The sequence below is a fragment of the Microtus pennsylvanicus genome, chromosome 9 (genome assembly GCF_037038515.1).
Source record: "Microtus pennsylvanicus isolate mMicPen1 chromosome 9, mMicPen1.hap1, whole genome shotgun sequence".
Taxonomy (NCBI): Eukaryota; Metazoa; Chordata; class Mammalia; order Rodentia; family Cricetidae; genus Microtus; species Microtus pennsylvanicus.
The window spans coordinates 68,534,882-68,678,084 of record NC_134587.1 but is presented as its reverse complement, the minus strand read 5'-3'; the positions used below and the strand labels follow the sequence as shown (position 1 = coordinate 68,678,084).

General features: G+C 46.7%; 1 protein-coding gene across 10 annotated transcripts; it reads left to right on the top strand.

Annotated features, from left to right (window-relative positions):
- Nucleotides 1-39,704: 39,704 nt before the first annotated feature.
- On the top strand, nucleotides 39,705-138,663 carry Tacc1 (transforming acidic coiled-coil containing protein 1). Of its 10 annotated transcripts, XR_012911846.1 has the most exons (15): nucleotides 87,461-87,841; nucleotides 88,770-88,876; nucleotides 109,960-111,031; nucleotides 113,266-113,301; nucleotides 114,524-114,584; nucleotides 116,698-116,818; nucleotides 121,075-121,127; nucleotides 124,572-124,697; nucleotides 125,883-125,959; nucleotides 128,045-128,088; nucleotides 129,985-130,145; nucleotides 130,511-130,617; nucleotides 131,493-131,613; nucleotides 133,627-137,253; nucleotides 137,291-138,663. XR_012911846.1 is itself a non-coding variant. In XM_075986388.1 (14 exons), exons 3-14 carry the CDS (start codon nucleotides 110,052-110,054, stop codon nucleotides 133,693-133,695), a joined length of 1,956 nt encoding a protein of 651 aa, XP_075842503.1. In that variant the 5' UTR covers nucleotides 39,705-39,836; nucleotides 88,770-88,876; nucleotides 109,960-110,051; the 3' UTR covers nucleotides 133,696-138,663. The 10 variants fall into 10 exon arrangements, 9 of the variants coding, with proteins under 9 accessions (XP_075842503.1, XP_075842502.1, XP_075842505.1 ...); XM_075986388.1 differs by lacking the exon at nucleotides 87,461-87,841 and adding an exon at nucleotides 39,705-39,836 and having other exon boundaries at nucleotides 133,627-138,663; XM_075986383.1 differs by lacking the exon at nucleotides 87,461-87,841 and adding an exon at nucleotides 48,245-48,346 and having other exon boundaries at nucleotides 133,627-138,663.
- The last annotated feature ends 4,540 nt before the right edge of the window (nucleotides 138,664-143,203 follow it).

Below are 143,203 nucleotides of genomic sequence, written 5' to 3'. Positions count from 1 at the left end.
GAACCCTGGGGCTCAGTCCTTTCTCCAAAGGGGGAAGGAAATGCTAGGGGATCCAACTCCTTCCCGGGAGCCAGAACGGGTCCCCAAAGCTATTTCTCCCCAAAGCTACTGGAGAGCCAGCCATCTTTAGATTCCCTCTTATGGCCACTGTAATTAAGCAGATAACTCAAAAGCTTTATAAAAAAGGCCAACATGACAAGTTAAAGACCTCAGCCATCTAAGGGTTCACGATTCTGTTCGTGTGTTCTGAAAAAGGGGTCCTTTCAGATAAAGCAACAGGAGAGACACGGCTTGCCAAAGGAAGAAGAGGGAGTAATGAGCCTGGATTCAGCGGTGGCTGACAGCCAGCCGGGTCCCAGCAGGACCGTCACTCGGTGTTCCAATCCTTGTCCTCCGAGTATTCCAGCAAATAGCACAGCAGCTCCCTTTCACATTAGCTCAGAAATATTGACTCCCTCTCTATCCTTCTGGGAGCGCTCAGTGTCTGGGGGGCGTCTTCTGGGTCACAGGCCGTCTCTGCCTTTTCTCTGGCAGGTGAAAGGGCTTAGCTCCCCTTTTATTACTAGAATGTGAATCCTATAATCATTTCACTCCCACTGTTTGAGTTAGCTGACCTCATGAAGCAATGGTTTTCATCAGAGAAATACCGTGAGCTACAATGGTATTCAGAATGACGCAAGGCCAAACTGAGAGAAAAGATTGTTCACCAACAGTTACTGATAGAAAGTCTCCTGGGCCTTTGGGGAATAGCAGATGAGTTCATAGGCTCCCCCATCCACGGACCTCCCCACTAGCATAGACTACAAGCTCAGCCCCGTGTAATTGTAGCGGCCTTGCCTGCCCCCTCCTGCCTATAGCTTCAACCGATTCCAGTTCTCGGCCTTGGCTTACGCTTCAGTTGGTTGGCACACATGCCCATGCAAAAATACACACCCAGATACTCATCCACACCCACTCGTGAACAGCAATTAAAGACTGCACCCAGTGTGATTAATGTGACCACATGGATTTTACAAAGATTAACCTCAAATTGACAGTTCGATTCCTGGGATCCTGACCTACTATGTGATCTTGACCTACTGTGTGTTCGTGCAAACCCTCAGTTCCCTTTGCTCTGCTAATGGCAGATGAATGGGCCCAAACAGTTCTGTTTCTTGCCCAGTCCAGTGATCCGGTTTGAGTTTTAAAGTCGCTGTGACAGATAGCACAGATGCCAAAGTGCCCAGTTTCCCGCTCCTCACCCACTGTTAGCTGCCTGAAAAACACGTCTAAAAGTATCCTGAGGTCTAAGTTCTCTCTATACAATCAACCTCTCCAATACAATAATTTTAAAACCTTTTCTTGATTTCTGCTTTTAATAAAGTACATTTAGAGAGGATATGAATTCCAGATTTGATTTCAGACTCTGGGGATGTATATTCCTCTTCTGGAACGTGTATATCCGGTCCTGGAGTGAAGGGGGGGGGGGGGAGAGAGAGAGAGAGAGAGAGAGAGAGAGAGAGAGAGAACGCATGTCCACAGCATAGCAAACATTCCTTGTGTTGCTTGTGCCGTTTACACACTCAGTATGTAGAGAGAGGCTAAGAAGCCTAGGATATTGTTAAAGACAGGTAAGAAACACACTGGAGTGAGGGATGCCTGAAGTTGGTTGTCAACTTCTTTTTCTTGCTAGTGTGGCTTTTTTTTTTTTATGGATGACAGCTATGGCCAATAAAAGTTTCAGTTTTAGGTGAATCTTGGAAGGAAAGAGGAAAAGGAAGGAAGGAGGAGAGAGAGAGAGAGAGAGAGAGAGAGAGAGAGAGAGAGAGAGAGAGAGAGACTTTGCTGAACTATCAACTCCTGCTCCTGAGCACACTTGGCCACCAACAGGACCGTGGAGTCTCCCACAGGTATGACCTTGCCAGAGGCACAGCTCCGGCCCTGGGATTCTCCTGCACAGGGGCTGGAAGAAATGATCTCAGTGGTTGAATGCAGGAAACAGAAGGTGTGCTTCTGAGTCATAACACCCTCTCTGTGTGTCCTGGGGCATCTCCCATGGAGTTGGAGAGATGCAGCCAGCAGGAGTGTGAAGCTGGGACGGGAAGCTTCGTCCCGTGTCGTGGGCTTGCTATCCTGGTGCCTTTGAGTCATCTCATTGCTCAGTGTTGGCTTCTGCTTGTGAAAAACAGGGCTAGGAGCCTAAATCTGCCGCATTCGTCTGCTCTGCTGCCTCCTGGTTCAAATGAGCCCATTCTTGTGCTTGAAAAGGAGGTTCGGTGATGGCACAGAGACACCTCATTATAGGAGGACCTTTGGAGACATTCTAATTTATCTTGAGACCCCATGTTCTGTGACATGGAAGATAAACTTAGTCTTCTAGTCTCAATCCCTTCCCATGTTTTAGAACAGATTTCTTTGGATAATTTTATCTTTTTTGGAAAAATGCTGGAATTTCCAATGTCTTTGTTTCCCTTCTCTTACCATGGTGGCCCCTGGGCATAAAACAGAGAGAGGGGCAGGCTTAACGCCATACAGTATTTTCTGAATACCCGCTATGTCTGATGGGATGTGGCTGGTCGGGGCTCCCTGGACCAGCCACTCCGGATGTACAGTCCCATCCCTTGGCATCCCACCAGTGTTTGTACTGAAGACTAGTTGTTGGATAACTTGTGGTTCTGAGTCAGAGCCCAGGCTCCTCTTTTCCCCCTCCTTCTCCAAGTTCCAGCCTTGGAAGCTGCAGCCTGCTGGGTTTGCTGTGACTCTAGAGAGGTCAGGACCGTAGCAGTTGGTCTTGTAGCTCTTGGCCCCAGTGCCATCTTGCTGCCACCACAGACATCCTCTCTGGTAAGCTCTGCAGTCAAACTCCACCAGAATCTGCACCCCACCCCTCCGGGAGCACAGAGGAGACCTGAGTTCTTTCCACACCGCACAGGAACTGGGGGTAGCCTGGGAAAGCTGAACCGCAGCCCTCCCATTGCCTAACCACAGTGTGCTGCTGAGTTTATTCTGATGTGGCCACTCTGAGATGGATGTGGGAACCCTGTTTCTATGCTGAACCCCAACTATGAAAGGAGGAGAAAGGACAGCAGGCATCGTGGCTAATTTATCTAATATACTGTCCCCACCAGGGACATCCAGGGTAGAAAATCAAGATCCATGTGTCTCTTCAGTTGTCATGGCCCTTCCCTACCAAAAGGGGCCAGCATCCTGCCTCTACAATGCACGCTTCTTCACTTCTCCTGGAGCACCCAGCCTTGTTGCCTAGTTGCACAGACAGAAACAGGACTTGTGGGCATGGACATAACTCTGTGGCCGGAGTTATGCCTACAGGCTTGTTTCTGGTTATACAACAGAGGAGCTAAAGAAAATTTGAAAACCCTGTTTGTCCCTCAACAAAGCCTAGTTGTTACAACTGTTATGTCTATAAACCCGTTTGTAGTTGGGAGTCTCAATATTAATGTTTCGACACTCAACGCTGAAGAAATCTAAAGGTTAGCCCACGGTTCTGGCAAAATTCGGAAGGTGAGGACGAAGGTCAGTTAGAAAAACACAATAGAGTGTATTAACGCTCAGAAAATATTATCCCCATCAGCCAGATAGTCTGCAGACAGTCTTCCGTCTGAAAGAACCGGATTCCTGAAACGGCACTGGATAATGCACTTTGGGAAATCTGGCGCACTCTCTAGCACGTAAGTAGACGCTCACCTTATTATTATCATTAGAATGTTTCCAAGGTACTCATCTCTCAGGAACGGGCCTAGGGCAACTTTTGATGAGTGGTTAGTTAGCATACCAACTCAGAAGGACACTTTGAAGCTCCCAGCAGCCCCTCTTCCATGAGTATCTGTTGTGGATCACGTTCCAACTCCAGTGGGTGGCTTCAGCAATTATTACCAGATTCTATGTGGTCCTTTTTATGGATGGTTCCCTTTCTCCCCACCTCTACCTCCTTTGCCATCATGCCTCCCAAGAAAACCAGCTGCCATTACTTGGGAAAGGAATCAGAGAAATGGGCTCCTGGACTGCTCAAGAAAAATGGGCTGATGAACATCCCACCTCTACTACAGAAAGTTGAATTAACCTTTTTAGTGGATATGGTAGGAATAATATTGAGACTATTAGAAAATAAAAATTAAACCAAGCTCTTGGCACCTACTATAGGAACAATAAGAATTCAAGAAGGGACTGGAGCTGAGTGGTAATGGCACACACCTTTAATCCTAGCACTCAGGCAAAGAGGCACGTGGATCGCTGTGAGTTCGAGGCCAACCTGGCCTACAGAGCAAGTTCCAGGACAGCTAGGGCTACCCAGAGAAACCTATCTCAGAAAGAGAGATCAAGGGGTTAGAGAGATGGCTCAGTGCACATTCTGCTCTTCCTGAGGACTGGATTGCTAGCACCTGCTTCAGGAGGTCCACAGTATCCTGTAAGTCCAGCTCCAGGAAGATCTGATATCCCTGGCCTCTGTGAGAGTCTGCACTCATGTGCATATACTCCAGCACAGATACACACATACTTTGAAATGATACAAAAACAAAAACAAACAAACAAAAAACCTTAAACAAAAAGAAAAAAGAATCCACAAAGGAAGAAGATGCTGTTTGGATCCAAAATGGCCCCTTGAGGCCCACGTTCCAGACCAGCCTTCCACATTGCTGCCTGTCTGTAGGGAGGAAGTGCAGGGACGGTCAGAATTCAGCCCAGCTGCCAGGAGGTGGGAAGAGCCCCCATGTCACGTGTTTCTGCCAAGATGTGCTGGGTTGCCACACACCAAAAAGGCCAACTGTCTGTGGATCCAAACCTCTGAAACCCTACCCAAAATAAAGCTTTGCTTGTTCAAGTTGTTTGTCTTAGGTGCTCTGTCACGGCGACACAGCAAGGACCAGCATGGGGGAGTCGCTGAGATGAAATTTCATAGGAGGCAGGAGGATATCTAGATCGGAATAAGCCGAGGAGAATCAGCACAATGGGCTGGAGCAAAGTGTGTGAAAATGGGAGGGATGAGTTGAGATGCGAGGAAGAGGAGAGCACTAGGTACAGGAGACGCATGGCGTGTGTGCAGTCTGGGGGGGACCTCAGGGCTTTAGGAGGACATAGGCTCATGGCGTGTGTGCAGTCTGGGGGGGACCTCAGAGCTTTAGGAGGACATAGGCTCATGGCGTGTGTGCAGTCTGTGGAGGACTTCCCTGCTAAAAGAAAAGTGATTCATTTCCTTTGGTTATTTGGAACTTAGTGGCACAACCAACATGGACCCCAAAATGCTACCCCCTCCACATGACATATAGTCACACGAGCATAGCAAATTTTTTAAATCTTAAGACAAAAATAGTCATGCAGTTGTCTACTCCATTGGATAGCGGTAAGAAGGGGAGGCTAAATATGGATTTAATTAATAAAATAAAAACTAAAAAAAATGGGAGATTGCACAACTCTGGAGTCAAGCTGATTGATTTCAAATCTCTACCTTCTAGCTGTGTGTTTAAGGGAAGTTATGAAACCTCTTTGTGCCCGGTTTTTTTTTTTTTCATCCCTATAAATGGCAATGGTGTACCTACCTCATAAACAAAAAAAAAAAATTATATGGATTGGTTTGTAGTCAACATAGTGATCCAGCTCAGGAACAAGTCAGCCAATGTCAGTGGCTCACTGCTTTCATCAAATAACGTACCAAACACTGAACCCATTTACAGATTTTCCACAATAGGAACTTAAAGAGACAGAGTGGTCGTGTTGGGGAAGCGCTGGCTGTGGAGTCTGGTCTTGGGATACGCTTCCTACTTAACGTCAATCATTATATGGTTATATGTGTTTGTGTGTGCCACTGCGCACTCATGCTGGAGATCATATGACGGGGGGGGAGGGGCACCCTGCTCGTGGAAAGTGACTCTCAGAGCCAGGTCTCCCTCTCTGTCCTCCTTTTTGTGCATTCTTGGCCTTGAACTCAGGACTTGCGTGACAAGCACCTTTACCCAGTAAACTTTCCTGCTGGACTTAGAACAAGTTCCTTTCTGTTTAAATGTATATATACACATTTTAGATTCATTTATTGTATGTGTGTGAGTGTTTTGCCTGCCTATCTGTTTGCACAGCTGGTATGTACACCTGGTGCCCACAGAGGTCAAAAGAAGGCATCAGATCCTGGAGCTAGAGTACTAGATGGCTGTGAACCTCTATGGGGGTGTTATGGACTGCATCCAGGTCCTGCAAGAGCAAGTGACCACTGAGCCGTCTTTACTACTGGACATCTCTCCAGTCCCTAGGCCATCTTTCTTTATTTCCTCTTCTTCCTTCTCCTCCTCTTCTTTGTTCTTCTTCTTCTCTTTCTCTCCCTCCCTCCCTCCCTCCTTTCTTCCTTCCTTCCTTTATTGATTCTTTTGGGAAATTCACATCACACACCCCAATTCCAACTCACTTCCCAGTTCCTCCATATCCACCCCTCAACCCTGCAACTTTCCACCAAGAGAGAATTTTTAAAAATTAGATTAACTAATTAAAAAAATTCAAACCAAACCAAATCCAGCAAGCAAGCAAGCAAACCTCTTCACACCCCTGTCTTTCCCACCTCTCCAACACCTCTTCATTCATCCTGGTGGCATTGGGAGTCTCAGTGTAGAGCACATTTCTTAACCTATAATAAGTCTCACCGTCCCTCATGCGAAAAATATACATACACATGCACATACATGCACATGTACATACATGCTCACACTTCCCACCCAGTGCAGAACCACTGAGATCCAAAAGTTAAAGGAGACTCATCTGAGTCTATTTTGTAAACTAATAATTTCAAAGTTAAGGTATTAGCTGTTACCATTGTTTTTCTAAAGATCTATCTATCTCTATCTATTTATTTATTAACATTTTTTTAAGACAGGGTTTCCCTGTTTCACAGTCCTCTGCTGTCCTGGTACTTGCTTTGTAGACTAGGCTGGCCTCGAACTCACAGAGATCCACCTGCCTCTGCCTTCTGAGTGCTGGGATTAAGGGCATACACCACCACCACCTGGCTGAGAAGTACATATGCTTAGCCACTGAGCCACCATCGTTCCATTCATTATTATTATTATTATTATTATCATCATCATCATCATCATCACTATCATATTTTAAAAACAAACTTTAATTGATGTGCCAGCATGAATATACAATTCATTGGAAATGCTTTCAATACATCTCAAATTATTCCATGTTAATCTTTTTTGCACAGGGTTGTACCGGGATGATAAGTGTCCTCTGGAGGCCTATGTCTTAATGTCATGGTCCCCAGGATGCCTGGAGAGGTGATGGAACCTTAGGCAGTAGGGTGTCAGAGATCCTGATGGCAGTTGGGATATGTTCTAGGGGGACCAAGGAATTCCAGCTCCTTCCTCTGACTTTTGCTTCTTGGCCACGGCAGGGAGAAATCTTATTCCCATACACTCCCTCCCACTGCCATCTGGAACAACCACCAAAGATCCAAAATTAATGCAGCCACCTGATCATGAACTGGGACCTCCGAGCCAAAGTAAACCTTCCCCCTTATAAGATAATTATTTCGGGTATTTTGCCGCAGTGACAGAAACCGGCTCGCGCACACAGGTTCCGTGGTTTAATCGCCAAAGGGAAACTCGGTCCCCTGGAGAGAAGTAAAATCTTGAGTTACTTTACATTGGCCTGGGCTTTGGAAATGGGCGGCGGTGACTTGAATAGACTCTCTGTGGAGCTTTGCACTTTTTGGTGTTTATTTGGGTTGGGTCAGCCAATACAGGGGGAGTAGGATTTGGTGAGGGTGGAGGTAAGGAACCTACTCATCTGTAAAATCATGCATTTCCAGCTCTAATTAGTCCCTTTCGGAAAAGGCCCAGCTTTCCTCATTTCTAAGGAATGCCCATCCCAGCCAAGGCGAGCACCCTCCCCACCCCTACCCCCACTCTCTCCCCACCCCGGTTCTCCCTCCCCCACTTAGCAACGCTTAGTTATTAGTATGGACGGTTCCCGAGAAAACAGAGCTTTGAAAAGCAGGACAGAAACAAATTCTAAGGTGACCTGAGATTGCTCCTGAAGTCCTGGGTTCGCTTTCCCACCCACGTCAATCTCAGCCCCCCAGAGCGGGATAGTTGGGTGAGAGCAGAGTTTACAGAGTCTGTCAATCAGGTGTGATGCTTCAGGCAGCAGGGACGAGCGTCTGTGGCGCAGAGGGCTGGTGCAGAGGGCGTTTAGTTAGCCCCGTTTCTCTACAGGTCTCTAGGAGGCTTTAGCTTAGACTGGAACAAAGATTTAACCAGGCAGAGGACCATGGCCCCTGAGCCGCAAATCGGTATGTGTGTGTGTGTGTGTATATGTGTGTGTATGTGTGTGTGTATGTGTATGTGTGTGTATGTGTGTGTATGTGTGTGTATATGTGTGTGTGTATGTGTGTGTATGTGTGTGTGTATGTGTGTGTATATGTGTGTATGTGTATGTATGTGTGTGTATGTGTGTGTGTGTATGTGTGTGTGTGTGCATGCAGTGTCACTCTTTGTTGTTTGTTTTGGAACATTATATTCATTTCCTGATAAACGCAGTTTAGGAATTAAATGCTACCGCTGTTGCAGAAAGTAGACCGAGCTCATTGCTTCTGCTTCGTCTGTTTGGGGGCACTGTGCTATCTCTCAGTGTGCGACCAATCTTGAGTCAGAAGTATGTTATCTAGCTACTGGACACAACTTTACTCTACAAACCAAGACCCATTCTTGGTCACATAACTCCTGGCCTGTGGCAAGACTAGCAGAGGGAATGGGTGCTGACTCTGGCTCAACCTTGCAGCTAACTACTAGCCACACTTGGTCTGACCCTTAGGTTTTAGTAACACTTGTTGGAGCAGCCTTTGGGGATAAGGTATGTTAAAAAAAAAAAAAAGTACAGTACTCTCATGGATGAGTGAGTGATTAGAGTAGTATTTGGAAATTATAATTAAAATATACTTTTAGTGCAATAAATGTGGATTTATGAGATGTGGAGCCTATAGTTCTTTCTTGTCGTAAAGTTTCAACTGGCTACAATACTTGCCTACACAAAATTTTTCGTTTAATGAGAGTGGACAGAGATGGGTTGGAAACCAGTCTTCTGCTCTAAAAATGGAAAAAGACAGGGTTTTCTTTTTTAAAGCATGTTACAATTAAATATGGACGTTTATAGATATTCATTTATATATTTACATATATGTGTGTGTATTTATAGATATATTCTTTATATGTAAATATATAAAAGTTAATCCCCTTGCCTCTTGGTTTAATTATTTTTATCTCTGTACCTAGGAATAGAACTATGGCTGTCAATCACCCAGCTTGCCCCTGGCTTGGCATCAGTTTGGGTAGAGAAAGAAGGACAACTTAAGTGATTTGTGACAGGATTCCACTTCTGGGTTTTCCTTGGGGAAAGGGCACATTTTTTACATTGAAAAGTAATTTATAAAAAAGGAAGAAAAGAAAAAGAAAGAAAGGAAGAGAGAAAGAAAGAAAAGAAGTAATTTACCTTGTAAATATTGAACATCCTGCCAGACTTAAGCCTAGACATTCATAAAATAATAAAGTTAATTTGGTCCCAGTGATCCTGTGTATGAACATTGCCTCATCCTGGGCTCTGTATTCCCAACGAGTTTAGAGAAGCAGGTGTCTGTTTATGACCGTAGCTCCCAGAACACACTCCATCTCATTCTCAGAAGCTGAGCAGTGTCGGGCCTGGTTAGTACTTCCGCGAGAGAATAGATTTCTGTGAAAGGTTTAATAGATATTCAAATCCTTCAGCAAGTCAGCCCAGGAGCCACTTCTCATGGTTTATTTTTATTTACATATTATTTATTTATTTATTTTGGTTTTTTTGAGACAGGGTCATAGCATGTAGCTTTGGCAGTCCTGGAACCCTCTCTGTAGACCAGGTTGTCCTCGAACTCACAAAGGTCATGGTGCCTCTGCCTCCTGAGTGCTGGAATTAAAAACATGCATCTCTATGGACCAGTCAAGCACTGTAGTCCGAAATCCTGAAGTTGTTGGTTTGGGCTTTTCCTCCTTCCAAAAATGAGTGCCCCTTGCATTTCCTCTCCTTTACCAGACAACTGGTCTATTTCCAGCGACCATTCTACAGGTGACGAGTATCAATATCGCCAATGTTCGTAAGAAACTTGTGTTAGGAAAGTCAAGGCTGTCCTGTGAGATCAAATTAACCCCAGGTCCCAAAGCTGAACACAAAAAGACTTCATAATCATACTTTGTGCCTGTTGTAAATCCAGGGTGACCATGTGTGTTAAGGGAATTCTGCTCCATCCTTCGCGTAGGGATGCAGGTTGATGGAGGCTCTTCCATCTAGACCAGGGTCATCTAGAACACGTGGATCCTCAGTCTCCTCTGCCGAGAAGAGAGAGCCCAGACCTCATATCTCTCCTGAGTGTTTTAAGGCTTCAGTCTAAAAGTGAGAAGCAACATCTGTGCCCATGTCCCATTGACTCAGAGCCGCAGGGTCCCACCTAACTGTAAGAGGACTGGGGTAGGCTAGATCCTCAGTCCTGTTTTGCTTGTGTTGCCATGTCTGTCAGAGACTGGTATTATTGTTATTTTTTTAAACAGCAACAAAGTTCATTTGGTTCATGATTATAGTGGCTTGTAAATCCAAACGGCATGGGCGTGTTCCAACATGGGAGAAAAGCAGAGGAGAGACGAAATTATGTGGGGTAGCCTCGCTTTCTAACAGCCTGTTCTGGAGATGGCTCTGGTCCCGTGAGACAGTGCGGTTCCACAAGATGGGTTGTACCCACTTCTGAGAACAGTGTCCCCATAACCTAGTTACTTTCACTGGGCCCCATCCCTTAAAGGGTCCATGCCTTCAGCTCACGAACCTTTTGGAAATAAACCATATATAAAGCATAGGAGCAGTTGTTCATTTTGCCTGAAAGGGGAGGAAAACAAGATTTTGGTGAGCACCGGCAATACCCGCTGCGATGCCTGCTCTTGTGTTTCAGTCATGACTTATTAATAGAATCAACAGCAGGGCCCAGCCTACTCAAGAGCAGTGGAGAAGTTCGTGGCCCCTCCCAAGCTTGCCTCTCTTGTCCACAGCAGGACCATGCTCAGAGACCTTCTCCTTTCCTTTTCTACTTTTCTTTTTCTCCTTTGAAAAAGTCCAAGATGAGAAATGTTAGAAGGCACCGTTTTAGAGAACAGAGCCGCATGGCGGCAGCTAGCAAATCTCGAACAGTGGGATCAGGCCACAGTTAACCCTGTGGCAGTTTGCGGTCCCATCTGCCCGCAGGCACGCAGACTCAGCCTTCATCTGCTCTCAGAATTCATCTTCAGCCTGGCGGCCTGGGCCTGTTCTGAGATGCCAGAGTTTAACTTACTGGAACAGAAAACCACATCAGAGACTCCGTCACATGACTGTGTCAAGGAACCCAAACCCCACATCAGAACGCTCTGCCTGGTGTGGAAGTCCCGAAATGTAATGCGTGTTCTTCACTGGGAATTAAGAACATATGAGCCCACTTCTAATTATAGCCCACCCTCAAGACACGTTTTTAATTAGGAATTGAGAGACTTGGGCTTCAGGGGTCAGAACTGACCTGGCTGTGGCATTCACCTTCCAGAGAACTTAAATGACCCCCACGCCCTAGGTATTCGGTAGGGTTTTCCTTGGGATGGTGGTGTGGGGTGTGATTTGTGGTGATGAAGGTATAACTTGGCTGAATTTAGGTATTGGTTCCTTGGAAGGTGCCCTCTGCACCTCTTGGAAGTGATGGTCACTCGCTTTAGTTCTTGATAATAACAACAACCTTTATTATTGATTCCATGCCTGGTCCACTTTTCTCCTCTCCACCGTGTCATGGGATGAAACCCAGGGCCTCACACACGCTAAACAAAGGACCTGTAACTAAATTACATGCCTGCCTGTGTCTACTCAGTTTTAAGGCACTGGTCAAAGAATCCTGTATAGTGGTGTATTATTTGTGTTTTAATAAATAAAGTTTGCCTGTAGATCAGAGGGCAAAGCATCAGCCTCGTCATCCATACAGGCCAGGGAGTGGTGGCACACACCTTCAATCCCAGGACTCTAGAGACAGAGGCGGTTGGATCTTTGCAAATTCAAGGCTACCCTAGAAACAGATCCAGGTGGTGATGGCTCACACCTTTAATCCCAGCACTAGTGAGGTGGAGACAGGAGTGGGCAGAGAGAGGAATATAAAGGGGAAGAGACAGGAACTCAGTGGAGTGTGGAGTCTGAGAATTCATGGAGATAGGAGATCACCCATTCAGTCTGAAATTTTGGTAGAGGTAAAAGGTCTCCTTAATGGTTGCCTTCTTTGCTTTTCTGATCTTCAATTTGAACCCCAATATCTGTCTTTGGGTTTTTATTATTTGTGCAATAATCCTGCACATGTTATTTCATTTAATCTCTGCAAACACCTATAAATTAGGCTATTATCCCTTTATCCCTTACATATACAGACATCAAAAGTTCTATGGTATCCCATTAATCTGTACAATGTTTATGTTTATGCTTTATCTATAAGTTGAAAACATAATTTTTGTTATTTATTTGTTTATATTTTTGAGGCAAGGTTTCTCTATGTAGTCCTGGCTGTCCTGGAACTCACACTGTAGACCAGACTGGCCTCGAACTCATAGAGATCCATCTGTCTCTGCCTCTGCCTCTGCCTCCTGAGTGTTGGAATGAATGTATGTGCCACCACATTAGGCTGATATATACATTTTTAGAAAAGATTTTATTGATTGGCTGGAAAGCTGGCTCAGTGGTTAGGAATACTTATTGCTCTTGCAGAGGACCAGGACTCAGTTCTCAGCACCCACATGGTAGCTCACAACCATCTGTGACTCCAGTTCCAGGAGATCTGACACTCTCTTCTTACTTTTGAGGGTGCTGGACATGCATGTGGCGCATGGACATACATGCAGATAAATCACTTATACACATAAAATAAAATAAACAAATATAAAAAAACTAACTTCTCGTTTTATGTATTTGTTTGTCTGCTTGTGTGTATGTACACCACATGCATCAAATGCCCTCAGAGGCCAGAGGAGGGCGCCAGATGCCTTGGAACTGGAGATACAGACTGTTGTGAGCTGCCATGTGACTGCTGGGAATTGAACTCAGAGCCTCTGCAGTAGCAGCAAGAGCTCTTAACCACTTAGCCATCTCTCCAGTCCTGAAAAACAAGCATTAAAACATATTTCAGGAAACTTGTCCCAAGTTAGATACACTTAATAGTAGAGAGAGTTCTAACCTCAGCCTAATCCAATCACAAAAATGATAATATGCTTCAAATCATTTCCTTTCAACAACAACAACTAGAAGGGGAACAAAAGGAAGTGCAAAAACAGCCAGGCCTGGCAGTTCACAGCGGGAGGATGATAGGTCCCAGGTCAGTTGAGACTACAGAGTAAGACCCTGTCTCAAAAAAATAAAAACAAGTTTTTCATCATGAACAAAACGAAGAAGGAATAAAATAAGACCCATTTGTCAGCCGCTCTCCAGAGCTCTTGGCTCTCACAGCTGGGCATTTTCCATTCAGGTGTTAGCCCCCTGTGACTGGACTTGCCTCCTCATAGCCTCTTCTCTCCCCTCAGCACACATCAGCACTCCTCAGAATCGTCCTTGAAAGAACACAGTCCACCAGAAAAGAACCGCCAAAGGATGCGGTTTACTGACAGGTTTGTGGCCAATCAGAGGAATCACCTGTAGCCTCCAAGCGGCATGGCTCCTACCCCCACACCCCTTAAAACATGCATCTTCTGTCCCTTGTCTCCTTCAGCCATCCCCTTTTCTGGTAAAAGGCTATTTTCTACCCTTACACTTTCTCGAATTAGCCTCTTTCCCGTCTCTCCGCTCTGGGAAACGACAGGTTTCCAACATCTTCTTCTCTACTGTTGCAGCAGCCAGGATCATGAATAATGAATAAATCCACCTGCCATGCTCCTGCACACACATCCTTACAAAAACAAGTTCATTCTGTGTGGTAGGCACCTGTGAGAGATGGCTCAGCAGTTAAGAGCACTGCCTGCTCTTCCAAAGGTCCTGAGTCAGTTCCCAGCAACCACATGGTGGCTCACAGCCATCTGTCGTGAGATCTGGTGCCCTCTTTAGGAAGAGACCTGGTCAGTCGTCCTTACCAACTTAGACCATGAAACCCAATATGGACAATAAGTTCAACAGAATCATGGCATACAAACTGCCCATGCATGCTTCAGCATTGCCAGGGCATAGAAAGAAGAATGGAGATAGATTCTACGACTGCGGGGACACATCTTAAAGTTCTATCTGTGGTTATTTTATTTTATTGGTGAGAAGAGCAGGTGTCCCTCTGCGGTGGAAGACGGAAGGTGGGACACTGCTCCTGAGTCACAGAAGTCACTGTGACTGTATTTAGTTAGGTTAGTATGCACTCTGTTTTCATTTAAAGTACACTGTGTAAAAGAGAAAACTTCAAACAGGTCATCAAGACCTGACTGGTTCCATGTTTTATTACTATTAGCCAAACTCAATTTTATTAAGTGAGATACAGCCAATTCTAGTCAGACCACGTCACACCTTCGTGTGTTCTTCTGACAATATAGTCAGCAAGCCGTTTCTGATGAAACATCTTTGGGAACCTTATCACTCTTGAGCTGAATCCCAGTCCCAGGAGCTGGTTCTGCTATCCTAATGGCCACATTTGCTTTGTCTAAATTGGCGACTGTTTTGACTTCTTTGGTCACATGTTATATAGTAGATTAAAGACGGCACAGATTCTTTGACAGACTGCTAACTGAGATAAAGGGGCATGCTCCTCTGTTCCTGGAATCCATTAGAGATGAGCTCTTGGAATGCTTTGACTGTCAACTATGATGGTCTTGGTGGTGGCGTTTTCCTGTTCTGGCTCAAAGATTCTGCTACTGTCTTACTTCCTGTCTTTCGGAATGGCCCCTCCTGCAGCAAACCTCTGTTCTGTGAGGGAGTCCAAGAGAACTAAAGGACAGACCATAGAACAGTGGTTTACAACCCGTGGGTCCCGACCCCTTCGGAGTTTGAACCATCCTTTCATGGGGGTCACCTATCAGATGTCCTGCATATTGGATATTTATATTACGATTCATAACAGTAGCAGAATTGCAGTTATTATGAAGCAATGAAAGCAACTGTAGGGTTGGGGGGATCACCACCCATGAGGAACTGTAGTAAAGGGTCACAGCATTAGGAAGGTCAGGAACCACTGCTACAGAAGAGGCACACCCTCGCTTTGGTCCTTTACAAATGGGATGATCTACATGACTGTGGACAGAATAAAATGGAATTCTGAGTCACTAAGTTTTCAGTTTGCTTGGTGCATAGCTACAGAAAATCAGAATGCACATCCATCACCAGAAACACTGGGCAGTCACTGCAAGGATGTGAGCTGGTGCGTATCACCCCCTTATGTACATTATACAACACAGGAAAGTGGAGACGGGCTGCCTATAAACAGAAACCAGAAGATGGTTATTTGAGTGAATTTTCTATGGCTGTGAAGAGACACCATGACTAAAACAACTTATAAAAGAAAGCATTTGGAGACTAGAGAGATGCTCAACAATTAAAAACATGGGTTGCTCTTCCAGAGGACCTGGGTTCAATTCCCAATACCCACATGGCAGCTCACAAGCGTCTGTAACTCCAGTTTCAGGGAATCCAATATGGAACATGTGGTGTACAGACATACACACACAGAGGCAAAGTACCCATAAAATAAAAATAAACACACATAAAATAAAAATAATTTTTGAAAAAAAGAAAGTCTTTAATTGAGGAAGAGCTTACATCTGATTCATAATCAGGAGGCAGAGAGAGCAAGACAGGGCCTGGCCTGGGCTTTTGAAATCTCAAAGCCCACCCCCAGTGAGCACCACTTCCAACAAGGCCACACCTATAACCCTTTCTAAATAGTTCCACCAACTGGGCAGCAAACTCTCAAATCTAAGAGTCTTTGGGGGAGGGGCGCTCTCATTCAAATCACCACATTCCACTCCCTGCCCCCCCACAGACGTGTGACCATATCGTCATGCAAAATGCATTCAGTTCAAGTTCAAACTTCTCCATAGTCCTTTTCAGTCTCAAGACTTTTAAAAGTCAAAAGCTCTTCTGCAACTCAAGGCGATCTCTTACTTGTGATTCACTGTAAAATCAAAAAGCAAATTACACACTTTCTACATACAGCGGCACGGAATATACATTGCCATTCCCAAGGGTAGGAAGGGGAGCATAGCGAGAAAATGCTGAGGCAAAGCAGGACAAACTCCAAATCCTGCAGCTCCCTGTCTGATGTCAAAGGGCTTTTCAGATCTCCCACTCCTTCCAGCTCTGCTGATTGCAGCTCCCTTCCCTCTCTTGGTCTCGTTCCACTCCCTCCATGAAGCTCTGCTCCACAGACATCCCATGGCTTTGGCATCTCCAATATCTTGGAGTCTCCAACAAAATCCAGGCTCCCCTTTCTCAGCGTCATGAAATGGCCTCTTCAGGCCTCCATACAGGGACTCCTCTGCCCCATGCCTGACATCATTGGCTTTCCTTAACCTTGGAGAGAGATTCCTCAACTCCTTTACTCCTGTATCCTTGACTATAAAGCCAGAACCACGTGATGGATGTAGCTAAGTCCTTCTTCCTGCTTCTGCTGAAACATGGTCCCCTCCTTGAATCACATTTGCATAAGCTTTGATTTATGGACATTTTCCTTTGTTGCAAAAGGTTATGCAACAAGTTGCAGGATTAGGGGGTGAGGGTTGCCCTGGGGGGCGGAGGGGGAGAGTGTGTTGCCCTAAGGGATTTCTTTAAACTCCTGGAGCTGAGGACTTGGCTCCAACATTAAATTCCCTGGTGCTCTTTTTCTCCTCGAACTGTTCATTGTGTGTTTCTTTTTGCCCTCCTTGCTCCTTTACATTGTAGATTTGCATAAGACTGATCACTAATAATCACACGATGCCGTCCATACCTGCTCGCCGTGTAATCTCCTCTGCCAGGACATCCAAGCTTGACTCCTAAAAGTAGAGAGGTGATTTTTTTTTTGCCACTTCTACATCTTCTCTTTTTAAATTATATCCAGGAAATTATGTTTTCATTGCTGTTGTTTGTTTTTTTTTTAAGAGCATGGGCTTAAGAGTAATTAATTTATTTGTATATCACTGAAGCATAGGAAGAATTTAAACATACTAGCCCCAGCCCATTCTACAATACAGGAGAATGTGAGTAAAGTGGTCCTACACTAGCTCAGAATTGAGAGTAAAAAGCATTCTTTATTTAGGGGGACTCACAGATCACAGTGACTGTCGAGGTTTCAGATCAGGAGGTTCTAGCGGGGAATAACATTAGCAGTTGGACTGGAGACCATTCTTGTGATATCTTGGCAAAGAATGTAGCTGCTTTCTGCCTTTGCCCTAAGAATTTGCCTGCGACTGAGTTTAAAGTAAGGGACGGTTTCTTTGGCAGAGAAGACTTCAAGACAGCCCAATATTGACCCTGGAGAGTGGTGATCGGTGATCCCTCTTAGGCAGGTCTATAATGAAAAACAGCAAATGGGGCAAAAAGTAATACAAAATGTTCAGTGTATAGGGGGAAGACACCAGCAAGGCCAACTCTTCCAACGATTATGCTAGAAAGGAGGCTGTAATGGGTATGGAGAAAGTGCCATTAAGGAGGAGTCAAATCTGCATTGGAACAAAGGGAGGGAAGCATTCGCATATGGGAGGATTTGGGGGCAGGAAAGGGAAGGGAGAAACATAATGAATCATAGACTCAAAATAAACAAATAAGCAAGCAACAGTGAAAGAAAGCTGCTGTAAGTGATTCAAGAGGGGAGTAGGTCTTGACAGTGTCACCTACATGGCTTTCAAGTGTCTTAGTCAATGTTCTAGGGTGGCTGTAAGCAGACACCATGACCAAGGCAATTTTTACAAAATGAAGCAATTGACTGGGAGCTGGCTTACAGCTTCCAAAGTTTAGTCCATGATGATCATGGTGGGAAGCACGGAGCAGGCATGGCAGGTGTGGTGCTGAAGAAACAGGCAAGAACTACATTCTGATCCACGGGCAGAGAGGGAGACACTGGGCTTTTGAAACCTCAAAGCCCACCCTCAGTGACACACCTCCTAATCATTCCAAGTAGTGCCGCTCCTGGTGGCTCAGCATTGGAATCTTTGAGCCTGTGGGGGCCACTCTTCCACTCTTCCTCAAACCACCACATGAAGGACAGGTGAGCAAGGGGGTTGTGGATCTTCCTCTACAGTTAAGGAGAGCTGCCAAGGCCAGGGGATGTGGGACAGGACAGTCTCTGCATGAAGGTCCTCAGAGGGCAAGGGGCCCTCAAAGGAGCTATAAAAGTAAGGCCTGAATTGTGTTGGAGACCCCAAGATGATGGACATGCTTTGGGATGTCTCCTAAGGGGAACTGTAGACAAGGAGAGGAACCAAGAGACTTCAGGAATATGTCACAGGCAGTAAAGCTGGAAGGGTAGAGACATATAAGCCCTTTGACATCAGATGCATAGCCACAAGATTTGGAGTTTGCACTGCCCAGTTTTGGCTTTACTTTGGTCTAGTATTTCTTCACTATGCCTGATTCTTCCCCTTTGGGAATGTTAATGCGTAGTCTGTGTCTTGTATGTTAGAAGTATGTAATTTGCCTTTTGATTTGACAACAGGTTACAGTTAAAAGATTACCTTGAGAAGAGACTTTGAACTTTGGTCTGTAACACAGTGTTGAGATGGAAAGACGGGGTGTGGGGGGACTTTTGAAGTTGGACTAAATGCATTTTGCATGATGATGTATGATCGGTCACAAGCCTGTGAGGGTCAGGGAATGGAGTGCAGTGGTTTGAATGAGAATGGCCCACACTGGTTTATGTTTGAATACTTGGCTTCTGGTTGGTGGAACTGTTTGGGAAGGATTAGAAGGTGTGGCCTTATTAAAGGATGTGTCCCATGGGGGTGGGCTTTGAGATTTCCAACATGCTCTCCACTTCTTGTGTGTGGTTTGAGATGTGAGCTCTCAGTTGTTGCTGCCACCGTGCCTACCTCTGCCATCATGAACTCTAACCTTCTAGAATTGTAAGCCCAATTAAAGGCTTTCTTTTATAATTTGTCTTGGTCATGGTTTTTTATTATAGCAATAGAAGACTAACTAATACAATAGCCATATTATTTCAGGCAAATAAATAAAACTTTATATTATATTATCTTTTTTTATTTTTGCTATTTATTTATTTATTGTGTATTTTGAGACAGGGTTTCTCTGTGTAGCCCTGGCTGTCCTGAACTCACTTTTTAGACTAGGCTGGCCTCAAACTCAAAGAGATCCACCTGCCTCTGCCTCTCGAGTGCTGGAATTAAAGGCATGTGTACTACCGCCTCCCAGCTCATATTATCATTTTAACAAATTACGTTTTTGTTATAATGGGAAGGCATCATATTTTACTCCTCTAACTTATCTTTCACTGTTCAGGCTGTATTCCAGCCTGGGGTTATACAAATCATTCTTATTACATGTAATTATTTCCTTCAGATGCATTCCTTAGAGTAGCATGGTTGGTTACAGCCGCAGAATATGAATCAGCACTGTCACGCTTCTCCCCAGAAGAGCACACAATTCGTAATTTCTCTAACCATCTATTTCCCAGCACCCTCAGCAATGCTGCTTTTGCCAGTTCTATAAAAAGCTTTGCTGCACATGTACATCTGATATGCATTTCGTGTGTGAAAACTTACCCTTTGATTTTTGGCCTTTTGCTTTGTCTTATTTATTTTTGTAAGCGACCCCTTTCATGTGGGAAGGAATAAAGCATTCTGCAAATGAGCAGTTTTAGGAGGTATTTCCTAATTCTGGGAGAGAGAGAAATGGCAGTTTTATTAGCCATTAACTTCTTTCATTTTCAAGTATAAACACAACTGCAATAGTTTTGACAGAGAGAGAGAAAGAGAGGGAGAGAGAGAGAGAGAGAGAGCTTCTATTGGTTCACTTAAGAGCTTTAGGCATAGACTCCGTGAGTGAAATCACAACTTCAGAGTTCTCCCCATCTCTTGGCACTGGTTTCCTCTATTCACCTTCATTCCGAGGAAGAGTTCTGCAAGAACTATTGGAAAGAGAGTACATCTTTGCAAGGCCTGTATCAAAAAGCCTGAAAAAGACAATGATTGGTATCTTAAGTCATGTGCCCATGTGTGAACCGATCACTATGACCAAGATAATGGAATGTTCCGATTGGCTAGGCCTGGGTTCCTTGCCTTCAGTTAGGAACACAGTGGGTTTTTACCACAGCCAATCTGAATAAGCCCTATATTACTGAAAATTGTACAATTACAGGATCAGGGCTGGATGGTTCTCAAGGAAAGGTTGCTGGGTAGACTACATGGATAGTCTAAAGCAGATCTGATAGGTTTTGACCAACACTCTGGGTTTTTTGTTTGATTGTTTGGTTTGGTTTTTCTGAGACAGGATTTCTCTGTATAGCCCTGACTATCTTGGAACTCGCTCTGTAGACTAGGCTGGCCTCAAACTCTGAGGTCCTCCTGCCTCTGTCTCCCAAGTGCTGGAACTAAAGGTGTGCACCACCACCACCACCACCACCCGGCAACCCTCTGGGTTTTTTTTTTTTTTTTTTTTTTTTTTTTTTTGGTTTTTCGAGACAGGGTTTCTCTGTGGCTTTGGAGCCTGTCCTGGAACTAGCTCTGTAGACCAGGCTGGTCTCGAACTCACAGAGATCCACCTGCCTCTGCCTCCCGAGTGCTGGGATTAAAGGCGTGCGCCACCATCGCCCGGCCCCTCTGGGTTTTTAACGGAAGGTATTTGATGCAATGGAAACAGAACCGAGACCTCTGTTACTCTAGTGACTTTATACTTGCACTAACTCATCAAAAAGTCTACTTCAAATGGTCCTGGTAAGCCATCAACAAAATTATGCATAGGTTAAAAAAAATGACAAAGTACTTGCTAAATTAAAGTATCACAAAAAATGTTCACTGCGTACATATTAAAAACAAAACTAGAAGCAGGCAAGAATAGCGCCTGTAATCACTACTAAAAGTGAAAAGCTCATATACCATGCTAGCTTCTTTCTAGGGAGTTGTAGCCTTTCTGCCTTAGCTTTCTGGATAATTAACAAGCTTATGATCTCCCTTAACTAAATAGTGGCCCACCATCCATTTGCACCAACACACTACGGGCAGCCACAGAATTGCAATCCTGCCGATCCCAGTTCAGGGATGGGCAAAGGGAAGAAGACAGGCAGTGGGGACTGTCTGAGCTCTTCTGGTTGGGAAGTTTATTTGGAAATAGCCCCATGTAGCCAGGCACCAAGCACGGTGTCTGCTTTTCATCCAGTTACCCAAAGAAAGCATGAATTAATTGTTCTTAGGCAATAATACAGAAGATGACCGGCTCTGTACTGAATGGGAAAGCAAGGCCCTTGCCCAGGTGCCTGCTCACACCTGCTGGGATATGGCAGCAGATGAGAGGCCTGGAAGGCAGGTCCCAGCAGCTAGCCTCAAAGCCGGAGCTGCTTCTGTGTCTGAAGAATGGGGATTTGGGAGGTGCCAGCTCCCCAAATGCTCCACCTCCCCAACTTGTTTGGCAGGCTGCTGCCTCCGCCGACTCTCACTTTCTGTGCGTTATTGTCGGGAAGCTCTGCTGGCCTGCAAAGGGAGACGGGGCCAGTCATGGGAGAAGGCTAGCAGGACCATTAAATCATTATCTCCTGCTGGATTGTTACCCCCATTTGTTGGAAGTGTGTATGGGGATGGAGAATCTTAGACGATAAATTCCGCCTGTCGGGGTCCCCGAGAGTGGCCTTCCCGCGTGAAAACTTATTTAAGATGCATCGCCACAGCCTTCCACGCACTTGGTTGCAACTGACCTCCGCCTCTTGATTTAAATGAGGAGGACAACATGCTTCTCCTGTCACTCGGCGGCAGATTTGTCAGATTGTTTTTTTTTTATCAGTGCCCTATTGGCGACTTCTGACATTCAAGGCTGCCTGTCTGGAACTTGTTTTCCTTGCCGATTTGTTAAAAACAAAATCTTGAGTTTTCTTGACATCCAGATGGTGTTTGTTAATGATAATAGTGTTGCTTCGGGACCACATGCAAACTCATTTTCCCTCTGAAACAAAGCAGTTCCCAACGGGAGGAGGGCGGCTTCCTCTGGTTTAGGCTGCCCCGACTCTTAGCTGTCCCGTCTTTTTGTTCTTTCCTAGAAATCTTTTGCCTGGAATTGGTGACTGGGATGGTGTTTGCTACAGAGCCGTTGCTTCCGTTAGCCGTGGCACCTCCATACAGAGACAGTATTGCCTCACGACATAAGGCACCGTGCATGGTTTTGAAAGCAAGGAACTGGAAAGTTTCTCTTCTGGCACTGTCCCGCTGCCCCCCCACTCAGTCCGCCAGTTTCCATACGCCACAGTTTCCATGCTGTTTGAGCTTGCTTTGGAGAGTCTCAAACATTAGCCCTTTTCAAACAGCCCTCTCCATCAGATGCCAAACCAACAGGTCGCTTCTAACCGTCTCGGCTGGCACTTCAGAAAGCCGAGGAGCCCTGGGGCATTGTGTCTTATTTCGTGGGCAGCCTCTATGCTAGACTTTTTTTTTTTTTCTTGGAGCGTTGCTTTGCTCAGTCAGACGATGGAGTGATGGGATGGCCGGCTTTGTCAAGGCCCGGTAGGGCTTCTGCCGCTGGAGTGAAGCCAGCCAGTTCCGTAGGAGGATGAGGGTTATGCAGATAAAAAGCTGAGCTGTGGAGTGGAGTCTGCCCTAGGACCTCACCTCAGGCAGGCAGTCTTCGATGACAGAGGAGCCACTGCAATGACAAGTCAGCTTATTTGGGAGTGAGCTGAGGTCTGGTCAAGCAAAGAGAGTTTGGGTCAGATATAGAACAGCATCTACCTCTTCTAAGAACGCCTTTAGGTAAGTAGTCACCTACAGACACGGGAAAGTGCGTGTGAGGCCCACTCACTTCTCCTAGGCTCTCTTTTCTTCCTCAGTCTCTGGCAGAGATGAAATGGGACTTTTAGGGTGAGAACCAGGAGGAAGACAGCCAGGAGGTGGGCGCCATTACCCACCAGAGACTGAATTCTACCAAAGCTGTTGAACTATGGAAGCTTCCATAGTTCATAATCCTAGCATTCAGGAAGCTTAGTAAGTCAGGAGGGTCACCTTGAGTTTGAGGCTATCCTGGCTCCATAAGTGAAATCCTATTCCTAAAATAAATCGAGGGCTAGAAAGATGTTCAGGGCTTAAGATCACTGTCCTCCTTTGACCAGAGTTTGGTTGCCAGCACCTATGTCAAATAGCTCACTACCATCTGTAACTCCAGTTCTAGGAGATCACACACGCTGCTCCAGCCTCCGTGGGTACCCACGCACACATGGCAGACATGTGCATGGGTATATGCCCATAAATAAAAATTTAAAACAAATCTTTAGAAATAAAGGCCTTTAAGCTAGTTAGACAGTTGGTCATTTTCCCCTTCTGACCCGTGAGTGAATCAACAATGCACGAGCTAAGCAAACTGCCTCTTCTACATCCCACTGGTAGCTGGGGATAAAGGGGCCATTTTGGCCCCTTTGCTAGAGATATCGCAGAACCTACGCCTGCTTCTTGGCTCACATTCTTCTAACAAGAACTGGGAAGTAGCTGGAACTCTCTAGGGCTAGGCTTTTGTTCCTGCCCAGACCCTCCGCTGATGGAGTCTACTCCTGCACGCTCAGGCTGCTTGGCTCCTCTGCCACGCTCGCCTCTGCCGCCTCTGACTTCCGCATTTGGTATTTTCTTCTGTCTCTTTCGTTCTTTCCCAATCTTGAACCCCTGGGAATTCTCCTGTGTTTTTTCCTGTGGCGGGGCTGGGGGATGGACCTAAAACGCAGGCTGACTCAAAGCCATGAGTGAGAACGCACAGCAAAACCCGTGAGAAGAGGAGCAGAGGAACGGCAGGCCCTGGTGGTACATCTCCTGCAAGAGCGGAATGCCCGGACCTAGAATTCAGTCCAGGAAAGATGAAATGGCCTATTGTGCTTCTAGGTCCCTGCTGACCACAGACCCCTGGCTTCTTTCTTCCCGCTCTCACCGTATCCAGTCATGTTTGTGTGTTTTGTATGTATCCTCTTGTTTGTACGTTTTGCCCCTAAGAACTATCCATTCATCAAATAACCGTACAGACACTAGCCAGTACTTAACTGAGAACTTACTATGTGCCAGGCTGTGTGATCAGTTCATGGTCTGTGAAGTTACATAATAGCCTCCGAAGCGTACAAAAAAATTATTTGGGATTAAAAAAATAAACTGAGGAACTGTGGTCAGGGTTGTGGGGAGGCAGATGGGAGCTGCTGGGTGGACAATGGACAATGTCCTGCTCGTCTCCTAGGTAGCGTCTCTTCCTTTGTTGCCAAAACTCCTCGGTGTTGTGGTGGGCACTCTTGATGCCTTCTGTCCCGGATTCCTAAACCACTGACTTCCACCCCACAATTCTGTCAAAAGGTTCTCCACCGGGTCACCACGGCTTTCCTGTGGTCAAAGACAAGGTTTTGAGTTTTTTTCTTTCCATTCTTACCTCCTCTGACCTCACGGCAGTATTGGACCTTGTTAAATGCACAGCCTTCTGGACTCACTCCCCCAGTCTTACCTCTCCAGGTTACCCTTTGCCAAGCTCTCCAGGGTGCATTCGGAATGCAAGAGCCCCGCAGGGTGGTGAAAGCCATAGTTCCCCTCTGCAGGAGGACGTCCCTGTGCCCCAAATCTACCTGTACTGCCTGCCTCTGCCTCTTCAGTCCTGGGCTTTAGAGGCTTCTCATGGACTGAGGCCTCAAACAAAGGCGTCTTCTTTCTCCGACGAGTTTATTCTTCAAAGCCGTCTTCTTTCAAGTGTCTCCAAGGGGAATGGAAACCCAAGAGACAGCCCATTTGGGTTTTGGACTTGCCTTGCGTGCCTGAGGGTCAGTCTTCTACCTAGTACCTACAATAAAAAGGCCTCCTCTGACATCTGTATGAGAATCAGGAGTTACTTTCTTAAAAAATATCCTGCAGCTAAGGGTATGTCCCAGGGACAGAGTTAGCATCAGTGAGGAGCTAGATTCAGCCCCTAACACTGAGACAGACAGGCAGGCAGACAGACAGACCAACTGACGGCTCCTTTAACACATACCTATATATAGTGTTCTTTCTCTTCACCCATCTAGCCCTGTTCATTCTTTAGGTCTCAGCGCTGACATCACTCTCTTAGAGAGGCCATCTCAGATCCCCAAGTCCTCCACGATTCCTCTCTGACAGAACTATGCCCCCACAGTATATAGTATATGGATTATAATGTCTGTTCTGTGTGCTTCTGGGAGTCAAACTGCCTGCTATTGAAGGTTTCTTCTTTGTATTTTTCTTCCTTCCTAGATTTTTAAAAATAATTTATTTTTATTTTATGTGCATTGGTGTATATGTCTGTGTGAGGGTGTCAGGCCCCCTGAAACTGCAATTACAGACAGTTGTGAGCTGCCGTGTGGGCACTGGGAATTGAACCAGGATCCTTCAGAAGAGCAGTCGGTACTCTTAACTGCTGAGTCATGTAGTAGGAGGAAGCAGCGGCTCGCCGTCTGGCTAGCTTAGCCCCGAAATAATTACACAGAAACTGTATTCATTTAAACACTGCCTGGCCCATTAGCTCTAGCCTCTTATTGGCTAACTCTCACATCTTGATTAACCCATTTCTAGTAATCTGTGTTCACCACGAAGTCGTGGCTTACCGGCATGAGTCTAAACAACATCTGTCTTGGGCAGGAGAAGCATGGCGTCTGCCTCATTGCCTTCTTCCTCCCAGCATTCTGTTCTGTCTACTCCACCCACCTAAGGGCTACCCTATCAGAAGGCCAAGGCAACTTCTTTATTCAACCAATGAAAGCAACACATAGAAAGAAGAACCTCCTATACCAGAGTCATCTCTCCAGCCCCCTTTACTAGATGTTTTAAAGCAGGGTCTTGTTGTATAGCCCAAGCTGGCTTCAGGTTCAGGCTACTTCCGTCTCTCTTACAAGCGGTGGCATTACAGGCCCTCGCCACCATACTCTGCTTATGATATTCTTTATTATGTACGTTTTCCATAAGGAATGAGTATACTCATAATGCTGAAGATGGTATCTTTAATCATTGCTGTCAAAAAGAATAGAGGAAGAAAGAATCGCAGTATTCTCATTGTGAATTTCCTCTTGCATCTCCATGCAAGCCTCCCTCCCCCAAGACTCTGACCCACGCAGAGTGCTCCCAACACAAACTATTGCGAATGGCAGTTATACTCACTTCAATACAATCATCCTGACTGCAGCATTCGGTAACAGGGTAACGAGTGTGTGTGTGAGTGTGTGTGTGTGTGTGTGTGTGTGTGTGTGTGTGTGTTACAGTGCGCACTCAAAAGGAGTTTATGGTCTAGTGTATAACAGATGACTAAAAGGCAGAAGCAGGGTGTGTGACTCAGATAGAAACTGGTAATAACATATAAGGTGATGGGTTCAATCCTCAGCAACAAACAAACAAACAGGAGTCACGTAACAACAATATGAGATGCTATCAGACCAAGTGCCGGAACTTTATACAGACACTCGGGCTTGAGCTCCCCGGGTCCGGGATGGCTTTGTACCCTCTATTGTGATATGAGGCTCTCCTGTTTCTACATTTTGTGAGTTAGGCTACAACAGTGTAGCTACACAGAAGGGACCATCCTGCCTTGGCTGCCTTAATGTGGCGCGTGTCAGTCGGCAGCCTAGACAGATGGCAAAAGTTCCCCGTGATGGGGTCACTTACCATCCAAATCAATGGGCTGGGTCCACTGGGAAGCACTCAGTTTATCCGGGATCGGGAGTTTGCCTGGGACGCTCTCCCACCTTAGCAGGATGTGTCTGTTCCTGGTATGTAAGATTTGCCAGACTTCTGGGAGATGAAGCAGCTACTCAGAGGCCGAATAAAGGATGCCTGTGTCAATTCGAGGGCTCTTTGGCAACTGGAAAAGAGCAATGGCTCCTTCCTGCAAGGCGTGTTGTTATGGGAACCCAGAGCATAGCCAGCCAGAGTGCTTTTAGAAGGTGGGTCTTGGCTTAAATAGCAGCCTCAAGCCAGTTGCCTAGTCAACACCTCTGACTCTGCTCAGGTCACAGCAGTGCCCCCTGCTGGGAACCTTGGCTTCTGCAGCGGCTTTCTGTAGCGTCTATAGCTACACTCCTCTGTTGCTTTATGCCCCTGGGCACGGGTGCCCTCTCCCACACCGTCCTGAGAAGGCTGCCATTGTGCACGGCTGAGAACGGCTGCCCAGGAGACATTACTCAGCCATTTCTAAGTATAGGTTGGCGTGGCAGGTGAACCTGTCCCCAAATCAAGTGGCCCAGAGGAATCCGGCTGGGAGAGGGAGCCGTGACAAATCACAGTACTCTGTGTGTTGCATCTGCAGGTGACCCCAGAAACTGTTCGGAACACATCTTTCTGTTCTTCATATTGAAACTGTTTCCGCGATTACCCTGCATCCTTTTGTTGTTTTGCTTTTGGAAAACTCCTGGCCAATCTGAGTTTCCTTGGGAAATGAGACTCCAATAGACCTCTTTCTTGGGCACATGCCCTATCTCTACCCTCTCCCTACGATGCCAAAGAACCATCCTGACGATGAGCTGCACCCCCAAGCCCCTGCCCCCTTAGTTTTCTGTAAATGCTAACTCCAGAAAGATTCCTGGGCAGGATGGACCAGAGTCTAAACCTGTGTGCCTCCTTTTCCGGGGGACCCAACCCCTGGCTGGCGACTGAGGATGTAAAAGTTTCTCAGACACTGGTATGGAGACCTAGTGGGAGTCTCGGTGCCACACTGTGACGGTGACAGCCCCGAATACAACAGGAGCAGCCAAGTGTAGGGCTGGAATGCCAGGCAACTGAGCTCTCGGCTCCCAGAGAGGCCTCTCAGCCCACTCTAGGACAATGTAAGAGATTGTCATGTGTTCTTTGCAACTTGGCTGTGATGGTTTTCACGAAGGCCTGGGGGCCATATTGTTCTTCCCCTCTTGGCAGATCTTTGGCACCCTCTCTCCTCTCCGGCTGCCCACAGGCATCCCTGCAGTTCCACCTTGGCCTGATTCATGCAGTCTAGCTTTCCCCAAGGGTCCCGGGGAGTGGGGGTTAAGTCATGCTAGAAGCCTAATTTGACTGATCACTTTTTTGGAGGGAGGGGAATAGACTTCCTGTTTACTGTTCCTTCCTATACAAAGCCAAGCAGACACACGATGTTTTAAGATTTTCTTCATTCAAGGATAGCCAAGAAACAAAATCAGAGTCTGCTAAGAAAACAAAAGAAGCCGTGGCTCCGGAGCATTTGGGCTCTGGGAAACGGCTGGGTCCCCGTTGCGGGGGCGGCTGCCACCACTAGGCTCTCTACGTGATGGCTGCCAGTTTTTAAGCCTGTCTGGCTGAGGGGGGAAGCCAACGAAGAACACAACAAGAAAAGGGAGACAAATGGTTCCTGAGGAATAACAACTGCGCAGACCAGGAAAAATAAAAAAACAAAAACCTGCGCTTGATTAGAGTTCATAGCCAGGAGGATAAACACCACTTCATTCACAAACGATTACCATTTGGAGATGATAAGTAAATAAATAAATAAATAAACAAACAAACAAACAAATAAATGTCCTTGGAAGAAAAGTTTGCAGGACAGAAATCGCGAGATTCTCTGCAGAACATTTATGAATTCTGTTTGGGGTCTGGAGCGCGCTCAGAAATGGCCTCCTGGCTTGGCTTCCGAGGTGCTGCAAGGGTCTCATCGTTACAGCCCTGGGGCGCCGAGTCCCCACACACCCCAGTACTAAAGAGGAGGGGTTGTCCTGGCACAACCTTGTAAGTGTCAAGGGCGAGGCTGTAGTGAGCTGGACAGCCTGCCCTCTTCATCTTACTGGTCCAAAACGCCCACCATGCCGAAGCTGAAAAGGTCTCAGTCTTCTCGGCGCTACAACTTCCTGAAAGAAGTCAAGCAAAAGGTTCCCGATTTTACCAGAAACATGGGGCTCATGGGATCTATGGAACTGGTATTCTGATCTTGATGTGGCTGGAACGTCCCCAGTGCTTCTGAAACCTGGACTTAGGCACGGGGTCACTCGCTTCCCCTGGATCCAATTGCCAAACGCTCAGACGCAGGCAGCCGGCGCCCTCTAGAGGAAGAAATGCGTGCCTGCTGGTCCAGGCGGTCCCTAGGTCCTCTGGGCCTGCCTCTTCCGCACCCTAGTGTGGCTAGGGAAAAACCCAGGCTTTACTTTATTAAGAGTCTGGTTTCGGTTCCAGCTGGTCCACTGGCTCCCAGTGACTCATGAGCTACCTCTCATATCCGTGCTCCGCAGAAGTTCTCAGGGGAGTAGGCAGTGAACAAGCACAAAGGCATGGTTCAGTTGTAGCCCTGAAATTTTACCGTCACAAGTGTCTGATCATGGCCAAAATGGTTAGGCAAATACGGCAGAACGCGTGGTGAGTAAAGGGGCGGGGGGTGGAAACAGAACAGAACATATGATGTCATTTCTACAGTAGCTCCAGCCTGTGGTCCCAGCACTCTAGAGGCTGAGCCAGGAGGATCCCTGGTTTGAGACCCTGTTTCTGAACAAACACCAAATGAGATCTAATGTAATTTCAGGTAGGGTTCACAGCTTTTAACAATGATAACTGAGGGACGGGAGGTGGATATCACTTTCTGGTGTTTAGAGTAGACAAGGAAGGTCTTTCTGTGAAGAAGTCCTAAGAGAGGGCATGAAGGCGCACACTTGGGAGGGAGGCAGAGGCAGGGTTTCTGTGAGTTCAAGGCCAGCCTGGTCTACAGAGTGAGTTCTAGGACAGCCAAGGTTACACAAAGAAACCCGTCTTGAAGGGAAAAAAGAAGACAGGTGTGACCTTACGAACTGAGTTACCTTTGACCAAGGCAGTAGAGACTGCACCCTGGGCCCTGGGATTTAGAGGTTCCCAGGCATCCGTGTTGAGACGCTTCTCCACTATAGCCTCATCCACATGCGTCATTGTTGTGGGCTGCGGTCTGCCAGGGTTGAGACAAACACAGGCCACGTGGCTGAAGAGCTTAGATAGAGGGGGAACGAACCACCGGGGCTCCTTCTCAGATAACATCTGTGGAGTGGGCCGGACAGAGGATCATGTCCTGGAGTTCTGCACATTCTCCCCTCGTCTTCCTGCTCTGCAGATGTTCGCGGATTGCAGCAATATCTGCAGCTCGTGCACATAGAATGGGGAACGTTTTGTAGTGTTCACGTGAAACAATTAGTAAGATATGCCAATTCTTAACCCTTACAGCCAGATGGGGACTGAACGCTGAGGCAGAGACTGCTGGAGGGGCTGAGGATGTAGCTTATTGTGGAACGAGGCTCAGGTTCAATTCCTAGAAAAAAATCCAAACCAAACCAAAACAAATGTAAGGACTATTTTACATAATTTAGTTGAATTCCAAATAGGTGTTTTTCAACAACTACTTAAATAATTATTGTAAAATTTCAAACAACGCATTTGAATATGCATTGATGTCATTATAAATAATTTTGAATACTTGAATACGTTTCAAAAAAGTAACTTTTTTGAAAGCACACGTAAAAAATCATTTTAACTTCGAACTTGCGTTCATCATGTTTTCAGTGACAGTGTAGAGACAAGAACATTTTAAAAACTTCTTTAATAACCCACCTTAGGAGACCATGAATGATTTGATGGTGCCCGTATTCGGGATTTCCCTTAAATAAAAGTCCCTCTGCACAATGAACTTATGCTATGGTATAAATAATGCATGCCCCCATTTTATTATTCATTCGGGTTTCACTGACAAAAACCCAGAGCGCCCAGACATACGCAGTAATAATTGGATTCAGTTGTTCTATTTTACCAACATACGTTTAGCACAGACTTTTCCACTTTGTCATTAGGAAGGATTTGCCATGGTAGGAACAAAGAGCATATTTTATGTAACAGCTCTCAGTGGGGGTTTTTTGCTTGTTTTTGTTTGTGTAAGTTCTTGGAGACAAGGTATACACGACCGGTTTGCGCGATCGGTCAAGGTCCCTGTTAGGTGGAGATCTGTGAGAAGAAGCAATAACATATTTGAACACACAGAAGTAGGAAGGTGCTGGGTGCGTTTGAGGGTCAGAAAGGGACCTGACTGGTGACGCTGAAGGAGGCCAAGCCATCACGGGGAGTTTGAGCGATCCCACGCTAACACTGGGGAGCCACTGGGGTTTAAAGTAAAAGAGGGTGGTTCTGGCTACTGCGTGGAGGACAAGAGCAGAGGCGAGCCCATTGGGAGCCTCTTTTGGCCCTGACGAAAGACAGGCACAGTGAGTTCCCTTTGAGTTTCGTCAGCCGAGGTGATGAGGAATGCGCGGATTGGGACTACATCTGAAGAAAGAGTGGACAGGACTTCCGGATGGATTGGGTGTTCGTGACGGGGAAAGGAGAAACTGGTGTCTATGTTGTTGGTTTGTGTGGCCGGGTTTACAGCCATCCCCAGCATCTGTGCTATTGTCTCCAGGACTGCCCCCCTCTCCGGCAGATGTTCCAGCTGCAGATGTGCGGACTGGGTTTACATTTAGCCTCCGCTTCTCCTCCCGTGTGCTTCTTAACGTCTCCACTTAAGACTCCTAATACGGTGCAAATGCTGTGTCTGATTGTTCGGCTGCATGGGTCAGGAAACTATGACACACGGGGACCGCATGCGATCCGCAGACTGCGTGGTCTCTTCTGTTAGCGTTTGTCTGGACCCGTATACATGGAACCCATAGACGTGAGGGCCAGCTAGATAGGGAAAGAAAAAGTCTGCTTTGAGGAAGTGCGTGAGCTTCTGATAATGGTCAGGGAAGAATCTAACAAGGCGGGAGACATTTTCCTATGGTGCCTGCTCCTAGCCTTATCAAGTTTGTGGGTCTCGCTGGGGCTTGATACCCGTGTTCCATCACGCAGTCTGTCCGCTGCTGCTACAGGGTTCTCACAAAATAGTTTCATGAACCTCCTATTTGATTTTGAAATCCCAGTCATAAGGTAACATAGTGGGGTAATGAGGATCTGAATTTTCTAAATGAATCCTCCCCCCTCCTTCTCTCCTCCCTTCTTTCCCTCCTTCTCTCCCTCCCTCTCTCCCTTCCACACGATCAACGCTGGCAATCAAACTCAGGGTCTCTTTATCCACTGAGCTACATGCCTAGTGTTTCCAGAAGGACTTGCTGAAGGCTGAAAAGGTATTGGTCAGTAGAAATGGTCTCTCTGACCATCCTCCAGCTGCCAAATCGCACTGCTGTGTCCTTATGTCATCCCATGGTCCCTGTCTCTCTGTAGGTCTTGTTTCAGAAATGAGCAAGGTTGTGGAGATGTCACTGTGTGTTCCATGGACTCGGCTCCGAGTACTCAAATCCATAGGATATCAGAACAGTGAGTTTCAGGGCTGGGGCTATGGCTCAGTGGTAGAGCACTAACCCAACACACACAAGGTCATAAGTTCCATCCCCAGCACTGGGAAAAGAAAAAAAGAAGAGAAAGAAAGAAAAAAGGAACTCAAGAATCCAGCTGCTTGGCTTCTTAGCTGCCCTAATGAAGTAGGGATTTAGACTTCATTGTGACATTGGATGGCCACACAGCTGGCTGTTGACAGACATGAGCTGGCCTCTAGGCTGAGACTTCAAGTGTGCTTCCCAGAAGTACAGCCTCTGGCCCCAGGGTAAAGAAACGGGTCAGCCGGGCGAGCACATGACAGTGGGGAGGTTTAAATGTCTTCAGAGGCAGGGGTAGACTTAGGTCATTTCCTAATGGGCAGAGCCTTCTCCAGCCTCCCAGAGGTCAGAGTTCTTCCTCAGTGTAGTCATATTGATCTGCCCTCTACCAATCATCCAGCCCACCAGATTTGATGAGAACCTCGTAGTGGCCTGGGTAGCTAAGGCTGTGCCAGTGAAAGCTGCGGTGTGGATGCGGTGGGAGTGGGATGAAAAAAACTGACGTGACAGTTCCCACCCCGAGCTTGTTGCTGTGACAGACATGTTCACAGGGTCACCTGGGATGACTCAACAGAGACAGAAATGTCTGGGGAGGGCAGACGTCAAGCGCCAATCAGCCCTGGGCTGTGCAGAGGGACTGATGGGAACTAACCAGGCCAGAAGGAAGCCAGAGGCAATGGCGGCCCCAGGAACCGCATGTGCAAAGACAAAGAAGCAAGCAGTAGAATCTGGGGCTTTTGAAATGTCACAAGACCTTGGTTCTGACGCTGGCAAGGATTGGGAGGGAGCCAGGAGGCTGAGGTGGGTGGGGCCAAGGACCGTCTCCTGTCCTCTACTGAAGCAGACACCAGATGGGTCTCAGAGCCCCAGGGCCTCCTGTTATTTATTCCAGAGGGTCAAGCCCGAATGAGGGCTGCATCCGAATCATAACTATTCCCTGCCTCCCAGAGAGCCATCCTGAACAAAAGTTTCAAATAAGGGATCCATCCGGAGTGAGAATCAAAGATCATATTAGAACTTTAGGAACGAGTGGGGAAGCCACGGCTTGGGCTGTGTGGGAGCCAGGCCTTCCTATTTCCTTTCTGCAAGGCCTTCTACAGCTGCTTCTGGAGCTTTCTTTTGCTTCACCTGGTACATCGCCGGCCCCCTACCAGCCTGAGCAATAAAACCCCCCTAGTTTCTCCTATAAGTGTGCAATCGGCTCTGCAGAAGGTTCTAAAGTCATTAGCCTCGATGTACCTGGGACATACGAGGTGATTTCTATAATTGGAGACTTGAGTGTCTTGTGAATGTGTCCACAGGGACTCTGCTTTGTGTCCTTTTCTGGGGTTTTCCTCTAACTTTGCAGGTTCCCACTACTGTGGATTGGGGCCAGAAGAGCCATAGAAGGCCAGCATTGTGTTCAGCCCTTCGGGCGAGCACCCTCCTCATCCTTTAAAGCCCCCTTCATGCCATCTCCACCCAGCAGCTCTTACCCAGTGGCAAGATGTGCTCAGATTTTGAAAAGAAGGCACACAATACATATACTTTTTGAGAGGCTGAACTTCTGCTGGAATAGGAAAGCCCCTGTGGTCAAATGGACAGAGCCTTTTTGCTGTGCCATGTAGGGAAATTAGCACTCAGTAGCCCCTTGTAGAACTTAGGTAGGGCAAGGCCTATCCAACTGACCGTGTGTCTATGCATGTGTGCATGCATGTGTGTGTCTGCGTGTGTGTGCACATGTGGTGTTACAGGTCTCATGCACTAGCTCAAGCGGGTGTTAAATGGAATGTCTCCAAGGCTGGCCTTAAATCCTGGATCCTCTTGCCTTTGTCTCACAAATGCTGGGATTACAGGTCTGCTCCACTTAGCAGAATCAACGTGTTCAGAACTCATAGAGTCCTCAGATTTTGGACCCTGTCGATGAGGGGTCTAGTGAGATGAAGTTAGGAGCCTAAGGTTATTTTTCTCAGGGGAGATGCCTGGCTAAGTCAGAGGCCCGTGTTTCGACAGCATTATTCTGGCCGACATGTCTGGCGCCTGAAGTCGAAGACATGGCCGGTGGCTGTGGTCCTCAGTGGCAAAGGAAAGTAAGAAAGCTGGAAGTTTCTTCTGAAATGACAATGCCGCCATCTACTGGACAACTTGAGAATTACATCTGTCCATCCGGGAATGCACTGTCCTACGGAAGGGCTCAAAAAGAAGGACAGCTGAATTATTTATTGTTCCTTTCTGTACAACTGATATTTCAAGGCCAGGATGGATCTGTGCCGTGAGATGTTAATAATCGAATCAACTATAACATCAACACTAGTAACGAAACCCCCTGGCCATATACTCTATAAAGTGCCAGTTTCACCATTTCCCAGTTAGCCGAGCAGGCACAAGAGAGGGATTGAGAGAAGGGGAGGGGGGGACACAAATAGCAAACTTAGAGGCCAAAGGGTATCATTACAACGGACTCCGATGAAATACAGAACATAGGAGAATTTCTAAATGTGTATTGTTCACCAAAATGAAACCCAGACTCATTACGATGCAATGAATCTTTTTACAAGGACTTATTTACAATGCATGATGACTCTATCTATGTACATACTCTTATGCCAGAAGAGGGCATCAGATGGTTGTGAGCCACCATGTGGCTGCTGGGAATTGAACTTAGGACCTCTGGAAGACCAGCCAGTGCTCTTAACCACTGAGCCATCTCTCCCGCCCATGATACACTGAAATAAGCAGATTCATGATGCATAAAGAGTTGGGCTCTGCAGCCAAAGCCTCCTTCAAAGAAAAGCCCAGACCCATCAGATTCATGGCTCAATCCTGTCGCACCTCCACAGAAAACCTGAGACCAGTTCTTCATAACCTGTTCCACAGACTAGAAAGTGAAGGAACCCTGTCAAAATCACTCTGCGAAGTCAGAATTTTTATGCTACCCAAACTGTGTAAAGACAGAAAAAAAAAGAAAAACAGAAAAGATAACAGAAAACTATAGAGCGATTTGTTAGATGAACACAGTTGCAAAAATTCTCAACAAATTGCTTGTAAACTGAGCTCAGGAACACATTAAGGCCACACAGTATGATCAAGTGGGCTTCATCACAGAAAAGCAAGTTTGGTTCAACATATGTAAATCAACAAGTTCACCATATAATTAAACTGAAAGACAGAAACTACACAGTCGTTTCAATTGATGCTGTAAAAGGCATTTGACAAAGTTCAACATGCCCTCAGGATAAACATTCTAGAGAGTTTAGGAAGAGATGTAACACGCCTCAAAATCATAAAGGAGATATATAACAAATCTATAGCCAACACTGAATTAAATGGAGGCAGACAGCATTTTCTATACACATCAAGAATGAGGCATGGGGGCTGGAGAAATGGCTAAGAGGTTAAGAGCACTGGCTGCTCTTCTGGAGGTCCTGAGTTCAATTCCCAGGAACTACATGGTGACTCACAGCCATCTATAATGAGATCTGATGCCCTCTTCTGGCCTTCAGGCATACATGCAAATAGAATACTATATACATAAATGAATGATTGTAAAAAAAAAAAAAAAGAATGAGGGATGAATGCCCACTGCCACCTCTCTACTTTACATAGTGCCTGAAGTCTTAGCAAGTGTCGATTAGGCGAGAGAAAGGCAGACTCATAACAATAAGAAGGGATGAAAACGATCTCGAGTGCTGGGGTGACAATGCGCACCACCACACCTGGTTGTGTGTTTTCTTAGGGAGCAGAATGAAGTGAGCTTGGGAATCTCATTTCCTCGGACAGGAAAGCCCTTCCAGGAATGAGAACACAGCCCACAGAGGAGCTCTTCTACGAGCAGCTTCTTCCCATGAATCTCCCGTGAATCTTCTGTTTTCTCAGACAACATCTTGAATGTCTCAAAATGCACCTCAGGATGAATCAGCTAAGAAAATAAGAAAGTACACATGAAAACAGCACCTTGGGAGTCGGGGTGAGTCACGGGATGGGTAGGTACTGTTCTTTTTTCAGGTGTGGAGGGTGTTGGTCCGTTCGTTTCTTTGTTTAAGACAGGATCTTGCTATTCTCTATCTCCATCTTTCTGCCTCACCTCCAAGTCCTGGGTTGCAGGTGTAAACCACCAGGCCTGCTCAAATTTTGTTTCTGCAATGGCTTTTCTTTCATGTAGCTCACAGAACATAAATTCACCCTTTGTGATTATATAGTTGAATGGTTATTAGTATATTCAGGAAGTTATGCCATAAAAAGAAAGGAAGTAGCCATGAATGGTAGCGTGCGCCTCTGATCACAGCACTCTGGAGGTAGAGGCAGGCTGAATCATTGAGTTCGAGGCCAGCCTGCCTACAGAGCGAACTCCAGGACGACCAGGGCTACAAAAGAAATGAAGTATTGGGCTGGAGAGATGGCTCAGTGGTTAAGAGCATTGCTTGCTCTTCCAAAGGTCATGAGTTCAATTCCCGGCAACCACATGGTGGCTCACAACCATCTGTAATGAGGTCTGCTGCCCTCTTCTGGTCTGCAAACACAGACAGAATATTGAATACATAATAAATAAATATTTAAAAGAAAAGAAATGAAGTATTGTTATATGTTTAATCGTAGATGACCTCTGAGCTTGCAATGAATTCTTGCAAAATGAAGAAAGTCAGTCACAAAAGAACACTTGATATTGTTAATATGAACTGTCCACAATAGGCAAAACTGTAGAGACAGGAAGTACCTTGGTGGTTGCTGGATCTCTCTCTCTCTTTCTCTGTGTGTGTGTGTCTTGAAGTTGGGGCTTTGGGAATTGATAAAAGATTTCTTTCAGAGAGATAAAAATGTTTCAGAATTGCTTGTGATAATGATGGCTGACAATTGTTCTCTCTCAGCTCTGTATACCTAGGGGTGTAGCAGTTGGTTGAACGATACAAGTGTGTTTATTTCTCTGCCGACTAGATTACAGACATCCCTTGGGCATTCCTTCATCTTCTGGCCCAGTGGGAGGCACGCTGACACTCATGAATATTTATTAGCTGGAATGAATGGATGGATGATATTTGTAATCCTCACACAGAACAACAGAGCAAGTTGCTGGACTAAACAGGTATCATGAATAACATGAATTTTAAAAAAGAAATGCCTCAGCCGGACCCAATGGGACAGATGCTCATATGAACTCACGGAGACTGTGGCAGCAGGCACAGGGCCTGCACAGACTCAAGCCAGATGGGGTCCTGGGGCTGAGAAGGAGAAGTGGGCACATGTCCTCATCCCTAAGCAGGAAGCTATCTGCCACTGAAACCTATTGACACAGGGAAAATGAGTCTTCTTCAATAGAGTCCCTCACTGGGTATATTAGCCATTCTCCAAGGTAAGCCGCATGCCCGGGAGTAGTTGGCTAACACAAAACGATCTCGCTGATATTTCTGCAGATTTTTGTCTCTTTTTGCTTTGCCTGGGTGTCTTAGTTAAGGTTTTTATTGCTGTGAAGAGACACCAAGACCATGGCAACTCTTACAAAAGAAAACATTTAATTGGGGGCTGGAGAGATGGCTCAGTGGTTAAGAGCACTGACTGCTCCTCCAGAGGACCCAGGTTCAATTCCCAGCACCCACATGGCAGCTCGCAGCTGTCTGTAGCTCCAGTTCAAGAGAATCTGACATTGTTATACCAAAGTGCATGAAATAAAGTTAAATAAAGTTTTAAAAAAAAAACATTTGATTGAGGTGGCAGCTCACAGTTTCAGAGGTTCGAGCCATTATCATCAGGGCGGGGAGCATGGCAGCGTGCAGGCAGATGTGGTGCTGGAGGAACAGATGAGAGTCCTACATCTTGCAGGCAACAGGAAGTCAACTGAGATACTGTATTAGACACAGTATCCTGAGCATAGCAAACCTCAAAGTCTACCGGGTATTTTTGTCTTATTGGTCTTTTGCTTGTATATTTTAGTTTTGTTTTTGTGCTTTTTGGGGAGGAACTTTGTATGTGTTTCTTGTGTTTTGTTTGTTTATTTTTGTGTTTATTTTTTTATTTTTTAAATTTTTATTATTTATTTATTTATTTGGTTTTTCGAGACAGGGTTTCTCTGTAGCTTTGGAGCCTGTCCTGGAACTAGCTCTTGTAGACCAGGCTGACCTCGAACTCACAGAGATCCTCCTGTCTCTGCCTTCTGAGTGCTGGGATTAAAGGCGTGCGTCACCACCATCCAACCTTATTTTTGTTTGTTTTTTTAAAGAGACAAAAATGAATATAGAGCTGGGTGGGGGGCATTTGGAGAAACTGGGGGAAAGGAAAGATATGATCAGAATACATCGGTTGAAAAAAAATTTTTTTTCACAGGCTCTGATTCCCAATAGTCTTAACACCAACAAGTATCATTGCAAGATATTCAGCCACAGCTCATCTTCTGTAGACGGAGAGCATTCTGCTTGGGGTTGGAGAGATGGCTCAGGGAATTGGGAGTGTGTCCTGCTCAAGATATTCCGTTTCCTGACTGCATGTGCACCCCTAGTCAACACTGTGGGAGTCGTAGGGTTTCCTTGTAGGGTCAAGTGTTCTAACGGTTCCCAGTTTGTGGTTGAGTGTGACCATTCACAGAAAGGCTAAATAAGGTTACCAACACCCAAATCTTCTGACGGACACCTCATCCCAGGGCACTGCTGGTCCCATCCCTGGGGACCAGCGGAGACTGTAAGTTGGGAAGGGTAACAGGTTCTGCCCCTGAAGACCCTCCTTAGGTACCCCATCTTTTATTGCTCTCCACACAGGCACCAATAGGAGCCGGCTCAGCTGGAGGCTCAGAGTTAAAGGGCTGTCCCCTGCCAACTGTTGTTTTTCCACCGGAAAGAAATAAGGGGACTGGGACCAGTAAGAGGGATGTGGGCGTGCATTTTCTTGGAATCCAATGGGTCAGGGAAGAAATATATATATATATATATATATATATATATATATATATATAAATGTTCCCAGTACAAAGTTCAGAAGGGGAAAAAAAAAAACCTCTGGGTGTTTTCTTTTGTTTAACTAAATTTTGTAACATGAGAGAGTGTTCTGGAGCCAAGTGTACCCAGAGGAAAAAGTTTTCAGAACATAACGGAGTAGAGAGGGCCAAGGAGAAGGCGGGCGGGGTGGAGGGAGGAGGGGAGTTAGCAGGGAGGGAAAGAGTAGAGAGGTTGACGGGGAGGGGAGGGGAGGGGAGGGAAGTAGCGAATTTGCGATAGTTTCCAGGAAGACCTACTTGATTACTCCTTGAGCTCCGTGTCCCTGAGGACGTCTTCTGTTCAGCCCCTGGAAGTTCCAGCCAAGAGTTACAAAACATCCTCTTCCCTGTGCCCGAGGGCTGGTGGAGGAGGGAGGCGCTGGCAGCTGCCAGTCCTCGCAGCAGGTGGGATGAGGCGGGCGCCACGGACAGGTAGGATGGCTGCTTTTCAATCCTCCTTTGCCAAACCAGGGGTGGGTCCTCCAGCTTTGCTCGGGGATGTTTCCGTGAAGAGGGTGGCTAGAAGGCCACCTGGGGGAGATGGCGACGTTTCAAAATGCTTGAATGGATAGTATGAATGGCCGAATTCTAGGAAGAAAGTTCTGTAAACTGAAGTTTTCTCTTCTGACTCCCTGCCCCCTACCCCAACTTGGCAAAGAACGTCGGTAAATAGGGTCAGCTGGGAGTAGATTCAGAGAAGTGATTGGTTAGAAAGGGCCCTAATGAACCAGGGCCTGGACCTTGTGTGTTTCTGGCTCATTTTCCTCCCTCGCATGGTCCTGGCTCAGCGCGCCCTGATGGAATGGTCCCTCCAGGTACCGGGGTGTAGCGCCAGGGCTGTGTCTGTGGACAGGTGCGATGTGAAGGGTCTGTGGTCCAATCAGATGCCTGCGTGTAGCCTTGGCCCTTGGTGGTGACATTCAGCAGACCGTGGCTCTATAGTCTTGGCCATTGCTACTGACGCTGAACTGGCCTAGCGTACTCAGTGTGCCCCCCCACCCCGAAGCTGAGGAAGATAGAGAGTTGATGGAGAAGTCGTTGTGATGGAGCCCTTCTCTGGAGTCCTACGGCTTTCTGCTCTTAATGACACATTTTGCCCCTTAGCCGCACATTGCCTTGCCTTATTCTCTGACAGGCTCACTACATGAGGAATGGAACGGGACTAAATTGTCAGAACTTACCAGTTGGCTATGAAGAAGTACCAGCTGACTCTTGTTGGGCATCTGCCATATGCCGGGAGACAGGCAAAAGGTGGCAGACCCTGTCACCATCCTTTCTGTTCTACAGATGACAATCAGGCTCGTGGCTCAGTAAATGACAGAGGAGGGATGCGAGCCACCTAGGCCTCACGGCTGTGCTGCTGAGTTCAGAAGGCAGGGGCTTCAAATCCGGGTTCCAGCCAGGTTTTACTATAAAGGAGGTGAACAATGCAGATGTGTTCTTCCTGGGTGCTGCAGTATGCGGGGTTCCTGTGCATGGGTTCCTGTGCAGGGTTCCTGTGCAACCACACACACACACTCCACCCCTGCAGAGGCCTGAGCTCTGTAGGGAGTGTCCCGAGTGCCCTGACCCTAGTTCACTAGCCTGCAGAGTGTGACTAGAGCTAGCCATTTACCCCAGCTTCCCACCTCATACGCAATTGCATCTCCTGGATGATGCAGGGACATTGTTCTTTGTAATGTTGGGGTCCCCTTTGGGGAGGAGGAGATCAACATGGAGGCCGAGGCGTCTGGGATTGCGATGACCTCATCTTCTAAGTCCCAGCCCAGAAGCTGCGTCTTTATCTGGCTGGAAGGTAAGGGTCTAGTTTGAAAGGACGTTTTAACGGTTTGCAGAACCGCTGACCGGGGGCGCATGGTACTCTGCCTGGACTGCAATTGTTTGCTCTGGAAACCCCGGTTCACAGAGTTTAGTCCCGCAGTTCATGTGGTCCTCACTGAAGCCCTGAGAGGCATCTACAGGGAAGGACAGATCTCATATATCTGGTCCAAGCACACTCAGCCTGTGTGTAGAACTGGAGCCCCATCCTGCTGAGTCTGGGTGTCCAGGCACTGAATGCTTTTGAAGGTTCCTTTGACAGCGGTAAGAGACTGAAGTACCAGAGGCTCTTTGTGTTTTTGTAATTGGTGATTCTGATAGGAGTCTGAGCTGAGCAGGTCACAGGGCCAAGACAGAATGTTCTATGGAAGGAAGCATGCTCTGTGCATGCATGGAGTTGGGGGTCTTTGTTTTGTTTTGTTTGTTTGTTTTTTCATTACAGTCCTGTATGGTAGTCTTTGGAGTGCTAGGATTGCAGGGGCCAGCAATGCTGCATCCTGGTAAATATGTATCACAAAATGGTACAGAGGGTCCCCCGTCCGTCTGTCCATCTGTCCGTGTGTGTGTGTGTGTGTGTGTGTGAGCACACGCTGAGGATGGAACACAGGGCCCCATCCATGCAATAACTTAACCTCTGAGCTCCATGCCCAGCCCTAGACACAACTGTTTGATGATAGAGAGCTGAGCCTTGCAGTTGGCCTGCTGGTCCACGTCTCTTCTCTGCTACACAGTACACCACAGTGTGCCATCCAAATGTGTGGGGTTTGGTTGTTGTTTGTTTTGTGTGCTTGGTTTGTTTTCTTTCCGTGTTTGTTCCCCACTGAGGAAATGCCATTAGCAAACCCATTAGTATTCTAGGAGAATGACTTTAGGATTTCGAGTTGAGATAGCAAATATCAAGTGCTGTATGTAACTTATTTTAAAGAAGTAAGGCAGCTCATAATTTACAGAAGGGCTTTTGTTGCTGTTGCTGTTTTCCAAAACCCAAGTTGATCAGCATCTCCTAGTTCTGGATTAAGTTTAGAATGTTCTTGAAACTAGTATGCCTCGACTTACCAACTTCCTGGGAAATAGAAGTCAGTGAAGAAGAAATTGACAGCCAGTGTTTGCCGGGTACTTTGTGTGAGCCCGGCCTGTGTGAGGCACCTCTGTGCACTCTCCCAGGGGATGGGTGGATGGGCGTGTGTTTCCTCAGTTTGCAAAGTTCTGAGAAAGAAATGAGGTGCACAGTGACACATAGCATGTAGGTGCTGGAGCTGGGGTTCGAACTCCGTCCTAACACACGGATGCTTCTGTTAGACATCAGAGCTCTGCTAAATTCCACTTGATAACCTGCTTGAATCCATTTTCATCCATCTGAGGCACAGTGAACACGAAAGCTGAGGGCACACTACTTCCAAAGTGCCAGGGGCTAAAGGGCGCCAAGGGGGACCTCACAGGAGACTCATAGAGTCATGGCATCTGAACAAGAAAACTACCCAGAGCAGCTGGTCTGGGCATAACTGTGAGACCCATGGCCTCCTTCTCCTTCCTTCTCTTCCTCCTTTCTCCTTTCTTCTTCTTCTTCTTCTTCTTCTTCTTCTTCTTCTTCTTCTTCTTCTTCTTCTTCTTCTTCTTCTTCTTCTTCTTCTTCTTCTTCTCCCTCCTCCTCCTCCTCCTCCTCCTCCTCCTCCTCCTCCTCCTCCTCCTCCTCCTCCTCCTCCTCCTCCTCCTCCTCCTCCTCCTCCTCCTCCTCCTCCTCCTCCTCCTCCTCCTCCTCCTCCTTCTTCTTCTAAGACAGGGCTTCTCTGAGTAGCCTCGGCTGTCCTGGAAATAATTCTGAAGGCCAAGCTGGCCTTGAACTCATAGAGAGCCGACCTGCCTCTGCCTCCTGAGTTCTGGGATTAAAGGTGTGTGCCACCGCCACATGTGGCCTTCTTAATTGTACCTGTGAACCCCCCAAGGGTTCTGTACGTCCATGGTCTCCCTGCCACACACACACACCAGGATCCTGGTTAACATAATGCTGTGATTTGAATATCTCCCATAGGCTCAGGCGTTTGAATGGGTGATCTCCAGTTGGTGGCGCTGTTTGGAGCAGTGATGGGAGGAAGTTTGTTGCTAAGGGTGGACTTTCAGGGTTTAAAGCCTTGCCCCGCCCACTTTTGGTTTGCTCTCTGCCTCCCTTATGGTTGAAGATGTTAGCTCCCAGCTTCCTACTCCTGTCACTCCTGCTGCCATGCCTCCCACCATGATGGGCTTTTGTCCTTGTGGAGACATGACCCAAAACAAACTCTTTCTTCTAGGAGCTGCCCTGGTGGGGCTGTTTTATCCTAGCAGCAGAACAGTCACTAATACACCATGCCACAAAATACAGACGGTTCCACTGAGCCCTGCCCTATGTCTTACACCTTCAGAACCCCCAATCCCAAGCTAGTCCTCTTTCAGAACCCCCCCTTCTCTTTCGTTCCCTCCCTCCCAACCTCCCTTCCTCCTAAGCCAGGGTGTGTTTATACCAATAATCAATTTTTTTTTTTTGCTGGAAACATGATGACAATAGACTTGAGAAATCAGCAATATGGAAAGAGCTGTCTTTCTTTCTTTAAAAAATCATTTTATTTTGTTTCTGTTGTCATCATTTTAATTTTGTTTGTTTGTTTTTATGTGTACTGGTGATTTGCCTGCACGTAATTCTGTGTACCACAGTCAAGCGTGCCAGATCCCCTGACCTGCAGTCACAGATGGCTGTGAGCCACCATTGTGGGTACCCAGAACAGGCGGTGCTCTTAACCACCGAGCCACCTCTCCAGGCTGGAAAGAGTTCTTAAGGACCTGGGAATACACGTCTCCTTGGCTTCCCTCCCTCCTCTCATCACACGCGACAGTAGTGCACATTTGGGACTCATCAGTAACTGGGGGAGGTCCTGGTTTCATGACCGAGAGTGGGTGGATGAAAGAGAGGAACGCTATTTAGTCTGCTCCAGTCTACCCGAAACACATGAGATGGGCACTGGGGGGGGGGGGGGGGAGGCACCACCTTTATGTTTCTTTACCCTCAGTCCTGGAAATACCAAAGAAGAGACTTTCTCCCTTAGCCTGGTCCTCCAGTCTTGGAGGCCCCCAGGGAAACCAAAGCAGACAGAAGCAGCTGAAAACCAGTGCAGAAGAGAGTGTCGCAAGGCAGGAAGGGAAGACTCGGTGTGTTTGTTGGTCAGCTTAGGGCCCTCGGAACTTTCCATAGTTTGTCTTTCTGGCTAATCATTACCATCTCCATAATTGCTGGCAACTGACCCTTTGCTGCTGGGCTTGCCAGCCACCTGCCCATCAGCCTGAGGGTTCCACCAGCTGCTGCCAGCTGCTGCCAGCTGCTGAGGTTCTTCTCAGGCTTCTTCAGGAACAAGGGAGTGTGCTGGTTGCCTGCCCACCCAGATGCCGGATGGATGATTGTCTCATTCTGTTTCCTGGGCTCTTAGAAATGAGCTCTCCAGAGTCTATAACACACATGAGCACAGCCTGCTCATCCCTGGAAAGGCTCAGGAGCCAGCCACCACTGCCCATGCAAGCGCAGATGCTAGTCATGTAAGGGAGAAAGGCCTGGATATATTTAGCAAGCGAGCAGCTGTCAGCTCTCAAGGCTCACACCAGCCTAGTCTGCAAAGGCCTTTAGTCACTTCTGGAATCCCATGGACCAGAGCTGGACTCTGCATGGCCGTCTTAAATTCTCAACTTCTGATGAGAGCTGGGAACTGAGCGGGATGGCTGGAGGGGAAATTGACTGTTTAAGACCACAGAGCAGGGTCCAGAGCCCCTCTGTGTCAACAAGCCAAGGGGATACACGTGGACTATCCTGGGAAGGACTTGACGCTCCAGCCTTCCTTGTGTCTTCATCTTCCGTGCTCCCCCACTGTTCAGCCTCCCCCATGGTGCCCTGGACCCATGCTGGCCTCCATGGCTGCCTTGGAGCCATGCGTTCACCTCACTGATGAAAGCAGCTGTAGGAAGTCAGAGAGAGGGAAGGGTGGAGAAGGGACATAGTCCCCTGGCTCTTCTCCTGCTGAGATGTCCCGGGATGGTCATGTTACCTGACTGACAGCTGAGTAAGGCTGGGCCTCTGTCTTTGTTAGGGTTCCTATTGCTGTGAAGAGACACCCTGACCATGGAAGCGTTTAACCAGGGCATGTTACAATTTCAGAAGTTTGTTCCATTGTCATTCTGGCAGATGCATGGCAGCCCTCAGGCAGACACGGCGCTGGAGAAGGAGATAAGCTTTCTACATCCAGGGGACCAGAGTGTGGCTTCCAGCACCCATGTCAGATGGCTCACAACCACCGATAACTCCGGTTCCAGGAGACCCAGAACCCTCTTTTTCTCGTCCATGGGTTCTCACATGCACGTTTGTATACATACACACAGTGACACACACATAAGTAAATAAAATATGAAATAAAATGAAAAACCCCATAGGCTGGGAGTTTTAAAGCATGACAGCTTGACAGGGCATTAAAGAAGGCAGATGAAGTCGGTAGTCGTATACGATGGTCCTGCCTTGGGAGCCTCGGTGTTTGCCACCGTCAGTTCTTGGAATAATCAGCTTTAATACAGCTGACAATCTTATTTTAAATCTCACATGGAAAGACCAAGTGATTTAAATAGACAAATTGTTTTTGAAGAGGATGGTGATATTGGAGCCCTTACCACACACTGCTTGATCTCAAGGATAGTCTGTGAATCTAAAAATATGAAGCAATTTGATCCTTCATAAATTAACATACGAAGGACTGGAGACACAGCTCAGCAGTTCAGAGCACTAGCTGCCCTTCCACAGGGTGTGGCCTTGATTCCCAGCACCTACACGGCAGCTCATAGCCAACTGTGACTTCAGTTCCAGGGATCTGATGCCCTTTTCTGGCCTCCTCTGGCACCAGGCATGCATATGAAAAGGTCCACACACAGGCAAAATACTCACACACATAAAATAAAATAATAAAATTTTAAATATTTTTTTTAAAAAATCTACATAGAAATGATATCCAAACCAGGTGAAATGGTGCCTCTCTGAGATCACCACATACTTCTCAAGGGGACTTCCTCTGCTACTGGATACTCATGTGATGTCCGGAGGGGGGGGGTGTCATGTTGAAGGTAAGCTTTGTTAGAGAGACAGAGTTGGGCTTGCACACTGTGTCTAAGTGGGGGCTGCTGCTGTTTCTTAGGTTTGTCTTTAACGGGAGCATCAGAAGGAGAGGACTCTCAACAAAGGCGCATGAGTAGAGACATTGCAGATAATTCCACAGTGTGCTTCTGATCTGGCAATCCACAATGATGTCTGGAGTAGAAAAACAGGCTTTGTTTCTGCATCGTGAGAACACAGATTGTACCTTGAGGGCTGAGGGGCATCGGGGATCTTAATCTGTCTTGGGCCTGCTTTCTGAAGAGCTCTCGGATAAGTTTCTTTCCCAAGGACGAGGTGAGGACAAGATGTCCCCTTCACTGTAGTCATTCCCATGACCCTGAAGATCCAACTCCCTATAAGCCCTTCCTATAGCTGCCAGGGCAGCCAAAGAAACAAAGCAACATTATAGCCACCGAGCACCACGAGAGAGGCTGGGTAAGCCTCAGACTTTCCTTTGTTTTTTAGAACCTGTGTCTCAATGTCTCTGCAACACAGCAGGGTCCCTCTTGCTATTTATTGTTCATCGTTATCGTCATCCTCCCCTTCAGTGCTGGGAACCAGGGATAGCTTCACACCGACTAGTCAAGTCTTCTAATACTGAGCTCCGCCTTTAGCCCCATCTTTTCCTTTCAAACCATTTTAGTGACACTGCCCCGCTGTCTTTCGGCACTAAACAAGAACGAAATGTCCCACAGCCCACAGTCCCACAGTCTTATCTACCCAGAGAAGGAAACTTTCTGGTTCCTGACCTCTGCGGTCCTACCCCTCCCATTTCCTTAGGACCTTCCCAGGAGGAGGGGCCAAGCACTCCTCCGGAAGAACTGGTAGCTGGGCCAGCAGGCGTTATCAGTGTTGCTCCGGGGTCACCCCACTGCTCCAGACAACCTGTGAAGAATCTGAACTTTTTATAAGATAGGTCTCTGGCTGCATTCTGCTTCTCTAGATACTTGAAGTCTTTCCTGCAAAAAATCCCAGTTCCAGCTCCGCTATGCTTTCCTTACTTAATCCTTATTTTCCCAATCTTCATACTCAGGGCGTCAGTGTGTCAGCACTGTGGACCTTAGGGACACTGCCCAAACAGTGTAGCGAACCAACAGATAGGCAAGATGTTGACACACAACAGAACACAAGCCCTAGGCTAGGAGACAGGGGTCCGAGAATCTTCTAGCCATTACAAAAGTTACATTCTAACAGGGGCAGGGGCTGCTGAAAATCTGAAGCCACAGTTCTACATTTCAAGGCTAGCCTTTGTAACCTTTGCGAGAGTTTTTCCTTAAAAAAAGAAAAAAACGTGTGTGTGTGTGTGTGTGTGTGTGTGTGTGTAGCAAATAGCTGGACTTGCTGGCACATACCCATAAAATACCTGTACTTGGGATGTGGAGTAAAAAGATTAGGAATTCAAGATCATTCTGGGCCAGCAGGCCTTACAAGAAACAAACAGAGTCTCAGTGTGTAACTCTGGCTGTCCTGGAACTCACTGTGTAGACCAAGCTGGCCTCCAACTCACAGAGATGCACCTGCTTCTGTCTCCTGAGCGCTGGGATTTAAAGGGGTGTGCCACTATGCCTGTCTGTTTTCTTTTCTTTCTTTTTTTATTCTTATGAATTTGGAAAAGACTTCATTCTTTGGTTGTCAAAGGCAACGTGCACATTTCGCAGTGAACACGTTCCCTTATTCTACAGATGAAGAAAGCAGGACTCGGAAAGGGTGCAGTAACTTGTCCCAAGTCACCCAGCTAGTTGGGGAGTTCTGAAAGCGGATGGCAGGAGTGGGATTCGCCCGCCCGGCTTCACTAGCAGCCAGGGAGGGCGGGAGGTGACTACGGCCCCGCCCCTCCCCGCGTCAGGCCCTCCCTCCCGCCGCCTCCCGCCGAGGTCACCCGTGGGCTGGCAGTGATGGGCGGCTCGCACTCCCAGGATCGCGGCCCGGGGCCCGAGTGGGAGACGCCCCCGACAGTCGTGGACGCCGCCGCGTGAGTCAGCGCAGGGCGTGGGACGGGGGACCCGGGGCAGGGACGGACACCGGGCAGGGTGGGGGTGCTCGACGAGACCCGCGCGGGCCTGCGGGGTCCAGGGGTTGGGGATGTGGCGCTTGTGGCTCCCAAGAATTCCCTCTTGTTTCTGGCGAGTTTCACGATGACCTCAGAGAAGGGCAGCATTGTAGCTGCAGTAAGCGAGCTTTGTTCCGGGACAGCAACAGCTGGGGACACCAAGTACCGTAAGGGGCGGCGAAGGGAACTCAATGCTGGGAAAGTTGGGGAGAAGGCGAGCGCTGATGAAGGCTTGAGAGATGGTCAGAACCGTACAAACTGTGTTATAGAGTTGTGTGTGCTGGAGGCGACTCTTCAGGGAGATAGACGGTGTGGCATGGCATGCCGTTTTCCTTCTTTCCTTCTTTCCTTCCTTTCTTTTTTAAAATAATCTTTTCAAGGCAGAACAGCCTCTTTGTATCCAAATACTAAATATGCTATTTTACCTCCTATTATTTAAAACATTATTGTTGTTATTATTATTATTAGTGGTGGTGGTGGTGTCAGGGCACATGTGGAGGGCAGCTCTCTTTACTATTACGTGGGTCCCAGGAATTGATCTCAGGTTGTCAGGCTTGGTAACAAATACCATTCTGGACCTGTTGAATCACGTGTCACGAGCTCTGTGCCTCCTGATATTTACAATATGATTACAAATCTAAACGAAGTCTGAACAACTTGTTAATAAAAGGGTAGCTGAGATTCACTGAGCCTGTGAGAATTATTTTTTTTAAAAAAAAGAAACCTTAATAATCGCTTTGTCCAATTTAATCTCCAAGAACACTGAATTAGTTTCTTGAATTATCATCCTATGGGTAAATAAACTCAAGCATAGAGAAATCAAGGAAGTTGTCCAAGGTCCCCCAGCTAAAAAGTAGTGGGCTCCAGGGTGTCTGACGTCAGAGCTCAGGTTGCAGCTGCCTCCCACTCAGACAAGTGGGAAGAAACTGTCAGATTTTTAGTTCACGTAACAGAACACATACCCCCCTTCTTTCATTTCCCTGCATAAGGAAATCTGAATTGGCACTGCTTAATACAAGAATATAAAATGCTAGAGCTAAGCCGGGCGGTGGTGGCGCACGCCTTTAATCCCAGCACTCGGGAGGCAGAGGCAGGCGGATCTCTGTGAGTTCGAGACCAGCCTGGTCTACAGAGCTAGTTCCAGGACAGGCTCCAAAACCACAGAGAAACCCTGTCTCGAAAAAAACAAAACAAAACAAAAAAAAAAAAACAAAAAAAATGCTAGAGCTGACTTAACTTTTATTAAACACACAGAAGGGACTGCGCGGTGGCTCAGCGGCTAAGCGCACTTGCTCTTACTGAGGACCTGGGTTCAGTTCCCAGCACCCACATGGTAGCTCAGAACCATCCATAACTCCAGTTCCAGGGGATCTGACCTCCTCTTCCTTGGGCGCCAGGCACAAATGTGGTGCGCACACACACATGCATGCTGGCAAAAAACTCGTACACAGAGAATAAAAATAATTAGCCAGATGGTGGCAGCAGCACACACCTTTAATCCCAGCACTCCCAAGGCAGAGACAGGTGGATCTCTGAGTTGGGGCCAGCCTGGTCTACAGAGCAAGTTTTAAGATAGCCAGAGCTACACAGAGAAACTCTGTCTTGAAGAAACAAAAAATAAAATAAAATGAAAAAGTTCGGGTAGCCTGGAGGTCTTTTATTTATTTCTTAACTTCTCTATTTCTCTGCCTCATCATTCGGTAACTGAATGGCAGAAACGGTTTCACGGGCTGTTCTGAGGTTGATAGAAGGTTGGGTGTACGTGAATCACAACCATTTTATCTGTGGACCATTTTATCTGTGAACTCACACCGTCTATTCTGTCAGCCAAGGATGAAAACTGAGTGATCTTTGTGGATTGTGACTGTAAAGGTTTACTGTGTAGATCTTGAGATTATTTGCTGGCAGCTTTTGGAAAAAAACGAAGGTGCGTGTGATGTCAGCGGCTGGATATTAAGTCGTCAGTTGTTTGGTGTCTAGTGTCTTGGTGTTCTCTCTCTCTCTCTCCCCAAGATCCCCTCCCCTGGAGGTTCTTCTGTGTTTGGCAAAGTTTGCCTAAAAATCAACCAATACACATGGCCATCCTTGGTCTTCGCTTAGGGTAAGCACACGGTAGTTATTCAGTGGTGGAGTGCCTGCCTAGGCTCTGGGCTTCGTTCTCAGGACTGCGATTTTTGGTCTCCCCAGAGTACACAGTCCCTCTGCTCAGTGGTCAGGCTCCGCTCAGTGACACATGGGACACCAGTTAAAGACCCTTCAGAAGCTGGGTGTGGTGGTCCATGCTCTCAGTATCAGCATTCAGAGGCAGGCAGATCTCTGAGCTGGAGGCTAGCCTGGTCTACAGAGCAAGTTCCAGGGTAACACAGAAACCCTATCTCCGGGGATGGGGGGAGGAAAAAAGAAAAAAGATCCCTTTAGAAAGATGAAATTCCATTCCTGTCAAAGCTGTTCCCCAAGTGCTGCTAATCGGAGGCACATGCCACAAGTCTCTCCAGGGCTCAAGAGAGCAAGGACGCATTGTCCACGCGGTACCCGCAGACTTCCTGTCGGACGTGTGACTGCTCAGGATAACGTTGACCTCGAGGAAGCCCCCCCCACCCCCGGACAGTGGCGCTTTGGAAGCTTATTGTTCCCTTAAAAAAATTATATGAAAGTCACATGACTAATGCACCCACAGGCATTTTCTTTTGAGGGAGAAATTGTCTTTGAGAGAGGTCCCGGTCTGTGTTTCAGAAGGACTGGATACTAAAAGGCGCCAGATAAGGCCTTTACAAAAACTCCACTGAGAAACACAAAGGCCCGCACAAGCGCACGGAAGCAGTGCCTGAGTCAAGGTCAAATTCATCAGTCTTTGAAAGTTTAACCTTTTCTGAGCTCAAGGAAACAAATGGCTGTCTTGGGCAAAAGGCTGGAGTAGTTTGGTTCATTTGTTCGTTCGTTCATTCATTCATTCATTCATTCCAGGAGGCTTTGAGAATTGAGAGAGCACAGCTGTGGGATCAGGCAGACCTGGATTAGAATTCCTCTTCGGCTGCCCCCTCCCCTGCCCCCGTTTAGTTTAGGGCGAGTGGGAAATGCCCGCCCTACAGACCCACCATATTACAGACGTTCACTGCCCTGCCTGGTTTTACACAGTGCTGGGTATTGAACACAGGGCCTCACATTTGCCGCTCAGGCGCTCTGTCAACTGAACATTCAGCAACCTCTTAACTCTTTCTTCAGCTAATTTCCAGGTTTTTTTAGGAAGGAGCGCTACCAAGAAGATAGGCACATCTTGGGTTTGGTGCACTGTTTGAAACTCGCTTCCCTGGTGGACTGTTTCTGGCAATACAACTGACACCGTGGTAGCTTTTCTAAGAACATTGTGTAATGGGGGGGGTGTTCAAAGAATAACATAAAGCAGAGCCCATGATTTATAAATAATCACCTCATTCTTATTTAGCTTGTCTGAAATGTATGATATACACAGGTTAAATTTATGGACCATTCTGGATTTAGTGAATAATGGACTGGCTGGACCAGTGGTCGTGTGTGTGTGTGTGTGTGTGTGTGTGTGTGTGTGTGTGTGTGCGCGCGCGCGTGTGCGCGTGTATAGGCAGTGCTCTGAGGTCTTCAGTGATTTTGCCTGTGTCTTTCTGATCATGTCAACAAGATGCAGCAGGTTCAATCTTCTCTTGACAGTAAAGCCTCCAACATTTAAGCTGAAGGGAGCATTCCTCTCCTTCTCCCTCCTCTTCTTCCCTCCTCCCTTTCCCCTCCTTCTCCTCCTCTTTTTTTTTTTTGTGTGTGTGTGTTGAGGGGGGGAGGGTGGTTCCAGGATTAAGTTTAGAGCCCCGTGCTTGACAGGCAAGCACTCTGACTGAGCCACATCTCCAGCCCATCCCCCCACTTTTTACCCCCACTTTGGTACAAGGTCTTACACTGCGGACTAGGTTGGCCTTGGATATGCAATCTTTCTGCTCCAGCCTTCCAAGTAACTGGGATTTTAGGAACAGCGTTTAAAGTGTCTCTTGATGGAAAAGCCGTGATGGAGCAGATGGACGTTCCTGACAGGAAGGGGGCTGTCGGCCTTGAACTTTTGAACTCAGAAACTTGGTTCATAATACGCACACTTATTCTGAATCCCACTGGCTTCAAATTCATAGTATTCTTCATCATCTTCTCACTAGATAGTTGTAGTAACAATAAAAACATTCTAGTCCAGCCAGGCGTGGTGGTGCCATCTTTAATCCCAACACTCAGGAGGTAGAGGCAGGAGGATCTCTGTGAGTTCTAGGCCAGTCTGTCTGGCTTACTTATCAACTTCTAGGCCAGCCAGAGCTATGTGATGGGGTCCTGTCTCAAAAACAAACAAACAAACAAAACTGTAATTAAAAACATGTTAATCCCAAGCCTGGCATGGTATGTACACTATAATCCTGACACTGGGGAGGAAAGTTGGGACACATAGTGAGACCTTGCCTCAAAATAAATAAATAAGCAAATAAATGAAAACATGAAAGCCTCATTGGTTTTCATTTACTTCAGGGGTTTTAAAAATGCCTATGTAAAAGGTTTTAGTGTAGAAGAAAAGAAAGATTTCAGAGAAAGTTTTGGAAAAGACACAGAAAAAAAATTAGCTATGTGAAGACAAGTTAAAGGAATTATGGTATCTAACTTGGAGAACTGGCCTGAGAGATGCAGAAATATAAGATGTGAGGAGATGTTGGCTTGTTCTCTCCCTAGCAAAGCTCACCCAAAAGGAAATGACCTGTGTGTGCGTGAATGCGCATGTGTGTGCGCATGCATGTGCTTCTGTAAGTGTGCTTGTGTGCGTGCGTGCATGTGTGAGTGTGCATGCGTGTGTGTGAGTGTGCATGCGTGTGTGTGAGAGTGTGCATGTGTGCGTGTGTGTGCAGTGGGGATATCTCCTCTGTGTGTGAGGGGCTGGAAATAGCCATATCCAGTAAGGAAGAAGGCACTGTCTCTAGTCTTACAAGACACATACTCCGTCAAAATAGCTACCGAGTAGGAATGCAGGAGAAGCTTAGTTCCACTAACTCTTCCCCTTTGGGGCTAGCACACAGCAGCACCCCGTCTTCTTCCCCTCCTCCACAAGCTTTTCTAGCTGGCACATGTTTCAGGATTAAACACCCAGAAACACAAGGAAGAAAAAAAAAGGGCACAGCTGCTGGATTGTGTAGGTCTGAGCTGGTGAGGTGCCAAAGTGCCTGTAGTGTACAGAACGCCATCAGCCTGAGGCTGGGCATGTCCTGGCACCATCCGTGCGGGTCCGATTGTGAGGATGCTTGCTCTGACTGTGGAGGCGAGGCATGCTCTTTTTATTTTTTTACTTTCCCCACTGCGGGACCGATACCAGAATTTACGATTTTAACCACTCGGGTATATGTGTGTGGGTGTGTGGTGGACGTATGTGCTCATGCTGGTTTGTACACATGTCCACTTTTACCATCTTTCAGTATATGATTCAGTAACACTGATAACATGTACAACCATCTCTGCTGCTTAGATGCTTTCACCACTGCGAACTGGACTCATGGAATGATGGGAAGTTCCCCATTGCTGCTCCCCTGGCTCCTGGTATTTTTTGTTTTGGTTTGGTTCTTTTTTTTTTTTTTTTTTGGTTTATAGCTACCTATCCTAGGTCCATCATACAAACAGAATTATGTAATATTATTCTATGTCTGGATATTTCACTTAGCATAATATTTTCAGATCTGTTCATGTTGTAGTATGTATCAGAATTGATGTGGGAGTGTCATATATCAATCTGTTGATTTCATTGTTTAAGCAATAAAGAAACTGCTAGGCCCTTTTGATAGGCCCACCCTTAGGTGGGTGGAGTAAACAGAAGGGAAGGCTGGGAGGAAGAGGAAGTGAGGTCAGACTCCGCAGCTCTCCTCTCCAGAGCAGACGCAGGAGAGACGCCATGCTACCCGCTCCAGGGAAGACGCACGCCATGCCCCAGCTCCGACCCAGGATGGACTTAGGCTAGAATATTCCCGGTAAGCGCACCTAGGGGCGCTACACAGATGATTAGAAATGGGCCAGAGCAGTGTTTAAAAGAATACAGTGTCCGTGTAATTATTTGGGGCATAAGCTAGCCGAGCCGGGCAGGAGCAGGCGGTTGGGGGTTTTGGGGACGCAGCCCTGCCGCCGCTCCCATATTACTACAAATGGCGCCCACGTGATGGACTAAACCCACTTAAAAAACCTGAGAACGCTTAAAAATAAGGGAGAGAGAGTTTAACACAGATTTTTGCTGTTTGTTGGTGGTGTGCTGTAGAGAGATTTCCTGATTCGGCAACAGCAGCAGAAAAAACGCTGTGTCATTTCAAAGCGTGGCTTCCTGGGGCTGTGCTGCCAGTGCAAACTCTTGCTTTATGTTTGTGTTCCCGCTTGGGATCGGAAGGAGAGTGCTCTGAGACCGTGCGATGACTCAGAGCTCCCCGCCTGCTCCTGGGCAGAAGGCAGAATCAGGCTTAGGCAGGCGGAAGAGCATGGCGGATTCCTGCCGCCATACAGAGACGTGTTTTTAGACTGCGCAGTGCTCTGCCTGTCAGATTTGGATGTTACTTGGATGAAAAGAATTTCTGTGCTGCACGCTCAGTCTCAGAATTAAAGTGCTGAGTGCCGCTCCTACCTGGTAGCCCCAAGAGGCTTCCTGACTCAGCTTCAGCTGCAAAGCCTGCAGCTCATTAAGAGGTCCTGCCACGAAACAGTTAAACGGTGTTGACGAAAAGCCGAACGCATGCTTTTCAGTTTTCAGCCGTAGCAGGAAAAAAGCTGCGCTGTTTAAAAATGCCGGCTTTCTGGGCCATCCTGCCAGGGCAAACTCTGACTGTTTGAGGCAGGAGGGCCAGCTACCAAGAGAGGACTGGAGTGTTGTCTGTTGTAGCTCGCTGGCTGGCAGGGACCCTACAGCCAGTACCTCAGCCAAGAGGCTGAAAAGCTAAGGAATGGACTGGATCTAGCTGGCAAAGCCACGCCTTTAGTCCTACTGATATTGCTTGGTAAATTAAAGACTCATGTGGTCAGAAAAAGAGAGATATACAGTAAAGAGAGATTCAAAGACAAAGAAAATTTCTAAATGGTTTACTGTGTGTTGAAAATATATGCAAGCTGAAAGTTAAAGTTCTTAAAGCAAAAAACAAAAAGAGGAAGAGAGTTGTTGTGTGTCTTAGTACACACCTTTAATCCCAACACTTGGGAGGCAGAGGGAGATAGACCTCTGTGACTTCAAGGTGTGGTAGCACACGCCTTTAATCCCAGTGCCTAGAAGGCAGAGACGAACAGATCTCTGTGAGTTCAAGGTGTAGTTGCAAACACCTTTAATCCCAATGCCTGGGAGGCAGAGACGGGCGGATCTCTGAGAGTTCAAAGACAGCCTGGTCAAAGATATACGCTCAAAAAGCAAAAAGTTAACCTAGAAATGTCGCAGCTTAGATTCTTAAGCGCCTAGTGATTTAAAGGCGCAAATCAAAAGTGCTCCTGGATAGTAAAAAATTGCAGATTCACAAATAGGACAGATTCAGACCACTAAATGAGTCACACTGTTGGATGAATGTACGTAGGCTTGGGAGAGAGAAGAAAAGGAATATAGAGAATAAGGTTAATGGTTTAAAAAGAAAAAAGTAAAAGTAAAGTCTTTAAAGAGACAGAGTACAGATAGTTATAGATATAAATAAAAATAAGCCGCGTAAAGATGGAAAATTCACAGAAAGTCTGGATTATGTACATTGTGTTTTCTTTAAAATTTTTGACTGTGAAGGAGCTAAGTACAGAGAGACATTTCATTATATGGGCTGCCAAGTGGAACCAGAACGGATATCATGAGGGTATGATTTCAGAATTTGGATCTAAGGATATGATACTTTGGAAAAGAGATTCTTCTTTTGTTTTCACAGAGGATGAGACTCTATGGATTTCTTCTATTCCGATTTGGTATGATGGACCACGTCCTCCTGAAGGGTTGCTGTGAACATCTTCAGAAAATTGCCTTGCTCAACTGCCAACTGAGATAAACCTGGCACACAGGTTACACCCTAAATAATCTGATTAACGACGCCCCCATTCAGCAGGAAGCAGTTTGGAGAGAAAAAACTGCGCCCATGTTCCCAAATATAGTTTATAAATGTTCTTTTACATTTAAAGGGGGATATGATATAGACATGAATAATTTGCATTAGTATAGATTTTGCTTTATTGATAGAGATTTACGGTCAATTTTGTTATATGTATAAATGTTTCTGATGTAACTTTTACTTGATAACTGTTTTGTTATATGTAATTTTGCTATGTTAAGGTTAAAGCCTTCCTTTTTTTGTTTAAACAGAAAAAGGGGAAGTGATGTGGGAGTGTCATATATCAATCTGTTGATTTCATTGTTTAAGCAATAAAGAAACTGCTAGGCCCATTTGATAGGCCCACCCTTAGGTGGGTGGAGTAAACAGAAGGGAAGGCTGGGAGGAAGAGGAAGTGAGGTCAGACTCCGCAGCTCTCCTCTCCAGAGCAGACGCAGGAGAGACGCCATGCTACCCGCTCCAGGGAAGACGCACGCCATGCCCCAGCTCCGACCCAGGATGGACTTAGGCTAGAATATTCCCGGTAAGCGCACCTAGGGGCGCTACACAGATGATTAGAAATGGGCCAGAGCAGTGTTTAAAAGAATACAGTGTCCGTGTAATTATTTGGGGCATAAGCTAGCCGAGCCGGGCAGGAGCAGGCGGTTGGGGGTTTTGGGGACGCAGCCCTGCCGCCGCTCCCATATTACTACAAGAATGAATAAGATGTGGCTTGAGTGTGTACTCATGTGTGTGTGTGTCTGTGTGACATGTTATTTCTTCATTCATCTCTGGGCAGACATGTGAATTGACTCATTTTAACTACTGCTTTGAACAAGGGAGACCCTGCTTTAGATTGTTTGGGCTATACACATAGGAGTAGCATTATTGAGTGATTTTGCTTAATTTTTTTTGAAGTCTCCCTAAGCGACCCCCTCTTTTTAAAGATTATTTTTATCTCATGTATATGAGTGTTTACCTACATGTCTATAGGTACCCCTTGTGCATGCCTGGTGCCGGAAGAGGCCAGAGGATGGTGTGAGTTCCTCTGGAACTGGAGTTACAGTGGTTGTGAGTTGGGTGGGTGCTAGAAGTTGAGCCTGGGCCCTCTGGAAGGACAGCAAAGGCTCTCAACTACTGAGACGTTTGTAATAGCCCTCCTGAGAGGTGTGAAGTAGTATCGAGTTTGATTTCTGTGGCTATTCATTGTATCAGTTACCATAGTAACCTGACAAAAAGCAACCTAGAGAAGGCAGGTTTATTTTGGCTCACAGGTTGCTGGTACAGTCCATCTCACAGGGAAGGTTGGGTACTAGTGGTGTGAAGCAGCTGGTCCTGCTGCGTCTGCAATTAGGAAGACAGAGGAGCGAGTCCTTCTGTTTAACTTAGTTTCTCCTTTCTCTTCAATCCAGAACCGCACCCATGGGTAGGTCATCCCACTCAACCTAATCCAGATAATGTCTCAGAGACATGCCTAGAGATGTGTTCCCCTGGCGCTTCTAAATGCCACCAAATTAATAATCAAGGTTACCCCTCACAGGGGCTGGAGAGCATGTATTGTTCTTCCAGAGGACCTGGGTTCAGTTCCCAGCCCTCATATGATGGCTCACAGCTGCCTGTAATTCCAGTTCCAGGTAATCTGACAGACTCACACGCTCTCCTACCCCTGTGGGCTCCAGATGTCATACATGCAAACATACGCATACAAAATAATTAAAATAAAAATAGAAAAATATTACCCGCTATAGTATTGGTCCAAAAACTCGTGTACTTAGTTAACGTATCCTGTTAGGGAAGTCTGTAAACTCTTTCTTTAAGTAAACAAATCTTTTCTTTTACATTTTATTTATATTTTATGTATGAATGTTCTGCATTGCCAACCCGTGCCAGAAGAGGGCGCCAGATCCTATTACAGATGGTTGTGAGCCACCATGTGGTTGTTGGGACCTGAACTTGGGTTCTCTGGAAGAGCAGCCAGTGCTCTTAACCATTGAGTCATCTCTCCAGCTCAGCTATGATTATTTTTTTAAATATGAATCAACCCATGATGTTATCTTTTGTAATTCTTTCTTCAGCTTTTATGTTGCATTATAGGATGAGATGGGTTGTTTTTCTTCTTGTTGCCTATGACTTCTTCCTCATAATAACCGTTTATTCTAGTTGAGATTCCGAGGTCACCAATGGGAAATAAGCTTTTAACAGATCCCTTCCCCCACTAAAATAGCTAATCAGGTCCAGTGTGGTGACTGTGATCCCAGCGCCTGAAAAATGGAGTCAGACACTGGGTGTTGTCACACATGCCTTAATATCAGTACTGGGAAGGCAGAGGCAGGCGGATCTCTGTGAGTTCCAGGACAGTTAGAGCTACATAGTGAGACCCTATGCTGGAAAAAAAAAAAAACCCACTTCCTCCCCAAAGAAAAGGGAAAAAAAATGGAGATAAGAGGAGGATGAGGAATTCAAGGTCATCTTCAGGTACACATCAAGTGGCTAGCCTGGGCTTCATGAAATCATTCTATATATACAAAACGGAAAACAAGTCAGTTGCTCTAATATAATACTGAGGTGATCTGAAAGAAACTGGCCCACATAGGCCCAGAGGGAGTGGTACTATTAGGAGGTGTATTCTTGTGGAGTAGGTGTGGCCCCACTAGAGGAAGTGTGTCACTGGGGTGGGCTTTGAGGTTTCAAATGCTCAAGCCAGGCCCAGTGTCTCTCTCTCTCTCTTCCTGCTGCCTGAGGATTTGGATGTAGAACTCTCAGCTAGCCACCTCTCCAGCACCATGTCTGCCACCCTGCCACCATGCTTCCTGCCTTTATAATGAATTAAACCTCTGAACTGTAGGTCAGCCCAATCAATTGAATGTTTTCCTTTATAAGAGTTTCCACGGTCATGGTGTCTCTTCACAGCAACAGAAAAATAGAAACACTAAGACAATAAATTGTCGAATAACCCTTTCTCCTCCCACTTTCCACTCTCCCTCCACACCTTTTTTTTTTTTCTTTTAAGGCGGCATCTTGCTACACAGTCTGGGTTAGTTTTGAACTCCGATCCTCTTGTGTCTGTCTCCCATGTGCTGGTGATCACAGGTGTGTGCCACCATGCCCAGCCTACCGTGCCACTTAAAGTTCATTAACGTAGCCTGTCTTTGCTTTTGTTTTTCCTATCGGTGGCTTTTTCTCCCTTTCTTCTACTGCGGAGGAGAGGACATTCGTTGTTTTGTCTTCGGTCAGCAAATGTTAATTGGCCCCTCTCTTATGGCTGAGCACTGTGAACATTCTGTTTCTCGTGTGGGAATTCCCACACACCTCGGGAGGCCTTTCTAAATATATGCAGTCTGCATATTCCACTACACTACTGAGGTAAGAGTGAGAACGGAGGAGGTGACCTTGAGGATGGGGGAGAACACGGCACCTAAAAGAGATGGACGTTCACAGTCAGACCTTTCTTGTGGTTACTACACCAATCTTACTCATCTTAAGTGATGCAGCTTTCTCTTCGACGCAGCAACGGCATGAAGCCTGCCACTGTCTGCTCCCCCAGGGCTTTATCAACCCGTGGCTTTTCCATAGACAAGACTTGCTTTTTTACATTCAAGGTGCTAGCAGGTTCCTGTGAGGAAAGGCAGGCAATAAATCACCCTGCTCTGTCCCTTCATCTTCTGCTCTTTTGCACATGAAGACTTGGTAACTATGGAGATTTCTGCCAGTGGGAGTCCTGCCCTTTGACATTTACTCAGAAGTCTTGCTGGGGAGGGTACCGTGGATATAACTTTTAAGAGTGTTTTGGTGTATAGATAGTATGCTTTCCCCTTCATCATTCTGATGGGAGATTGGCTGCAAGTGCTGTCGGTAACAACTGTAGACAAAGAGATTAGCTTCCTTAAACTTGGGGATTGTCTTAGTCTCTTTTCTGTTGCCATAACACAGTATTTGAGACTGGCTAATTCCCGGGGGTGGGGCAGGACTTACTCAGCTCACCGTTCTAAAGAGTGGGAAGTTCAAGAGTAAGCTGTGTCCGGTCAGGTCTGTCACAGGCACTCAGCAGAGCCCCCAGTGTGTAAGCTGACATCACGGGGCACAAGAAGTGAGAACTAGAGATTGACCCAAACCAGCTCTAGCACTCAGCTCACTCCCAAGAAGACTCAGTAGCCCAGGGATCCAGGAATGGCTCTGTCCTCACGACCCAGTCACACAGGCCATCACCTGCACCACGTAGGGCTTCACAGTGGAGATGAAATGTCAACAGTGTTCTGCTGGGAACAGTCAAACCACAGTAGGAGTGTTTTGGAGAAACCATAGAATTGTCCTGTTTCTGAGAAGACTCATCCATCCATCTTCTGGGGCACATCCTGGGAAAATTCTGACGGTGCCCAGCACCGGTCAGGGTGAGCGCTCCCAGAACTCTGGCAAAGGTACTGTCATTTACAGCAATAGCTCTTAAAAGATTTATTTGGGTTAAACATTCCTTTCTTTCTTAAAAGATTTATTTATTTATTTACTATGTATACAGTGTTCTGTCTGCGTGTATGCCTGCAGGCCAGAAGAGGGCACCAAATCTCATTATAGATGGCTGTGAGCCACCAGGACCGCTAAAAGAGCAGTATTCCCAACCCCTGAGCCATCTCTCCAGTCCCTAAACATTTCTTGATACTCCAGCAATATCCTTATAGACATTTCTGTGTGAAAATGTATACACACAATATATAAAGGGGGTGTCAGAGACAGAGATATCATCTCATGTAATTCTTTTGCAGTCTTGTGAAGCAAGTACAATTTCCCTTCACACATAAAGAGACTAAGGCTTGAGGCTGGAGAGATGGCTCAGTGGTCAAGAGCCCTGACTGGTCTTCCAGAGGACCTGGGTTCAATTCCCAGCACCCACATGGTGGCTCGCAACTGTCTGTAACTCCAGTTGCAGGGAAGGGAACCCAACACCCTCACACAGACATACATGCAGACAAAACAACAATGCTCATAAAATAAAAATAAATAAATAAAATAAGGCTTGAGAAAAGTTCATGAACTGGGTCACAGAGTCATCAACGGGAACCTGGGCCTCAGGTGTGGAGAGCCTGGCTGAACTAGAGACAAATGACCAGGTGTCTGTAGTGGTGGCTCATTAGCCAGCTGAGGGCCTGTGTATCTGCTCGGAAGATGTGTTCATGGCCTTTCCCCTACTGCTGAGGGAGTATCAGGAAAGGAGATGCTGAGAAAACGTCATCTAGCCTGGTCTATAGATAGGTCCCATACTGCATCACATTCACAGAGCAGAAAGAATGTGTCTTGTGGGCTTCTTGGCCAAAAAAAAATTTTTTTTATTTGTAAGTCTTACTTTTCTAACAAGTGCAAAATGTTATGTTTCTAAGACTACACCAAAACTGCTCTTAAGTAGAAGTTTGAGGAAGCCAAGTGAGAGAGGTTTGGGCAAGATAGGAAGGCGAGAAGACAATTAAAGTTGTCTTTTTAAGTGTAGACACCCTAGCCACTGCAGTTCCTCCCACCGCATTTATTTTGAGACAGAGTCTGACTACATAGCCCTTGCTGTCCTGGAACTCACTCTGTAGACCAGGCTGGCCTCGAACTCACGGAGATCAGCCTACCTGTGCCTCAAGTGCTGGGACTAAAGGCGTGTGCCACCATGACTGATAGTGAGCCCTTCTTTTGATCAAATTCAAGAGTCTTCTAAACTGGTTGTGATGGTACACTCCTTGAATCCCAGCACCTGGGAAATACACACACACACACACACACACACACACACACACACACACACACACACGAGAGAGAGAGAGAGAGAGAGAGAGAGAGAGAGAGAGAGAGAGAGAGAGAGAGAGAGAGAATCTCTGAATAACAGCAATAAAATAGTCTACTTAGCCTGCACAGGCTTCAGAGTAGATCCCCAACAACACACCATCACCCCCCCCTGCCAAAAAAAACATATTTTTCTCAAGTTTTGGTACTTCATGTATGCAAAGCCATGTATGTATGTTAGCCTCTGTTACTATAACAAAAACATTCAAAATAATCAATTTTTATAAAAAAAAGGCTTATTCTCAGAGTTTGGGAGTTTCTAGCCCATGACTTTGGGCAGATAGAGAGGCATTGCATGGTTGTGCCAGTGTGTAGCAGAACAGGAGAGGAACAGGCTGGTATGAACAAATCCCCTCCCTTGAAGGGCATTCCACAACCTCCCACCAAGCCCCACCCAATAAAGATGGCAGAACTTTCCAGGGATGTCTTCTTGTTGGTCAAACCTGTAGCCCACGGACGTTTTAGAACTTAGTACTATAGAACCTAATGAACTTCCAGAGGCCCTGAGCGGACACAGTTCTAATTATCAGGGGCTCACATGAACAAGTTGATACCCAAAATGGAGGCTGATATGTTCTCTTGAGGACAAGATTAGAACTAGAAGATGTGACTAATTTTGGGAACATATAGCTGTAATTGGGAAGGGAGTCAGTGTGAGCATGTCTCAGTGTGGGCTGTAAGACCGTATGCAGTCTGGAGTGGGTCCCTCATCCTGTCTAAGGCTTTCCTTACCTCTTGCTAGAGAAGGCACTGTTCTCCAGTCCTGCCACCAGGGGGCACAAGCCACCAGCCACTTAGTTTCCCCCATGGGTCGACTGTCTCTGCATTACTGGGTGGGATAAAAAGAAAACACCACTCAGACACTGAGATTTAGTACATGTAAGTCAAAAGAAAATAGAACGAGGAACTGAAGGTTTTGACGCTTCGTTCCCTTCTGACCAGGATCCTACATCTTTTTTGTTTAGCCTCCAATCTCCAGGTTCAGAGATATTTTTGTTGTTGTTGCTTTTGGGAGTTAGAAATCTTGGTGTTCCTCGTGATTTGTTCATTGGTACTCGTTCATGAAGTACGACATAAACACCTTCGTTAGAGGCAGAAGGGATTCACGGAGGCTTGCTTGTATTCATAGCAAGGCAAGTTTAAAGGCATTCTCTTGAAAATCGTATTGTTTGCATGACAACAGTTTTGGGTGCCCACTGTTATCAGAGACACTGTTTGGCCTATGAAGATTTTAGTCACAGAAGCGGGGAGAGTGTCACTTCCCTACCCAGGAGGATGCCAATTCTTCACCAAGAATGATGCGTGTGTTCTAAGAATCCCAGGGACCCTGAAGTTGAAAAGGGGGGATTGCTTGAGTCTAGGATTTCAAAATTAGCATGGGCAATATACTAAGACTTCACCTAAAAGAAAGAAATTTTTTCTTTCCTTTGATTGATTTTTTAGGTCTATATCATCCACTTGGTTGGGTCTTCTACCCTTTTTTGTTTGTTTGTTTGTTTGGTTGGTTGGTTGGTTTTTGGTTTTTTGAGTCAGGGTTTCTCTGTTTAGCCCTGGCTGTTCTGGATCTCTCTCTGCAGACAGAGAACTGCCTCCTGAGTGCTAGGATTAAAGGTATTTCACCTCCTCCACCCAGCTCCTTGTGGTTTTCTTTTGGATTAGTTTATAGTTGTTTGTTTTTTCTTTTAAGTAAATGTTATTTTCTTGCCCTTTGAGTCCATACTCCTACCCCAGGTTCAGTGTGCTTGAGGGGTGTGTTTACGGTGTGGATGAGTGGTGCTTGGGGTGTTGGGGAGTGACCTGTGTGTGACTTTGTGTTCATTCATGTGAGAGATTGGAAAATGCATGACTCTATTGTCACAGACCAGCTTCAACAAAACTCGTACGCCGCAGAATAGGAGCGTGAGGATTAGAATTATGAAGTAAAAGGAACAGAGGTATAAGAGAAATAAGAGACAGAAACACAGAACAGCATGGGAGGACATTCAGTGAATACTGAACTCATTTATTCATATATTCCATTCCTAAAGGGGAGGGGGGAACAGGCTTCACTAACAGGATATAAGGGATAGACGTGAATTCTTTGACCTTTGCTCCAAGTGGAGCTCCGGGTGGATCCATCTCTAAACCCAAAATACTAACTAACCACACCCTAGGTCAGGATCTCCTGTTTGTAGCCACACCAGTTGTCAACAACTTTGAGAGAACAAAAGTAAGCTCAAACTCTCTGACCTCCAGTCAAGGTGGGACAGGCTCACGTCTGTGGGAATCTCATATACATATGAGACTGAGTGACAGAGGTGTGTGTGCTGTGACTGCCTGTAACTGTGGTGTGTGTAACTGTTGTGTATGCGTGACTGTGTGTAACTGTGGTGTGTGTCTGTGTGACTGTGTGTAGCTGTGGTGTACGTGTGACTTGTGTAACTGTGGTGTATGTATCTGTGACTGTGTAACTGGTGTATGTGTGATTGTGTGTAACTGTGGTGTGTGTATCTGTGACGGTGTGTAGCTGTGGTGTACGTGTGACTTGTGTAACTGTGGTGTATGTATCTGTGATTGTGTAGCTGTGGTGTATGTGTGACTGTCTGTAGCTGTGGTGTGTGTGTGTGACTGTCTGTAGCTGTGGTGTGTGTGTGACTGTCTGTAGCTGTGGTGTGTGTGTGTGACTGTCTGTAGCTGTGGTGTGTGTGTGTGACTGTGTAACTGTGATGTGTGACTGTGTAACTGTGGTGTATGTGTGACTATCTGTAGTTGTGGTGTGTGTGTGTGACTGTGTATAGTGTGGTGTGTGTGTGACTGTGTAACTGTGATGTGTGTATCTGTGACTGCATAACTGTGGTGTATGTGTGGCTGTAACTGTGGGGTGTGTGTGTGTGACTGTGTGTGACTGTGTGTGACTGTGATGTGTATATCTGTTACTGTGTGTGTACATGAGACTGTTCATGGAATTGTATGTAGTGTGTATAAGGTCTGTTGTGTATGTTGTTGTGTTGTGTTGTGTATCTGTGATTCTATGATACTATGTGAGGAGTGTATGTATATGAGTGTGTGTGTGGTGTATACATGCCCTGTACTGCCTGTTCTGACTTTCTCATAAAGCCTCCAAAAAGCAGTGACAATTTCACACATAGAGATGTCAGAGAACTTTGTACCCCTGTCAAGCCACAGAGCCTGGCTGGCTGGGCTGTCATGTTGCTGTAGGAATACTCTAGGTGACAGTATCCAAGTCCGGTCCATTACTATCCAAGAGGGAGTTTTTAGAAGTTCCTCCCCAAGGGCAATGGCTTCCCTGCTTCTGAACATTTGAAGGATTTCAGCTCCCATTTTCCTTTGCTGGCCACGGTAGGATCATCCCTCCCTCCTTCCTCTCAGCTAGTCCGTTCCCCCTCGAATGTTGCCCCCCCTCCCACCGTGGATGCTGAATCAACGTGCTTCCTTTTTTGGTCATAGTTGAGTTTCTTCCACTTTTGGAGCCTTGAGTTATGTGAAATGAATCAGTCCTTCCCCGACTGAATGCCTGCTTCCCTGTCAGCTTCAGAACAAACAAGCAGCTCCCTGGGGTGCCCTGTTCACAACCGAAAGCCACTTGATGGGAGATTTTGAATGGCTGACTTTTAATTAAAGTGTTAGTATAAATGATAAAAATTATTCTAAATATCTTGCTTGGGGGACAAAAATCAGCGTTTTCTCAAGAGCAGAGAAGAACTCCAGCAAATAAGGAAGGAATAGGAGAATTCTTTACATTTAGTCCCTTGTATTGGTAGGGAGCTAATTCTGGGGAACAGTGAGGCAGCATTTGGTCACACAGATGTACCAGGAGCTGTGGGATGAGGCTGAGGAATGGCTCACACCATCTGCGTATGTATTCCTGGCACCCGCCAACCTGGGAAATGTCTCTACCAGTGGTTATTGTAGAGGTTGAATCAACATCTGAAATAAAGGGATTAAATAAATTCAGAGGCCAGGGGCTGTTGGAAATCCCACTTTGTTGGCTAATTCAGCGCTGAGTCAAGTTTCTCCATATAAGCCCCAGAGACTCAGCCCTTTCTGTGGGATCCCTGCTGGGTAGGTACCTTGCCTCCATCTCAAGGAGGTAATTCCCCCCTCCTCCCCCGGGAGGGTACAGGTAGGCGGCTCTTTAGCGTGTTTCCCACGCTGGGGATGCTGTCTTTGTTCTGGAATCCTGCCGCAGGGCCCTAGATTTAATCTACTAAACATAGTTGAAGTGTGGTAAAGGCTGTTGAGGGACAGTCGTTGGTAAGTTTGGGTCCTGCATCCTTGCTGGGGCAAGTCTTGGGGTCCGGTGCTAGCCCAGACCATTAATTATTCTCTCGACCAGACCCCAATATAAACTATCTCTCTCTGGACTGGCGGGGAGGCATGGAAATAAAGACACAACTCACATGGTTTTATCGGGAGGAGGATTCTCAGTGATCCCTTATGAAGTCCTGAGTTCACATCCTGAAAATTTTCTCCGTTTATTCTCTGAACAGTCTTTATACCAGAACTTGATTTAGGGGAAACCATTAACATTCTGTCTCCTAGGTAACCAGGTGAATGGCTTTTTGTCATGTCCACATCTACCTGTCTGGTGTGTATGCTAGCTGTCCCTTAGGTTTGAATTAGCATCTCTATCAGGCATTCTCCAAATTACAAAGAAAGGAGCAAAACAACATCCTGACCCTTTGTTAGGGCAGTGACAGCCTGCCTGGCAGGACACGTGACCACCTCAGGTGTGGCCTATGGCTTGACAGCTTGGCTGCTATGCCATATAGAAATATGGGCCTCCAGGCAAGGGACTAAAGAAATAGGAGCGGGAAAGAATTGTGAGTCAGGTCTGAATCCCGTCCACACCTTGCAGTTGAGCTGGAACTGCACCCGGGACAGGCAAGCCTTGGAGCTCCGGAGGAAGTGTGGATGGTGGATGTCATGAAATATGGAAAGGTGTCATTAAGACAGAATCAGAGATGCCTGTCATGGCTGTACTCTGTCAGCTGAGCCTTTGGGCTCTGTGAGGCTGTGGGCCTGGGAGTTTCGCTGAGGAGAGAATGCTGAGGGCGAGAGGAAGTCGCCAGTAATGTGCAGTCTGGAAACACCAGGCTGAGCGCGAGGCGTTGAACCTGGAGTGGGAAAAGCTTTTAGGCTCAGTTTAGTGCTGGAGACGAGTGTCCTGGGGAGAGAGCACAGCTTGACGGACGCTGCTGGGCACAGGACAGCCACGTGTAAAAGGGCGAAAGTCTGTCTAGATCTCTCATCCCCAACAAAAATAAACTCCTTCGTGTGTGCAAAAGGCTAAAACTCCTGGGGGAAATTCGAAACTCTTCAGGATAGAGGTCTCAGCAAGGACTTCCTGAAAAGGAGACTCCAGCCCCACGGGAAAAGATCCCAGGAATTAACAAATGGAACCCGTGAGTGCGGAGGCTTCTGCACAGCAAATGGATCATTAAACAGATGACAAAGTGGAAGAGAGATCTTTGCAAATTTAGGTCAGATAGGAGATTAGTATGTAAAATCAATGGAGAGCACCCTCCCCAAATTAAATACAAATCATCTAACCAATAAGTAGCCAGTGAGTTAAAGGCAGTTCTCAAAGGAAGGGAATACGAAAGACCGATAAATATTTGAAAAGCCGTTCAACATCCTTAGCTTGTTGGGGGGCTGCGCATTAGACTACATTGAGATTCTATCCCATTAAAGTCAGAATGGCCGTCACTGAGAAAGCAAGTGTCATCAGTGCTGGTGAGGACGGTGGGGGAGAAAAGATCTCACCCGCTGCTGGAGCTGACTTGGGCAGCCACTGTGGAAATTAGTCGGTCCTCAAGGAAAGGACAACAGAAGGACCATATAATGCTGCTGGGTATGAACCAGAAGGAGTCTGAGTCAGCATTCTACAGAGATGCTTGCACACCAGTGTGTGTTGCTGTGCATCACAACAGCCAAGAGGCGGAGCCAGAGATGAAGCCTATGCATCCACAGACGAATGGGGGGGGGGGGAAGCGCAGAGTGTGCATGTAAAGAGGAATGGAATTATGAAAGGCAGGAAAGGGCTTGTTAGTATGGTAAGTGAACTAAGCCACACTCTGACAAGGATGGCCTTTTCTGATGTGTGGAATCTAAACATTTTATATATGTAATATTTAATATTTTAACTAAATATTAAATATTTAAATCTTTTTATCTATCTATATAGATTAAAAGATTTAAAAGATTAATGGATCTCAGTATTAGCTAAAGTCTGAGGGAAAGACTATCTCATATACTGTCATTTAAAAACGTGGGTTAGTATTGTTACTGGAACCCTTGACCACACAGCACCTCTCTTTAGAGAGTGCCAATAGTTGGATTCAGCCATTTACCCGGAAATGGAAAAAGTAATGCCGAAAGACGGGAGAACAGTTTAATCAGTGTGGCTGTGTCTTAGTTGCTTTCCTATTGCTGTGATAAGACACCATGCCCAAGACAGCTTATAGCAGAGAGTTTATCAGGGCCGTCTTAGTCAATGGTCTATTGCTGTGAAGAGACACTGTGACCACAGCAGTTCTTTTTTTAAAAAAAGCATTTAATTGAGCCTTGCTTACAGTTTCAGAGGTTTAGTTCAGTGATATCATGGTAGGAAGCATGGTGCCGTACAGGTAGACGTGGTGCTGGTGAAGTAGCTTAGAGTTTTATATCTGGGTTGGAGGGAGGGAGGGAGAGAGAGAGGGGGAAAGAGCGAGAGAGAGAGAGAGAGAGAGAGAGAGAGAGAGAGAGAGAGAGACTAGGCTTGGCTCAAAGCCCACCCCCAGTGACACACTTCCTCCAATAAGGCCACATATATTTTCAACAAGGTCACATTGTAACTGAATTTTCTTTGGACCTCCAGCTCCCAAATAATGACACAAAGACTTCTTATTAACTGTGAAGCTTGGCCTTAGTTTAGGCCTGCTCCCAGCTAGCTCTTAAAACTTAATCTAACTGCTTATATTAATCTACATTTTGCTACCGTACATCTGACTTGCTCCAGGTCTTGCTGGTGATTCTTCCCCAGAGTTCCTCTCTCTCCCCAGAAGTCCAACCTAATATTGTTCATTCAGCTCTCCATTAAACCAATCAGCAGAAGGTGCCTTAGGCAGGTGAGGTAAAACAGACATCTTCACACAGTGTGGTCAAATAACCTGTCACACACACACACACACACACATACACACACACATACACACACACATACACACACACATACACACACACACATACACACACACATACACACACACATACACACACACACACATACACACACACACATACACACACATACACACACACACACATACACACACACATACACACACACATACACACACACACACACATACACACACACATACACACACACATACACACACACACACACATACACACACACACACACACACATACACACACACATACACACACACACATACACACACACATACACACACACACATACACACACACACACATACACACACACACCACACACATACACACACACATACACACACACATACACACACACATACACACACACACACACACACACACACACACACACACACACCCTAATCCTTCTCAAGTAGAGCCATTCCCTGGTGACTAAGCATTGAAATATATGAGCCTATGGGGCCCACTTTTCGTCAGACCACCACAGGGGGTTACAGTTTCAGACGGTGAGTTCATGGCCATCATGACAGTGAGTGTGGGAACGGGAAGGGAGGCGTGGCGCTGGGGTGAGAGTACACATCTATAAGTAGGAAGCAGAGAGGGACATTGGAACTGGCTTGAGTCTTTTGAAACCTCAAAGCCTGCCCTCAGTGACACATCTTCTTCAACAAGACCACACCTCCTGACCCTTCCCAAATGGTTCCATCAGCTGGGGACCAAATATTCAACTATATGAGCCTATGGGGGCCGTTCTCACTTAAACACCAGAGGCTATATTAGCAAGGTGAGGGGGGGATTTGGCATCTTAGCCTTGTCTTGGGGTAGGTCATAAGCCTCAGGTGCAAGAGGAGGAGCTGGGGCGGGACCTAGAGTGTGCACCCTTTAACAGTCTTGGTCAAACAGTGATCTGGCTGAGTTATCTTGTTCTGAGTCAGCTTGTTGCCTCGAGGGAAGAGGGCAATCTAGTTCCCACGGTGAGATGATTGCTTCCACTTGGGCGAGCAGCCTCAGTTCCCACCCTGAAATAATTGCTCCCCGCTGGGTTTGGGGGTCATCTCATCATAGGATGATCTGCCTACAAGGCTTTGCTGTTCCTGGGAGGTTACAACAATAACTGGGGACATCTAGGCACCACTTCACAGGTCTGGCATGAGATGTAAGTACTGGCAGTTGACAGTATCTCAGAAATATGTTAGCTATTCTTTTGACTTTGAAGGGAGATGAGATAGGGCAGGTAAGTGTAGGGTTACTTAACCTTGTGTTACCAGCTTGGAGACTGATACTCCTTAAGTGGTTAGCATACCTGTGTGTGGTGATGAGCAAGAATCTGACCCAAAGTTTAAGGTAGTAAAGAAGACAGACACTAAATGGAGCAGAGAAGCCAAGCTTTGCCCTGCCTTTAAATACCCACCGGGCAACTGTAGACCCAAATGAAGAGTCAATACTTTTAAATAAACCTGGCTCTTAGTCCTTGTTACAGTACACCCTTTCTCAAGGGCAATCTACTATATGTATCAATGTAAAAATGTGTATGATTTTTTAAAATAGTTTTTATGGTTTATTTAACTTTTATTTTATGTGCATTGGTGTGAAGTGTCAGATCCCCTGGAACTGGATCTTTCAGACAGTTGTGAGCTGCCATGTGGGTGCTTGGAATTGAACCCGGGTCCTCTGGAAGAGCAATCAGTGCTCTTAACCACTGAGCCATCTCTCCAGCCCAAAATGTGTATGATTTCATATTCTGGTCCCACTTCTGGCAGCTTGTGCTAAGAAATCATTTATTTTTTTTAAAAAGATGTATGTGTAAAAAGATATATTTGCATAAGTTTTGTTCATTAGGGTTCATTGATCACAGAGAATCCGTTAATACATCCTGCCCCACCATGAGGAGTGAGTTGGTCACACAGGAATGTCACACAGAAGTAGGAAGAACATTTGGCTCTGTAGGGAGGCACATAACATCCTGGCTCCCTCTTCCGCATCTGGGGAGCAGAACACTATGAAAAGACAAGGTGTCGAGAATAGTTGCTGTCTTGCCGGAGACAATGTTTATATTTCAATCCTATTTCAGGGGTATTGGAGAGATGGCTCAGTGGTTAGGAGCACTGGCTGCTCTTCCAAAGGACTTGGGTTCAATGCCCAGCACCCACATAGCAGCTCACAACTGTCTGTATCTCCAGTTCCAGGGGATCTGACACCCTCATGCAGACATACATGAAGGCAAAACACCAGTGCACATTAAATAAATAAACTCTTTAAATCCTATTTCTGTAAAAGTTTGTCTGTGCGTGTGCACACATGCATGCTCATGCATGTGTGTATGTATGGTCTATCCTTCCACGTAAACACATGCTGTGTTTAAGGATTTGTACACTCTTGTTTTTGCATTCAAATGTCAATATGGTTAGGCAGAGGGCCACGACTGATGAGATCCTTTGTGGTCAGAGTGGACTTCTGTTGGGAAGCACAGGTTACATGTAAACAGCAACAGCAATCTCCGGATAAGTTGATTCCAGATGTGAAAGTATTTTGCAAAAGAGAGGAACAGAGCCTGTCACTGTCACTTTAGAGAAGCTGTTTGAAGATGCTCCATTGCTTTCCGCTCTTCCTTTCTACTTCCCCAGCCAGCTCTGAGGTTTTCTTTCTTTGACAAAGACAATGCCCCTTGCTACGTGTGCAGGTCAGTTTCTTCTGCCTGTGACAAAATACCTCAGAAGAACATTTTGTTTTCCTTTTGCATTGTGTTTTGAGACAGGGTCTCATTTTTGTAGCCCGTGCTGTCCTGGAACTCATTGTGTAGCCCAGGTTGCTCTTGCACTTGTAACAATCCCCCTGTCTCAGACAGATAAACAAGTTTAAAGTGGAAAGGCTACTAGGTTTGGCTTGTGCTTTCAGAAGCTGTGGTCCACGTTAGTCCCGTTGTGGCATCTGGCAGAATACCTGGGGAAAGTGGCCTGATTGCCTCAGGGCAACTGGGGAGCAAAGATAAGCAAGAGGACCAAGCTCCCATTGTCCCCTCCAAAGCATCCTCCCAATATCCCAATTTCTTTCCCCTAGGCTCACCTCCTAAGGTTCCTGTCACTGTTCACTAGTGCCAGAGGCTGGGGACCAAACCTTCAACACATGGGCCTTTGGAGGACACTCAGCTGGGCTGTGACTTGTGTCTTCTCCCCTTGACTACACTAAATGCTTCAGTCCACCCTCTCCTGAATTTGCCTCACTGTGCTCAGATGAGAGCAGGGACTTCCTTTTGTCCACTTGGCATCTTGGGGCACATTGTTCTGTTACCCTCAGACTTCATGTATTTCATACGTGACAATTCATAAATTACATCCTGTGTATTTGTTTACTGATAGAATTGGGGTCTGAGTCAGGAGTACATAGCATAGGCCGGCAGAATCCTGTCGTTTGTAATATTTGTGAAATAAATGAATGTATGTATATGTATGTGTTTTGACTTATGCAATTAAGTTATTTAAAGATACCATAAAGCCCCATGTGGTGGTGCATGCCCATCATCCCACCACTCAGGAGCTGGTGGCAGAAAGAGTGTGAATTGAAGGCAAATCTGAGCTATGTAGTCTCAGAAAAGGAAGGGCTGGGAATGTAGCTAAGAGTGCTTGCCTGGTCTGCACAAGGTCCTGGGTGTGCCCTACACCACTGGGGGGCGGGGACGACAGAGGGAGGGCATTAACTTTGGAACAAAGAACACTTTCCTATGCACGCACCCTTAATCACAGCACTCTGGTAGAGGCAGACAGATCCTTGAGTTCAAGGCCAACCTGGTCTACAGAGCAAGTTCCAGGACAGCCGGAGCTACACAGAGAAACCCTGTCTTGGGGGTGGGGGACGACGACTGTTTCTAAGGAAACCATTGAAAAGAGTCCTTAAAAACTGTGACAAAGATGCTGGAGGGTAGCTCTTCACAGCTGGCCACTTCTGGTGGGGGTGCGGTGGGGAGGGGGAGGCCATTGGGAGCTTGACCATGCTACAGTGAGTGTCTGGGGGAGGACACAAGGATGGGAGGGTGGACCCTGGAGGAAAGAGAAACAAGTGTGATTGTTTCTCTTTCCTCCAGGAAATACTTTGGAAGTGGGGACTTGGAGCAGAGGCCGGAAAGCTTGCCTCCTGGCGTGCTCGGCTGCTCAGTCCTTGGTACCACAAAAAAGAACAAAATGTTTTCGATACTAAGTGCTGGAAATTGTTGGGAGTAGCCAGTATTAAAATCAAACTATGAGGCAGAGGCAGGCTGATCTCTGTGAGTTCGAGACCAGCCTGGTCTACAAGAGCTAGTTCCAGGACAGGCTCCAAAACCACAAAGAAACCCTGTCTCAAAAAACCAATAAATAAATAAATAAATAAAATAAAATTACGGCAACTGTCTTATAGATTGTGGGTTGGTTATTCTTTTATCTGTGGGATCAAGCAAATACTCCTATTTATTATTTAGTATTTTTTAGACTTATAAAGCCATATTGTTTCAAGGGCATCCCTCCAAAGACATTAATATTGATTAATCAGGATCCAAATCCATTCTATCTATAAGTCTTGGCCTTTGATGGAACCTAAATATTGACTCCTTGCCCTTTAGATCCGCACCTGGCACCCAAAAGTGGTCCTTACCCCGGCTGACGAAAGAACAGCTCTCACCTCAAAGGAATAAAAGACAAGGTTTATTCTGGAGTATTTATGAGTGACTGTGGCCATGGGACCCCAATTTAGGCTGCCCCAAGTTTCGTGTTCTCACGTGGAAACAGTCCCGTGAAATTTTACAGTGCTATAGAACAAAGAAAGTAGTAATTCTAAGCAAGGTGAAAATACATCAGAGAGGCAGACGCAGCAGCGAGTGCTTTCCTACAGGGCCGAGATGCTATCTGATGACATTATTAGCTTTGGGGTTGGCGGAAGCTAGTGGCCTGCTAAATTAATAGATTCCAAAAGTTGTTGTTTTTTTTTAAATCTCTTTGTCACAAGATGTTAGTTCTGACACAGGAGGGCAAGGAATTTAGCCCATGATAAGGCAATTAGGCCCTGGACCTCAACATTCCAATCTCTCTGCAGTATTGAAGTTCTTCTGGGTCCATCAGTCTTTGTAGACACAGCCCCTTTGTATAAGCCAAGCTCTCTCTGCCCACGTTCCTTCCTTCTTGGAATTTTCCTCTACGCAGGAGAGTCATAGGGGTATCGCAGTCTTGTTTTGGGATAGCCAGGATCCAGGCGGCAGACTTGAGGGCTGGAAATGGAAGCTTGGGCACTGGCATGTCTTGAAGGAAGGGGGCTGTGCTGCTGGGGGAGACAAAGCGATAGGAAGGAGAAGCATCTCACAGAGCAGTCCCCCAGAGAACTCAGAGATCCGCCTGCCTCTGCCTCCCAAATGCGCCACCACCGCCTGGCAGAGAGGTTTTCTGTTTTAAAGGCTCTATGTGTTAGGTTTCTGCTGCTGTGATAAAAGACTCACCAAAACCAACTTGGAGAGTAATGGGTTTATTTGGCTTACAGGTCACACCTCCTCCTCCTCCTTTTCCTCCTTCCCCTCCTCCTTCCCTCTTCCTCTTCTTTTTCTTCTTTGTGTTAAACCTCAGGTATGCTTGGCATGCGCTCTTCTGTTGAATGCCCCTTCTTTCGGATTTGAAAACGAAATTCTTTTTTTTTTAAGATTTATTTATTATGTATACAGCATTCTGCCTGCATGTATGTCTGCACACCAGAAAAGAGCACCAGATTTTATCATAGATGGTTGTGAGCCACCATGTAGTTGCTGGGAACTGAACTCAGGACCTCTGGAAAAGCAGTCAGTGCTCTTAACCTCTGAGCCATCTCTCCAACCCCCGAAAACGAAATTCTTAAATGTTTACTTATTTGCCAGGTTTCACACTGTATGTAACTTAAGCTTTCTTGGAATTCACTGGGGAGCCCAGGCGAACCCAAGCTCATAGGAATCCTCCTGCTTCAGCCTTCCAAGTACTAGGATTACAGTTAGAGACCACCAGGCTTGGTTGAAAAATTAGACTCTAAAAAAAAAGAAAGAAAGAAAGAAAAGAAAAATTAGACTTTAATCAGCCTAATATACTATTCCTGGATTGGAGCTTGGCCACATGTGGAGACGAGGAGGAGAGAGGCTGATGCAAATCTATATTTAACTTCAGGTTCTTTTGAAGTTCCCTGCTCTGGAGATTGAAAATGTAGCTGATTTAACTTGTCTCTCTGTTCATTACCTTTTCTTAGTCAAAAGCCATAATAATGCTTAGATATAACTGGAATATTGGAGCTCATTGCAGAGATGCCAGTGAGCAGAGATAGGAACTGACTTTTCAAAGATTTATTTTATGTGCACAAATGATTTGCTTGTATGTGCATTGTGTGTGTGCCTGGTTCTTGTAGAACTCAGAAGAATGGACCCTAAGAGAGACATGCGTAGATCTAATCTACATGGGTAGTAGAAAAAGACCAGATCTCCTGAGTAAACTGGGAGCATGAGGACCTTGGGAGAGGGTTGAAGGGGAGGGGAAAGGCAGGGAGGGGAGCAGAGAAAAATGTAGAGCTCAATGAAAATAAAAATAAAAAAACTCAGAAGAATATGCCAGATCCCCTAGAAACTGGAGTTATAGATGGTTGTGGGCTGCCACGTGGGTGCTGGGACCAAAACCCAGATTAAAGTGCCTTTAATCACTGAGCTATCTCCAGCCGCAGAATTGGTTTTTTTAAAAACTGCTCTTTATTCAGCAAACCTGTATCTGAGAAGACAGTGGATTGACCTCCTAAAGACCTGTCTTCCTTCAACTCCAGGCAGAGATCCTGTAAGGGGAAGTGAGTGGGGACAAAGGCAGTCAGTCATTCTGGGACTGAGGCTCGCTCCTCGGGTCCAGCTCTCAATGACTTTGCCCCCAGTTTGTCTGCTTCCTGTCATCATCCCTTGCACCTTTCCCGGTTCTGAGGATGCTTGCATGGTCAGGTCAGCCTGTGCGGGTACCAACCTTGTATTCTTGCAGGGACATCCAGGCTGGGGTTTAACTCAGACAGATGTGTGTACAAAGTGAGACATGACATGTACATTCTGATTCCTTTTTCCAGTATGGAGTACAAGTATGTCTGCAATACAGAATATGAACGTTCCCCCATCATAAGGTTCTAGGTTATATTCACTCTGTAGCACTAACCAGCCAGCCAACCAAAAAGATCCATATTAAGACTCCCTTCAATCCCCACCCCCAGACTGTGGGTTTCAAGGTAGGGACTATGTCTGCTTATAGTTCAGGTCAAGTGCTTGGCAGTTGTATGGCACCCGGAAAGCAGTTACAATTGTTCAATTTATTGTAACCGCTAGGTCCCAGGTGTAACTCCCAGGTTTTCACAAGTGTATAAGGTAACAAGAATTAGCCTTTGTTTTCCCCTAGCTTGTCGTTTGCCTTTTAATTTGAAGACATTTACAAGCCTGACTTTCCATGTGTAGCCCAATAAATCTGGGATTTGATTTTGTGTGTGGTTTCATTAATTACTTCTGAGTTGGACTGACATCCTTCTCACAGAGCGCTGACAGATTCTGTTTCTTCTAGACTGCTTTCTCCCCATGGCTTGATTTTTAGTATTTAGCCATCGGATCCATCTGGAATGTCTTTTTGTATATACTCTGAGGTAAGAGTTTATGCCAATCAGTTTTTCCATTGCTAACCAATATTCTCCATGCTTCTACTAAGCAACCATCCCTTTCTATGTCTTAACAGCTTTATTATACAGCAAATGCTTACATCTGGAAGTCTCCTTTCCTGGGCTTTCTGCTGGTTTAAAGAATAAAGATATTATTTTTGCATAAATGTGTTGTGCTGGCTAGTTTTATGTCACCTTGACACAAGCTAGAGTCATCAGAGAGGAGGAACCTCAACTGAGAAAATGCCTCCATAAAGTCTGAATGTAGGCAAGCCTGTAGGGCATTTGCTTAATTAGTGATTGATGGAGGAGGACCCAGACCATTGTGGGTGGTGCCATCCCTGGGCTGGTAGTTCGAGGTTTTATAAGTAAGCAGGCTAAGCAAGCCAAGAGGAACAAGCTAGTAAGCTACACTCCTCCAAGGCCTCTGTATCAGCTCCTGCCTCCAGGTTCTTGCCCTGACTTTCTCTGATGATGAACAGTGATATGGAAATGTAAGACTAATAAATATTTTCCTCCCCAAGTTGCTTTGGTCATGTTATTTCATCACAGCTATAGTAACCCTAACTGTGTATCATTATCCCTCTCTGGAACATGTTTGTGTGGGTGTATGTGGTGTGTGTAGTGCACCTGCATATGATTGCACATCTGTGTGGAGGCCAGAGGCCCAGAATAAATCTCTTCCTCTATCACTCTTTCTTCCTTTTTGTGTCAGTCTAACTGCATCTGAATCTCATTGATTTGGCTAGGCTTGCTGCTCAGTGAGCTCTGGGGATCCACTCGGCAGTATGCCCAGGTCTTGGGGTTACAGACTGTGTCTTCCATGTCTACCTTTCTATTCCTGGTTGCTGGGGAATCTGCACTCAGGGGTTCATGCTTGTGTATCAGGCCCTCTGCCTGCGGAGCCATCTCTCTAGCTCCTGTCATAATATCTGTGTGTGTGTATGTATGTGATGTGTATGTGATATGATGTGTGTATGTGTATGAGTATGTGATGTGATATGTTTGTACGTGTGAGTATGTGATGTGATGTGTATGTCTGTATGTACTGTGTGTGCATATGTGAGTATGTGATGTATGCATTGATGTGATGTGTTTGTGAGTATGTGATATGATGTGTGTATGTGATGTGATGTGTGTGATGTGTGTATGTGATGTGTATGTTATGTGATGCATATGTGTGTGAGGGCATATGATGTTTGTGTATGTGTGGGTATATGGTGTTTGTGTATGTGAGTGTGTGATGTGTGTGTCTGTGTGTGGTGTATGCTCATGTGTGTATGTGTATGGGATGCATGTGCCCTCGGGCCCAAGGAGGACATCAAGGGTCTTGCTCTAGTACCTCTGCTTCATTCCTTTAAGATAGTCTCTCACGGAATCTGGACCTGGCATTTAAAACATGAAGCTGGAGAGACAGCCCACTTTCTTAGTGTGTACTTTATTCAAGAGGAAGCTGAGTTCTGGCTGGGGATATAGCTCTGTGGTAGAGGGCTTGCCTAGCATGTTAGAAGCCCCATCACTGGAGGGAAGAATGGAGGGAGATATGGGGGAGAGAGGGGAGAGAGAGAACAGAGAATATTCGGAGAGAAGAGAGAGGGGGAGGGACAGGAGACAGGGGAAAAAGGGGGGAGAGAGAGAGGCGGAGGAAGAGAGAGAGAATGGAGGGAGGGAAGAAGAAGGAGAGAGAGATCTAATAAACCCAAGGGGACAAGGTGCTACCCCGGTAAGGATAATTCTGATTAGTCTTGTGGGATTATGCTCTGTCTAGGAGTACTGCAGCAGTGTCTGCAGGACAGACACAGCCTATCTATTGGACTAGGAGCTGTTTCTAAGTCTGATGGTCATTTTCTATAATAAATAGATCTTTGTGTTTCTTTTTTTTTTTTGCCTCTTTTAAACTTAGGGTTTGTGGAAGGCTTAAGGCTACTGTTTGGGTTATTTTCCTCACTTGGAATAAACAGACTGACCTAGTTATGTTTATGTCTTTGCTATTTAAGGGCTGCTTCTTGTATCCCATGGTAGTAAACTAAAGTGAGCTCTCTTCTTTTTTTTTAAATAATTTATTTTTATTTTACGTACTTTGATGTTTTGCCTGCATGTATGTCTGTGTGAGGGTGTCAGAAACCGTAGGAACTGGAGTTACAAACAGGTGTGTGCTGCCACGTGAGTGCTGGGAATTAAACCTAGGTCCCCTGGAAGAGCAGACAGTGCTCTCAACCGCTGAGCCATCTCTCCAGCCCCTAAAGGGAACTTTTTATGGGGTCTCTAAACAGAGCCGGGAAGTGTGACAGCAATGAGTGGGAACATCATAGACCCCCAACATGGCTGGTTCTTTAATGACACTAGTTGTTGCAAACATCATAAAATAGGTGTCGTCTTCTCCAGATTCTCTGAAAACTAACAAGCACACAGAGATAGTTCCAGTACTCGGAAGACAGAGGCAAGAGAATAAGTTCATACCAACCAGGGCCAGCCACATAGCGAGACTGTCTGAAAAACAAACACATTTAAGAAGGAATTTCTCTGATGTAATTTTAAGTGTGAATAGGCAGCACACATTCCTTGACTTGGGTGTGGCTGGACGGCGAGAAGAAGATTGCAGGGACAACAGGTCACAGGTGATAGGATAGCGTCGACCTCCCAAGACTAAGATGCTAACCTAAGTCGGGACCCTCGAGATAAGACTACGATGATAATAAAGTTACAAGCTGTCCAGTGCTCTTATGGTCAATGCTGTACAGGCATTGGCAGAAACTCTGTGCGGGGACTGTGGGAGGACAGCAAAGTACGGGGGTTGGCCACTGGCTTCCTGCTAGCAATGGCACTCAATTGTTCTGTAGACCAGGCTGGCCTCGAACCCAGAGATCCGCCTGCCTCTGCCTTCCTCTGAGTGCTGGGATTAAAGGTGCGAGCCACCACCGCCTGGCACGATGATAGTTCTTCATAATAGCCACATCTTCCCAGCTATGACTTTGTAAGCTGTCCTGGTAAGGAGGGAGCAGGCAGAACCCTTGCTGAGGTGGAACAGTGGCCAGTGGGCACCCCACATACTTTTCTATAGTACGGTTGGGAGGCCAGTCTGCTTCCTCCCAGCATAGAGAACAAGGACGACCAAGTTCTGAGAGTGGAGTTGCATACTGGTACCTGCCTGCCCCGCCTGTGACTTCTGGCTGGCAGTTGGCCTTCTTGCCTTCAGTTACCCTGTCCCCAAAGAGAATAACTCTCATCCCATATACCTGACAGGAGGGATTGTGAGGACTGATGAAATCGCTTGATTAGAAGAGCCGCATTGATAGATGGCACTGTCATTACCCTAGGGACATTCTGTGCTTGAGTGTGCAAGGGGGAAAAAGCCGACAGCTGAGGGTGTTGAGCTTGTCCAATGTGGGGAGAGAGTTGTCAGCAGTCAGGTTGTAGAATCCGCCAAGGAAATTCCTCCATCTCTTGAAAGCTTATCCAGTGGAGATAGGAGATACTCTACCTAGGCCCTGCTGAGGCCCTAAGCATCGTTGCCAGATGCTGTTTTAGTTTGTAGCATCCTGAACCTTTCCTAAGGGATTTTGAGAAGTCTAGCAATTTAGCTTGCATCATCAATCTGGAGGTTAATTTATTTCATTTTATTTTTTTGAACTTTTTACAGTGCTGGGTATTGAACTCAGGGCTTTGAGCATCCTGGGCAAGTGCCCTACCATTGAGCTACATTCTCAGCTCTCATTCTGGCATTTAATCTTGGTTGAGTTAGGCACATATTTTGCTCATCAAAAAAAAATTTTAAGATATTTTTACATATGTGTATGACCATGTATCTGTGTGAAAGGGCCTGGAGAGGCCCAGAGAGGGCATCAGATCCCCGGAGCTAGAGTTATAAGAGGCTGCAGCTAGGGTTTCTATTGCTGCGATGAAACACTATACCTGAAAAGCAAGTTGGGGAGGAAAAAGTTTATTTGGCTTACACTCCATATCACTGGTCACCAGTGAAGGAAGTCAGGACAGGAACTCAAGCAGATTGGAGTCTGGAGGCAGGAGCCATGGAGGGGTGCTGCTTACTGGCTTGTCCCCACGGCTTACTCAGCTTGCTTTCTTACAGAACCCAGGGCCAGCAGTGTTGGGGTCTGGTGCTAGCCCAAACTATCAATTATTTCTCTTGACCAGACCTCAACATAAACTCTCTCTCTGGACTGGCATGGAGGTGCGGAAATAAAGACACAACTCACATGGCTTTATTGGGAGAGAGATTCTCAGTGATCCCTCATGAAGTCCTGAGTTCACATCCTGAAGAATTTCTTTTGTTTTATTCTTCAAACAGCCTTTATACCAAAACTTAACTTAGGGGAAATGCATTAGCATTCTGTCTCCTAGGTAACCAGGTGAATGGCTTTTTGTCCCGTCCACATCAACCTGTCTGCTGTGTATGTTAGCTGTCACTTAGGTTTGAATTAACATCTCTATCAGGCATCCTCCAAATTACAAAGGAGCAAAACAACATCCTGACCCTTTGTTAGGGCAGTGACAGCCTGTCTGCAGGGCTATGGGACCACCGCAGGTGGGACCTATGGCTTCAGAGCCTGGCTGCCACACCATATAGAAATATGGACCCACACAGCAGCCCAGGGATGGCGCCTCCCACCATGAGCTGAGCTCTCCCCCATCAATCACTAATTAAGAAAACTTACAGGCTTGTCTACAGCCAGATCTTATGGGGGTTCCCTCCTCTCAGATGACTATAGGTACCTATAGTATGTCAAGTTGACGTAAAACTAGTCAGCACGACTCCCTACATGGGTGCTAGAAACCAAATTTGCATCTTCTGGAAGAACAGAAAGTGCTCTTAACTGCCGAGCCATCTTGGCAACCACTAAATTCTTAAACTAGTGAGATGTGGTGTATTCCTACCACCCTAGCACTCTGAAGGCTGAGGCAGGAGGACTGCCTTGAGTTCAGGCCAGCCTGAGGTACAGTGTGAGATTGTCTCATTCCCCTTACCAAATAAAAATTACGTGGATGTTGTACAATAGACATAAAGCTGGGGGCGGAGGTGGTCCACGCCTTTAATCCTAGCACTCAATTGACAGAGGCAGGAGGAGCTCTGTGAGTTCGAGGCCAGCCTGGTCTACATAGCAAGCTCCAGGCTGGTCAGGGTTATGTAGTATCTTTAATTAAGGTTTTTATTGCTGTGCAGAGACACCATGACCACAGCAACTCTTATAAAGAAACCATTTAATTGGGGTGGCTGGCTTACAGTTTCTGAGGTTCAGTCCATTATCATCATGGTGGGGAGCATGGCAGCGTGCAGGAAGATGCTGGAGCTGAGAGTCCTGCATCTTAACTCAGAGACAGCGGGAGATGGGCTGTCACACTGAGTGAAGCTTGAGAAGATCACAAGGTCCGCCCCCTTGGTGATGCACTTCCTCCAACAAGGCCACACCCCCTCACAGTGCCACTCCGTGTGAGGGCCATTTTCTTTCAAGCCACCACACAAAGGGAGGCCTGGAGTTCTCCAGTGTCACCCTGTCCTGCTCTCTCCTTGTCTCTCTCTCTCTCTCTCTCTCTCTCTCTCTCTCTCTCTCTCTCTCTTTTTTGGTTTTTCGAGACAGGGTTTCTCTGTGGAGCCTGTCCTGGAACTAGCTCTTGTAGACCAGGCTGGTCTCGAACTCACAGAGATCCGCCTGCCTCTGCCTCCCGAGTGCTGGGATTAAAGGCATGCGCCACCACTGCCTGGCATCTCCTTGTCTCTTTGGTGTTCGCTTTGCCTCATGGAAATGCCTTCTTGTGTCCATGGGTGGTCAAAATTTGTTTGTTTTTGGTTTTGATTTTAAAGCAGTCTGGACATTCTGTTCCTTCAGTGTAGTTATGTTTCCCAAGTGCCAGGGTTATTCACATCCTCGTGACTTACTGATCAAGTGGACTGAAAGAACCAAGTGAGCACTGATTTGAATCTTGCTTCTGTGAGAGGAGCTATTATCTTTTCTAGGCAGTTCCGTGGCAGAGAATAGACAATTTCTTGGGTCTCTTCAGTCTCGAGTCCTTTAATCCAGGCCTCCCAAGTTGCTTCCGAATGATCTGTGGTCTTTCTAAATGGAGTCATGACTACTGTGTTCCAAAGCATGGGTACTCCTCTTTGCCTGTTCAGGTTCTATGGAACAAGAGAATGCACACATGGCTTTGGTCAGTCCTTCAGCTGCACCCGATCTCAACAGTTTACGTGAGAGAGAACAGTCATGATATTGAAAGATATCTTTTAGAATCCGATATTTGGGTGTTACATGGAAGATGGGCAACGGGGCTGGAGCTCCCAGCTATGCCCTTTGATAAGCTGGGTGGGCTCTTGTGTTCGCCACCATCGCCCGGCTGTGACTCTTGTTAAATATGGAAGACTTCATTTAAGGGGCGACTCTGCTAGGATCTTGAAAAGTAGAGATCTGGTTTAAGCCCAAACACAAAGACAAGTATTTATAGGCAGGATCTGCATTGAGGTGGAGCGGGGTGGTGGTGTCACTGACTTGAAAAAGTACTAAATTAGTCGGGCGGTGGTGGCACACGCCTTTAATCCCAGCACTCGGGAGGCAGAGGCAGGCGGATCTCTGTGAGTTCAAGACCAGCCTGGTCTATAAGAGCTAGTTCCAGGACAGGCTCCAAAACCACAGAGAAACCCTGTCTCGAAAAAAACCAAAAAAAAAAAAAAAAAAAGAAAAAAGAAAAAAAGAAAAATTACTAAATTACTAAGAGGAAGTTCTGGGGGCGCGTGATGGTTCTGGCTAAACCGACTTGACAAGATTCTTAAGAAAGGCACGCCAGTGTGAGAGGGTGGAGAGACTCACTAAACTGAACCTGCAGGATTCCAGATAAAACTTGATTCTAGGAGAACAAAGGCGGCTTAAGGTGGAGGCTACCTGGGGCTTAGCGGAGGCTAACGAGAATTAGGGCCAGCAGAGTCTTAGGCATCGGAATTTGTTTACTCGGTTCATTTTCAGATGGATTTGTTTACGTGTATGTGTGCTTTGCCTGCGTGCATGCATGTATACCACTTGTGCCCTTGTGGGCCAGAAGAGGGTGTCAGGTATCTAGAACTGGAATGAAGGGTGGATGGATGTAGCCTTGTGGGTGGTGGGAACTGAACCTGGGTCCCCTGCAACAGCAATTAGTTCTTTGAACCGCCAAGCTCTCTCTCCAGCCCCTACTCAGTTCGTTTAACTTTTACTAAGGAGACCCACACTGCAGACCCCTCTGTAGCCTGGCTTGCTCTGTCATGCTTGGTCTGGCCTTCATTTGTGGGATGCTTTGAAGGAGTTATTTTTGTCAGCAGGAATTGAATCCAGAGCCCCATTAACGCTACGCGCTATTCCACAGAGCTACGTCTCCAGCTCCAAGGGATTATGTTTTAGATTTTCATGTTATCCTGGCCCATAGCTTCTGGGAAAGGTACGAAGCTGTGGAAAAGAATAAAGAGCCCTTTCTCAGCTGAAGGTCATTTCCAAAACAAATAGGTTTCTTGACTACTCAGTTATATATTTGCGGACATTCTGCTCAGGGCGGCGGCGGAGGGCAGCTACCATGGTCTGCCTTTTCTAGAATTTTGGGGAAATGGACATATCAAACTTATTCAGCTTCTGTGATATATAATCCCTAAAGACTATGGAGCAAGTTACTTTGTTGTTGTTTACTCTGACTGACTTGAATAAGATGGGCATTTTGGAAACTTGGGTGTGTGCTCCTCTTTTCTCAAGCTGTGGCTGCACAGCCACCCTTTCTCACTCTGGGCCACCCCTGGAGCTGGTTCTGTTCTTTGCTCCTTCAAGACATAGCTTCCCTAGGAGCTTAGTCAAACTGGGAAAGACAAATGAAAACTAGTATGTTTATTTATATAATTTATTGACCATTGTTGTGTGTGTTCACTTGTCTTAAGTTTCTGGAAAGACAAAAATATTATCATAAATATGACATGGTCTCTGACCTTTGGAATTTTATAGCTCAAATATAGGATGCATGGGTGTAAATAAACGTGTTGCACGTGCTGTGCTAAGTGTAGGGTGACCTTACACCCTTTACACCCTGAGACAGGCTTGGCTTATGCCTGTCGTCCTGGTGTCCTCCTGAGAATGCTCCTTTTCACTTTTACAACTAAGGCCACAGCCATGATCTCAGGTACACAAGGGTAGGGAGCACAGAGGTACTTTCCCACGGGGTGCCACTGAGCTGACTGAGGAGAGGTTTGGCTAGCCAAGGTCAGGGATCTTGGGGGAACTTGGGATTCAGGCAGGAGAAGAGGTGTAGTTCAGGAACGCAGAAAGCTCTGCAGACAGAGAGAAACCGGTTGTTCTGGGAGCAAGAGCAGTGGTTGGCCTGAGTTAGATGTCGTTTGCCAAGTTTACAGTCTTGAAAGTTCCTCAAGGACAGTATAAACACATACAACTGTCTAGACACCACTGAACCCCTCCTCCTTGCTTCAGGATAGGGATGGAATTCAGGATCTTGTGTGGGCCAGGTCTTGTGCGCTCCCTCTGAGCTAGCTAGATCCCCAGAGTGAATTTTTGTTTTTACAATCTCCTAGGTGTTCTTGGGCATATAAAAGTTAGATCTAGGTCCCTGCTGATGGTGCCTAGGGAAGCAGGATCTTTTAAAATGTATTTTTATTTTATGTGCATTAATTACTGTTTTGCCTGCCTGTATGTCTGTATGTCAGGTCTTAAGAGTTAAGAATTGTTAGTAGCCATGCGGGTGTTGGGGCTTGAACCCAGGTCCTCGAGAAGAGCAGTCAGAGCTCTTAACCTCTGAGCCATCTCTTCAGCCTGGAAACTGAGGTTCTAAGATGTTAGGGAGTGCAGGAACTATGCACATCACATATGGAGAGAAGGGAAGAAGATTCTAGCACTATTGAAGAAGAATGATCAAAACCAAGTGCTGACTCACATGGGGATTATATTCAGGCCACGGGATACGTGTATCAAACCGAGAAATCTAAGGGATTTCTAACCTGGAGATTTATTTGGTGATCATAAACCCAAGACACCAACCGCTGGATAGTGTTGGCATAGTTCTTGTAGACCTGAAACAAAATGACTTCTGCCCCTATTTTTTTTTTTTTTTAAGTCTTACGCCACTCTTTCTTGACAGTCCTGTTTATCTCTGGCAAGAAGCAGTAACAGATTCCAAAGCATCCTCCTGCCTTTTCATTACGGTGGGATACCTGCCAAGCCTTATCTTACATGTTTGCTTTGTTATGGAGTATGTAAGACCTTTCTGATTCATCAGCAGTATACTTGGTGCCAACTCCGTTCAGGAGATCATCGGTGTCCTACAAGTGTTAGCGTGACCCTGTCCTGAATTTTGGAGGCGCACTCTCTGTGGGAATTGTAGCCACATCACAGATTCCCCGAGACTCAGAAATGACAGCAGCACAAGAAACACATTATTGACGCATCAAGAGACTCAAGCTTTGGCGTTAGAGGCAACGGGTTCACTAAGAGAGAGGGCCTGGGGCAGTCCCTTCGTTGAATCTTTCAAAGATGAAGGAAAAAAACTCTTCTTTTCGCCTACAAAGATAAAAAGATTTTATCCTGAAGGCTGCGGTCACCAGGCCTGCTGGCTTCGTACCGGAGCGGGAAATGACATCAGTAACCGAAGACCTAGATTATATGAAGAAACCCTTAAAGTTCTGAAAAGGATGGACAACGGGAAACCGCTCAGGCTGTCTTGTCAGGGGGTAATTTTATGTCCTCTATCCCAGGCTTGGCCACTCCAGAGCCTCCGTGAGTGTGGTTTGGTGCTGGCAAGGCATCTTCAATTCTTATGTTGGCTAGGGGAGCCTCCCAAATCCTGGGAGTAACGGGGATGGAGATGAGTAGTGTCAGGGAGCGGGCACAACACAGGTTCCGAGTTTTTTTTTTCTTTTTGTTTTTAAATGAAGGGCTTAACTTCTGTACGGTCCAGCGTCAGCCACGCCATTAAGTCGTAGCGGCAGGAAGAACAGATAAAAGGGGGAAGAGGAAAGGCGCAGCAGCGCGCACACGCTCGGAAACGGACGTCGGCGGCGCGCGGCGCGGCGAGCTGCAGGCGCCGGTCCCCGCGGGGGGAAGAGGGCGAGCGGGCGCGATCGGCCGGGCGGTCGGGCAGCCCCTGCCGGAGGGAGGCCGGGCGCGACCAGCGCGGCGGGGGGAGCGCGCCCCAAAGCCTTCCCAGCCGTCGCCCCCGCGCGCCGCGCCAGTAGTTCGGTCCGAGGGGGCGGCTCCAGGGGCGCGGCTCCGCGGTGGCCCAGGCTGCTCTAGGCGGGAGCCGACCCCAGAGCCAAGCCGCGGGGGGAGGGAGGGAGGGAGAGAGGGAGGAGACTGGCGGGCGCGCGGGGGCGCGCGGGGGCGCGCGGGGGCGAGCGTGTGGCGCGGCGGCTCCGAGGAGCGGGGGCGAGCGGCGCTGCGGGCCGTGGGAGGAAGCGCTGCGCCCGGCCCGACGGCGCTCGCTCGTTGAGCCACATCCGCGGGTCGCCGGCGCCTGTCACAGCCCCTCCATTTTGAAGGAAGAAGGCCGCCGTTCCCACCGCCGGGGCGGCAGCTGAGCTCATGGCGTTCAGTCCCTGGCAGATCCTGTCGCCCGTGCAGTGGGCCAAGTGGACGTGGTCCGCGGTCCGCGGTGCGGGCGCGGGCGAGGAAGAAGCCGGAGGTCCCGAGGGTGACCCCGAGGAGGAGGAGGACTCGCAAGCCGAGACCAAATCTCTGAGTTTCAGGCAAGTACACCGCATCCCAGCCGGGATGCAGGCGCTCGCCATCCTCCCACCGCGGTCATGCTGTGTGCGCGCAACCGTGATGCCGGCTCTGGCTGCGTCTTGCCCGCAGCCGGGTCCCCGCTGTGCACCCGAAAGTTCGGGACGTTCTGTCTGCCCGTGTGCTTTTCGTCCCCTGTCTTCGCTGTGAGCTTTCTGAACCCGGCCCCGAATCGGCGGTCTCCCCATCCCGGTTTGCCTGGCTCGTTTTCTCCTAAGCGTCGACACCCCGGCTCCGACACAGCCACACCGGGTAGTGTCAGTTGATGAGGCCAGGTGGGATGTGTAGCTTTTATCCTGTGGACAGGAAATCGTCCTCCCCCTCCCCCGCATCCATCTGGGTCCCGCAGTGTCCGAAAATGCTGCCGTGGTAAGAGAGGATCGCGTGATGACAGGCCCCTGGCAGCTGGTGAGAAATGGTGGTCTCTGCTGAGCTGTCACACGTGTGATTGTCGAAGGCAGGTGACGGCATTTTCAGCCGCGAGTGACTTTGAGACAGGTAGAGGCCTACCAAGGAACAAGGAAGGCATGGTTAAGAATTGGCTTAGTTTGGACGCGGGGAGGAGGCGATATTCAATTTTAAGCCTCTGGAAAGGGGGTCAAGTACGAGGAGTTGATTTGAAGCTCCCCGTTTCGGGTGTGAAAGGCAAAGATGACCTCAAAAATAAGTGGTCCTGGTGAGGCGTTCCAGAGGACAGAAGAGATTTCGGGGAGCTAGGATGTTGGGCATCGCTGAAAAACTGCCGCAGCCTCTCCCTCAGCCGGGTTGAGGATTGATTGGTTGATTGTAAAGTTAGACGGAGGTGCTGGACTTGCACCGTTGTAAGTGCAGTTTAAAGGCAGTTGGAAATACCGTTGACCGTGGTAATGCCTCGTTTTTCCCCCCTGGCAGCTCGGATTCTGAAGGTAATTTTGAGACTCCTGAAGCGGAAACCCCAATCAGATCGCCTTCTTGTGGCTCACCTCTAGGATTGGCAGAACCTGAGGCCAAACCCCAAGGTAATAGCAACTTTAATTTTCTACTTCTTTGGTTTTAACTTTTAAAAGGGGGGGCATAAAAAGGGGTGCCTGTGCATCTCGAGGACCACTTGAGAGAAGTTAGGTTGTCTCCTTGCTCCAGAAGAGGCTGATTTGGAAGGCTTGTCCTTTTGTTTTGTAAAATAAACGTTTTGATGATTTGGTGATCCCAAGCTTCCTTCGTTCTCTGAAGAGAGATTATGCTTTTATCGACATTCCCAGCCATTCCTGCTCTCAACCGGGAATAAGTAAAAATCCGGTGAGTGATGGGTTGGGTTATGTTTAGATCTGGCTTCCCAGATTCCACAGTCTAGTTGTTTCTACAAGGGTGTGGCTAGACACAAAATTATAGGTAAGAGTTGATTTTTGAGTCAGGAATCTTAAGCAATTTCAAAATTGCTTGCCTTTCCTTCCCACCAAGGGCTGGTTGGGAGCCCTTCAGTGTGAACAACACATACCCTCCCCTGTCCCCCTAAAGCCCCATCTCATACACGCCCTTTAATTCTAGATGCCTCTGGCCCACTAAATTAATTGCAAAAAAAAAATTTTTTTTTTGAGACAGGATCTTAGATAGATAGCCCAGGCTAGCCTTGAAACTCACTAAGCTGAATATAACCTTGAACTGATTCTGGAATGATAGGCCCGTGTCGCCATGCTTGGTTTATTGTTACATAGTTTTGAATAAAATTTCATTTGCTCTAATCGGAATTAATTTGTTCCTTCAGTCAATAGAGGCCCTGTGATACAGAAGTTGAATCCCTGATTTCACTGAGCAACATTTTGGAGGGAGGAGAACCTTTTAAGCCATAAAAGCAAAATCTGTTGAGTTATGTTAAGTTCTGTGGAGAACGGCGGGGGTGGGGGTGGGGGTGGGGGTGGGGGCTGACCTATGGGTCTGGTTTAGGAGAACCTGATAGAGATGGTACCGTGAACAGACTCCTAAGGGGAGAGTCGAGGAAACAAGAGTTGTGTGTGTTTTGGGGAGAAGAACCTTTTCTGCAAAGGGAACGGTGTTTGCAGAGAAGCAGCCCCTAAGCATGGAGCCCTAGGGCCTAGAAAATCACGCATCCTGGAGGAGCAGGCCCAGAAGCCAGTGCTGCCCACGTGGAATGACTGGGATGCTAAGTAATAAGAGCTGAAGTCAGCAAGGCGAGAGGCAGGCCAGGCAATTATAATGATAGGTTTTCAGAGTGAGGTAGGAAGCGGCTGTAGGGTTTCTGAACAAAATACCATAAACTGAGGAGCTCAAAACCAGTTTACTCTCATAGTTGCCGAGAGCTGATCAGAATCGGAAGTCTGAAAGCCGAGTGTTGGCAGAGTCCTGCTCTTGAAGACTCAAGGAAAACTTTGTCTGTTCTAACTTCTGCCGCTTGTCAGTAGCCCTTGGGGTTTGGCTTGAGGCAATGTAATTCTTTGCTTTATCACACGGTGGGTTTCCCCTGAAAGTCTGTGTCTTCCTGTGGCCCTGCTATGAGGACTCAGGTCATTCAATTTATTACTCTCTCCAGACTAGTATGACCTCATTTTAACTTCATTGCACCTCTAAAGATACTATTTCCAAATAAGGGCACATTTCTGGTAAATTATATCTTTTAACATATCTTCTTGGGGACAGTTTAATTCATTGTTGCAAGGCTTTAACTCCTTGAGACAGGGCCTCAACTGTGTAGCTATGACTAGCCTGGAACTTGCTGTGTAGACCAAGTTGGCTTTGAGCTTGTTATGCCCAAATCCGTGGGTCCCCACAAAACCAACAAAGGAGACCGAGTCCCATATGTAAAAGCAAAGAGTCTTTATTTTAATCAAGTTTGCAAACTCGGTCTCTTTGCACGTCCAATATATTGGAATAAACGGAGAGCCCTAAGCTCAATTGGAATTGGGTTTTTCTAGTAGTAAAGGTAGGGGTGAGGGGGTTTCTGAAGTTCAGGACCTCTGATTGGCTGACATCTGTCTAGGGGTGTCCTGTTGAGGTGCCCTGGCAGGTGATCCCATCTACAGCATTTGGAATGCCAGGCATTTCCTTTGAATGTTCTGCTCTTGGGTGGGGGTCTCAGCCTGTGGTTCCTCTTGCTGCCTGGCTTTGTCTCAGGGTAAATTACTGAGACTCCAGACTCCCTTTTAATTCATCGATGGCCAAAGTCCCAGATGATAATGGTGGAAAGTAAAGAACTTCCTTTGGGTGACCTGCCCGGACTTAACTCATCATGGCTGGCCCCCCCATAAACTTAAGGGAGATTCATTTACCTCTGCATTCCAGGTATTGGGATTAAAGGTGTCAGCCACCACTTCAGGCATAGTTTTAATTTAAAAAAATTATTTTTTTTTCGCATTTATTATTTGGTGGTGGTAGGAGCATGTGCCACTGCCCGTGTGTAGAGTTTGGAGGGCAGCTATCAGGAATTGGTTCTGTCCTTCCACCATGCTGGTTGTAGGGACTGAATTTAGGTCTTCAAGTATAGCAGTAAATACTTCTATTCCCTGAGCCATCTTGCTGGCCCAGGTCTTTTGTTGTATATGAGATAAATAATAGTCTCCCTGTGTAGCCTAGGCTGGCCTTGAACTCATGAACTCTCAAGAGCTGGGTCTGACTTCCTTTTGACAAGGTTGTTTGCTTTATAGAGGAAGGGCTCTGGGGTGGATGTCCTTTGCATGTGGCTTCTCATCCCACTGCCTTTAACACCATCACCATATAGTGCCAGATGGAGGGGCTTTCAGTTTCCCGGTCTTGGAATGGGTTCTGACTCACTTAGGTCTATCCACAGTTTATGTAGCTTAGTGCGTGCTTCGTCACAAGTTGCCTGAGGAAGTCGAGTCTCTGGACTTGGTAGAGGGGTTAGATTTATTGCTATACCATCACTCTTTTTTTGCAGTTTGATTTTTTACTAGAAATTGTCATCTGCATGCTAGGTGTACAGTGCTGAGACTCAAAACAGCACCTTCGGCCTGCTCCGTGCTGTTACCAGGTCAGGACTCCTGGTTGGCATGGACTAGCGCGTGGCAGGGGGTGTGTGGCAGAGCTACACAGTTCCTGTGATGAAGGTACTGCCTGCCCCTATAGCTTCCTTGCAGATCGGGAGGGAGGACTAGAAGCTAGAAAGAACTATTTCTTCGACCTTATCAAATTTAAATAAAGCTCATAGGACAGACGTTAAGTAGCTGTTTGAAAGCCCCTTTGAATTGTCCTCAGCTCGGGCAGCCTTTCCTCAGCGTTCTACCAGTCTGCTCTTCTGATTCCTCTGCCAGATTCTCCGGTAAATGAATAGAGGCTGGGATTGGCTCTGCTCCCCGCTCCCAGCCACAGCCACTCAATTGTTTGGTCCTTCCCGGTCCAGTGACTCTCACACTCTTTCCTTCTGTATAAACGTTTTCTTCTTAGAGAGCCTGACATCAGCAGAGCTCGCCCGGGTAGTTCATGCTGCAGAGTGTGACTCTGGGGGAGGGAGGTGGCGTATAGGGTGGGAACCAACCCTACATATTGGGGACCCCCCCCAGTGTAAGGTCTTTAGAGAGTGGGTGACTCCTAAGACTGGTTGGTTAGTGTCTGGCCTTTTAAGGACCTCCTGGAGTTAGCTCAGCCTGTGGATCACCTTGTCAGGCATACAAAGTAGTTGTGAGAACACAGCAGAAGCACAGGTCTCGCTAAAGATGGTTTCACTGAGCAAAAGCTCTTTTTTTTTTAATGATTTATTTATTTTTGTGTGTGTATGTCTATGTGAGGGTGTTGGGTCCCCTGGGACTAGAGTAACAGACAGTTGTAACCTGCCATGTGGGTGCTGGGAATTGAACTCGGGTCCTCTGGAAGAGCAGCCTCCTGCTCCATCACCTGCCTCCTCGTTCTTTACATTTGAAGGGAAGTAGTACAGTTTTGCTTTTTATTGGAACTGTTTTAAGAATGTATGTAATTTTTTTAATGAGTCCTCTTAAGATGGTTTTATGCTAACAATTAACTAGTAGGTCAGGTTGTGGGTTTTTTCTTTTGTTTTGTTTTGTTTGTTTGTTTTTTAGGCACAGAAAAAAGTTGGCTTCTGAATATGTAATAAACTAACTGAAAGTTTTCTTGGAAATACCAAACTGGCAACTGTAAAATTTCCACTGGTAGTTCTGCATTTGCAGTCCGCTTTTCCCAAAGAAGGATGCTTAAGCTGGGTTTGCTTATTTTGTTTTGAATTAAATTGTTTATTTCTGAGACAGTGTTTCTCTGTGTAGCCCTGTCTGTAGACCTCTCTGGCCTTGAACTCACAGAGGTCCACTTGCCTCCGCAACCCCCTCCCCCCAGTGCTAGGATTAAAGGCACGCAGGTAGAACTTTGGTATTTAGATTAGAAACACCAAGCCATGCTCCAGGCTAAATTTGGTCACCTACCTTTTTTTTTTTTTTTTTTTTTTTTTTTTTTGACTCTCCAGGGACGGAAAGGTTTTAAAATTTTTAAGTAATTGAGCCACTTTTAATCTCAGCACTGGGGAGGCAGAGGCAGGCAGGTGTCTTAGTTCAAGGCTACAAGCTAGCCTGGTTTCCATAGTGAGTTCCAGGACAGTCAAAAACCAAAAAAAAAAAAAGAAAAAAAAATCCCCTCAAAAGTTAAATGGTTGAAAAAAAATTGTGGTGATGCTGTTTGGGAATATAACCATGCTCAGGTTTTCTATGTGACTGGTTTTGTATCTTGGTAGTCAAGTACTTGGGGCTGGAGAGGTTTGGTAACCTCTATCCATACTTCTGCCAGTTTCAGAGAAATCACTAGGATTGTAAAATAAAGAAGGTGGCCGTACTCAAATAACAGTTGAACAGTGTGTACCAATTTCCAACTTTGTGGGCCTATGTGGTTGGGAAGGGCTTCCTTACGGGAGAAGGGTTGTCTGACTTTTTGTCTCCTTTGGAGACAGTATTGCTTGAATTTTAAATGTAATGGTAAAAATTAAAATGGTGCCGGGCCACAAGGGGCAGTGGGCCTCAGGCAGGGAGCTGCTTGGCAGCTCAGCTAGTCCTGTGCAGAGCCGCAGCAGGTGAGAGACAGAGACAGATAGGCAGAGAAAGTGGGTATTTATTTAGTGGGCTATGGAAGGGATAGGGAAACGGGAGAGGAAGGGAGAAGGGGGATGAGGAGGGGGGGAGGAAGGAGAGAGGAGCCATGACAGTAGCCACCTCTTCTGAAGAGAGATGGGGGTAGAGAGAGCAGTGCAGGCTGGAAGGGAGGGGGAGTTGGTGGGCTTGTCTCTTAAAGGGACAGGACAGACCATTACAACTAAAGGATTCAGTGTGTGTGTGTGTTTGTGTGTGTGTGTGTGTGTGTATGGAAAAGAAACTAAATTATGTAAGAAATCATTTTGGAATCATTGAATACAAGTACTAAAATAGACTTTTAAAATCAGATCTTAGTTTTTGATTATATGTCTGTGTGTGGGTTGCGCCTGGACTGTAGTGATCCTCAGAGCTGGAGTTACATGTGGTTGTGAGCCACACTTGGCTCTCTGCGGGAACATTATCAATTGTTAACCACTGACGCATCTGTCGGTCCTCACCAACACAGACTTTTACCTATTCAGTAATTCTGATGTAGTGTTGGGTGCTGTGTATGAGTGTATGGATAAGTGGTAGATTTATGGAAAGCTGTAGACTATATGTTTAAGACCTAGAATGCAGATCTTGCTAAAATCTGAGCCCTAGACCTTTTATTCTAAAGCTTTGAGCATATTTACAAGCAAATATTATGCAAATATCTTTTATTAGTTACATATTGAAGTGGTACATTCAAATCCAGAAGTATGTTTTCCTCAGGATTTTGTTGACTGTTTCCTTGCCCGCATCAAGAGATGCTTTATTAGAATTTCCTAGAAATGATGATTGTCTAGGTGAACAGTTTGACATGTCTACCATGCCGCAGGTTGATGCTTTTAGTTTTTGGTGTGATTGGCTTCAACAGCCTTGTTTAGTTTTTGATGTGATCCTAGCACAGGATGTCTGAGTCCTGAAGACCTCAGCAGCCTGCTGCATTCCCGTTTCTTTCCCAATGGAATGGGGAACGTTGGTTTGTTAGAATGTAGGGAGGTGTGGAGGAAGCGCCTCCCCTCCATAAGGCCTCTGCCCAAGACACTGTTGTGTGTGAGCAAAGCTGCTTTCTTAGAACTTAGAACAGTGTTGGGTAAAGAACCCCCCGGGCAGAGCTATCCTCGAAAACTTTCGAATTGTGTAGAATATGCAAAGTCAAGGCCTTTCTTTGTTTGTGTATTTGTTTGTTTGCTTTTGAATTTTCAAGACAGGGTTTCTCTGTGTAGCCCTGGCTGTCCTGAAACTCACAGCGTAGACTGGGCTGCCTCTAACTCATAGAGATCCTCCTGCCTCTGCCTCTCAAGTACTGGGACTAAAGGTGTGCGCCTTCTTAAGTATTCTAAGGATTAAACTCACTCTTGTTATGTTAAGTTCCTCCTTATCACAGGGTGTAAACTAAAACTAGTTCATTTACCCCGGTAATTTCTATGGACAGGCATTTTCTACCTATGGGGTGGGGGTAGAACAGTCGGTGTGGTTTAAAGGCGTGCTCTGAGAGAGTAGCTGCAGAGAAGCCAAGAAGAGCAGTTCCAGAACTCTGGGGGTGGAGGCTTGAGAGGTGGGAATTCAAGGTCATCTGTTTAAGACCAAACTGGGTTACACCTTTAATCCCAGCAGTCAGGAGGCAGAAAGCAGGAATATCTCTTGAGTTTGAGGCCAGCCTAGTCTATAGATATAGAGCGAGTTCCAAGTCAGCCAGAGCTCTTACAAAAGACGAGGGGGGAGGGGACGGGACGGACATTGTAATCACTCTGAAGCAGCAGTCTTATCTATAGGCAGCCTTGGGGGTGTAGCTAATCTCCAAAATCCACAGTAGTGTTGGGAGTCCATCAGTTATCCACTGAACAGCCATCTTCCTCGTGCTTTGATAACCAAGATTGCCTGTGACTGTAACGGTTGGCTGTGGAATGGCCTTGCTGCTTTTGAGTTTAAGATCTCAGCCTCCTTTGGAAGCACCAGCCTAGTCCCAATCATAATTAGGGTTTGCTTGTGCTGGTAAACTCACAATACGGTCTCTCGCTGCTTCACCAGGGCGAGTGTGTCCGCTGGCTGCTCTGCTGGGCAGGCTGCCTCTGCCAGCTCTCCCACTGAACTACATCCTTAGCCCCTTCGTTCCCCCCCCCCCTTCTTCCATTTGCCTTTGAGGCCGAGTCACCATGGAGCCCGGGAAGCCTCTAGTTCCTGGTCCTCCTGCCCCAGCCTCCCCCAAGCTGCAGTTGAAGGTGTGCACCGCAGTATCTGGCCCAGTAGCCTCTTGTAAGCACCGCTGGGAAGGAATAGCGCATGTGTCCCAGTTCCCACTACAGAATGCTCACCTTGCCAGCTTTCTATTCCCCCCGTATTTGTTTACTGGGTGATTAGATGCAAATAGTTTATAGTGTTTCCATTATAGCAGTGATGCTGAGAAAGGATATAGTTTCTATTTCAAAAAGTGAGACATCAGGACCAGAGCCTTGATTGCCAGCAGCGCACTCGGTCTTAATTTCAGCTTTTAAGATGGAAAATCTGTGTCTGCAAGGGTGAGGTGGCCAGTGGGTAGAAGGACTTGCCATCAAGGCTCATGGCTTGAATGATCCTTAGAACCCACGTGACAGAGGGAGAGAACCATCTGACGTGCCCCCCCCCCCCCAGTCAATCAGTGTGAAGTTTTTGTTTTTTGTTTTAGAAATATGTAAACTCCGCTAACAGTTTAACTGTTGGGAGGCTGAGACAGGAGGGTCAGCACACATTTGAGACCACCCTGACCTCCATAGTGCTGGAGCCTGAGTTCACTCTCCGTTCCTACAGGGGAGGGAGGAGGGGTTGCTCATCAGAGCTCTGGGAAATGTGTTTCACAGCTTTTCCTCTCTAGGGAATTTGTGAATCCCCCTGTTCAGTGTTCGAGGAGGCTAAGGAAATGAAAGGCCTTAAAACGAGGCCAGAACAGGGCGTGAGCTCCAGAACAGGGCGCGAGCTGGGGAAAGCACCCTCCCTCCTCAGTGACAGCTAAAAAGTCACTGGAAGAAGAAGTTTCCTATGCCTGTGGACTTGGCACGAAGGGACGTCTATGTGCATATGCATGTGTCTGACTTGCACATTGTATTTGGGGTTTTGAACAGCAGAAGTTCGCTGCACAGTTTAGATACAAACCAACAGAAGCAAAAGTCATCTTGGGTAAGTGGTACAGCGGCACTGGAAATGGTTTATTTTCTTGATAATTAGCCTGAGCTCCTGTGTGGTGGCGCACGCCTTTGATTCCAGTACTTGGGAGGCAGAGGCAGGTGGATCTCGGAGTTCAAAGACACCGTGGTCTACTGAGCTCACAGTTCTAGGACCGCCAGGGCTACACAGAGAGACCTTGTCTCTAAATAAAAGTAAAAACCGTGTCAGCACTTCAATGAGGAAAACACAGGAAGGAATTGGTTTCTTCTCTCCGAGTCTTGTCTGGGTGAGGAAAGGGGATTGTGTGAAGATGGCATTCAGCATCCTGGGACTTGGCACCTATTTTTAGGTCAAGAGAGGAGTGAAGGGTTGTTTAGTTTTGTTTTGGGGATTGCACCAAGGTCTCACCTGAGGTGGACAAGTGCTTTTCTCTGAGCCCTGTCCATGGTCCCCATAGGAGTTCTGTATTGTTGGTGGTAGCCCATTGCTTCATAGCAAATTATTTCAAAACTTAGCTTGAAACAGTTTTTGAAAGTGGGGCAGCTTAGCTGGCACTTGTGAATCCAAGACCCCTGGGCGACTTGATCTCAAGGCTACGGTCTTTTCATCTGGCACCCAATTCTCTCCGGGTATTGCTGGCTGATGGAATGTGGCTCAGGTCCTGGGGGGGAGCCCTGCCCAGTGTCGTAGGTCCTGGGGGGGAGCCCTGCCCAGTGTCGTTCACAGTCCTTACAGAATGGCAGGTGGCTTCACCTCCCCAGGCCGCTGGACCATTAACAAACAAGTCAGAATCCTCAGAAGTCACACTGTTACTTCCACAGAACCCTTTCCATGACACAGGGTAGCCCAGTGGTGGGAATGCCAGCAGGTGAAGGCTCATTGGGAACTCCATGCTGGCGCTGGTTACCACAAGCTTCTTACATTGCCAAAGGGTGTAACTTCCAGATCCACAAACTTCTCTCCACTCCCGCTCCCTTCCCTTAAGGTCTCTTGTGTGCACAGCATTCCTGGGTACGGAATGACCGTCCTGCTTTGGGGTGTCTGAGCTCTTCTTGCTAAGCATTCCTAGCTCTTTTTATCCCGAGCCTCGGCTTCCCAGCTGTGTGGGTGGTTACTGCTTTATGAGAGAAGCAGTTGGTATTTTGAATTCTGCAGTAATTATTTCTGAAGAGATTGCACGTTATGGCTGTTTGGCAGCAGTGGATTGAAGTCCCACAATTTCAGGTCCCTGCACCACAAGCACGTGTCTCCTGCCTTCGCTCTTCCGGCTGGGGCAGTGCGGCCCTGTGCCAAGCGAGGGCTTTCTAACATCTGTCTGTGGGAGATTTTTGCGCCACGTGAAATGTGGCCTGAGATAGATCCAGATGGCTCCAGAACCGGTGGCCACGGCATTATTGAGAGGACCAAACATAGTCAATTGTTGGTCTTGGCTTCTCTGGAGAAGGCCTTGGCTGCTGGTAGGCAGACGCGTCCTGGTTAGCCTAATTAACTCTTCTCCGTTAGAGTATGTTTTTCAGAGGGTAGAGTTTGGATCTCTTGATTTGAGTGGATTGTGCTTGGAATGAACCCAGGGACTCGGTGCATACTAAGTGACCTTCCTCTGACTCCCCCACCCCTTCTCTTGGATCTCTTTTTCAATGAAATAGCATAAAATGCTGTTTTGGAAATTTGAAGTGCTCTCTTTGACCTTGGCACCAGTTTTGTCTTTTTATCAAGTGGGTTTACCGATTTTTACATGTAGAGCTTTAGGCTGTGTGTGTGTGTGTGTGTGTGTGTGTGTGTATTTTGAAATAGGGTCTTTCTGTGTTGCCCAGCCTGTTCTCATCCTACCTGAACCTCCTGAGTGCTAGGGTTCTAGGCAGGTGTCACCATGCCTTCTGCTCTGTTAGAATTTTAAAGTTATCTCAGAAGAATGGCGTGGCAATTGGTACCCTGTCTTCAAACATAAAGAAAACACAAAATAGCTAAACTTGCCCTTCCTTAGCTCCTGGGTAACGAGTATTTTTGTAGTCTCAGAGGTGAGAAGGAACAGACAGGACAGTTGATTTGTTCTCTGGGTGGGTGAGGGAGTTAGTGTTGGTGTTCCACCTTAGATACCCAAATGAATGGTGGATGGTGGTGGGAAGGAGACCTTCTGCCTTGATTTACCAACATCCCCACCCCCTGCGTGGTTAACTTCCTGGACCTTCAAAGTCATTCAGTCTCTGGGCAGTATGAAATCTCTAATTCTCCATTTTAAGTCCCTTGCCTTGGCTTTTGGAATTTTTGTTTGTTTGGTTTGGTTTTTTTGAGATAGGGTTTCCCTGTGTAGTCTTGACCACCCTAGAACTAAATCTGTGTCCAGGCTGGCCTTGAACTCACAGAGATCCACCTGCCTCTGCCTCCTGGGTGTTGGTGTGGCGGGGTAAAAGAATGCAGACAGAAAAAAATATGTACAGCTTTAATGGGGGAAATAGACTCACAGTACAATGGTTCCTGGAGAACAGGAAGCAGAAGGGGCTGCTGGGCGCGTACCCAGCAGATTTATAGGTAAACATTAGCCCGAGGCAAACACGCCCCCTAAGGCTGGGCTTAACCCTAGCGTTGGGATTAAAGGCGTGTGCCACCACTGCCTGGCATTTGTTCCCGTTATCTAGGAAGAGGGAATGTTGATTGAGAACATACATAGAATAAATTGCAATAAATCAGAGGCACTAGGAACACTGTCGCAGGTGCTGATGTGTGCCTCAGTACCATTCTCAGGTTTTTCCACTTGAGCAGAAAGGGGTGCTGCCTGCTTGAGGCAGTTTTTCTCCGGACACCCTTGATTTCTGCACAGGAGAGGAGGACACAAGGCCAGTGCAGAGTGGGGTCCTACGGGGCTTCCAGAAGGAAGGGCCTCAAGTGAAGAGCAAATGTTAGTCCTGAAATAGCTGTCAGTATGCAGCCTGAGCAGTCTCACTGGTGTGTAAATATACCTTTCTCTGGATGAAAGAGAGAACCCGGGTGTGCAGTGGACACTGAACGTCAGCTCTGTTGGAGCTTTGGGGTCTTTGATGGGTAGGATAAGGGGGTCTAGGGGGTGAGACGGCCCCTGTGGAGCGCTGTTGGCTCATTTCCCGACCTCTGGGGCCTTGGCTTCTGTGTTAGTTGAGTTTGTCAGCTTGTCATAAGTCAATTGTCTAGGAACAGAGGCCGTGAATTGAGGGAATGCCCATCCATCAGACCAGCCTGGAGATAGGCATTGTCTTGATTGATGATTGACGTAGAAGGACCCAGCTCACTGTGGGTGGGTGCCATCCCTGGGCAGGTGGTTCTGCTTTAGCATAAGAAAAGCAGGCTGAGCAAGCCCTGAATTGCAAACCAGAAAGCCTCGCTCCTCTGCTCCCCCGTTGGCCTCTGCTGCTTCAGTTCCTGCCCTCAGTTCTGCCTCAACCTTCTTCCATGATGAACTATGAACTTTAAGCTTAAGTAATCCCTTTCTGCCCTGGTTGCTTTGGTCGTGTTTTAGCACAGGGGCAGCATGCAAAGAAACACAGCTTCTCAGGGTTTGTTTTTCTTAGAGAAAGAGTCTTACACTATAGCCCAGGCTGTTTTAAAATCCTGGCCCCCTTCTTCCTCTGCCTCTGAGTGTTCGGCTTATACACGTGAGCCGCTTCTCTTGGCTTCTCAAGAAGTTTTAGTGCCAAACGCAGGGGATGTGAGGATGTGGAGAAAGTGGAGTCAGAATCCAGAATGGCAGTGACTTTCTTGGGTGACTCATTCTTTCTCCAGCACCCCTCTTTCTTACCGTCTGTGTTTACCTTTTAATAAACTCCAGTGCTCAGAGAAGCCGATGTCCATGCCCCGTAGAGCGCATCTTAATTCTGCAGCACCCTTGCTCTTACCCTTGTGATTAAACGTATACCGACATATCTTTACTAAACACCTATTCAGCTTTTAAAAATCAAATTAAAAATAGTATACAAAGTTAGGCAAAGATAGAGGCAGGAGGATTATGAGTTTGAGGTCAGTGTGGCCTGTGTAGTATATATATTGTACATTATATTGTCTAGTCCCCAGAAAGCAAAATAAAGCCTGCTCCCCTCAGAAAAAAAAAAAACACCAACAACGACAAAAGACACAAAGCCTCTGGACTCGGCAGCTGCCATGTTTCCAGGCGGTTTCATATGTATGGTTATTCCTGTCTAGGAGGAAGGAATGACATCATTTTCACTTCTCTGTAAATAGAACTTAACTAGCACATGTGGGCTTCCTCAAGAAGGATTTACAATCTCAGAGTGGCAGTGCGATCCGCCCCCTCAAGTGTGGGTCCCTGTGAGTGACACACGAGCAGTCATTTAGAACATTTTCTTAACGGTGAATCTGCGGTACACCCGTCCCTGTTTCTTGTAGGACAGGTGTGAATCTGCGGTACAGCCCTCCCCGTTTCCTCTAGGACAGGTGTGAATCTGCAGTACGCCCTCTCCATCTTCGGTAGACAGGACGGGTGTGAATCTGCGATACAGCCCTCCCCATTTCCTTTAGGACAGGTGTGAATCTACAGTACAGCCCTCCCCATTTCCTCTAGGACAGGTGTGAATCTACAGTACAGCCCTCCCCGTTTCCTCTAGGACAGGTGTGAATCTACAGTACAGCCCTCTCCATTTCCTCTAGGACAGGTGTGAATCTACAGTACAGCCCTCCCCATTTACTGTAGGATGAGCACACTTTGTTCCTGTCCAGTGGTTTTTGATGGACCACTTGGAGGATGGCACAGTCAGCAAAGCACTCGCCCTGAAGGTCTGGGTTCGATTCCCAGACCATACTGGGCATAGCAGCACATGCTTCAGGGAGGAATTCAAACACCAAAGGGCTCCTCTATGGCCATCTAGCCTGACATGAGCTCCATGCCAACTGTTATAGAAATACCAATGCTTCACTCCCTTTTATTTACCCATTCATCGGCTGCTTGAAATGTAGGTTATTCCCATTTTGCGGACTGTTACGAATAGTGTTGCTTTTTCTATTAGTAGATATGTATTTTCATTTCTCCATGTGCAGACTGAGAAGTAGAATTGCTGGGTTCTGTGGTAACTCTGTGGCTAACATTTTGAAGAACTGCCAGACCAGTTTTCCAAGTGGCTGCATGGTTTTACTTTCATGTTACCAGGTACAGGGTCTCACTATCTAGCCCAGGCTGGCCTTGGATTCACAGAGATCTCCACGTGCTGGGATTACAGACATACAACATTTGTTATCCCTCTGTCCTGGCAGAGGTAAGGTGGCTCCCATAGCATGGTTTGTATTCTTGAGTGGGTCATTGTCTCTGGCATCTTTTCATGTAGTTATTGGATATTCTGCATTTATGTGTTTATGGAGTTCAAAACGTCAAACTAGGGCTTCCATGGAGCAGGGTGTGTCCCTGGTGTGAACATTTTCTTTTCAAATTTTATGAACTTATATTAAAAAAAAACTTGTCAATTAAAAACACCCCTTCCCTCAGAAACAAAACAACATACCAAAATTCACCAGACTCAAAGTCTCTACATCTCAATGTACTTCTGGCGTTTGGATATTGTTATAAGTTCTTTAGGGAAATGTCAGCTCATACTTTCTTCACCCTGCCTCCCTATCTCTTTTTCCCTCTTTATTGCTTTTTGTTGAGCCATCTTTCCAGCCCCCCTCTTGGTTATTTGAGATGAGGTCTCACTCTTAGAGACCAAGTTGGCCTCTTGAACCCTCCGTCCTCCTGTCTCAGACTCCCACATTGCTGGACCTGTAGGTACACAATGTCATGCCTCGCTATGTGTGTGTGTGTGTGTACGCACACGTGTGTGCGTGTATTGGAAGTTTTTTTTCCCTTTGAGATAGTCTCCCTATAGTGCAGGCTTGCTTTGAATTCACTATGTAGGGGAGGCTAGCCTTGAACTCCTGATTTTCCTGCCTCTGTCTCCCAAGTGCTGGTGTTATCTGTATGAGCCACTGTACCGGCTTTGTTTCTGCTTTCTTTGGACAGTTTTGTAGTTTGCGCTCATTTGTTTAGTTAGGTCTGTGGTCTATTTTCAGCTAATTTTTGTGTTTGGATAAGGAAGTGGTCTGGCTTCATTCTTTCACACAGAGCTCTCCAGTTGTTCTAGCCGTGGTTTCTTGAGGCTGCCTTTGCCCCTTTGCAGACACAGATGCTGCACCCTCACGTCCAGTGCCTCACCGGGAGGTCTTTTCAGCCTGTAACTCTGTTTCTAGTTGCAGAGGACTGTGACTTCCTTCATCTCTGAAATACTGAGCTTGGTCCAGGCTGGGGAAAGTCTGTTGTCTCGGAGGCCACACCCCCTAAAGGAACACCCACCTTTGCCCAGGTTGCTCCTCCTCTACTTCTGTTTTTACTGGTGTACTGATTGGAGCAAGCCATAGGCCAGTGCTTGACCACTGAACTACCCTGTGTCAGGTTGGCAGGATGGCTCAGTATGTAGTGACCAGAGTCCCAGCCTTGGAATCCACTGATGAGCAGCGGTGTGTGCCTCCCCTCAGATAACTAACTACATCCATAAATATGTGGGTTTGTGTGTGTGTTTAAAGAAATGCTGTTTGAACACAGATTTTATATAATGCTTGTAGATGTGTCTTTGTTTTTGTTGGATATGAAATTAAAAAAGGAAGTAGTTTATTCAGAAAAGGAAGTTGGTGCTTCAGGAAGCCTTGCAATCCAGCAGGGGTTGTGATTTCTGTGTAAAGACAGGAGTGGCAGAAAAGGTGGTTGACAGTTCCTTGCAGTGCAGGAGGCAGGAGAGCTAACTGGGCCACACCTCCTAACCCCTCCCGAATAGCCCCATGAACTGGAGACCTAGCATCCAAATATATTCTCATTCAGACCACCACACACTACCCTTGGGTGTGGTGTGACCTGTGGGGTCCTTGTGTGAGTAAGGGCTACTTTACTACAAGAACCATGGTACCACAAAGTGGCCTGTTAATGGAGATGGCTAGAGAGAGCATGTAGCTTTTGTTAAGGGTTGTCCTTCAGTGCCAGTACCACGGGCGCTCACTCCTTTATATGAAGTGCAGTGCTGCCTATGCCAGCCTCCCCTGTGCTTGCAAACCACCCTTGATACCCAGATAACCATGCGGTGGGAGCGCCATGTCGGCAGTAGTCACTGCTCGGGATCATCTCCAGACACAAAGTCTGCGCGTCTTCAGTGCAGCTGTAATCTTTTTCCAAATATTTTTGCTCTGCAGTTTGTTGAATCCACAGTTGTGGAACTCACAAGTGTTTCTGACTAGTTTATTGATGTTATTCTCTTAGCATGATAAAGTTAGGCTTTATCAGAGCTATTGATGTGAAGACGTCATCTTTACAAAGTTAGTTACTTCCCTGAGTCAGGAATCAGCCTGGAGCTGTGGAGGAGAAAGGTGGGGCAGGTGGTTCAGGTTTTATCATTGCCATGGTGAACTCTCACAAATGCAACCTAGGGAGGAAGGGCTCCTTCTGGCTCACAGTTTTGGGGGATGTAGCCTGTGGGGGCAGGAAGGTCGGGTGGCAGAACAGGACTGTGGCTGGTCACATTGCACCCCAGGAAGCAGAGACAGCCGGTGAGGAGAGAGAGAACAGGAAGTCGGCCTTGGGTGGGGGTTTTCTCCACCCTCCCACTTCCTCAGCAAGGCTTCAGCTCCTCAAGGCAAGGCTTGGAAGCCTGAGCCTGTGGGGGCCCCTCACATTCAGACCACACCAGCAGCTATAGAATATGGGGGATAATTTAACTCTTATCTAGGGTTTAATGCATAGGAGTTATTGTACAATAAAAGACCCGAGAGTAACTTGTTCTAGAAGAAAGCACAGAGTGGCCTCAGTGTTCTGCAGACATTGGCTTTTCCAACAGTAAACAGATGTCTTGCATGCCAGCAAAAACTTCAACAGTTTGGGTGTGCAGGGGTTTGAGACAGGGTTTCTCTGTAGCTTTGGAGCCTGTCCTGGAACTCGCTCTTGTAGACCAGGCTGATCTTGAACTCACAGAGATTCATCTGCCTCTGCCTCTCGAGTGCTGGGATGAAATGCGTGCACCACCACCCTGGCTTGTAGGTATGTTTTTTGAGACAAGGTAGCTCATCAGGCCTCAGACTTGGAATCCCTTTGCCTCTGCCTTCTATGTGCTGGGATTACAGACCCTGCCACCCCGCTGGCCTCTGGCTTGGGATTTGATTCACTGAGCTGTGTTTTGAGGAGGGAGGGACGAAGCCTACCGAAATAGCCTCCTGTTGGGTAAGTGTCAAAAGCATCTAATGCTGAAAAGCAGAGGGCTAGCACCGGACCATAAATTATTTCTCTGGACCAGACCCCAGCATAAACTATCTCTCTCTGGACTGGCGTGGAGGCATGGGAATAAAGACACAACTCACATGGCTTTATCGGGAGGGAAATTCTCAGTGGTCCCTCATGAAGTCCTGAGTTCACATCCTGAAGAATTCCTCTCATTTATTTTCCAAACAGCTTTTATACCAACACATAAACCGAGTGGGAAATACACCAGCATTCTGTCTCCTAGGTGACCAGGCTTTTAGTCACGTCCACGTCTACCTGTCTGGTGTGTATGTTAGCTGTCACATAGGCTTGAATCAGCATCTCTATCAGGCATCCTCCAAATTACAAAGAAAGGAGCAAAACAACATCCTGACCCTTTGTTAGGGCAGTGACAGCCTGTCTGCAGGGCTATGTGACCACCTCAGGTGGGGCCTATGGCTTCAGAGCCTGGCTGCCACACCATATAGAAATATGGGCCTACAGGGGTTCACAGTTCTTCCGTTTTGAAGGAGTTTTGTTAGCAGCAATGTGCAGCACAGGCCTTCGTTCTGGATTCCTCTGTGCTTGCTTTGAATTTATCCCTGATCCATTCCTAGCGACTGCATTCCCCCAGCCTCTGGCAGAGCCCAGTTTGTCCGAATCAAGCTCAGCACTCACACTGGCTGTGGGGAAGGAGCTCCTGCACTGGCAAGGAATGCCAGGGGTTCTGTGTGAGCGGAAGGCAGCTGTTATATAAGGGAGCTTTCAGAGGAGAAGCAAGGCTGAATCTGTGGCTAAAACTGGCCTGAGATGGGGTAGCAGATGTTTTGTTCGTCTCTGAGAGGGAGGTGGCGTTAGACTTGAAGTGTCTGTCCTAGGGCAGAGGTAGTTATACTGGGCAGCTGCTCTTGGGACTCTCGCCAGTTGGTGGTAGGTACGAATGAAACTTCAACAAATACGCCTTTTCAAAGAGAGGGATTTTTTGTTTTGTTTGTTTTTGAGACAGGTTTCTCTGTGTAGCCCTGGCTGCCCTGGAGCTAACCTGGAACTTAGATCCAGAGCCTGCTTCTTCCTCTGAGTGCTGGGTTTAAAGGCATGGCCTAGCTGACAATTTTTTAATGTTTGTTTTTATGTTTGTACAGCTTCACAAGCTGGTTAATTGACAATTAATACTCTCACTACCCAGTGAAGATGTTTTACTGGCGCTGAGATGTGCTGTTAGAAGTGGGGTCCGCAGTGCCTAGATGAAGGAAGGGGTGGCACATGCCCAGAGATGGCAGAGGAATGACCAGGGAGGAGAATGTCCCTTGGCAAGGCTCCTTCAGTTGTCTGGAAGCTGGAGGCCGAGGCTGGGTGAGGGTGCCCCTTACTGTGTTTTCCTTCCCTCGTCCACTGCTCCTGTGATACCCAAACACTGCTTAAAGTTTTTTGTCCCTAGCCAGCACGACTGCTGATCTGGTCGTGGGTGACAGGAAAACGCAGCATGTGGCAGGCAGCCGTTCCACAGCAAGCCCATGGTCTGTTTCCATGAGTAGATAAAGTTTAGGTCTTACATTGGGTTAACCTTTTAAAGTAAACCTAAGAACTGACATCTGTTTTAACAATTTGGGTTTAAACATGTTAGAACTCGAGGTGAAAGTGCGGGGTAGCAATGGCTTGGTCTTGAATAGCAGTCAGTGTGTTTGGTTTTTGTTTTTTAAGGATATCTGTAGCCATGGCATCAATGAGAAAAATATTTCCAGCCCCTTTTATATTTATTTACATATTTATGTATTTATTTTTGGTTTTTCGAGATAGGGTTTCTCTGTGTAGCCCTAGCTGTCCTGGAACTCACTCTGTAGACCAAGCTGGCCTCAAACTCAGAGATCCGCCTGTTCTGCCTCCCAAGTGCTGGGATTAAAGGTGTGTGCCACCATTACCCAACAGCTGAGTTTTGTTTTTTTTAAACAATACTTTTAAATATTTCAATGTACTTTTCGCCAAAAAGATTTAAACTTGTGTGGAATCACCTCATTGTTAGGTATATTTCTTAAGACAAGCCTCTCCGCCGACGCAAATAATTCCAGTCAGACCAAATTAGATCGAATAAAGATGCCCACATTTAATGCAGCGCTCCCAGGTGGCCTGGGTAAGCATGGTGAAGGGAAGAGAGCTGGGGAGACCACGTATTCCCTTTCTGGGTAGCAGCCTAAATAGCCTGTGGGAGTGGTCAGTGCTTGGCGGGGGAGGGGCTTGAAATAGAGATTTCCTACTCCATTCCTGCTCCATTGGCCAGGGACTGGGGTGACACTTTCATCCAAACATCCCGGACTTCTTAGATATAGGGGTGTTGGGGCTGGGGTCTCACTTTCAACCACTCAGTGATGATTTTTGAAAATTTATATTTATAAATTGAAAATTTATAAAATTATATCAAAATAAAAAAAAGTTAGATGAGGGACTGGAGTGAAGGCTCAGTGGTTAGGAGCAAAACTTAGGCAAAACTCACTGGTGTTAGTAGGCAACCTCTTCAACATTTCCCAAACTCACTGGAGCATCCTACCTAACTTCAGTTTGATAAGCTAATGACAGCCGGCCTGTGATACGCCCACCCCAGCCCATATCCGGTCTGTCACCAGGCCTCACCAATCTCACCTCCTTGTTTTCTCCCAAATGTTACATAACTTTCTGTTAATGAGGAACATGCTCCTGGAAACCCCAGAAAATTACAGCTTTGTTCATTTTCAGCTCCTTCCAGTACATTCCATCCATTCCCACACTGCAGCTGGGTAAGCTATTTAATCACAACCTAACTGTGTCTCAAGGTAAAGCCGACTTTGACAAGGTTCGCAGGGCTCTGCAGGAAGCTCCTTTTCTGTCCTCCCAGCTGCTTTTCTCTCCCCACTCATTGTCCCTCCGTCTGCCTCATGGGAAGGACACCTCCTCCAGAAGTCTGAAAGGATAGGGGGAAATGTGTTGTAAAGTCGAATTGCTAAAAGTCCCGAGCGGTTCTACTTTGAAAAAAAATAATTTTTTACTTTGTGTGTATAGTGTTTTGGCTGCATATGTCTCTCCGAGTGTGTCAATCCTCTGGCACTGGTCACGGTTGTGAGCTGCCATGTGGGTGCTGGGGATTGAACCCCGGTCCTCTGGAAGAGTAATCCCTGCTCTTATCTACTGGGCCTTTGCTCCAGTCCCTCATCTCATTTTGTTTAATTTTGAAAATGTAAATTTTCAAAAATGGTCATGAAGTGATTCCACACGAGTTTAAATCTTTTTGGTGAAAAGTACATTGAAATACTTAAAAGTATTGTTTAAAAATATCTCAGCTGGGGCTGGAGAGATGGCTCAGAGGTTAAGAGCATTGCCTGTTCTTCCAAAGGTCCTGAGTTCAATTCCCAGCAACCACATGGTGGCTCACAACCATCTGTAATGGGATCTGGTGCCGCCTTCTGGCCTGCAGGCATACACACAGAACATTGTATACATAATAAATAAATATTTTTAAAAATATATAAAAATAAAAATATCTTCTGAGAAATCCATGTATAATACAGTTCTTCCTCCGCCCCCTCTTCTTCAAATGGAAAGCTAATTGTTTTCTTTGTTACAGATTTTTTTTTTTGCTTTTGGTGACGGATAAACGTATAAAATCTATTTGATAGTGGATGTATGAAACGTAACATGAAGCTCCAGCTTCCAGTTCTGAGTGGCTGTGCTGACTGCATTGGCTCATTGAGATGTGCAGACATAGGAACTAGTTAATTTGGGGGGTTTGATGGGTTTTATTTGCAAGCTTTATTAATAATAAAGTTTATGAAAAAAAGCTTAAGACCATGAGATAACAGTACGGTAAATTCCTTTCCACACATCCCTGGGTGGACTTACCAGATTTGGCCACATTTGGTTTCTTTTTACAAAAATTCTTTGGGAATAAAGAAAATGTTTGATGACTAGTATCAACAGCTTCTCTATAGTGTTTATAGCTAAACACAGCCTTCATGCCACTTGCAGAATATTTGAAGCATGTTTGGAGGACAGTTGAGAAGTCCCTGTGTGGTTACAGTCAGAGAAAGTGAGGGAGAGCAGGGCTCTCCTGTGTACCTGTGATTCTAGCTCTGGGGAGGCTGAGGCAGGAGGATCATCAGTTTCTGTTGATAAACTATTGTTTCATGTTAGAGTCAGGGAAGCACTTAGCTTGTATTTGAAATCCCCCCACTAATGCCCTTGTAGTAATTTTGCATATTTCTGTAAAACCAAAATTAAGAAATTATTTTGTTTACAAGTGGTTGAAGGGATTGTTGTTTTAGCCTAGAGATAAATGTTACAAGGGGAAAAAAATGACAATTCTTAATGGCTTAGTCAAGGGATATTTGGGATTTTTTTTTTGTTGTTGTTTTTGTTTTTTTTTAAACAGGGTTTCTCTATGTAGCCCTGGCTATCCTGGAACCCACTCTGTAGACCAGGCTGGCCTTGAACTCATAGAAATCCACCTGCCTCTGCCTCCCAAGTGCTGAGATTAAAGGCATTTGTTAAAGGTGAAACTGCCATCACGTCTGAGCTAAGAGTAGGAGTCCTTGCTTGTTATGATAAAGTCACACCATACAAACTCTGTACCAGGGGTGGAAAGAATTCTTTAATAGCTTTTTTTCTTCCTCTCCTTTTCTAGACTCACAAGAAACCGCTGAACAGTCCATAGCAGAAGTAATCGAAAAGTGTTCACCTGATCCATGTTCTAGATCTTCAGAAAATGCACCACAGATGACCGCTGATGCTCACTCAGTCGGGGATGCCAAAGGAGAAACCAAACATGATGTTAGTAAGGTTTCAGTAGTGAGGCCATTTTCAGTAGAAACCAGGAGTCCCACAGACGACCCAGCGGCTCTAGGAACAAAAGCTGCCTATGGCTGTGCACCTACGCTCTCAGGCAGGGCTTTGCCCTCCACTGCATCAGAAGCCACTCAGGACAAGCCAGTGACAGAAGGAGGCATGGGGGCTACATTTGAGGCTTTTACAGAAGGCGGGCTGAAGACTGGAGAACCGGTGGCCAGCAGAAGCAAGCTGAGAAAGCCTAAACCTGTCTCTTTGAGGAAGAAGACAGCCGGAGGCGATGCCTCTGAAACTGAAATGATCCTGGAGGGGTCGCCTCTCCCTAAGGCTTCTCCCCTGTCGGCTCCCGATGAATTGGATAAGAACACACATCCTACTGTGCTGAGAGGTGCCAGGGCCCTGAAATCTTCCCTTAACCTTAAAGAAGCTGCGGATGCTCTCAGTAATGGCTCCAGCGGCTCAGGGCTTGAGCTGCAGGAGGGGTCCAGGAACTTGCCTCCCAAGCTTGAGTATGATTTTACAGAAGGAAGGGAAAATGTTGAGACCAAGAATGCCCTTCCAAGGAAGCCTATTAACAAACTGACACCCAACATACGGAAAGATGGCCTCAGCCAAGCAATAGATGTTGAACAGCCTGCAGACCCAAGAGTCCAAGATGCCTCCCTCTCCCAAACGTCTCCTAAGCTAGATCCTAGTAAATGGGGCCACCCCAACGTTAATTCTTCTGGGAGCTGCCCCGTTCTGCAGAGCTCGCCTCCCTTCTCCTCCAAAGGCTCCTACCACTTTGACGAATCCGCGGACCCCTTTAAGCCAGCCTCAGCTTTGACAAGCAGCGCCTTTTGTTCCCCCACTGGTAATCATGTTAATGAAATCTTAGACTCACCCAAGAAGGCAAAGTCGCGTTTAATAACGTGAGTGACAGCGGGTGCTGGGCGTGGTGCTCTGGTGTGTTCTCTGGGAGTCTGGCAGCTCTTTTTGGTTTCTGTGAATCGCACTCATAAATGTGAGGTCCAAGGGGGGCACATCACTCTGTAGTCTTTGCCTACCTCTCCTGTGCCTTTGGAAGCGCCAGAACTTTCCTGGTCGATTTCCGCCTCATCTCTGGATCCTTGACTTGTTCAGGTCATCCCCCTCCCCCTACCCGGGATACTTTTTAAAAAAATTATTTGAAAGAAATCAAGATTTGAAGTTTCCAGGAATCACACTGTGCCTGGAATTCGAGTGTCGGTATCAGCCACCATCTTTACATCCCTTAGTTACCTGTCTAAGGTCAGCACTGTCAGAAATGGCCCAGAACAGTCCTTTAGAGCCGAAAGGCGTGACTTTTGGTGGTGGTGGTGATGAGAATTCGTGCTTCCTTGTGTGATTCTAGTTCATTAGCGGATTTCCGTGATGAGAATTGAGAGTATTCTAAATGGCCAGAAAATCTGGGTAAATGTGTTGTGACATCTTGTGAAGTGCGTTTGTGGTTGTCATTAGATTGGCTAGGGAAATTTGGGGGTGTTGCCTGCGTGTATGTCTATGTACAACTTTCATGCCTGGTGCCTGCGGAGGGCAGATGGGGACATCAGATCCCCTGGAGCTGGAGTTAGAGACCATTGTAAGTCTCCATGGTGCTGGGAACCAAACCTGGGTCCTTTGGAAAAGCAGCCAGTGCTCTTAATGTCTGAGGCTTCTCTCCAGCCCCAGGAAATACTCTTCAACAATTACTGTGTCTTAAAACCACCTGATTATGAATTGAATGGGAAAGAAAAATATCCAGAGGGTTAAAGAGTAGAAATACTAATTTCAAGAAAGTTAAGCCATCCAGCAGTCAGTCGTGAGTGTTGCTGGTCTTTTCGGGGGAAATAAATCTGCTCGTGGGCTACACAGGAGCAGTTAAATGGCCTTTGAACACTGTCACTGATTGTTCGTGCAGACCTCTCTTGACTTTCATGTCTGGGCAGCACTTGGGGTTCATCTTGGGGGTGTTGCTCCCTTGGTGCTTTGCTCCTAGATGCCTGCCCAAGCCGTAGTCTTTAAGTGCCTTCTTTCCAGCTGCAGGCTGAAGGGGAGTCTTGCTCTAAGATGAGATCTTGGCTCAGGAAGGAGACACTGACTCTGCCCTAGTGTTTAGAACCAAGAAATGCCAACTCTTGAGTCCTGCCATCCTCACCTGGTGGCGCTTTCTACTGTTCCATTTTTGTGGAGTAAGTTTATTGGTCCAATAGATTACACAAATTTAATTTAAAAAAATTGTACCCATGCAGAATTCTTTTCTTGTACGAAGAGTGCTTGAGCTCTTGGGCAGTGTTAGGACCCGAAGAGTAGAGGCCTCCACTTTTTAAAAGACTGAAGCATAGTTAACATCCACAGTGGCTGGTTAGTTTCTTGGAACATTCAAGAAGGTGTGTTTAAATAGAGACAGTACAGTATGGTTAGGATTCTGCAGAGCAAATTATACAAATGATGGGAAAGCAGAGTCTCACAGTATAAAATTCAGGCTAACCTGTAACTGTGCACCCTCCTGCCTTAGCCAGCATAGCGCTGAGTTACAGACATACTGCACTATGCTTGGCTCACCTAAGTTGCTTAGTGACCCCGCTGGTGGGGTCGGTCAGGTGTCTTTCCACCTGTACTTTTGTTCAGGCATTGCCGTTTACCTGGTCTTGCACAATCAGGGTGAGTGTGCCCAGTAGTGAAGTGCTGTTTCTGTGTGCTGCACACTTCCGTGCACGAGGGCCTCACTTATCATCTCTGAGACTGAACCCAGAGCATTTCTCAGTGTTTGCATCTCTCTCTACTCCGTGAAAACTGAGGTCTTGTCGTCATTCATTCGCCAGGGCTAACATTCACGAATATAACTTGTTATAAAAATTTTAATATTTTGTTTTTGGTGTTTTGTTTGTTTTAAAGCAAGGCCTCACTGTGCAGCCCTGGCTGGCTGGGAACTGACTTTGTAGGTCAGCTTGGCCTTGAACTCCCAGAGATCTGCCTGCAGGCACCACAGTGCCGGGCTTGAATATGATGTTTTTAATTTGTGTGTCAGATGATATCAAGGATATGCAACTTTAACGTCTACCAGACAAAGGATAAATGTTCCGGTTTTCACATGACTCTTTTCCGTCTGTGTGTCTCTCTCTGTCTGACTTTGTTGATGCATCAGGACTACTGAGCAAGTGAAATTTCTCTGTTTTCTGTTGTAAGTACTTCTGCTGTAGGTCCTGTTTGTCCCTGGGACTCTTGGTCCCCTCCCTCCTCTGTCCCCGCATGTTAGCTTCTGTCTGACGTTGTCAAATTGCCTTTCATTTGCCACATCTTAGTCAGCTTAGCCTTGCGATTGTCTGGACCTAAAGGACTGGATACTGCTTTTTCCACCTTGGGTGCAAAAAGCGTGTGCCCCGGCTTACTCAGCATGTGTCTTGTGGCACTGTGAACCAAAGCTGGCCTGGTCCTGGCCATTCAGCAGTGATTTGATGGCCTGCCCTGCTGCTCCCTGTTGTTCGAATAATTAGATTGTTTTTTTTTTTGGTAGGATAAGGCTGCTGTCTTAGAGCAGGTAATAACTTTTACCAAGTAGACTTAATTTTGGTGACACTTAGAACAGTGGGTGAAGAAGACCACGAATTAGTGACCTTGTACACTCTGGTAATTTATATACTTTTCTGTGTTTTCTCTTTTCTTCCATGAAGGGAAAACAAATTGGAAATGCTTGTTTTTCTTTGCTGGTCACAATGGTGTGGGTTTTTTTTTCTGAATATTTTAAGTTCCTTAAAACATAGAAGAATCTGTAATAGTCCTGTGATTACAAATTATGTACTAGTCTAAAAATAACAGATGGCCAAGTTTTCCTCACTTCTGGGCATTGTACAGTACGTGATACTTGGTTTCCCGCCTTCCCACTTGCCTACTTCGGAATGGTAACAGTTTGTTTCTTTTTACTTTCTCTTGGCCATGGCTCCTTTCTGTAAGTGCCCAGGCCTAGAATGGAGCTGTCTTTGGAGAGTTCTGTGGTTTTTAGTGCAATAAAGATTTTTTCAAAGACTCTGGTCTAGCGTGGTGATTCTTCTGATGAACGTCAAAGCCAAGCGAGTAAAGGTCATAACCGCTGTCTCTAGCTGCCCAGGCTGTTCTTAGCAGTACTTGAATCTCAGAAAGGTGCCTTTTTGTTTGTTTGTGATGTGTAATTAAACATGCGGGATATCTGGCAATCCATAGACTCGAGTGAGGTGGTCTTGCGGGAGAATGAGCCAGGCCGTGGGTCTCTAGGGTCTGCATCGTCTCCACAGCTCTCCCATGCAAATGTCTGATCGCGGTGCTATGCGCTTTGGCTTCCGCCCTCCACCCTGTGCTCTGCTCCATCTCATGCCTGGAAAATTGTCGCTGGGATTCCAACCTGGCTTGTCTGTTCCTCTCATTTCTAGGAGTGGCTGCAAGGTGAAGAAATACGAAACTCAGGCTCTTGATTTGGATTCGTGTTCTCAGGTAAGTTTGTACTGGTCGCCAGGGTGGGTTTTGTCCTGTGGGGGTGTCTGAGGAGTCAGATTTAAGGAAAACAATTTTTAGATCCTCAGTGTCCTGAACTTATTCAGGAAGGCTTGGGGCCTGGAGAGCTGGCTCAGTGGTTAAGAGCACAGTTTGCTCTTCAAGAGGACCCAGCACCCACATGGTGGCTTACAGCCATCTTTAACTCTAGTTCCAGGGCCTGTGACACCCTCACACAGACATGCGTGCAGGCAAAACACCAGCGCATTTGAAACACAAGGAAATCATTAAGAAAAAGAAAGACAACTCTCTTAGTGAGGGGGCAGCATATTCTGCTGTTGTCAGCCCAGTACGCGGGTCACCAGAGATGCTGTGACATTTTGGTGGCAATTCTATAAAGGGTGCTGACTCTGATAACGGACGGGATAGCCTTTTATTTTATCCTTACTATCCTAGTGGTTTATGATATACATACAGGAATATATGGAGTAATTAAGAAACAAATAAAAACCCCCAAACTAGAGCACACAGGTCTGTGATGCCATCTTTTTATTGTTTGAGGCCTTATTTCAGCATAACTGTGATTATAGAAACACATGCGGGTTAATAGGATGCAGTTAAGTGTATCTTGTGCTGTTTGTACCAACAACTATAGTGTAAGACGCTTTAAAAGGAGTGGTAGAGTCTGCGATTGGAATTCTTTTTTGATAATACAAATTCTTCTTTACAAATACGTGAAAAAAAGTTTTGCCAAAGCAGGCAACATAATGAGACCCCGTCTGAAAACAAAACAGAAGCCTTAAGTGTTAGGCTGTAAAAGCTTTAGAGTAATTAGTTCAACAAAATCTGCTTTTGTGAATAATTTTCAAAACCATTTTAATTCACTTATTTACTTATTTTGTGTGTGCGCTCTCACAAGTGCGTGAGTAGACCCTATGTGGAGGTCAGCGAGCAGCTTGCCCAAGGAGGTTCTCTTCCTCCGCCGTGTGAGTTCTGGGAATTGAACTCAGATCAGCCTCGGCAGAAGCTCCGTTACCTGCTGAGTCATCTCACTGCCTCCTGCCTTTGACATTATTGTAAATCTCACAATATTTTAAGGATAATTTGTACATTAGTGATTATAGCAATAACCTGACAGAATAAAAACAATTTAACACTCAGAGACTTATAATGAAAGAGGATGTGGTATTTTTAAGCAGAGAAATTAAAGACCTTAAAAAAAAAAAAAAAGACTTTAGGGCTGGAGCTCAGTTGGTATATTGTTGCTATGCAAGCATGAGGACCTGAGTTCAATTCCCAGCACCTCTGAAAAAACCAGGAGTGGCAGTGATGCCTGCCATCCTCAGGCTGGGGAGGCGGGGCGTCCTGGGGCCTGCTGGCCAGTCAGCCTTGCTGGATGGATGAGCTCCAGCGAATATTTTATCTGTTCTTGACAGTTTCTACACATCCACGGTGTATTTTGATCTTGTCCATCCCCCGCCCCCACTCCTTCCTCCATGAGATAAGTTCTCGGTGGAAGTGGAGTGCAAACAGATTCGGAGGGAGAAAATGCCGTCCAGTTATGGCTGAAGGACTCGTCTGAGGAGTTTTGGAATGGGTGGTAGAATATCAAATCAGCAGAGTAACTTGAGTTACAATAAGTCAGGTTAGTATTCAGAATATGCAGGTGTTGAGGATGCCATTTGCGGTTATTCCAATATGCTCCCTGAGAGATAGTTGGTCATTATTAAAAATACTTGTTCTGAAAGTTCTTGACTGTGACTAAGAACTTCGTACTGCACGGTGAGGTGAGTGTACTTGAACCGAGGAGGGGGATTATATGCAAGAAAAATGGATCTCCTACCTCAGAGCTCTTGAAGTGCTTAAACTTTCATGCTTAGGTTAGAAAAGCATAACTTTTAAAATTGCAGGCCCAGGCCACAGAAGTGAAGTTCTAGAAACAACATTTCGCATTTGAAAGACTGAAGCTTTCTCCTAGTTTTGTAGGTTTTGGACCTGTGTTGAGACCTGAACGTCCTCCCTCAGTCACAGCTCCATGCTCCGCTCTAGAAATGTCACTGGTCTTCATGACTGCCCTTCTGAAGGACAATATCTTCTCTGTTGCCCTCCCCAGGATGAAGGGGCTGTGATCTCGCAGATCTCAGACATTTCTAATAGGGACGGCCACGCTACCGATGAGGAGAAACTGGCGTCCACATCCTGCGGTCAGAAACCAGCCGGGGCAGAGGTGAAAGGTGAGCCAGGGGAAGGCCCGGAGTCCTGGGGATGCTCCATGCTCCCGTGTCTCCCATAAGCTTGGCATCTTCATCCTCAGAAGCGGGCACAGAAGCAAAGGCATGCCGGAAGGTCCATGGCAATCACCCGAGGGACAGTTCGGGTGCAGATCTGTATTTGTTCTTTACTGGAGGAGACACAGACATATTAACACAGTCCTGGGTGGACATAGGGAGGAGTGGGAGGGTGCCCAGGAGATGCCGTTGAAGTTTTCTCTTGTTTTGTATCGGCACGGTCATCCTCGAGTGGCTGTAAATATGTCCTGCATGTGGCGTTTTGGAGCTGTCATGCTCACTGAGCTTCCAGACGTTCAAGGAGGAGGCAGGGTGCTTGCCTGTGGCGGCCTTTAGTGCTCTGTTGGCGTTTTCTCCGCAGCTTACTTTCTACCCATTGCTAAGCCCGCTGGCCAGGCCACCTGACTGGTCCAGGAAAGCATCTGTGTCCTCTTCTGTAAGATTCATAGCTAACGCCTGTGCAGCAAAAATGAGACCAAGAGAAAAATCACACACTTATATTATGAGGCTCTTTTTGTCGGATTGTTTCTGTCTCTGCGGTGCTGGGTATTGAACCCAGGGCCCTGTGTATGCCAGGCAAGCCCTCTGCCACCGAGCTATCTCCCCAGCCCTTGGTTTTGTTGTGTCAGACTTGCTGTGTAGCCCAGGCTGGCCTTAAATTCAGTTTCCTCTGCTTCTATCAGTTGAGTGTTGGAGTTATAGATATATATCATCATGCCCATATTAAAGTAAGTTTTACAAAGTACAAAAACCTAAAATGAAGGCCAAACAAACAGAAAAGTATAGGGTTTGGTCTTGATTTTTCTCTTCTTTCTTGTAAACCGCTTTGGGGTGGGTTACTTAGTCTAGGGGTTGTAACCCACCCTGCAGTCAGTTATTCCAGGGTCCCGGAGAGGCATTACCTGTAAGATATGGGCTGAGAGAGAGGAAGGAGGCCATGCTAAGTTTGTCAGAGCCTCCGTTTATTAGAGCCGGGGTACAGCTTATAAAGGGTAAGGAGTTGGGGGATGGGCACAGGGGCCTGGGCTCTTGCCCCGTGGTTCACGTTGGTCACATGGTCCGAGTTGGTCACGTAGGCAGGAGGTTACCTTCGGTCAGGTCACCTAGGCCAGGAAGTCACAACTAGGAGATGACACACCTAGTTCTCGAGAGATAGTTTGGAATGTGGGGTGGGTTCCGCTAACAGATAGCTCTCATTAACAGCCAATTTGGGTGTGGGGTAGGCTCTGTCAATAGAACGATTCTTAACACAATTAGGGGTGTGGGGTTCTCTGCAGACTCCCCAGCGTGATGGTTCCTGCAATAATCCTAGGAGGTAATTGGCTCCTGACACTTTCTCTTTTCTTTTTTTCCCACACTAACTGAAACTAATTATTTATTTTTCTTTCTTTTGAGACAGGGCCCAGTTCCATAGCCTCCTCACTGGCCTAGAGCACTCACACAGATCAGACCGGCCTCTACTGGGTAGTATTTCTCTGACCTGGTCTCCCAAGTACTGAGATTGCAGGTTTATGTCACCATGTACAGTGTCTTAGGCGCTCTCCTATTGCTATGAGAAAATAGCACAACTGAGGCCACCTGTAAAAGAAAGCATTTAATTTTGGGGCTCATGCTTCCAGAGGGTTGGAGTCCATGACCATTATGGCAGCAGGCAGCAGGGCACTGGAGAAGCAGCTGAGACAACAACTGCAAGGCAGGGAGAGGAGGGACTAAGTAGGAATGGCGCAGTGACACACTTCCTCCAACAAGGACACACCCCTAATCCTTCCCATGCAAACAGTTCCACCAATGGGGAACCACGTATTCAATAGATGAGCTTACGAGAGCCATTCCTTTGACCTTCCACTTCCACTCTGGCCCCCATAGGCTTGTAGCTATATCATTGTGCGAAAGTGTATTTAGTTCAGCTTCAAAAGTGTCCCCTTACTCTCTGAGTCTCAAGACTTTAAAATCAAAAAGCAGATTACATATTTCTAATATACAGTGCACAGAATATGCATTACCATTCCCAAAGGGAGGCGTTGGGAACAGTGAGGAAACAGCAAACTGGAAATCCTGTAATTCTGTCCGAGGCTAGAGGGTTTGGCTGGCTCTTCTCTCACAACACACTTGTAGGCTGCAGCCTGAGGCATCTCCAGCATCCTGAAGTCTCCGCTGCACTCTGTAGCCACCTCTCGGAGCTTCCCTGCAGGGTTTCCCTGCTCTACAGCTGACCTCTGACTCTCCTTAACCTCGCAAGGAGAGTGAACAACCCCTCTACTCCTGTATCTTTCCTGATGCTAGGACAGTGTGCCTATTGATGCCAGATTCTGCTGCTTGCTTAGAAAGGCACCTGTCTTCTCTGTGAATTACATCAGCATCAGCTTTGTTTGTTGGTGCCTTTCAGGAACGCATAATTCCTTGGCTTTTTCTTCTCACAGATTGCAGGATTAGCTGGCTAGGGTCTCACACTTTAATTCATTTCTCCTTCTCTGTTTCAGCACCAGCCATGGCCCTAGCACTACATTTCCTGGTGTTCTTTTTTTTCCCCAGTCCGTACATTTTGCATTTCTTTTTGCCCCATTTCTCTTTTTTCATTGTAGATCTGCATAAGAGGGGTCGCTAATAACCACATGGTGTAATCAGTATTAGACTGTCTTGAAATTTTCTCTGCCAGTAAAATTAATCCAAAACACTTAGTTTATAACAAAGACAAAAACAGCCATATTCTTTGCCTAAATATCAGAAGAATGGTATTGAGGCCAGCTGCTAATATTGTTCCCTCTAAAACCTCCTGAGCTGGGCCTCCATAGTCCACACGGCATTGTTCTTTTCCAAGCTCCTACTAGATGGCCAAGCCCCCTTTACAGTGTTCAACCGCTTTCCTCTGCCATAGCAAGAGACCATGCCCTCATACTGCTTCTTCTTAGTTATTTTTCTATTTTTGTGACAAGACACCATAACAGAAAACATAATTTAGGGGCTCAAGTTTCCAGAGAGTTGAAGTCCATGACCTCACAGCAGCGAGTGTGGCAGCAGGCAGACATGGCTCTCCTGAAGCAGAGAGCTTCTATGTTGAGACAGTAACGGCAAGGCAGAGAGAGAGAGAGAGAGAGAGAGAGAGATAGGGAGGTGGGGGCGCTCACTGGGAATGGCATAGGCTTTTTGAAACCTCAAAGTTTGCCACTAGTGACACACCTCCTAATCCTTCCCAAATAACAGTTCCGCCCACTGGGGACCAAACTCACAAATATTTGGGGGAGCCATTCTCATCAGACCCCTGCACCCAGCTTAAAAATGGTTGTCTGTATGGTATAGGTATGTGCATGTGAAAACAGGTGCCTGTGGAGGCCAGAAGCCTTGGGTCCCTGGAGCTGGAGTTCCGGGCTGGTGTGAGCCTCCTGACATGGTGTAGGTGCTAGGAACGTGCGCTAGCAGTGTGTTCTCTTAACCACTGAGCCGTCTCTCCAGCTCCTGCTGAAATTCTTGTGGATAGTCATACATTTAGAGAAGGGGAACGATGGAGGTCATGACCTGTCACTGACCCCGGAAAGCAGGTAGAAAGTCCAAACCAAGCAAGTTACCCTGACCCCACCCTCCACCCCACCGCCTCAGCTTCTGTTTGTGGTCATTTCTGCACTGTATCTGATGCCTGAGATGGTCAGCTTGCGGACAGGAGAGGTTTACATTAGACTATTCAGATGTTGCAACAAGGAGATTTTTAGCTTTATTTTTTGTGTACTTTTCTAAATTTTAAACTTCCTTCAGAGATATAGTCATTGTCTGACCGCCCCCCCCACCCCCCATGTCACCTGATACCAGAAAGGTAGGCCCAATAGGAGGGAACCCAGCTAGATGACAATGAGCTTGGACTTAAGGCAGTTTTATCTGCTGCATGGGTTATAGTGAGAGTGTCCTCCCGAGCCAGAATTTAAATGTGCTCAGATTTAGAAATAGAGAAGGATTCAGTGTTCGCTGAATTTCCAGTGGACCACAAGGGGGCAGACCTGCCATTCCTTCAGCTGGAGGGTTGACATCTGTGGCTAACTCTGCAAGCCTGTGGGCTTTTAACATAAGAGTTCAAGAAAGCCAGCGCACCTTTTAGGAATCTTTACGTTCTGTGTTCTGTTGTTCTAAGCGGGCACTGGAGTTGCCTGGTCTTCACCAGGAACAAAGGAACCCATTCCTTGCAGTTCGTATGAAAATGGCTTTCTCTCTTTCAGGTTTAGAGAAGGAGACATGCCAGAAGACGGAGAAAGAGGAGTCCGCCGTGCATGTAAGTTCCCAGCTTGGAGGGGTGGGGCAGCTTAGTTTCTTTCGCTTTGTTTAGAGCCCAGAACTAGTTTGATTCAGTAAATTCTCGTTAACATTAGGTGATGGGGGAGGAAGAAATGTGTGACTGGCTAAGATGGCCCAGCAGGTAACAGTGACCACCCACACAGCGGTGGAAGGAGAGAATGGATTCCAGAGCTGTCCTTTGACCTCTGTGTGCACGCTGTGCTACACAAGCTCACACTCGTGCTCACAAGCTCACACTCATGCTCACATACATATTCTATACAGTTTCCTCATCTGCAGATCTGACCGTTTGTGCATAACGTTCTTTACACAAGCACTAGCCCCATCTGACTGGGCAAGTTGAACTGTTAGTCTGAATTGAGATGCCCTATAAAATATGAAATACAATCAGCCTTTGAAGACTTGAGTACATGAAAAGAGAACAGTTAGTAAATGTCTCAAGTGGGATACAGTCTGTGATGATGGAGCAGAGGCAGTGGGATACAGTCTGTGATGATGGAGCAGAGGAAATGGGATACAGTCTGTGATGATGGAGCAGAGGCAGTGGGATACAGTCTGTGATGATGGAGCACAGGCAGTGGGATACAGTCTGTGATGATGGAGCAGAGGCAGTGGGATACAGTCCGTGATGATGGAGCAGAGGAAATGGGATACAGTCTGTGATGATGGAGCAGAGGAAATGGGATACAGTCTGTGATGATGGAGCAGAGGCAGTGGGATACAGTCCGTGATGATGGAGCAGAGGCAGTGGGATACAGTTCGTGATGATGGAGCAGAGGCAGTGGGATACAGTCCGTGATGATGGAGCAGAGGCATTGGGATACAGTCTGTGATGATGGAGCAGAGGCAGTGGGATACAGTCTGTGATGATGGAGCAGAGGCAGTGGGATACAGTCTGTGATGATGGAGCAGAGGCAGTGGGATACAGTCTGTGATGATGGAGCATACGGGGAGCTATCCCCTATGTAGATGGATGGAATGTGCTCATTGCCTAAATGCTTGCTAACACCATGGTTGAAGAAGACACAAAGGCAGATGCCTAGAGTTGACTGAGGATTCTGACATACAGATAATAAAAACTCACAAAAACTGACCATAAAATGTGTATCAGTTTAGCGTCAGAAAAATAAAGTCAGTTTGATCCAGTAAGTTATCTGCCTACGTGGGTTGTAGCAAAAACTATAAGGTGAGAAAGTTTTATGGGGCCAGCTGCAACCCAGAGCCTTGAGCTAGTTAGGCAGCGTTCTCTACCCAGGAGCCCCAGCCCAGGAGTTTTCTTTTTTTTTTTTTTTTGGTTTTTCGAGACAGGGTTTCTCTGTGGTTTTGGAGCCTGTCCTGGAACTAGCTCTGTAAACCAGGCTGGTCTTGAACTCACAGAGATCCACCTGCCTCTGCCTCCCGAGTGCTGGGATTAAAGGCGTGCGCCACCACCGCCTGGCAGCCCAGGAGTTTCTTGATGGTGGTTCTAGTATCCAGGGATAGATTGGCATTCTACCGCTAAGGAACAGATTGCTCCAAAATTTAGTGGCTAAAATAAGAAACATTTATTAACTTCATTGTTCCTATGAGTTAGGAATCTTTGGGGGATTTGCCAGGTTCCCTGATTGAAGGTGTTTCTTGACTAAGTTATTGATCAGAGGTGATCTTTGTGCTTGACTTAAGGTGGATTTGCTTCCAATCTTACATGGTTATTGGCAGACACATCAATTCTTTGCCACGTGGGTCTTTCCACAGAGTATCCCAGTAAGTAGAAAGCAGAGACTTTGTGGCCATCTTGCCTTAGTAAGGGTTTCTGTTGCTGTAAAGAGACACCATGAGAATGGGAACTCTTACAGAGGACAACATTTAGCTGTGGTGGCTCACTTACAGTTTCAGAGGTTCAGTCCAGTATCATGGGACATGGTGACATGCAGGCAGACATGGTGCTGGAAAAGTAGCTGAGAGTCCCACATCTTGTAGGCAACAGGAAGTAGACTTGAGCATATATAAAGCTTAAAGCCCACCTCTTTGTGACATACTTCCTTCCACAAGACCACGCCTACTCCAACAAGGCCACACCTCTCAGTAGTGCCACTCCCTATGAGTTTATAGGGGCCAGTGCATTAAAACCACCACAGTGACCTTTGCCATCTCTGAGTGGTCCCTGAGAGTGGCCTTCATCTAGAATGAATGAAATCACACAAGAGAATGGGTACTAGGAGATGCGGCAATTTGGGGGGTTCTGTTAGAGGTTGCCCAAGTGTCCTCTGGTTGGACTCCCCTCCTAAGTGGTTCTGGAGAATGCACGCTGCCAGGTGGCAGCATTGGAATGCCTCTTTTCTGTAGCCAAAGATAAGTTTCTAAATTGAACCTAGGGCTAAAGTCTATAAAGACGCCTGCTAAAATTACATGTGTCTTTTGAGCATTTGGAGAGAGGCGGAGGCCAGGATGGCCCAGAAAGTTTTAAAGCCGCTGGTCGAAGTTGTCATCAGATTTTCTGTTTAGTCTCCATTTAAACAAGACTGTAGGAAACAGACTAATTGGCAGACAGTAACTCCTCAGTTGTACTCACTCACACTTGGAGGATGAGATTGTTTCCAGGGTCACTGTGGCTGGCATTTTGGTTGTTAGGTTACACATATGCAAAAAAAACTCATTTTCCTAGGTTTGATTTGGGAACAACGAAATGCCAACCAAATATGGCTCTTTAGAACTGCAGCTGTCCTGGATGTAAACCGGTCACCAGAAGACCAGAGGCCACCAGGAAGGAGCTACAGATGTAGTTGCAAAACTGAACTGCTCATTAACCCCTCTGCTCCCAAAGACTTGACTTAAGCACAGGTTTATGTTGAATTCAGCCTCTTTGTTTAAGGGTTAATATGGGTGTGTACTTGAGGTCATCACAGCAGCTGGAGTCCTTGGTGAGCCTGAGTCACTGAGGTGGAAAGATGAAGGTCGAAGGTCAGATAGATTGGCCATGTCTGCCTGCTTAGGCATGATAGGTAATACATGTTAGAATTGTTGCCATGGCGGTTAAACAGAGATACAAGCATCCGTATGTGGATGGAAGGGTTCTCGCTCTTCTTGAAAAATTATTTGCATAAGACACATCCCCAGAAAATACCAGAAAAATGAAGTATTGGGACGTGTTTCTTTTCTGCCTGGGACTCTATGGTAACCAACCTCTTGACAATTATACTCTTCTGCTCTTAAGAAGAAAGCTTTCTTGGGTTATCTGTTCCTCCAGCACACACCGACCTGAGTAGTCACTAGCACCCCTTCCTTTAGTTAGTCCTGGAACGAGATTGCTGGCTTAAAGCTGCCTTTCTCCTGCTTCTGCAAGCACAGTCATAAAGGGTAGGATCTGTGGTGAGGAGGTTGCTGAGGTATATTCAGGGTTAAGCTGGAAACCAACCATGTTAAATATAACCCTGTCCCCCAGGGACTGCTGGAGTCCTCATCGGAAAAGGCCCCCGTGTCTGTGGCCTGTGGAGGGGAGAGCCCCCTGGATGGCATCTGCCTCAGTGAAGCAGACAAGACTGCCGTGCTCACATTGATCAGGGAAGAGGTAACGTTCTCTTTTGTCTGCAGAGGTCCCCTCTCTGCTAACTTGCTTCACCACAACCTGCAGCTTCCTACTCTCTGTAGCTTGTGTGGTTCCTGTAGACGCTGGCCTTGGTGCTGGTGTTCAGCGAGCTGATGGCACTGATGTATTGTTAAGACTTTGTACCCTGAGGTGACCACGTAGTAGACAGAAGGAAATCTGTATCTATTCAGTTGACGTGCACAGGGTCGCCCATGGGTTCTTTTATTTTATGTGTATGCCAGAGGAGCACCTGATCCCTCAAGGAGTTATAAGCAGTTAGGAGCTCACATGTGGGTGCTGGGAACTGAACTCAGGCCCTTTGTAAGAGCAGCCAGTGCTCTTAACCTGAGTCATCCAGTCCCGTCTCTGTATTCTTCTTCTTTTAAATGTACATTGATTGTGTTTTGCCTGCATGTATGTCTGTGTGAGGTGTCAGATCCCTTGGAACTGGAGTTGTGAGCTGCCATGTGGGTGCTGGGAATTGAACCTGGGTCTGCTGGAAGAGCAGCCTAACCACTGAGCTATCTCATCTCTCCAGCCCCTATCTCTATATTCCTGAGACCCTTTATATAAGCACAGAAACAGAAGATTAGGAAGAAGGGAGAACCTGAGGAGGATAAGTGGAAGGGGGGCGCTGGATGCCTGTTTGAGCCTTGTGTAGGACAAACAGGTCTGAGACAAGGAGTGGAAAATACTTCTAATTATCGAGAATGTCTCAGATGTGAAGCTGGGTTCTGGTCATTCACAGTGGGCTGCACCCTGAGCCTCCTCGTTCTGACTCAGTTCTTATCAACTGCTGAGACATCACTACAGAAAGGAGTGTGATGAGTGTGGTGGTGCGTTAGTCTCGGCACATGGGTGGCTGAGGCAGAAGGATCATCAGTTCAGAAATGAGACAAGATCGAGAGGAGTTGAGAGTACCCCTTATATGTGAGGGAGCTGTGCTGTTCACCTCTCGCGGTGGCTGGACACTGTGCCAGGTGGTGGCTGTATTACAGCACCCTGTGTAGCTGGGAATGTACTTTCCCAGATGTTTCTTATGTACAAACACTGAGACGTACTGTATTTCTAAGTGTTAATTGAATATCTTGTGTCAGACTTGGCCGTGTGTTATTTTTCAGTTTGCAGTAGACTGATGAAGTAAAACAAAGCTTTATTATAATCTAGATAATCACTAAAGAGATCGAAGCAAATGAGTGGAAGAAAAAATACGAAGAGACCCGAGAAGAAGTCTTGGAGATGAGGTCAGCCTGGTGCTGGGGTGGGTGTGGGTCCTTTGTGCGTTGTGGCTGTCATCAGCAGTGTTCTCTTGTCACAGAATCCACGGCTGGCAGGGGGAGGGCTTCTGCTGGAGATTAAGAATGTCCGTGCAGTCTGGGCGTGGTGGCACACACCCTTAATCCCAGCACTCTAGAGGCTAAGGCAGAAGCCAGTGATCTCTGCGTTTGAGCCCAGCCTACTTTACTTACCAAGTACTACGATAGCTAGGCTACAAAGAAAGGCCCCGTCTCAAAAAAGGAAAGGAAAAAGTCAGAGCTAGTATTGATTATTTTCTTCAAATACCATAGCTTCAAGGTCTTTATAGCATCATACGTGAATAGAACTTATATAATTCTTGCCTTTTTAAAAGAAGAACAGAAGTCTATTTTAAAAATATCCATTTACAATAAAGAGTAATAAAATTACTGATACAGTCAATGATGGAGGTATTGAAATCAGTAAAAGGCAAAATTAATGGGCTTTAAATAAAAATCTTTTGGCCATGGTGATGGGAGCTTTCAAATTTCTGGAACCCCAGCACTCTGGAGACTGGGGCAAGAGGACTACCCCAAGTTTAAGGCCAGCCTGAGCCCCACAACAAATTTTAGACCAGTTGGGTACACATTTGTCTCAGAGATTCATGCTTCCCCAAAGAAAAGGAAATATTTTTTTTTCTTTTCCTGTCCAGTTTAAAAATTTAAGAGTCATTACGTTACTAAAGATAACCTCAAAGAGGAGAAAGCATAAACCTAACCAGCGGGCCCTGGAGTGCTGACAAGACATTTTAAACATTACTGCTGTAATTTGTGGCTCATGTATTATTTGGTTTGGGAGGACTTCCTGGTTGGAGGCCCAGTGCTGGGCCTGGAACAGCCCCACCTTTAGTGAGCTTACAGTGGCCACCATAAGGACCCTTGTATGCAAAGTCCAGCTTGGCGGACTCACCACTAAGGGGCAGCTGCAGGGAGATTGCCCGGCACCGGGTCTTCAGAAGAACCAGGCTTCACTGAGTGAAAGGCCATCGCAAGGGCATGGTCTTCATTCTCGGAATAAGTGAAATATTTGTGCAGTCAGATAAGATAAAACATGAAACTGAATCCGAGGAGAATAGTGCTTAAAAGGTAATGGGCCAGGAAAGATGGAGTCAGGTGGATCTCATGGGAGCAGCTCTGAGGAGCGGCTTTAATTCGGAAAGATCATCTTACAGTATTTAAATAGAAAAACATGATCTTTAGTAAAAGACTAAAAGAGCCAGGCGCACACACCTTTAATCCTAGCACTCGGGAGGCTCGAGGCCAGCCTGGTCTACAGAGCTGTTACACAGAGAGACCTGTCCCGAAAAAAGCAAAACAAAACAAAAACAAGAAGACTAAAAGGCTTCTGTCTTAGCTGGCTTTCATTTGCTGTGAAAAACACCATGGCCAAAAGCAACTTGGGGGCGTGAAGGGTTTCAGCTTATACTTTCAGGTCATGGCCGTCATCAAGGGGAGCCAGCAGGAACCGAGGCAGGAATGTTTCTTCTGGCTTGCTCAGCTAGCTTTCTTATAGAACCAAACCACCTGCTGAGGGATGGCGGGGTGCCTGCAGGGGGCTGGGCCCTCCCACCTCCATCAGAACTACAGGGGGGTCAAAGGTCAGTATGACCAAGATAATTCTTCAGTTGAGATTCTCTCTTGTCAGGTTACAATAAAAAATAACCAGGACAGTTTATTAAACACGAAGTGTCAAAAGCTTTTGGAGTTCAGGATGTGGTCCAGCTGTAGAGCACGTACCTAGCTTGTGCGAGACTAGGGCTCCGCTCCTACACCCAAGACACAAGCTGTTTTCTTTCCATTTCTCTTCTTCCTTTTTATCTTGTGCAGAGAACATTTAACCTTTCAGAACTTTAGTGAACCTAGTGTATGTAAGAAAAACCAAAGAGGGGAGACAGAGAAAAGGTGTGGTTTTATATGTGTTATTAGATGTTTGTGAATTTGTTTCAGACAGAATGTCTCTGACTTCCATTGCCCCTCTTCTGATAACAAGTTTTATGTTATGATTATAATTTTTTACTTTTTTTTTCTTTTTAGAAAAATTGTGGCTGAATATGAAAAGACCATAGCCCAAATGATTGGTAAGGAGAAAGGGCTTTTGTGTGTTGGTTTTGTTTTCTGAGCATGGGCCCTAGAAGCTCCCTGAGCCTGTCAGGTGCCACAGCAATAGACAAACGTGTTTTTACAGTTTTGGAATCTGTGGAGTCCCCTTCCCCTCGGTGCCTTCCCACACGGTCATTTGGTCATCCTGGAGGGGACAGCTAGCTTTCCGAAGTCTTCTTTTCTTTCTTCCTTTTTTTATTTGTGTGCACGCGCACACACACACACCTGCCTGAGTTTATGTGTACCAGGTGCCCATGGAAACCACAAGAGGAACTGGAGTTTCAGGGGGTTGTGAGCTGCCTAAAATGGGTGCTAGGAACTGAATCCAGATATTCCACAAAAGCCATGCATGCTCTTAACTGCTCAGCCATCTCTCCAGACTCTCTTTGGCTTTTTCCTGCCTGGCTATTGGCCAATCAGTGTTTATTTAAAATATAATTGACAGGTTACAGACCATGGCCCCACAGCACCATGTCATAGTGGTACATATTTTGGGGAACAGTGTGGTATTTTGTACATGAATTCAGTGTCCAGTAATTAAACTATTAATAGCTAGCATTTCCATTTCCTTAAACATTTATTATTTCAAGGCAGGTGCATCGCATCCCCACACTCAGGAGGCAGAGGCAGGCAGATCTCTGTGAGTTCATAGCTGGTCTGGTCTTTAGAGCGAGTTCCAGGCCTAGCAGTACTACACAGAGAGACCTGTCTCTTTTTTTTTTTTTTTAAAGATGTTTGTCATTTCTTTGGGAACATTCAGATTCCTATGTACTTTCTAATTCTCTATAAATTAAATACCAAGTTCTTGCATGTGGACGCCATCCTACTTTGTCATAGAACACTCAGACGTACTCTTCTGGTGCTCATTGCCCAGCCTTCATCTCCCAGCCCACCTTTCCCATCCCTCTACTGACCGCTATTCTGACCGCTACACCTATAGGATCAGCTCATTTAGCCTCCGCATATGCTGAGAACATTGAGTGTTTTGCTTCCTGTGCCTGGCTTATTTAATACGATATTCTCTGGGCTGGGCTCTCTTTTCTATGGGTACTGAGCTGGTCTGTTCTCATGACTTGTTTCTGTGTTTTTTCACCACTGTGACCAAATCATGATTATAAACAGAAGAGAAAGGACTTATTTTGGCTCATGGTTTCAGAGTTTAGTCTGCAGTCACTGGGTCCCATATGGTTGTACGGAACACATGTGTTGGTGTGAGTATGTGGCCAAGCAGAGAGAAACAGGAGGTCTGGCAAAGACACACACCCTAGGGCAGCCTTGAACTCACTGTGTAGCCCAGCTGGCTTTGAACTCAGTGTTTCTAGGTCAGATTCCCAAGTACTGGCATGGCAAGTATGTGCCTTTGCCCTTAGTGAGTGTTTGTTTAGTCTGCAGGTTCTGATTTCCCTCCATCAGACCCTGCACAGAGAGCGTATGAAGAGAAACTGACTTAATTGTCTGTATTGAACTTCCAGCCTCATTTAGTTGCCTTCCTAAAGCTTGACTCTCACATGAATCTATTCTGACCTTCTAGCATTAAGTACCGAAAAGATTTCCCCACTGTCCACACCAGCAGCTGCCTTCCCAGCCTAACCTTGGCCCTGGCTGTCAGCTCTGTGTGGCTCCTATCCCCAGTCCCTTCTGGGTACCTGCTCCAGTCTGTGCCCTGAGAGGCCACTCTGTGGACACCAGCTCTGTCCCCACGTGGCACATCCTGCTTGCCTCCCCGTCACTTGGTCACTTGTCACTGTGTCCTCCCTCTAGAACAGGAGTTCTGGAGCATGGGGACACCTAGGCCACGCCCCCTTTTCCAAGTGCATTGCTTGGCTCGCCCAGAGTCGGTGTTCACTTTGTCCCCTTTGACTTGTGGTTCTCAGAAGACGAGCAGAGGACAAACATGACCTCTCAGAAGAGTTTCCAGCAGCTGACGATGGAGAAGGAGCAGGCCCTGGCTGACCTGAACTCTGTGGAAAGGTCCCTTTCTGATCTCTTCAGGAGATACGAGAACCTGAAAGGCGTGCTAGAAGGGTTCAAGAAGGTGGGTGTCCTTCCACCTTGTCTCCTGGGTGGTCGTGTGGTGTCTTAGTAACAGGCAGTCTCTGCTATCAGAGTGGTGGGCAAGCTGAGGCTTGGTGGGCTCCTTCTTGATCATTCGCCTTGATAGTGCTAAAATTAGAAGAGATTTACAAAGCAATGTAAATTAGGACATGGAGAAGTCTATAGGCTTTCTTTAGTGGAGATTGCCCAAGCCTGTTGAAGTTGCCATGGACTATGAATTAAACACATCTCAATTAAGCAGACTTTCCTATAAAACAAAACAAAAAAACCCCAACCCTTGTGATACACTGTGCAAGAGAAACAAAGAGATATTCATGTTTGTTTTGAATTTTCCCGTTGGAACAGAATGAAGAAGCCTTGAAAAAATGTGCTCAGGATTACCTGGCTAGGGTTAAGCAGGAAGAGCAGCGATACCAGGCCCTGAAGATTCACGCAGAGGAAAAGCTGGACAGGTAAGAGCTTGTGATGTGCGCTGCGCCTGTTGACTGCTGCAGGTGGAGGCAGGCACTGTTTGTCTACAGAGTAACAAAGTTGTACCTTTTACTATCTGTGTTCTTGCTTGCCACTTCAGGTGTGTGTGAGAGATTTTATTCCTCTGGTTAGAGTATAGACAGACGTGTGCACACACAGCATCCCCTCTGTTTCTCACCGCTTAACCTTTAGCCCATTAGTGCTGGCATTTTGTGTTTTTCCTCAGACGTACATGCTAAGCCCCTTAGTTTATCTTTCTGTGCTCACAAGGACCTTCTCCCTGGCATTTCATTGTTGGAAGGTCTCCGTTTAGGCGGCCACTCCTGCTGAACATCATGGTCATTAAACTCGTCCGGATGTGGAAGTGCTGTAGCGAGCAACGCTATAGACTGTTCCTTCGTGATAAAAGATGAGGAACTGGGGACCAGCAAGCGTGGAGTTATAATAGTTGTAAAGACTGACCAGTTGGCCTCATTAGACATACGTTGAATGACACCCAACATTGTATGATCAGGTGCAGAGTAATCCAGGCCACCATTGACTGGATCGTTAAAAAATTAGGATTGTTATGAAAAATTAAATAATGTCATTTTCTCATGAGATCTAACTTTGGAAGTATATTGCGGTCCTTCAGTATATTGAAGTATATTGATTGTGCTGTCAGGGTGTGCCATGGGAATGTGCTTAGCAGTTTTATATAAAGCGCATTTTGTAAGTCATTGTTTCTGGGTTTTCCTCTCAGTTCTTTGGAATCTGGGTTTTGTGAAAGTCAGTAGTCAGTACCCTGAGTCTGTTCCTCGTGGCTAACCATGCTCTTCTAATTTCATCCGCAAACAAACCCAACTCTCCGTCACAGAGCCAACGAAGAGATCGCTCAGGTTCGCTCAAAGGCAAAGGCTGAGAGCGCAGCGCTCCATGCTGGACTCCGGAAAGAGCAGATGAAGGTGGAGTCCTTGGAAAGGGCCCTTCAACAGAAGGTACGCGCGGGCTCTGTCACAGGGTTCTTCTAGTGGATACAGGCATTGGCTGCTCTCCTGTGGTGTATGTCAGTCCTTGGTGTACATAGCTTGGCATGGATCTGGAGGAAGGTGGCTTTGCTCTTGTTACACAGACACTCCAGGCCAGCTCCTTTATGAACAAATTTGGGGGACACACATTATTAACCAAGGCTACGGGGAGCCATCAGACATAGGCAGGGTTCAGGGTGCGGGGGGGTTGTGTTTTAAGTGAAGTTCAGGGGCTGTAGCTCAGCAGTTTTCAGAGCAGATGTGCCCTGCAGGGACACGAGGCCTTGTCTGGAGGCTGGGAGATGCTAGTAGCCCCAGAGTGGGTGAGAGGCCAGCAGTGCTGCCGAGCGTCCTATAGTGGACAGGGTGGCCCCCATCAAATCTCAGGCAACATAATGGATTCTGAGAAACTGTCATGGAGAAATTGAAAGCAGAAATAATGTTGCCAGGCTCAAGACTGTCTGCTTGCCTTTGGACATGCCAGTGAAGCAGAGAGACATGAGAAGGTGGAGGGCTCTTGCCTAAGCTGAGTTGGGTGTGCTTTATAGAGATAGGAGTTGGGGGTTCCAGTCTGACTCCTGCCTCTCTCAAGCCTGCCTGCCTCCCTCACACCTGCCTTTCACGCCTGCCTCCCTCACGCCTGCCTGACTGGGCTTGGTGGTGCATCCTTGATCCTAACCTCCCTCTCAGGATGCTTTTCCGTTCTACACATCACCTCCTCGGAGTATCTGTGTCAACACTTGCCCCCTTGGAGTTGTATATACACCCTGGGTGAGTTTGGAAGGGGAACTGCTCCAGGCCCCCTTGCTGATCCCTCTCGCTATCCTGGGAGGAGACCTCGATGCTCAGTCTCTGTGGCACCAGTTGTATTTCTCATGCTCGGCGGGTTTTGGCCTTTCTCTTTCTTCTTCGCTGTTGAACTCGGTGCATCGCCATGTGTGCATTCGTGTAGTGGTGTGAACTCGCTGCATCGCCATGTGTGCATTTGTGTGAACTTGCTGCATCGCCACGTGTGCATTCGTGTAGTGGTGTGAACTCGCTGCATCGCCACGTGTGCATTCGTGTAGTGGTGTGAACTCGCTGCATCGCCACGTGTGCATTTGTGTGAACTCGCTGCATCGCCACGTGTGCATTCGTGTAATGGTGTGAACTCGCTGCATCGCCATGTGTGCATTTGTGTGAACTTGCTGCATCGCCACGTGTGCATTTGTGTAGTGGTGCGAACTCGCTGCATCGCCACGTGTGCATTCGTGTAGTGGTGTGAACTCGCTGCATCGCCATGTGTGCATTTGTGTGAACTCGCTGCATCGCCACGTGTGCATTCGTGTAGTGGTGTGAACTCGCTGCATCGCCACGTGTGCATTCGTGTAGTGGTGTGAACTCGCTGCATCGCCACGTGTGCTTTCATGCAGTGATGCGAACTCGCTGCATTGCCATATATGCATTTGTGCAGTGGTGCGAACTCGCTGCATCGCCACGTGTGCATTCGTGTAGTGGTGTGAACTCGCTGCATCGCCACGTGTGCATTCGTGTAGTGGTGTGAACTCGCTGCATTGCCATATATGCATTTGTGCAGTGGTGCGAACTCGCTGCATCACCACGTGTGCATTTGTGCAGTTGTGCCCTTTGACCTAGAGCTTGTGTCTGGCCACCCTGACTCAGACTCTGGAATCCCAGTCCCTGAAGCTCTTGGTGGGTGAAGCAAAATCCACATCCTTGTGTTTTAGCCTGCGAGCCACTCAACAAGAGAATTGGAAGCTAAGGTTTATGGACTGGCTTCAGGAGGGTTGATGGCTCTCCCCACCCTTAGCGCAGCTGGCGCAGCACTGGGAGCACACTTTGATGGATGGAAGGCATTTGGTCCTCGACCTCAGAGGACTGGTGCAGGGGTGGAGAGGCACTAGGATGTCTGGGGCTGGTCTAGCCACCAGCTCTTCTCTCAGAACACAAAGCAGCCTGCAAATCATATCCTCTGTCTTTCAGAATCAAGAAATTGAAGAACTGACGAAAATCTGTGATGAGCTCATCGCGAAGCTGGGAAAGACGGACTGAGATTCCTCCCGTGAGCTGTGCAGATCTGAGTCTGGCTGCTTGTGTCGTGACCACAAATTATCTTGCCTTATCCAAAAGTAATCCCTCCTTTGCAGAGAAAAATAACTTTTTAAAAAGCACATGCCTGCTGCTGTCTGTCCCGCTGCACCCCACTGCTGCAGCCGGAGCCTGGCTGGTGGTGGGGAAGGAGCTGACGTGTCAGCGGGGGCCTGCGCACCCAGGCTGCCGCTTCCCCTAGTTGGGCTGCTGGGTCCAGCGTGTGCTTCTCCATCTGCAGTTCATCTTTACTTTTCCCGAGTGTGTGAAATTTCTAATTTTGTGGCAACCGTGTGGGGTTATCTTCCCAGCACATATTTGATATTTTTATGACTTGGTTAACCGTTTAAATTTCAGTATCGGCCGTTTTTTTGAAGGAGACAGTTTGGCCCTATTGCCACTAACAGTTTCTCAGTGAGACTTGAGTTCCCTTTTATTTCCAGGGATTTTAATTTCACTCGTGCATGCATATGTGTACATGCTGCCACTGTCCCCTGAGGCATATTCAGATATGGATGTTTAGGGAGGAGCAAAGTTACATAAATCAACATAGATCAGATTCTTCTTTGGAAGCAGAGCCGAGGTCTCAAAGCCAGCTTCAGACTTCGTAGGACTGACAACACTGCACCGTTGCTCGAGTGTTTCCTATACACAGAGCCCTGGGTTCGATCCCCAGAACTACAGAAACTGGATGCTGTAGTGCATGCCTGTAATTCCAACACTCCAGAAGCAGGGGCAGGAGAATCAGAAGTTCAAGGTCATCCTCAACTACATAGCTACTTGGAGGCCAGCCTGGGCTGTATGAGACCATGTTTCAAAAAAAGGGGTGAGCGGAAGCATGGTGACATCGTAGCCGTTGGGAGGGTAGGGCAGGAAAGCCGTTGGGACCTGGAATGTAAGGGCAGCAGAGCATGAGGCGGAATAGACCTTTTCTCACAAATCAGAGGCCCGCCAAACCAAAATTTGAGTCAGGGTGGGGAGATGAGGGATGTAGGTTTCATGTCCAAGGAAGACTTTGCTGTGCTGTTTGTTGCCCTGGTGCTTGGACCCTTGGGTCCCAGCATGGCCCCTTGTGCTCAGACTGAATGAGCAACAGAGTGGGCCTCCCTCAGGTCTCGCATCTGATGGATGTGTCCACCTGGGGGCAGTTGGTCTCTAAAACAAAACCAGCTGTTGTTATCTATTTGAAATATACACAAAAAGGGCTTGGGAAAGGGTCAGCTGGTTTTGTTAAAAGAGAGGGCAGCCTAGGGACCAGTTTGGGGTGGAGGGCTGTGGTTTTCTGTGTTTACAAGCACGGCACTTCAGAGACTTTAAAACAACAACACACGTTTTCATGCTGGAGGTGGACTTTAAAGCCAAACAGGCAGTAAAAAGTCATCCCCCAAGTCGGCTTGAATGCGGGGGAGGGCAGTGCAGGGAGGAGGTCCACACAGACAAAATGAAATCCTGTGAACACAGACTGGGGGGACGTTAACCCCCAAAGAGAAATTTCCCACCCTGCTGTCAGTGAGTTCCTTTCCACTTGACAGGCAAAACCAGATCCATTCCAGCTTTAATGCGTTTTTTGGCCTTCATCATCTACCCTGAGTCATCGTGAATATGCACTATTCAGTACACACACGTTTTCCTCCTTGTCAAACTATTGCAGGAGCCAGCTCCAGAAATGAATTATGCCTCATGGAGAAACTGTAGGTCTCAAACAATGTCCCTCTAGTGGTGTGTCACCATGCAGGTGCAGGCTTCAGCCCCAGGGAGCGAGCAGTGTCTTTTCAAGCTAGAGGTCACATTTTGTCAATGTGTGCTTGTTATAATTGTGCTTAGGTTAGGCTGTATTTTAAAGGCCTACTGTCTTACCATTTTGTACAAAACCACGAACAAGTAGAAGCTACCTGTGGTTGGAGGAATGGCTTGACAATCATTTAGTCACAGTGGCTTAATGTGACGGCTGTAGCCATAGACATTATTGTCGGGTTCAAGTGTCTTCAGGGGACATAGCCGACGTCAGCTTAACTCTCTTCCACAAGGGAAGTTAACTTTGCATTTCAGGAAACACTGCAGAAGTTTCTGCACAGTGTAATGGTGGTGTCCGTGTGTGATTGGTATTGATTTTTTTTTCCAGTATGAGTGGTGTCCATCAAAAATCTCTCATCCTTGTTTCCTGAATTTTTTTTTGGTAGTGCTGGGACTTGAACCCAGGTCTTGAACATGCTAGCTAGGCAAGTACTCTACTGTGGAGCTGCATCTCTGGCCCCAGTCATCTTTCTAAGCCTGTGCAATTTTAAAGCATCCTATGCTGTATGTTACAAAGCATAGAAGAGGCGTGGTGCCTGTCCTTCCCTGCCACACTGGCGGAAGAGACCCCTTGAAAAACAGGCCCCGCTAAATGAGGTTGCTGTGCAGGGGACATGAAATAGCTCTGTAAGCAATGTCTGCCAGTGGCCTCTTAGTCATCACCATTGCCAGGAAATTTCTGCAGCATCTAGTTTGTGGATACTCTCCAACAAGAATAAAAAATGTAGCTTGCACAGCTGGAAAATTAAGAAAATATACTAGGCAGAGGAAAGAATATTTATTTTTCTTTTAATTAAATGAGCCCTAAAAAGCTCTTAGTACTCTAGAGAGTAAAAATACAAAGTTTCCTTCCACACATGCTGGGGGGCCAAAATACTTATTTGTTAGGCAATTAAAAGGGGGACCAGGCCTGGTGGTACATGCCTATAATTTTGGCTTTCTGGAGGCAGAGGCAGGGACCAAGAGTTCGGGCCTGCCTGGGCTATACAATGAGATCCTATCTTCAAAGATTTAAGAGCTACTCGGTAGTAGCATTTTTTTTTTTTTTTTTTACTTACCACACACAAGGCATTGGTGTGCAACCCCAGCATTGTAAAAATAAATAACAAAACCCCTAAAACACAAAGGAAATAGAAGCTACTGACTCAGAAAGTGGTTTGGGAGCGTTAGGTGAACCTGTTGAGACTCAGCATAGACCCATTTCTCTAGTTCCTCTTTGCCAAAGTGTCGACAGCTTCTACCTGTCAGTATCCCAGACCCGGTTACCGTGTGCTTACGCTGTGTGGAGACTGGTAACTTTCTTAAATTTTGTATTCTCTGCTTGGTGCTCTAGTGTGGAGCCTATAGCATCTTCAGAAGCAGACCAAATTAGAAAGCGCTCAGTGCAGGGCTCTCTCGGGAGGGTGGTCCCTATGACTTAGTGTTAGAGTTCAGGCTCAGCTTCCTTCCCAGCCAGAGCCCACTTTCTCCCTGTGCAGACTTGGCACTGTCCGTGCACAGATCATTCACCAGGCAGCCCTGGATTGACCACAGTAGACCGAAGCCCTCACCTGCAACAGAGATAGCTCAGGCTAGACAGGGCCCCTCTGCAGCTCACCGGCATCGGGAGCCATGACAGAGTTCAGGGCGCACCAAACTGAAAGTGGTGCGGACCGTCTGTAGTTCCTTTCCTTGGTCTCTATTTCATTCTGTGGTCTTTAAACTTGGTCGTTCCTGCTGTCTCTGTAGGTCTGTGACCCTCTGCGTTCCTGCTGTCTCTCTGTAGGTCTGTGACCCTCTGAGCCTGCTCTCAGGTTGCTTTTCTTGAGACAAGAGAATGTAGGTGTTGAAAGAGTCTGATTCAAGCAAGGAATTTGAAAATGTATATATTATGAAGATTTTTAAGGGTGGGAGGTTATTATGTACTTACTAAAGAACAGATAAAGTCTGGGAATCCCCGGGTACCAAGCCAAAGGTCTGGGATATCATCTTTCAAAAAGTTTTAATAACAAAGTTATTTAAAGGAAACTAATGTTCAGAAAGGTTTGACTGGTTTGTAGATTCCAGTTATTATTTTTTTTTAAAGCGATTTACTAGGGCTGGGGGTGTAGCTCAGTTGGTGACACACTTGCTCAGCATGCTCAAGTCCTTGGATTTCATCCCTAGTGCTGGGGAAAAAGCATTTACTACTAAATTCTTCAGGGTCCCATATGGATAAGAAAGGGAAACAAATGTCTAGAAACAGCGTGTCTCCCTCTTGGTTCTCTCCCGAACCAGTGCAGAGCACAGGCAAGTCACTTGCAGAGACTACAGATTGCACTTCTGGTAGTTTCCGTCCAAATGCAGCCCCCTCTGTGCCTGTCAGCCTGCAGTCAGATGTGGACAAATAAGATTCCTGAGGAATGACTTTCTTAACTGTACTGTGGTTTCAGCTTTATGTAAACACATAGATTCCCGTATAGTTCCAGTATGGAGATGCTGCTGCAATGCTGGCCTTAGGTAGTCTGTATGATGCTTTCACTGCTCAGAGGAGACCAAGCATGGGGCTGAGGTATGGCCTTCCCTGTATGGAGTTGTGTATGTCAAGATGCCGCTTTGCCTTTTTGTGGTATCTGAATATGCCCAACAAAAGTGCTTCCTCTTACACAACTGACTCTATATTTGTGAATAATTTTCAAATGGACACAGAAATTTGAACTCTGAAACCACATCTGATACAGGGCAGTGTCTAGGTTAATCCTGCAGCCTCAGCTTCGTCCTTTGCAACCCCTGGGACAGGATTCAGTCATTCTGAAGTCCCAAGGCAATAGTCAGCTTTCCAGTATCGCTGTTAGCGAGTCTGTATTTGCCAGTAGATGCCCACTGTACTAACGTGCCAAGTGTTTATTGCACATCTGCTCCCATCGTGTCCCCGGTGCCCTAAAGTGTGTGAGGAGCCCCTCACTGGGTGGGGGGGCACCTGCCGCGCTGGCTCCTGTTGTCAGGACTGTTGTATGGAATAATCATCCCCATAGATTTTATACACATAGTAATTTCCCTTTTTATATGTCAGGTAAATATTTGTAAAGGTTATACTCACACAAAAGAATTATTATGATAATTACTAATATATTTTTTCCATGTTTCATTGCCTGAATAAAAACTGTTTACCACTGTTAAGTCTGAGGTCTGTCTTCCTGGTTGTCAGTTGATTTATTCTTGAGTATTTATGGTAGCCTCTCATGGGTTCCATATTTCCGTCTGAAAATAGATGACATTTTCCTCTGCTCATTTCCTGGGGCTTCATGCATTTCACTGGGCATGTAATTGAAAACAAAACAAGCTCCGGAATTCTGACCCCGCCATAGAAACCACCATGACGGCGTCTGTGCAAACAGATTTTTGCTGAGTGCTCCTCGGTGTCACTAGTCCATCCTGGCATTTCAAGTCCCCCAGAAGCCAAGTTACTCTGAGCTTTCCGCCTTGCTGAAGGCCCCGGGGTGAGCTGGAGTTGTGGAGAACACAGCTGGTGCGCTGTGTGTTTTCTAGGCTAGTACAGGAAAAATGTGAATGGTTGGACCAGCTCCCTGGCTAGGGTGGGCCAGGGTAGAACTGGAAGAGTTCTACCTTCCACATATTGCCATTGCAGTGGATAGTCAAGACTTGTTTTTACAATTTAGCTGAGGATGAGGAAGTCGGGATGCTTTATTTGCTTATTGTGAATCTCTGCAGCCCTTAATGGTCCTGGTTTGGGAGACAGGGTACCAATGTGTTCTGACTGCAGAGGGCATCCTATAACAGATCTCATTTTCTTAGCATTGTTGGCGAAGTAAGATGAAAATTGACCTTAGATAAGACTGTCCAAGATAAGACCATCTTGATTTCAGTCAACAACAGGAGCCAGGCAGTGGTGGTACATGCCTTTAATCCCAGCACTCAGGAGTCAGGCAGGTGGATCCCTGTGAGTTCAAAGGCCAGACTGGCGGTCTACATACAAAGTTCCAGGACAGCCAGAGCTACACAGAGAAACTCTCAAGACAGCTTCGCCTAGGGTAAAGCTTTGGCATGGAAGGTTGAAGTAAAGATTCTAGCTTTGCTTGGGGCAATAGTGAGGCCCCTAATGCCCTCATTTAGATGGAGAATGCTAGAAGTGAGTTGAGGTCTGGCTTTACAAATTTCCCTTATAGAAGTGCTGCCTATGAGGTTTGAGATGTATGTACTAAAGCAGATGTTCTGGAAGCCAGTGAGTCCACATATTGCCATTGATTTACATTATTTAGAAATGAAATTGCTAGCCCATGTCACAGCGAAGGAAGAATCGGGCCTTAGGTCCCAAACCCACATCCAAGTCTAGGCTAGATAGCTTGCTCTACATATTTGAATGCTTAGTCACCAGAGGGGGTGCTATTTGAAAGGATTAGAAGGACTAAGAGACGTGGCCTTGTTGGAGGAAGTTTGTCACTGGGGGTGGACTTTGAGGTTTCAAATGCCTCTGCCAAGACCAGAGTGTCTGTCTCTGCCTGCAGATGAGGATGTAGCTCTCAGTTCCTGCTCTAGCTACTGCCAGGCTTGATGCTAATGGACTAAACCTCTGAACCTGTAAGCCGGTCTCCCATTAGATGCCTTCTCTTCTAAGTTACCTTGGTCGTGGTGTCAGCAATAGAACAGTGGCTAAGAGGTGTGTTGTCTTTGTGTCTGTGATGCATATTGCTGTGGGAGCACCTCAGACTGGAGTTACAAGTGGCTATGGCTCACTGTGTAGGTGCTGGGAATTGAACCTGGGTCCTCTGGAAGAGCAGTCAGTAGTCTTTACCATTGCACATTCTCTCCAGCCCAAGACTGCTTTACTTTGGACCTTCCTTGGTTCCGTACCCAAGTGATGAAGAAACTAGGGTCATATTCTCCTCAGTTCTTTTCCCAAGTAGCGAATGCCATTCCAACCGCCTGTAACCAACACTGCTGTGATTCTAATGGGCACTGACTGTCTCCCTGAGAGATGCCCCTGAGGGCCAAGCTGCATTTCCTACATTTCAGATGTACAGAGTTCTTAAGACAGAAACACAGCACATGTATTCAGCAGTAAGACTTTGGAGTTAGGCATTTTTGTTCTAGACATGGGAAATGACAGGTAAGTTGGTTCTTGTAAATGCAGTTAGCTGGTGGGATGCACACAGGAAGAGGCGTGAGATGAAGAGTTAACTTCCAGACAGCCTCCTGCTGCGGCATCCAGCCTGAAATGCACCTCTCGGAAAGGGCCGCCACTTCCATCGTCTTGCATGAAATTTAGACTTTTCCCAGGCACTTTGTTTTTTGTTTTACTTTGTGTGAATGATGCAGGTGACAATGTTGTGCATGTTTGGAAGTTAAAGGACACCTTCAGGAGTCTTCCATCATGTGTGTCCTGGGGACCAAGCTAAAAATCCTTAGTCTTGGGAGAAAACACTATCACCTACTGAGCCAGCTTCCCAGTTAATTTTTCTAAGGTAACCAATCTTTCTTCCTCCCTCCCTCCCCCCTTTCTTTTTTTTTTTCATGACAGGGTTTCTCTGTTTAACAGCCCTGGCTGCCCTCTAACTCGGTTTGTATACCAGGCTGGCATACAGGCTTACAGAGTGAAGTCGTGTGCCACCATACCCAGCCTTAACATTGCCTATTTTCAACCAAAGCTCTGTAGAATGTTTCCCATACAGCATCTGCTTCAGTGCAGATATGATGATGGCCACTGGGTGGCTTCACGCCCAAAGTTTCAAACTGCAGCACAAAACCTGTGTTTGAAGCCACAAATAAAAGAGCAAGCAGAAGAGCCGCAGCAAATACTTTGTGGGCAAGCAAATAGGGAGGGTACGTGCCATCCACAACTTGTATTGCATTACGTCTGTTGGGCTGCAATTGAAAAGGATTTTTAGATCCTTTTACTTTATGCATGTGAGTGTTTTATCTGTCCCCCCCCACCAGTGTGTGTGTGTGTGTGTGTGTGTGTGTGTGTGTGTGTGTGTGTGTGTGTGTGTATCGTGTTTATGCCTGGTGCCCGTGGAGGTCAGAAGAGGGCATTGGATCCTTGGAACTAGAGTTACGGAAGGTTGTGAACCACCATGTTGGAACCGGGAGCCAACACAGGTCTTCTAAAAGAGTAAAATTGCCCTTAACCACTGAGCCAACTCTCCAGCCTGCAGTCTTTAATGTCCTGATTGGGAGGCCTGGGAAGCTTAAACCATTTTTAAAACGTTAAAAGCCCACGGGAAAGCAAAGCAAAAAATCTTTCCAGCCTCAGCCAAGCAGTCCAGCCTCTTCCCTCCCGTGGCAGCAGAGGGCGGCATGCTGAGGCTCAGGATCCCATTTCTGTTCAGGGGCCATGGCTAAGAGAAACCTGACCCATGGCTGAAAGAACACAGGCTCTGAGCTGGAGTTCAGAATAGAGTCCGTGACTCGCAAGGGCCAGGCCTGGGGTCCATACACAGTGCTACAATGAATTAAAAATGAAACCTTTCTTCTTGTTCTTGTTTTTGAGACAGGGTTTCTCTGTGTAACAGCCCTAGCTGTCTTGGAACTTGCTCTATAGACCAGGTTGGCCTTGAACTCACAGAGATCGCTGCCCAGTGAAACCTTTCTTAGAAGAATTTACCTCAATAGAACTTCTCACAACTACTTCCTCCACACAGTTCAATTCTAAATTACAAGTATCTATATAAGCAATAAGACATCTTTTATTTAAATCTTAACTTGATCTGGGAAATTTTTCTGCCTGCCAACGCCACTCTTCACAGGCAATATGTTAGTTAAATGACTAAGTGGCCGAGTCATGAGTTTGCCCCATAATTACAGAAGTGTGAGAAAATTAAAAGTTGAGTCCTAGGAGGAAGCAAACTCAGGACACGGCAGGTCCATGCAACACCGTCACACGCAGGTTGAAAACAGAGGTTGGGGAGAGCATGGGTCCTTTGAAACATTTGTTGAAATAGCCGATAGCTTCTCTGGACACCTTAAACCTGGGACCATTTTATACGTAGAGAAGAGTTGTCTCTTCTGTAATCAACTCTGGACTTTGACCTCCTTCTGGTCCCCTGCTGGTGTGGGGCCTTGCACCCTTGTCTCTGTTGCACAGCCTCCTGGGCCAGCAATCCCATGGAGGTGCTGACTTTCTCTTGCCTTTCTCTGTTGCACAGCCTCCTGGGCCAGCAATCCCGTGGAGGTGCTGACTTTCTCTTGCCTTTCTCTGTTGCACAGCCTCCTGGGCCAGCAATCCTGTGGAGGTGCTGACTTTCTCTTGCCTTTTTTCCTCCCCGCTTTCCTGCATTTGCCTCTTCTCTCCCCGCTTCTTCCTACTTCTCCTCCCTCCTCCCCACTACTCATCTTTCCCTTCCCTTTTTCTTTTGCCACAGTAAGTCTGGCTCTGAACCTAGAAGCCTCTCTCTCTCACTCCTCTGCCGCCCTAACCCCACCCCCACCCCCGCATCTTTTCTCAGACAATTGTTCTGATATGGTCCAAGGACCGTGAATCCTTTGCTCTATTTTAGCAACAGGAATTAACTGCAGTTAGAGCAAAGGGGGGGGGGTATCATGAGCATCTCTTTCCTGATATTTACATCTAATGACTTCATAGAAATTAGACAGGTACAGATCAATATGCAGTAGTTTGCATCAGATGGAAGAAAGGTCTCTGTTCCATCTCTGCACGCCACTCCTGTGCCGGCTTGAGCCTGGTTCAGAGGACAGCTAGGGT

What these genes read in the sequence shown, in the direction of transcription:
- Tacc1 (XM_075986381.1), top strand. Translation starts at nt 87,678, where the DNA reads ATGGCGTTCAGTCCCTGGCAGATCCTGTCGCCCGTGCAGTGGGCCAAG. An exon ending in AAGAGGAGTCCGCCGTGCAT is followed by an intron (nt 121,128 to 124,571) that starts GTAAGTTCCCAG and finishes CCTGTCCCCCAG; the next exon opens with GGACTGCTGGAGTCCTCATC. An exon ending in GCAGAGGAAAAGCTGGACAG is followed by an intron (nt 130,618 to 131,492) that starts GTAAGAGCTTGT and finishes TCTCCGTCACAG; the next exon opens with AGCCAACGAAGAGATCGCTC.